Genomic DNA, 144,179 nt, shown 5'->3' with positions numbered 1-144,179 from the left:
TGGTATCATGATAGGAAAATCCTTACAGTGTGTGCAAAACTTGCTATTTAGGCCCAGATTTACTCAGTCCCACCAGTGACAGTCTGGAATCTGAAGCATACTGATGCTCAAGCCATTGGCAACACATATTTTGTTTTGGAAGTATTTTAAGGGACAGAAGTATCGCTTACAATATGACTCGTATTGGCTCCTACAGACTCTGCTCTGGAATGAAGTGAGATGCTATGGGGGAGGGAGGAGAAGCAAGAAGATTGGGGGGGGGAATGGGTAGCCGGCTCTCAATTCCATAGGGTCTCCAAAATAGATCTTTAAAAGCATTGACAGGGATTTGCTGCAACCCTTAGGCATTTTATAAAGTTGTACACTTGTTAAAATATTGGTGACCTCACATTCAAGCACCATTTAAACTGACCGGGACAGAATACAATGCCTGTGCATGTGGGCCTGCACAAACATCTCCAGGTTGTTAGACTGAGCTTCAGAGTCAGGCTGCGCTATGCAAGATCATTGGCCCAATCAAACACAGATCAGAAGTCGGAAGCTGAATGTAATTTCAACTTTGCCATTGCTATCATAACTGATAACATCTTTCCTTCAGGAAGTCTTTGATTGTCCCTGCCAAAGGAGGCCTGTCACTGTTCAGATTTTGCAAAATAACATTTTAAAACAAAACCAAACATATGAATAATTTGTTCAATCCCTCCTTTGCCACTTATGGCCAAGTTGCCATTTATTTTCCACCTCTGCAATACTTATTCTACCCTGTCTCGCTCTCTCTCTCTCTCTCTCTCACACACAATCTCCGTAGTTCAAGGGAGCAACTTGCACAATACAGACCCATGGGTGCAGGTCACCTGAATGTCCTAGGTAGTGACCCTAGGTAGTCACTCTGCATGTGAGCATTAACCCAGTGAAGGGCAGCACACTATTTGACCTCAGAGGCATCACAACTATATCCAATCAGACATAACAGAAGGTCAGCACTTCCCAGCGAGACTCCTTGGGTAGGGTTTGGAATCAAGGTGCACCATCTCTGGATAAGATTAAGCATTCACCCACTGGTCTGGCATTAACCTAGGATATCCACAATACATAATATAGTAACCATCCTTGAGCAGTACAGTGCTTTTGCCAAAACAAGTTCATTTGGCCAGACTCAGTAAGATTTATTTTTAACACAGAAAAGGGAGCCTGCACCACCATGGAACAAACTTTCACTGAAAAATAACCACCACAGGTGAGGGGTACAGGAACACTGTGGTAATGTTACAGGACCAGTGATCCAAGCAGCTGAACTAACGGTCTAAAGACACACAAGTTCAATTCCTACTATTGAGGGAGTTTAAATTCAATTAAGTTCAAATCTGGAATAAAACACTGAGTAAAACTAACAATGATTGTGGAGTGGTGTTAAAAAAAAAAGGTCCACCTGTTTCACTGATGGACAAATCTGCTGACTTTACCTGCTCTGACCTACACGTAATGCCAGACGCACAGAAACGTAACTGATTCCGAAACACCTTCTATAAAAGGCAAGAAAGCCAGCAGTTTTATTTTTTATTAATTTGACCAATTTTTCTAATCAACCTGTTCAGCGATGCTATTTCACACCTCTGGAGCAGTTCGGACTTGAACCCACCTCCCAGTCCATGGGTAGGGACCCTCCACTTAACCCCACAGCCCACTCTTATCAACACGCTACAGGGGAACAGAAAAATCCTCTGTGGGTGCACCTAATCCACACGGACTGCAACAATTCAAGAAAGTAGCTCATGAACATGTTCTCCAGGGTAATTAGGGACTGGAAATAAATGTTCTCATTTCAAGAATGAACAATAAAAGAAATGCTGTTAAAAAGAAAGGCAGGACCATTAGCCACTGCTTCAGCACAGCAGCTAGACAGACAGGGGAAATTAAAGTAAATTAAAAACAATTGTGGGAAAGTGAGTGGGATGAAGCAGCTGCTAGAGTTTGAGAGTGCCTGGCAATTTGCCCATTTCCACTGCTTTTCCAATGGTTCCTCAAATCTAGTTTGCCTCTTGACAGTCAGCACTGAAACCCATGGTCAGTATTTATTGTCATAGTGAGGAAATTCAGATCATTAAATCAGCAACCAGGATCACACTGAACTGCAGATCAGGCTCGAGGGTCCAAACAGCCTAGGCCTGTTCCTAATTAATCTGGACGTAACACCATTGGCTTCCATGCCTTCAGTTGCCTAGGCCACAATCTCTGGAACTCTCTGCCTAGGTCCTTCCACTCAATCTTACAGACATGCCATTGAATGTGAAGGGTATTACCATTTCTGAATTGCCCCACTGGGGTTCACCACTGACCAGGAAGTAAATTGGACTAGTCACAAACACTATTGCCACCACAGCAGGCCAGAAACTGGGTATCCTGCAGTAACCAACTCATCACCTGATTCCAAAAGCCTTCTCACTGTCTACAAAGCATAAGTAAAGGCTGTGCTGGAATACTCTCAAGTCACTTTATGACTGCAGTTCCAGTGTTCAAGTAGTTAACACCAACCAGGAAAAATAAAACTAAGAAAGACTAATTTTATTTTACTCTAATAGTGGCCTAACCAGCGTCCTGTACAAACTCAAAATGACCTCCCAACTCTTAGACTCAATGCACTGACCAATGAAGGCAAGCTTACCAAACACCACCTTCACTATCCTGTCTACCTGCAACTCCACTTTCAAGGAACTATGCACCCACGTCTCAAGTTCTCTTTGTTCAGCAACACTCACCAGGACTCTACCAACAAGTGTATGAGTCCTGCCCTGACTTGCCGTACCAAATTGCAACACCTCACATTTACCTAAATTAAACTCAATCTGCCTGTCCTCAGCCCATTGAATACAATGGGATCTTGATCAGATGGGCCAGAGATAACCTTTTTCACCGTCCACTACACGACCTATTTCGGTGCCATCTGCAAAGGTACCAACAATGCCTCCTATATTCACATACAAATCATTTATATAAATGAAGAAAAGCAGTTGACCCAGTACCCATTCTTGTAACACACTGTTGGTCACAGGACTGTGTCTCCTACATGTAAGCTATTTTTATAGCCAAATGGCTAGCACCCCACGGACTCCATGTGATCTAACCTTGCAAATCAGTCTACCATGCAGAACCTTGTCGAATACCTTGCTGAAGTCTATATAGGCAATGTCTACCGCTCTGCCTTCATCAACCTTCTTTACCACTTCTTCAAAAAAAAACTCAAAGTTAGTCAGACACAATTTCCTGTGTCAGGCAGCATCTAGGGAACAGGAGAATCGACGTTTCGGGCATTAGGAAGAAGAAGTCCTGAAGAAGGGCTAATGCCCGAAACGTCGATTCTCCTGTTCCCTAGATGCTGCCTGACCTGCTGCGTTTTTCCAGCAACACATTTCCATCTCTGATCTCCAGCATCTGCAGACCTCACTTTCTCCTCACAATTTCCTGTGTGCAAAGCTAGGTTGACTATCCCTAAGGAGTCCCTGCCTTTCCAAATACATGCAAATCCTGTCCCCGAGAATCCCCTCCAACAACTTGAAGGGCTTATGCCCAAAACATCAATTCTCCTGCTCCTCAGATGCTGCCTGACCTGCTGTGCTTTTCCAGCACCACAACCTTGACACTGACCACAGATGTTAGGCTTACTGGTCTACAGGCTTTTCCTTACCACCTTTCTTAAATAATGGCGCCACATTTGACACCTCCCATTCTCTGTCACCAGATGAGTTGCTAGAGGTGGTGGAGGTAGCTGGTACAATAGTCATTTAAAAGGCATCTGAATGGGTACATTAATAGGAAGGCTTTAGAGGGATATGGGTCAAATGCTGGCAGTTTAGGATGCCTGGTCAGTGCGGACAAGTTGGACCAAAGGGTCTGCTTCCATGCTGTATAACTCTATGACTGGCATCCAATTACCCCCATAAACATTTATTCTCTCTACCACTGCCTTACAAGATGAAGTGTAGCAGCCCTTCAATGATTCTCCAACCTCAGCTTCCAGACCTGCAACCTCTCACATCTGGCAAGGGAAGGGGGGGGGCACAGATGGCAGGTCACTGGGGATAACAATACCTGCAAGTTCCACTTCAAACTTCCACTCCATCCTGACTTGGCAATCTATTACCGTTTGTTCATGGTCAAAATCCTGGAGCTCGCTAACTCATAGCATGGCATAATACTTCAGCACAAAGGCTGCAAAGGCTGTAACAGTGATTCAAGAAGTGGTTCACCACCACCTTCCCAAGGACAATTAGGGCCTGACAGAGATACACATGAGTAAAACAGGTTGGTCTGCTGGCCTGCCTTACGTTAGCATTCTTGTCCCACTCAGCAACAACACTGTTAATGCTCGATCTTCAGCTTCCACGAATTAGGCTGAAGTTCCTCATCTAGACTCAGAATCATACAGCCCTTCAGCCCATCAAGTCTGCACCAACATCGCTAGTCTGGGACTTACATGGAAATGAAGATACTCAGAAGATTCAACTGTGATGTTGGCAAATCAGAACTGCTGCTGCCTCACAGTGCCACTTGTTGCAGAGGTGTTCAAGCAGGTTAATTTAAAATAATCTTTCTTTTTTAAAGCAGGATTCCTTGCTCACATCTTCTTGGGCTTCAGGCAGCCTCCAAAACACAATCTGTTTCCTATAAAAATGTTGCAGGAGGGATAAATATTGACGAGGCAACTGGGGCTAAACTGCCCTGAGTACTCTCCTTCAAACACTAAGTACCATGGGACTTGAACACAGCTGTCAGATCAGGAGAGTCTGCTCCCAATACACACACACACATGCATGCATGCACAATCACGCATGCATACACACATGCATGTGCATGGACACACACACACACACACACTCACTATCTGAACAGCTTCAGCATCCCATCACATTATGGAAACGGAGGAAGAAGATAGAAAACAGATACTTGCTGCAAACAAGCACTGCCTTTGTAATCTTAAATGTCAATGGGTCCCATCTCAGATAAAGTCACCATAATGCCACTGTGTCATTATAGAAAGAGAGAGATGGCTGCTGGTTGTTTAACCTGAGCGTTGCCGTGCCTTGGGCAGGGGCATGGGTTGAGATGGAGAGTCCTTCATGGTAATCTCAGCCGGTGCAGGAATTGAACCGGTTGTCCAGAACCAAAGGACAGCGATTCAGAGAGAATAGGAAACAGCCCCAAAGGTCACATCAGAACTATTGGGTTTTTAAGAAAAAGTGATGAATGGTTAGAATCTGGAACCTACTGCCTGAGAATAGGCCATAGAGTTGGAGAATTAACTGAAAAGAAATGAAATCCCAATGCTACAGGGAAATGGCATAAGGGTGGTACTAGTGGAGTTGTTCTTACAGAAAACAGCATGGGCCTCATTCTGCGCTGCGCAAAAGTGCGGACTGCAGATGCTGGAAACCAGAGTAGAGGTCAGAGTGGTGCTGGAAAAGCACAGCAGGTCAGGCAGCATCCGAGGAGCAGGAAAATCGACGTTTCAGGCAAAGGCCCTTCATCAGGAATGGCTCATTCTGTGCTGCACCTATTTAATTGTTGTTTTGAGGCATTTTGCAGAACATTCCAAGTAAGCTCTGAATCTTCTTGTACCATTTCACCCAGACAAGTACAAAGAATGAAGAACAGTTTAGCACAGCAGCAGGACCTTCGGCCCTCCAAGCCTGCACCAACACATACTTCACTTACAGGATCCATATCCCTTTATTGCTTTCCTATTCATGTACTTGTCCAGGTGTTTCTTGAATGCTGCTATTGTTTCTGCTTCCACCATCTCCTCTGGCAGCACGTTGCAGGCACTCACCACCCTTTGTGTGAAAAACCTGCCTCGCACATCTCTTTCAAACGATCCCCCGCCTCCCCCTGTACCGTGAACCTGTGTCCCCTAGTAACTGACCTCCCCACCCTGGAAAAAAAAAGCCTCATACTTTCCACTCTACCCATGCCATTCACAATCTTATAATGGAGGTCGAAGGAAACTTAGGAAGTACCACCGCAGGGTCACAGTGTGGTCACTGATAAATCTGATAAGGAACTTAAAAGAAATATCTCTGCACGCGGTGAAACTGAGGAATTCACTGACATGTAGAAACTGAGGTATATAGTGTGGAAACATTTAAAGGCCAATTAGATCAGTACATGAGGGAGACAGGAATAGAGAGATGTGCTATAAATATGAGATGGAGTTGACACTAAATGTAAACAAGAGCAAATGCTGTGCAGAGACTAAGGCACTAGATTGACAATAACAATCACAGACTTGTCAGCATTAAAAAAAAAAGTCCTCCTTTCTAACATCTAGGGGCTACTGCCAGAATTGGGAGAATTACCTCAGACTAGACACGGCATGAGCTTGACATAGTTATAGTCACAAAAATCAAACACCAACACTATCCCTTTGATATGTCCTGACCAGCAGAGGTAGTGGAAAAGCGGTATACAGTCAAGAGAGCGTGGTCCTGGGAGTCCTCAACACTGACTCCAGGCCCCCATGAAGTCTCCTGGTTTCAGAGCAGACATGGGTACAGAAACCTCCTGTAGTAACACATCCTGCAGCTGATGAATCAGTCCTCCTCCACGTTGAACAGCACTCGGAGGAAGAACAGAGGGTGGCCAGGATGCAGAATGTATTCTGGGTGGGGAACTTCAACATCCACCACCCAGAGTGGTTCAGCAGCAGCACTGCAGATCAAGCTGGTCAACTGCTCAGGGAACCAACAAGGAAAAACAGATTTCAGAACCAACAGATCAGACCCAAGCTCTGCACCCCTGCTGCGCTCAGTCATAAATGGGGTGGACAATAAAAAAAAAACACACTGCAGGAGGAGGCTTCACAAACTGTCCCTTTCTCAATAATGACAGCACCCCAGTACATCAGTGCAAAACATTAGTCTGAAGCATTTGCAACAATTTGCCAAAAATACCAAGCTCTAGTGATCAACTTCATCTCCTCCAGTGGTCCCCAGCATCCCAGATTTCAGTCTTCAGCCAATTCAATTCACTCCATGTGATATCAAGAAACAGTGAAAGGCACTGGGTATGGTAAAAGCAAGGGGCCTGGACAATATTCCAGCAATTGTCCTGAAGATGTGTTCCAGAACCTGCTGTACCGCTAGCCAAGCACGTTCCATACAGCTACAACACTGGCATCTACCTGGCAATGTCGTAAATTACCCAGGTATGGCCTGTACACAAAAGAAAAGGCTAGTTACTATCCCATCAGTCTACTCTCAATCATCAGCAAAATGATGCAAGGTGTCACCAACAGTGCTATCAGACAGCACCCGCTCAGTGACGCCCAGTTTGGGTTCCGCCAGGGCCACTCAGCTCCTGACCTCATTACAGCCTGGGTTCAAACATGGACAAAAGAGCTATATTCCAAAGGCGAGGGGAGAATGACTGCCCTTGGCATCAAGGCCACATTCGACCGAGTATGGCATCAAGAAGCCCTAACAAAACTAGAATTAATGGGTATCAGGGCAGAAAAAAAATCTCTGCTGGTTGGAGTTATACCTGGCACATAGGAAGATGGTTGTGGTTGCTGGAGATCAGTCATCTCAGCCCCAGGGCATTTCTGGAGGAGTTCTACAGAGTAGTGTCCTGAGCCGCACCATCTTCAGCTGCTTCCTCAATGACCTATCCTCCATTACAAGGTCAGGAGTGGGGATGTTTGCTGATGATTGCACAATGTTCAGCACCATTCACGACTCCTCAGATACTGAAGCAGTCCATGTTCAAATGCAACAAGATCTGGACAATATCCAGGCTTGGGCTGACAGGTGGCAAATAACATTCACACCACACAAACGCCAGGCAACGACCATCTCCGACAAGAATGAATCTAACCATCACCTTTTCACATTCAATGGATGTACTATCACTGAATCCCTCACTACTGACACCCTGGGGGTTAACACTGACCAAAAGCTCAACTCGACTCACCACATAAACAGTGGCTACAAGGGCAGGTCAGAGGCTAGGATTACTGCGATGATTAACTCATCTCCTGTCCATCACCATCCACAAGGCACAAGTCAGGAGTGTGATGGAATACTCCCCACTTGCCGGGGTAGTTGCAACTCAAACAACACTCACGAAGCTCGACCCCACTTGTGACAAAGCAGCCCGCTTGATTGGCACCACATCCACAAACATCCCCTCCCTCCATCACCGAGACTCAGTAGCAGCAGTGTGAACTATTTAGAAAATGCACTGTGGAAATTGCAGACTGCACCTTACCAGGGTGCTGGAGGAGTTCAATGATATTCACTTGGAGATGAGGTTTGCAAAGTAAGCTCTGGATCTGGCTGAGAAATTGAATGAACTGAGCAAAACGTACAGCCTAGGCTTTCTGAATGATAACACTCTGGCTGGGTTCTGTGATACACAGGCAGGTACAGCCGTCAAGTTAAAAGCAGTCAGCTGGAACTGGTTTCTTTGCATTAAACTAAGCCCATTGGCACATATCCCAAAAAACAAATACATTAAAAAGCTAAAACAAAAGGCTACATTTGACATGCCAACTTCCACTGGTGTGCACATACTTGTTTGACCATGGAATTTCCTAAAAGCAGTGTATCTCTACAAGTGAATCAGCTGCTTTTATTCCAAACCCACTCATTGAGGGAGGGAAGACAATAATGAGAATTTGTTTCTTTCTTTCCACCATTAAGAGGAGTTTCTTTCCCCCCTTATACAACTTGCCTAATCTCTCATACCTTTCCCATGCTTCAGAAACCAGCCCCAGGAGGACAACACTGTAGTTAAAAAGTCAAACTTCAAACTTACGCCAAAATGCACAGCATCGCTGCTACTCCCAGTCACCCCGGGACGCACTCAGGGGTAAAATGTCGAGCAGAGGTACCTCTTCTGGAGGGAGATCAGGGAAGTCCCGTTTAGATCCCAAGAACTTCCATGATGGTACATTTGAATCTAGGTGGATGGGGGAGTTCTCATTTAAAGGGAAAACAGAAACATGGTGGAAACTCCAGCACTTGGATCAGCTGACCCGAGTCACAGAGCTGACCGTCAGTCATAGGGAGGAATGACAGACGTTGGGCAGGAGACAGAAAGGAAAACAGACAAATCTAATTCACATTTCCCGTCGACACCAACAAAAACTGAGGGGCATTTTGATCAGAGTGATGTCCTCCCCACTAAGGCTAAGTAAAATATTGATCTTCGCCTGTTATTAAATATGGTGTTGGCTTTCTCATTTGAACAGGGTGGATGAGAAAGCAGCAATACAGCAGAGGGAAGCAAGAGGTTGGAAGTCAATTTAACATCACCCCCTTCCATCACCTCCAATGATCGCTAACACCACTGCCTGGGGAGGAAATCCCTGGCTGGAACGCTCCACTATCTAAAGGATGGCCACGGACCATCCGCCCACCAAAATGAGACTGGGAATACATGGCTGGGCCACACAGCACAAAGAATAACAGCATTGAAAATCAACAATGTCCGCTTAGGCTGAGGTACCTGCTGAGGCCTGGCTGACAACGCACGTGGAACCAAACCCCAGAGCAAGTCAGTGCCTTGAGAGGAGAGGAGAACATTAAAAAGAAAAGCAGCGTCCATTTTTGTAAGTCACAATGCTGTGAAATTGAACCGGTCGGTCGGAAAAAAAAAAGGCAAGTCTTGCAGAAGGTATTTTGTCAAAGCCGTGCAACCACTGAGCCTCTTTAGCAAACATGCAGCTTTAAATCGTCAAGACAGACCATCTTAAAAAGCCACATCAACCTACAGAGCCCCCAATACAACATGCATTGGGTCAAGGTTTCCCTAAACTGCACTGAAGTGCCCAACTTCAAAAAGGGCTCTCATTGGGGGTGGCATTGTGTACATTATTGAACCCATCCACTTCTAATAAAAACAAAACCACGATGACATTAGCAGTGGACGAGCAACAACACATGAGTACACAGTGCCTTTGACAGCACAAAACCTCATGAGGCACTTCATACTTCATCAAAATGTGACGGCTAGCCGTATTGTTGGGGGAGGGGTACACTGACTGAAAGCTGGGTCGAAGAGGTCGATTTCAAAAGGAGGTGGCCAAACAGGAGGACAGAGGTAAGTATAAAGGCAGTAAAGTTTAGGGAGGGAAATTTGGTGTTTAAGGTCTTGCCCAGCCATCATTGGTGGAATGATTTGAATCGGAGATATTCAAAAAGCCAGCCTTGGAGCAGTGAGAGTGTTGAAGGATTGAAGATCTGGAAGGGCTGGTACTTCAGAGGAATTTGAACACAAAAGATTGCGCAATTTAAAGTTGAGGCATTACTTATCTAGAAGCAGGGGCAAAATTGTTTTCAACATATATACAAGATTTGGCTTTTGAACGGGTTTATTAGAACTGAAGGACTTCAGTTAAGTGGGAAGGAGTTAGAGAGGTGTTCAAAATCATGAGGGGTTTGGATGACGTAGATAGAGAGAAAATGTTTTCATTAGATGAACAGGGAGAATATAAAATACATCAACTTTACCAACAAAGACATGAGGGAAATTTTTCCATGCAGCAAATGTTTAGGATCTGAAATGCACTGAGACTGTAATGGAGGCAGATGTAATTTTGGCTCAAAAGTGAATTGGATGAGTGCCCTGGGAGAGGGAAAAAAAGCAAGGCTTGGGGAGGAAGGATTGCAGAAGTGCTGTTTTAGAGAGACACAACAGACAGAGTGGACTAAATGGTCCCCTTTTGTGCTGTAAACATTCTATAATGAGTAAAGAGATTTCAGGACTTCAACAATGTGTTAGGTTATATAATATAAACTAGAATTCCCATTCTTGGCAGTTAAATGAGGACATCAAAGCATCACCCAAATTCATGACAACAGGAAGGACATGCATAAGGAAGAGTTACATAGAAAGACTGTTGATTTTAAAGAATTCAGTAAGAAAACCAATTGAAAATTCAAAAGTACAACTTATATTTGGTAGTTTGAGTGATAGACTGGTGTTTAATTTTTCCTTGTCCTTACCTGGCCCTTTAGCTCCTCCTGCCAGAATGCGCCCAAGTCTAAATATTATAGCTCGCTCATACTCCTTGACAATCTGTAGCACAGAAGGGGAAAAACATATTCAAGATTTAATATGTCAAAACCCCACTTTGGTTCTGTTTAATAAACCGTGCTCAGAAACTACCAAGAGCTAGGGCTGCAGTCAAATGGTGAAATACAAATAATCTCTTCATTTTAAGAAATAAAGGACAGTACAAAATAAAGGCCACACAGTAGCTCAACAGTTATCACTGCTGCCTCACAGCACCAAGGACCTGGGTTCAATTCCAACCTCGGGTGACAGCCTGTGTGGAGTTTGCATGTTCTCCCCATGTCAGCGTGGATTTCCTCTCAGTCTAAAGATGTGCAGGTTAGGTGGGCTGGCTATGCTAAATTAACCAGAGTGTCTGGTGATGTATAGGTGGATTAGCCATGGGGAATAGCGGGGTGATTCTGGGTGGGATGTCCTTTGGAGGGTCGGTGCAGACTTGATGGACCAAATGGCCTCTTTACACACTGTAGGGGTTCTATGATTTTATCTCTTGCAACACCGTGGGTTGCTGTGACTGCCAATTAAACAGGGTTAATCGTCACATAATATTGCAACGAAAACCTGACCTGGGATTGGGTGACTGACAATCACTTTCTGGCTGCCTTAAAATAAGTCAAGTCACTTTTAAGTGAATGAAGAATCATAATCGGAAGGAAGATCATGTGAATGGAAATTCATGTATGGTACTGATGTTGCAGGTATGGGTTGGGGGGAGGGTGGATTTAAATCATTAGGTAATGTAACAGAAAACATACCATTGCTCATTGTACACCAGGGTGTATGTGGCGCTGGGAGCAAGCAAGTGCCTGGTTACCCAAAATGGGACAGTATTGCAAATGCCCACACTGATGGCCTCAAGCAGCTCTGAAAGATCCCATTATCTTTACCAAAGCACGTCTGATGGTACAGCCACTGCACTGAAGATGCAAACAGTGCACAACGTCCAGTCTGTGTGTGTGACAGTCCCTTCATCTCTATGCAAAGTGCACATTAGGGGGATGAATACAGCTCCTGGCACTGCAACTGAGCTGCTTGAGGCTGTGCAAAACTCTAAAAAGGTAAATGCCAACTCCAAAAATATATTCTTAACAAAATTTCCACTCATAGGGATACAAAATACAAGGCAATTTGTGAAAGACCTGCAACATTATTCCAAGCTCTTGGTTGTAAGGTATTTTGGCTATGGCACAACAATATGCTTCACAAGCTGAAAAGGCGCTTTGATGATTTAAGAGTCAAACATGAGTAGCATTTCTTGCTCAATGGTTGGACCAGGCTGGTTACAGCAGATAACTCTCTTTTCATGCAGTTCTTACATTGCAATCTAAACTAGCCGGAGCGACATTCATCTGAATTATCAAAACATTGGAACAATAGGGCTAACCAAGCAACCACTGGGGCTACTCCCATTTTATTTTGCTCTTTTATAATTTAAAGCCTCTAGTTACAGAATCCTTGTCTCTCAAGGAAAATAAATCAGTATTAAAGCCATTGCTACAGGAAGGCATTGAACAAAAGGCATCAATACATTAAAAACTGGAGTCGGGCAATTGTACCGCAAGTACTGGAGTCCAATTACACATTTCCTTTCTAATCAGTTTGGTCCTGTAATATGTCAGTGGCCTTACCTTTATGCACAACCAGATGGACAGGGGGGAACTGATGATCATGAAGAAATAAGACAAAATTACCAAGACCCAACCACAACATCCAAGACTGCCATTGTTCTGATCTGTGAAGTGAAATATAGAATGGACTTGAGTGCTTTCTTATAAAACAGTTTGAAGCTATTTCACCAATACACAACCAATCAGACACAACATACTAATGATTCAAGACAGAAAGCCCCAAAACTCACTGGCACAACAGGGGTAGGGGCATGAAGCTCAGATTAATCCATCTGCAGTAATGTTTAAAAAGGCCTCTGCCAAACCCAAGTGGGATAGCTATCACAAATGGCCCCAGTGCAGTTAGTAATGGTTTAGGTCCACCAAGGCTTGAAGCACAAAAGACCGCTCAGCCCATCACATCTGTACTGGGTCTTAGAGACTTCAATCTGTAACCACTCTCTGGTGTTACCCAAATGATCATCCTTGCACTGCAGAGAGCAAGGTCATGATGGGTTTTGTTTTAAAATAGTCACAAGTTTGATTGGTTCTTTCGAAAGTCAAACAAGGAACTTGCTCCTAGCAGAATTTTTACAAAACTGGAACTAGTGAAAGGATTAAAATATCTTGGCATTGTCTATCCACATATAGCAGGTCAGCGCCTCAATGCAACAGGTACAGTAAAAGTAGCAATGCTGACACTTTATAAAATACTTCAAATCCAGACCTTTTAGGCAGTGGGGTGGAAGCAGGAAACTAGAGAGGGGTTTGATGGTTTGTCCATTCAATTGAGTTGGGTGTGAATACTTTTGTAAGAGGGCTTGTGTTTCAAAGAGTTTTGAAATTTGGAACTGAGGGAATCATGTGAATGCTACACCACGCAAGTACCTGTACAATCCTCCTGCAGTTATTCAGCTCCGAAAATCAAGAACACAGGGCAAAGATATTTAATGAGAAACCCTTCCCGTCTGGCAATAGATGTACCTTGTTTACTTACCTTTGTTATACAGACATCTGTTTCTGTCCCTCATTAATTATTCACTTTTAACAAACATGAGAACTCAAATGTAAAAGCTGCTTAGATGCATTACTTTACGCACAAATTAAATTTGTAAGAAATTCGATTTTTTTTTAAAAAACAAAACCTTAAAAGCTGACGATCCCAGTAAATAACAGAAAGTATTAGCCTCCTATGTATTAATTAAATTAGCTTGGCAAGTAGCATTTGTACTGCACGTGACCAGTCCCACTGAGAAAAATCTATCCATCTCCTCTTGACGTTCAGTGGTATCGTTATCATTGAATCCCCCCCCCCGCTACCAACACCCTGGGAGTTACAATTTATCAGAAACTGAACTGGGGAAGCCATATAAATATGTGGCTACAAGAGTAGCTCAGAATGGTTAGTGGTTTGAAACCAGATCTTCTGACCCAGAGGTGGGGACATTACCACTGCACCACCAGACCCAAAATGAAGCATGCAGCCAGCACAAAGCTTGCTCCCAAGCACTGATGATGTCGCCTAGCCAGGGGACGAAACGTTTGCAACAAAAACTTCCAGCTCGGCGAACAGAACCACAGCAACGAGCACCCGAGCTACAAATCTTCGCACAAACTTTGAACACTTACTGCCCTCTACCAATTGAGCTAGCTAGCTATGGTCAAAAAAGCAGGGCAGAGACTGGGAATTCTTTGGCAAGTAACTCACCTTCTGTTATCCCAAAACTTGCCCAGCGCCTACGAGGCACAAATTTGGAGTGTGATGGTGTTGTGGAAGAATCAACTTCCATCATGGAAGCTGCCTGGATGAGTGCAGCTCCAACAGTATTCAAGAAGTTCAACACCACCCGGGCCAAAACAGTCTGTTTGATCCTCCCCACATCCAGCCCATAAAATAGTCTCTCCCTCCAGCACTGACACACAGAAACAGTGTGTACCACCAACAAAATGCACAGCAGTAACTTGCCAAGACGCTTTCAACAGAACCCTCCAAACCCAGGGCCTCTCCCGTTTCGAAGGCTAAGGACAACAACTACAAGGTCTCCTCCATGTCACACACTATCCTGACTCAGAACATATCACCCAGTCCTTCACTGTCACTGGGTCAAAACCCATCCTGTGAACACCTACACCCACAACCACAGCCTGCAGCAATTCAAGAGGGCGTCAGCTCACCAATAGCAGTTTGTGATTGGCAGTCAATACTCTCATCCATGAAATTAAATTACTATGTGAAACACAAATATTGACGAATGTAAAATATATATTCTAAACTCTTCAAACGCTAAATGCAGCTAGTATTTAAGCCTATTCCTGACTGGATAGTGAAGGATGTGGGAAATCCAACATTTGTTCCTTCTCTATTGCAATTCAATCATATCTCCCACCTCTGGCTTTGCTCACACGATTAAAAAGAAATATTTTCTGCATTTCTCGGCACAGTCAGTCAGTCATAGTTATAGAGATGTACAGCACAGAAACAGACCCTTCGGTCCAACTTGTCCATGCCAACCAGATATCCCAACTCAATCTAGTCCCACCTGCCAGTACCCGGCCCATATCCCTCCAAACCCTTCCTATTCATATACCCATCCAGAAGCCTCTTAAATGTTGCAATTGTACCAGTCTCCACCACGTCCTCTGGTGGCTCATTCCATACATGTACCACCCTAAACATAAAAAAGTTGCCTCTTAGGTCTCTTTTATATCTTCCCCTCTCACCCTAAACCTATGCCTTCTAGTTCTGGACTCCCCCACCCCAGGGAAATGACTTTGTCTATTTATTCTATCCATACCCCTCATGATTTTATAAACCTCTATAAAGGTCACCCCTCAGCCTCCGACACTCCAGGGAAAACAGCCCCAGCCTGTTCAGTATCTCCCTATAGCTCAAATCTTCCAATCCTTGCAACATTCTTGTAAGTTTTTTCTGAACCCTTTCAAGTTCCACAGCATCTTTCCGACAGGAAGGAGACCAGAATTGCACACAATATTTCAACAGTGGCCTATACAGCCGTGACATGACCTCCCAATTCCTGTACTCAATACTCTGACCAATTAAGGAAAGCATACCAAAAACAAAATCAAACAAACAAGACTCTCATCAACTTCCATAAAATCTAGTTTGTTGCCCATGTGATTCTATTTGTACCATTTTCAATGTTAAAAACAAATTATTTCAGATTCCTAGCATTGCAGTTAATACTCAGCAAGTCAGGCAGCTTCTGTAGAGAGGGACACCAGGTTAAACATTTCAGGCCGATGACCTTTCCATCAGAAATATTCATTCTGTTTCTCTCTCTCCACAAAGGGTACCTTAACTGACCATTTCCTGTTTTTATTTGAATATTTCAGGAAGGTCTTATAACTAAAGGAGGCAGATTCCCCATCTTCCTCAAACTTTCTGCTCACTTAACCGAAACCCTAAACTTCCAGTTTAGGAATCAGACCATGATAAAAGAAATTAATTTTAACACAAAATTGAGTGTATTTGGACCAACACATTAAAGAGGAAAGCAAAAGAGAAGAGAGACACTGTTCTTTGTCAGATTTTTGATTTCTTGTGGCTAAGTCTGCACGGTACTGCCTGTCTCTAATTGTCCTTGAACTTGCTAGGGGCATTTAAGAACCAACCACATTGCTGTGGGTCTGGCGTCATATTTAGAACAAACAGGTAGGGATGGCAAATTTTCTTCTTCAACGGCATTAGTAAGCCAGATAAGGATTTTTATTTACATAGTTTTGCAGTCACCAGGACCGAGACTAGATTTTCAATTTAATTCATTCAATGAATTCTAGCTGCATTGGAACCAAACATCCACAGAGCTTTATCTTCTTGGTTTCTAATCCAGTGGCATTAAATATGGATTTTAAATTTACCACCTCATAATTATCCCTTCAGAATACAAGTTGATTTACAGCTTGCATGGCAGGGTATTTCGCAATTCAGAGTGGACAACACAAAAACATCACATTCCACTGCTACGCTTTACTGAAATTCTAGCAACAACACGACAACTATGAGAAGGATTCCCCGTGCATTTGTAATGAGCCTCACACTGCAACAAACTGCTTAGTTGCAATTATTGAATGATGCAAACTAGTTACATAATTCCCCTGTCTACTCAACTTAGTAATTAACACTGCAGTATTCATCTTCAAGACCCACAGCAGAGACATTAGTTAGACTCAGTACCTCAAACAGGACTGCAGAAAGCTGACATTCCCTTGTTTCAAATAGCTCTCACTTCATTTATGCAAAGGAATCAAAGTGCTGACCAAGACAAACAAAATGTTTTGCATTTGTATTGCACCTTTTATGACCCAAGAGAGTACTGAAGTGCATAACGGTCAGTTAATTATTGCAAAGTGCAGTCCCTCTTGGAACATAGGAAAGATGGTAGGGTGCACGGACAGCAACTTGTTAGTGAACAGATATCAGCTTGACTTATTTTGATTATGGGAGAAATATCAACTACATTTCTTTGGTATATCACCGCATTTTGTACAATTGACATTTAATGAGAGGCAAACAGGTTAGCCACTAAATAGAGGGGAAGTGATCTAAATAGGAAGTGAGGGACTCGGGGACAAAAGCATTAAGGGAAGCGATTTCAATGCATCTCTTGAAGCCAAGGTACTGAGGAAAGAAGTTGCTGCAAGACAGTGACCAAATGACTAAAGGAGCAGTAGTAGCTTGGAGTGGGGGTGATGTCAGGAGACCAGAGACAGAGGCGTCGGAAAAACTTAAGGAATGTCAGCCATTGATGAAGTTAAAATGAGGAGGAGAGCACAAGGGTGGTTTTAGGGGAACAGAGATTTGAGTTGGTGAAGGTTAGATAGAGTCACAAGTCACCAGGTTATGGTCAACAGGTTTATTTGAAATCACAAGCTTTTGGAGCGCTGCTCCTTCGTCAGGTGAAGTGAAGGGAAGCACACAAGGCACAGAATTTATAGGTAGAAAGATCAAAAGGAAAGAGCATCACTACGAAAGCTTGTGATTTCAAATAAACCTGCTGGACTATAACCTAGTGTCATATGACTTCTTACGTCGTCTATCGCCAGCACCTCCACATCAAAGTTAGATAGGGCAGGGGGAGCCAGTGAATTAAACATGAGAGAAATGAGAAGATCTTGCCTTGCTGATGAGTCAGACACAAGGCAAGATGCAGATTTCTGGCACAAACAGTACACACTAGTTGCCTTTATCTTCAAGGCTTAAGCAGAGTCATGTGAGGAAAAGCCAAGAGAAAGGTTATCACTTAGGTGCAATGTCCATTTGGGTCAATGATTTACCTTTTATTGCTGAACTGAAAACTTGAGCCAGCACACAAACAAGAAAGCCTGCTCACTAGTTATTCCCAAACTCAACAAATGGAATCCAAGATATAGAAGCAAGATGGAGAAAACACTTGCAATTTACAAAAATATAAATACAGCTCCAATGACTGGCATGGTAGCTCAGAGATTAAGCACTGCTACCTCACAGTGCCAGGGACCTGGGTTCGATTCCACCCTCGGAGGACTGTTTCTGCGGAGTCTGCACCTTCTCCCTGCGTGGGTTTCCTCTGGGTGCTCTAGTTTCTTCCCACAATCCAGAGATGTTTAGGTTAGGTGATATGGCCATGCTAAATTGCACATTGAATCCAGGCACGTGCAGGTTAGGTGGATTAGCTATGGGAATTACAGGGATAGGGTAGAGGTCTGGGTGGGAGGATGGGTGTGGACTCAATGGGCCAAATGGCTTGCTTCCACACTGTAGGGATTCCATGACTATGTAGAGATTCACCACTAAGAAACAAACAAAACTGCAGAAACGACAAGGAATTTTTAAGCCTTTTTCCCCAGCATGGGAATGTGGAATACTGGGGGCCAGAGGTTTAAAGTGAAGATGGAAAGTTTAAAAGGAGATGTGTGAGGTTCTTTTTTTTTTTACACAGAGGTTAGTAGGTGCCTGGAACACACTGCCAGGGGAGGTGGTAGAAGCAGATAGGACAGAAGCATGTGCAGGCAGGTGGGATTAGTTTAGAATGGCATCATGGTCAGCACAGATATGGTGGGTTGAAGGGCCTGTTCCTGTGTTGCACTGAGATATGTTAACAGCATCAGGACATCCTCAGTTTAAATAGCCCTGAATATTAAATAGGACATACAGGACAGTACCAGGTTCATTCGGTTCAAATGGCGAATACTAGAGTTTATATTCCACATGAACCTGCTATCTCTCCCTACAAGCATATCCTGCTGCTCGTTTGTCCCCCCTACCCTCCCGTAAAACTCATCTGCACAATCTAACTCAACTGCCCAATGCAGCCACTCCACATTCTCATCAATTTCTGGGCAAAGAAATCCAACCTGAATTCATCATTGGGCTCACTGTGTGACAATGTTATATTGGCAGCCCCCCATTCCGGACACAGGCAAATGGGAAACAGACCAGCTAAAAGCCTATTGTTCTATGCACTCTACTCACCAATGTGCTGGGTACCTTGCACTCATCTCCATGCAAAATTCCCCCTTCAGCACATTCTTTATCATTTCCCCTTGAGTAATGGTTAAGAGAAGGTTTGGAACTTCAGTAAGTGATAGATTAGGTTGTTTTGAGTTGTCTCCTCTGAGGCATTGCTCTCTCTCTCCATGTGCATGGAAGAAGTTGGATGGAGGAGGTCTAAACTCAGTAGGTCAGACTATTTTGAAATTCCCAACAATTCCAGTGGCCAGGTTTCAATTTTTGGTGACACTTTGTAGGAACATTCCCACAGCAGTTTCACAGACGACAAACAAACTATTGAACAAAGGCCAATTGTAAATTATTAAGAACAAATTTATGTGAAGAAGGCTGACAAAATGCTAGAAAATAAAGGGGGAGGGGGGGTAAGCAAAATTACAACTTTTGTAAACAATAGTTTACAACTTTCTTAGAGCTAAAATTCAGAGTTGTGTCTAGGCAGAGGAGTCATGTGAGGAAAAGCCAAGAGAATGGTTACCACTGAGGTGAAAGATCCATTTGGGTCAATGATTTACCTTTTATTGCTGAACTGAAAACTTGCCCCAGCACACAAACATGAAAAGCCTGCTCACTAGTTATTCCCAAACTCAACAAGATATAGAAGCAAGATGGGGAAAACACTTGCAATTTACAAAAATATAAATACAGCTCAAATGGCCATGTCGCCCTTCAACACTAAGTAACAAGCAGAAATGCAGGAATGATAGAGTTTTTTCATCTTTTTCCCCCAGCGTGAAAATGTCATAGGCTAAAGGTGAAGGAGGAAAGTTTAAAGGCGAAAGGTGAGGTAAGTTTGCTTTTATACACAGAAGTTGGTGGGTGCTGAAACATGAAGAAATTTTCACATCATTGAAATCTTTATACCCAGCAGTACACCTATGGATTTTAAGCCAAAGCACTCAAGAAAGATAACATTTTTCTGAAGTACTTGTGGTCACCGTTATGGTTGCAGTAGTGCGAGCGATCAGAGGTGAAGAATTAACAAATAGCAGATCACAAATTGAAGCAAACTGGTACAATAATTGTGATCGTACACTCACACCAACATCAATTACACTTGCACCAGTGTCATAAACAAAGTGATAATGTAACGTAACCACAATTTCCTCTTTCTTTTCCCATCAGCCATCACCACCCTGCTTCCATTTCTTACATCCACCCACCCACAATATTTAACACCTCACTGCTGCAGTGGCAGTCCATAGGTAATGGTTACCCTCTACATTCTGCTCATCAGCTGCATGACTCTACGCCTGCTATTTGACTGTGAGAAGCATCATGACCAGACCCCAGTTCCACTCTCTCACAGGACTGATTCTAGCATTCTCTTAGTGTGACTGGGATAAAGCTGGGTTGCGAACATTGGGGAGGGCTGCAGGGAAGAGCTACCTAAGTAAACCACATGGAGAATAGAATCATCTTAATGAAAATGACAGCCTTTGACAACGTTACTGAGGAACTAGATGTGTGCAGATTTGAGTTGAATGAGGTTACTCATCAAGGTTAATTTGTAACAAGACCTTTGTTCAATAATTTTACTTCATCTGTGAAACTACTCTGGAAATGTTCATATAAAGTGATCATATTCTATTGCCTGAGATTGAAAGCTTGCCATTAGAGTTGTAGGGAATCCCAAAATAGTCTGACCTACTGAATTTACTCGACTGAGGGAACTTTGAACACAGCAGGTCTCAGAATAAGGTTCTTCATTTAAAAGGCTGTGAATTTGTGGAACTCTCCACCCAACAGGGTTATGGATATTCCACCACTGAGTAGATTTAAGGCTGAGACAGAAATTTTGGCACTCAGGGAAATTGAGGGATAGAGGAAGCAGGCAGTAAAATGCTGAAGGAAACGATTAGCTCCTGGCGTATTGAAAAGCAGAGCGGGCTCCAGGACACCACCCTGCTTCCATTTCTTACATTGTTTCTGACTGCACAAACTTGGCTGCTCCAATACATTGAATTCCTGAAAGAAGCTATAGAAAACACAACTGTGACCAGGAATCTGGTTTTTAGCCACCTGCCCAGGCTTGATCTCGTAGCCTGAAAACAGATTGTATCATCTCCTTGATATATAAAGTGGCTCAAGTAGCTGGGGTTGAAAATAAACCGTCAACACACAACCTCCCCCCATTGTGTACATCAAACTAAATATTGCAGGATAAACAGGAAAAAAATTAGAAGCAGGAATAAAATTACATACAAAATAAAAGGAAACATTATTGATCTGATTCGCATGGTATAATTTTTCTTGTCAGCTACTGCAACATTTACTGCAAGGGTCAACCAAAAAGCTACCTCCAGTCACGTTCCTCACTTTTAAAGATGTTTTTCGCAAAACAAATGCCTCATACATTAAACAAATACTGCATCTTATTTGGTTTCCATCTCTGTTGGGATCACTGTTTATAGTAATGCAACTGACAAAGAGGAATTATTGTGACGTGAGATTTCTTTCCTGGGGTCTCTCTATGCCCTTACTAAAATTTCATGCGATTAATTGCCTGTCTGTTCCCCACCAACATACATACTTCGAAAACTAATCTTATTTCAAACCACCATCTGCATTCTGTAACATTCCCAAAGGTCTCTCCAGCCATCTCTGTACTGTATGGGGAGGGAGGGGGCAGTTGGAGAAAGACAAGGAGATGGGGGGGGGGGGGTGGTAGTGAGGCATGGAGGGAGGGACCAAGACCCCACCCCTGGTATAAGAGTCTCTCCCTCCCCCCATTTCTCTTTCTCTCTCTCTCTCTCTCTCTCTCCATGTTACAGTCTCTCCCCCCTCCCCTCCCCTCCCCTCCATGTTACAGTCTCTCCCCCCTCCCCTCCCCTCCATGTTACAGTCTCTCCCCCCCTCCCCTCCCCTCCATGTTACAGTCTCTCCCCCCTCCCCTCCCCTCCATGTTACAGTCTCTCCCCCCCTCCCCTCCGTGTTACAGTCTCTCCCCCCCTCCCCTCCGTGTTACAGTCTCTCCCCCCCTCCCCTCCGTGTTACAGTCTCTCCCCCCCTCCCCTCCGTGTTACAGTCTCTCCCCCCCTCCCCTCCGTGTTACAGTCTCTCCCCCCTCCCCTCCGTGTTACAGTCTCTCCCCCCCTCCCCTCCGTGTTACAGTCTCTCCCCCCCTCCCCTCCGTGTTACAGTCTCTCCCCCCTCCCCTCCCCTCCGTGTTACAGTCTCTCCCCCCCTCCCCTCCGTGTTACAGTCTCTCCCCCCTCCCCTCCGTGTTACAGTCTCTCCCCCCCTCCCCTCCGTGTTACAGTCTCTCCCCCCCTCCCCTCCGTGTTACAGTCTCTCCCCCCCTCCCCTCCGTGTTACAGTCTCTCCCCCCCTCCCCTCCGTGTTACAGTCTCTCCCCCCCTCCCCTCCGTGTTACAGTCTCTCCCCCCCTCCCCTCCGTGTTACAGTCTCTCCCCCCCTCCCCTCCGTGTTACAGTCTCTCCCCCCCTCCCCTCCGTGTTACAGTCTCTCCCCCCCTCCCCTCCGTGTTACAGTCTCTCCCCCCCTCCCCTCCGTGTTACAGTCTCTCCCCCCCTCCCCTCCATGTTACAGTCTCCCCCCCCTCCCCTCCATGTTACAGTCTCTCCCCCCTCCCCTCCATGTTACAGTCTCCCCTCCCCTCCCCTCCGTGTTACAGTCTCCCCTCCCCTCCCCTCCGTGTTACAGTCTCTCCCCCCCTCCCCTCCATGTTACAGTCTCTCCCCCCCTCCCCTCCCCTCCATGTTACAGTCTCTCCCTCTCCCCCCTCCCCTCCATGTTACAGTTTCCCCCCTCCCCTCCATGTTACAGTCTCTCCCTCTCCCCCCCTCCCCTCCATGTTACAGTCTCTCCCTCTCCCCCCTCCCCTCCATGTTACAGTCTCCCCCCTCCCCTCCATGTTACAGTCTCTCCCTCTCCCCCCCTCCCCTCCATGTTACAGTCTCCCCCCCCCTCCCCTCCATGTTACAGTCTCTCCCTCTCCCCCCCTCCCCTCCATGTTACAGTCTCCCCCCCCCCCCCTCCATGTTACAGTCTCTCCCCCCCTCCCCTCCCCTCCATGTTACAGTCTCCCCCCTCCCCTCCATGTTACAGTCTCCCCCCTCCCCTCCATGTTACAGTCTCCCCCCTCCCCTCCATGTTACAGTCTCTCCCTCCCCCCTCCCCTCCATGTTACAGTCTCCCCCCTCCCCTCCATGTTACAGTCTCTCCCCCCGGGTGTTAGAGGGCGGACGGTGTAACCTTTTTCATCGACGCGCCGAGCTTTGATCTGATCTGATTCATCCGCTTCCATCGCCGCTGGGATCTGCCCGCTCTCCGGGATCACTCTGTTAGACACAAACGGCCGGGAGGAGGGACTCCACTTGCTTTCCTTCTCCGCCAGGGACATTTACTCTCCAGCCCCGCGTCACTGCTGGTCCCTCCCTCTGGGCTGGACTTAACCTCCATCTCCTCCTTACCCTTACTCTCCACCTCCCTCCTCCTTACTCCCCTCCCTCATCCTTCTCCTTACTCCCCTCCCTCCACCTCCATGTCCCTTCCCTTCATCCTCACACCTCCCAATCTTCCTCCTCCTCAATTTCCTTTCCTCTCAATCTCAAATACCCTCCCTCACCTCACCCTCCCCATCCTCATTCTCTCCCACACCCTCTCCCTTACACTTCCCTCTCCCACCCGAGCATTTCTGACATCCTCTCCCTGACCCTCTCTGACACACTGTCCCTTTCCAACACCCTGTCTCACTCCCTGACCCTCTCCAATACATTGTCCCTCTCTGACAGCCTCTTGAGTCACAGGCCCTTAAACAAAGGAAAATGAATGTGACCCAGCACTGACTGTGTGTGGTAGAGAGAGATGGCAATTGTGGTTTAAGGCCCTGTCATCGCTGTGTCAAATATATTTTCCTTTTTTTTCTGTTGTGATCATTATGGTGTCAGCTGATAATATAAGTCACATCCTAATTGTTCCTAAAATACACATTTGATGACATTTAACTGTTCTCCTCACCACACACCACTGACATCTACTCCCCCAAAAAGTTCAAAGTTTGTTTTGCTTCACTCCAATTCATGAAAAATAAAGACTTGCATTTATATAGCACCTCATCAGACATTGTATAGCACTTTACAGCCACTTGTGTGTTCCTTGAAGTGTAGTGATAATGTAGGTTATAACAGCAGCTAAAATGCATTCAGTGGACTCAAACAGCAACGTGATCACACACTGGGTAATCTATGTGGTATTGACTGAAGGATAAATATTGGTCAGGGCACTGGGGGCAACTTCCCTACTCTTCCTCTGTTTAATATTTCAATCCAAACCTCCAACAGTGCAGCACTCCTTCAGTACCATACTGCCAAGGAAGCCTGGGTTTTCTTTGTGCTGAGGGGAGTGTGAAACCTTGTGATCCAACTGCGGCTGATGGTAGGATGAGATTGCTCTGAAGCCAAATAAGACATAATGGATAAACTCATCAGTATTTACTCACTGGTTAAAAAAAAAACCTCAGTGTTTATTATCAGAAAATGTTGGACATTACACAGCAGACCAGAGAGAAATTTATATTAATATTTCAAATTAAGAGGCACCATGCCAGATCCACACCTTTCGTTCTGATTGATGTTGCCGCTGTGGGAGCTCCTGTTGTTGAGTTACTGTCCTTATCTCTAGGTCTAGAAGTTCTGAATTTGAGTCCCACACCAGGACTTGTTGGTCAGGAAAGATGCACTTATAGCGTAGCTAAGCAGGTTGACTGTCACCCTGTAAATGCTTCCAAGTTGGCGAGAGAGTTTGCTGCTGTAGAAGGGAATGGTAGCCATATCAGATTAACTCTTTCTCTGTCTCCACAGATGCTGCCAGACCTGCTGAGATTCTCCAGCTTTGTCTACTTCAGGCTTCCAGCATCTGTAATATTTTGTATTTATTCAAACGCTTTTCTCTCCAACAGGATCTCCATTTTAATCTTTTGGTTTGGTCACCTTCTTTGCTTTCTATTTCCCTCCTGGCATTCGAAAAAGTGTTTGCTAAAACTTGCTTTCACAGCCTCGGCTCCTTCATCAATGATTTACCCCATCAGGAAATAGAACATAGAAAAGTATAGCACAGAAGAGGCCCCTAGGCCCACGATGTTGTGCCAAGGTTTAATCCTAATGTAAAATATAATAACTTAACCTATGCACCCCTCAACTCACTGCTATCCATGTGCAGGTCCAGCAGTCGCTTAAGTGTCCCTAATGACTCTGCTTCCACCGCCACAGCTGGCAACGCATTCCATGCATTCACAACTCTCTGCGTAAAGAACCTAACTCTGATGTCTCCTCTATACCTTTCTCCTAATATCTTAAAACTATGACCCCTCGTATAGTCAATCCTGCCCTGGAGAAAAGTCTCTGGCTAGTGACTCTATCCATTCCTCTCATTATCTTGTATACCTCGATCAGGTCTCTTCTCTTCCTCCTTCTCTCCAGAGAGAAAGGTCCGAGCTTTTTCAACCTTTCTTCATAAGGCAAGCCCTCCAGTCCAGGCAGCATCCTGGTAAACCTTCTTTGCACCCTGTCCAAAGTCTCTATATCTTTCCTATAGTAGAGCAACCAGAACTGGACGCAATATTCCAAGTGTGTCCTCACCAGGGACTCGTAGAGCTGTAGCAAAACTTCGCAGCTCTTAAACTCGATCCCCCTGTTAATAAAAGCCAATACACCGTTTGCTTTCTTGGGTGGCAACTTTGAGGAATCTAGGTACTTGCACACCCAGATCCCTCTGTTCCTCCACACTGCCAAGAATCCTGTCTTTAATCCTATATTCAGCATTCGAGTTCGACCTTCCAAAATGCATCAGTTCGCATTCATCCAGGTCGAACTCCATCTGCCACTTCTCAGCCCAGCTCTGCATCCTGTCTATGTCGCGCTGCAGCCTGCAATAGCCCTCGATACTATCAATGGCACCTCCAACCTTTGTGTCACCTGCAAATTTACTAACCTCCTCATCTAAGTCAGTTATAAAAACTACAAAGAGCAGAGGCCCAAGAACAGGGCCTTGCGGGACCCCACTCATCACTGACCTCCTAGCAGAATACTTTCCATCTACAACCCCTCTCTGCCTTCTGTCAGCCAACTAATTCTGAATCCAGATAGCCAAATCTTCTTGTATCCCATACTTCCTGACTTTATGAATGAGCCTACCATGGGGAACTTTATCAAATGCCTTGCTGAAGTTCATATACACCAAATCCACTGCTCGACCTTTGTCGACCTGTCTTGTCACCTCTTCAAAGAACTCAATAAGATTTGTGAAGCATGACCTGCCCCTCACAAAGCCATGCTGACTGCCTTTAATCACGCTTTGCTTTGCCAAATAGTCATAAATCCTATCCCTCAGAATTCTTTCCAAAACTTTGCTGACCACGGACGTAAGACAGACTGGTCTGTAATTGCCAGTGATTTCCCTATTGCCCTTCTTGAAAAGAGGAACAATATTCGCCTCCTTCCAATCCTCCGGTACGACTCCTGTGGAGAGTGAGGAGGCAAATAACCTCTCCAGCGGCTTAGCAACCTCCTTTCTCACTTCCCGGAGCAGCCTAGGATAAATCTGGTCTGGCCCTGGGGACTTATCAATTTTAATGTTTTCCAAAATTTCCAGCCCATCAACTTCATCAATCTTAATCTGATCAAGAGTGTATTCCAACTCCTCAAAGATTTCATTCACAACAAGGTCCCTTTCCTTAGTGAAAACCAAAGCAAAATACTCATTTAGGGCTTCCCCTATCTGCTCAGACTCCACACACAAGTTCCCTCCACTATCCCTGATCGGCCCTACCTTCTCCCTGATCATTCTCTTATTCCTCACGTATGAGTAAAATGCCTTTGGGTTCTCCCTAATCCTTCTTGCTAAGCCTTTTTCGTGCCCCCTCCCGGCTTTCCTCAGTCCATTTCTGAGCTCCCTTCTAGCAAGCTTGTAATCCTCTAAAGCTGTGCTAGATCTTTGCTTCCTCCACCTTACGTAAGCTGCCTTCTTTCTTTTGACGAGAAACTCCTCTGTTCTCATCATTCAAGGTTCCTTAATCCTACCCCTTCTTACCTGTCTCAGAGGAACAAATTCGTGCATCACTCACAACAACTGCTCCTTAAATAGTCTCCACATGTCTGCTGTGCCCTTTCTGTGGAACAATTGCTCCCAGTCTGTACTTCCCAATTCCTGTCTGATAGCGTCATAATTTCCTTTTCCCCAATTAAATACCTTCCCTCGGTAACTGCTCCTTTCCCTCTCCAAGGCTATGGTAAATGTGAGGCAGTTGTGATCACTGTCACCAAAGTGTTCTCCCACGGCAAGATCTGCCACCTGTCCTGGCTCATTGCCGAGCATCAAATCCAAAATGGCCTCTCCCATCGTTGGTCTACATAAAGCAGAGGACAGGTTGATGGTATGGGTGTGTATCCTGCTGTACCTGTGCAATCTTTGGGTTCTGTAGGTGCTCATAAAATAGAACCCTCATTAATTAATGCTTTAATGGATTAAAATATCATAAGCTCTCAAGATTTAAATACTGATTTGTGATTTACTGCTCCCAATATTATATAAATCACATTAAATTTTGTATCCATTAACTCTTAAAATAAATCAACCTATTATCATGACAAATTCTTCCACTTATTCCCATATCGCACAAAGGATGGTATTCAAATATCAGCAATATTATTTGTTGTTCATCATATTTGCACCACTATTTTAAATATTGCAGAGTATCAACATAAAATATACTGCAAAAAGGAAGACTATCAATTAAATAAAACATGTACAAACTAATAATATTTCTAAAACTGGCTTTAATCTCATTCCTCACCTGAGGCATGGTGACCTTCAGGTTCAACTCATCATCAGTTGTCTCTGCCTCTCATGAGAAAAACAGCCTACCATCTTCTGGGACTATGGCAACTCTACCTTTCCACAAATGATGTTCATCAGACCTTCAATATTAATAACTAGTTCAGCAAAGGGATAGAAAGTACTGTGCTTTCAGTATGTTGTTGTGTCGTGACCTTCCAATCATGGAGTCAGCATACCATAGCCTGAAAATACTATTGCCAGTATGAGCAGGTAATGTCCACTGAATTAAGGAAAGTGTAGTGACTGTAATGAGGTCAGCCAGGAGAACCTCATAGAATATGAATTCCCTGATTGGGGTTGTTAATATGGTCCAATAAGACAGCCCTGTTTGATAAAGAAGTACAGGAGTGCTAAAGATTCTGCTCATGCTGAGAGCTTGCTCTGAGGGAGCTGGATCACTGTCAAGGACTCTCCACATGTAGATAAAGGGTAATTTAGTGACGGCATACTGGCTTCTCTGGAGTTATTTCAGTGGCGATGAAAGAAAAGCACGCTCCTGAAGAAACTGGCTCACAATGTCATCTTTGAGTTGGGGTAAGCATTTCTGACATCATACTGTTATTTGGGAAGCTTGACTTGCTCAATCCTGTTGTGAAAGACTGGGCCTAGAATGTGGAAAGAATGTGCTATTTTTCCTGGCAGATGACTTTGCGGCAGAGGAAAAAAATGAGTAATTCTCCTGACAGCTTGTGGACCCATAGCCTTTTTGGTTATTAGGAGACTAATTTTCCCTGAAGCAATGAATATTAAAACTAGTCAAGAATTGACAGATATAACTAAGGAATATTATGAACCCAGGCTTCCTCTGATTCTGAGAATCAGAGGCAGTTTGAGAACCAGGGGAATCCATATCGGGATTTGTGACTGACTGGCTTATGATCACCGGCAAAGGCAAGTGATTTTAGTTCAACCCTGAATGAGTTTGGATTTATGATGTAATGATGCAAAAGCCCCTATTAGCTAAAGCCCAGCTGGACTTCAAACAGGCTTTATCATTGGGAAATGCAGCAAGTGGAGTGTATGAGTTGCAGGGTATTCTAATGGAAGTGGACACCTTCGCCAGTCCAACTGAGCTTGGGGAAGACCACTTGATTGAAGAAAATTGCATAGCCTCACTCAGGACTTATCCTGAACATAGGGAATCTAAGTCAGCCCATAGCAAAACCCGAAGCAAAGCCAAGCCTTGGCCAAATGGTTAAAATTTTCTTCAGGATCCAGGCTGGTGAGCCATTGTATTTGCAACAGCAACAGAGCCCCACTAGATGTAAAGTGAGTAAGAGAACTCACCGGCTGGTATCCAGGACAGTGCACACCCTGGAAAGTTTACCTACATCTGGTTTGGAACTTGCTTAGCAACATCCAAATCAGAACCAATCAAAATAAATGTCTGGTTAAATGGTCACCCGGTTCTAATGGAGGGTCATATCAGTGATTGTAGAACAGTCTTTGACAAAATTTGCTCTGGATTCCAATCCTTAAGTTTACACAAGACCCCGGCTAGACCGAGAACCTAATACCGGGGAATCATTACAGATTAACGGTACAACTTCTGTTCCGGTCTCTAATGAGAAGCAACCGGTTCAGTTTCCACTGATTGGAATAAAAAGTTCGGACCCAAGCCTGATGGGACGAAATTGGTTGAGAAACATTCACCTAGATTGGCTTTATGTTTTTCAATTTTAAAAATTGCTGCCTGAGTGACATCCTAATTTTCGAGGAGAAAGTGAGGTCTGCAGATGCTGGAGATCAAAGTTGAAACTTTATTGCTGGAACAGCACAGCAGGTCAGGCAGCATCCAGGGAACAGGAGATTCGACGTTTCGGGCACAGGCCCTTCTTCAGGAATGAGCAGAGAGTGTTCAGCAGGAGAAGATAAAAGGTAGGGAGGAGGGACTTGGAGGAGGGGCGTTGGAATGTGATAGGTGGAAAGAGGTCAAGGTGAGGGTGATAGGTCGGAGTAGGATGGAGGCGGAGAGGTCAAGAAGAAGACTGCAGGTCAGGAAGGCGGTGCCGGGCTGGAGGGATTCGGACCGGCGCATGGCTGCAAGCGTGGAGTGGAGGTTCCGGAGGGAGGTCCGTTGCTGGAGGCTGCGGATTTGTTGCAGGTACTGGTAGTCCTGGTTGGGTCCAAATTGTGTTGGTCGGAAGGTGATCTGGAGTCCATGGGGGATCAGTCGGTTCCGTAGGCAGGTGCTGAGAAAGGAGATATGGCTGTGGTAACGAGTCTGCTTCAGAATGTGGCTGAAGAGCTTCTGTGCAGAGGAGATGACCTGGGGTGTGCAGTGAGAGAGGGACTCACTGAAATCTTTGTAGAGAGAGGCAGAGAGCTTCTTCAAGGAAGGCATCCTTGTAAGACTCGTTACCACAGCCATATCTCCTTTCTCAGCACCTGCCTACGGAACCGACTGATCCCCCATGGACTCCAGATCACCTTCCGACCAACACAATTTGGACCCAACCAGGACTACCAGTACCTGCAACAAATCCGCAGCCTCCAGCAACGGACCTCCCTCCGGATCCTCCACTCCACGCTTGCAGCCATGCGCCGGTCCGAATCCCTCCAGCCCGGCACCGCCTTCCTGACCTGCAGTCTTCTTCTTGACCTCTCCGCCTCCATCCTACTCCGACCTATCACCCTCACCTTGACCTCTTTCCACCTATCACATTTCCAACGCCCCTCCTCCAAGTCCCTCCTCCCTACCTTTTATCTTCTCCTGCTGAACACTCTCTGCTCATTCCTGAAGAAGGGCCTGTGCCCGAAACGTCGAATCTCCTGTTCCCTGGATGCTGCCTGACCTGCTGTGCTGTTCCAGCAATAAAGTTTCAACAACTGACATCCTAATTTTTCAGGAAAATCTAGGGACTATCAAAGCCACCTTGCATGATGGCCAGGAACAATGCCAGGGCTGCCTGATGGATAAAAATCAGAAGGCAGGAAAGCAAAGGAATCATCAAACCAGTCCACGTTTGTGGAGTGGGCAGCACCAGTTCTACCATTGTGAAGCCCAACAGATCATTTTGCTCAAAGTTTGTGCGAAGATTTGTAGCTCGGGTGCTCATTGCTGTGGTTCTGTTCGCCGAGCTGGAAGTTTTTGTTGCAAACGTTTCGTCCCTTGGCTAGGCGACATCATCAGTGCTTGGGAGCCTCCTGTGAAGCACTTCTTTGATGTTTCCTCCGGTGTTTATAGTGGTCTGTCCCTGCCGCTTCCGGTTGTCAGTTTCAGCTGTCCGCTGTAGTGGTTGGTATATTGGGTCCAGGTCGATGTGTTTGTTGATGGAGTTTGTGGATGAATGTCATGCCTCTAGGAATTCCCTGGCTGTTCTCTGTCTGGCTTGCCCTATGATAGTAGTGTTGTCCCAGTCGAATTCATGTTGCTTGTTGTCTGCGTGTGTGGCTACCAAGGATAGCTGGTCGTGTCGTTTCGTGTTGATGTTCATGTATGCGGATTGTTAGCTGTCTTCCTGTTTGTCCTATATAGTGTTTAGTGCAGTCCTTGCATGGTATTTTGTACACTACATTCATCTTGCTCATGTTGGGTATCGGGTCCTTCGTTCTGGTGAGTTGTTGTCTGAGCGTGGCTGTTGGTTTGTGTGCCGTTATGAGTCCTAGGGGTCGCAGTAGTCTGGCTGTCAGTTCCGAGATGCTCCTGATGTATGGGAGTGTGGCTAGTCCTTTTGGTTGTGGTATGTCCTCGTTCTGTGGTCTTTCTCTTAGGCATCTGTTGATGAAGTTGCGCGGGTATCTGTTTTTGGCGAATACCTTGTATAGGTGTTCCTCTTCTTCTTTTTGTAGTTCTGGTGTACTGCAGTGTGTTGTGGCCCTTTTGAATAGTGTCCTGATGCAGCTTCGTTTGTGTGTGTTGGGGTGGTTACTTTCATGGTTTAGGACTTGGTCTGTGTGTGTGGCTTTCCTGTATCCACAAACTCCATCCACAAACTCCATCAACAAACACATCGACCTGGACCCAATATACCAACCACTACAGCGGACAGCTGAAACTGACAACCGGAAGCGGCAGGGACAGACCACTATAAACACCGGAGGAAACATCAAAGAAGTGCTTCGCAGGAGGCTCCCAAGTACTGATGATGTCGCCTAGCCAGGGGACGAAACGTTTGCAACAAAAACTTCCAGCTCGGCGAACAGAACCACAGCAGATCATTTTGCCTTGTGAGGATTTAAAAGATTTGGTCAATTGGCTTTGTTTGCAGCTGGATAAATATCCAATCCCTCGAATAGAGGATTTATAAGCAAAGCTGCCAGGGGCGCTGTCATTCACAAAGCTGGACATGAGCCATGCAATTTCAATTGTGGTTATATGAGAATTCCCAGAAGTATGCTACAATTAATACCCATGAGGGTTTGTACCAATAAACAACACTACCATTTGGGGTATCGTCAGTCTGTGCAATTTTTCAGCAGACAATGGAGAACATTTAACAAGTTCTATGTCAGGTTGCCATTTATGTAGATGATATGCTAATTATAGGGAAGACCAATAAGGAGTACTTAGAGAACTTGGACATGGTCCTTAGACGTTTCTCCCATGTGAGTATATGCCTTAGAAGGGGAAAATGTATGTTCCAGGTACCCCAAGTGACTCACTTGGGATACAGAGTCGACAAAACTGGATTAGACCCATTGGAAGATAAAACAAGGGCAATCAAAAGTGTCCTGACTCCCACATCTATACCAGAGTCTAGGTCTTTCCGTGGACTGGTGAATTATTACAGACAGTTCATACATAACCAGGCCTCCCATCCTGATAACTTTGCATCAACTCTTAAAGAAGTTAAAAATCACACAACACCAGGTTATAGTCCAACAGGTTTATTTGAAAGTACGAGCTTTCAAAGCACTGTCCTTCGTCAGATAGCTATCGAAAGCTTGCAGTTTCAATTTAACCTGTTGGACTATGACCCGGTATCATGTAATTTTTAACTTTGTCCACCCCAGTATAACACCGGCACCTCCACATCATGACCCTTAAAGAAGAGCCAGCCTTGGAAATGGTTGCGTAGCCAAGAAATACCTTTCAGGGAAGTGAAGAAACAGCTGTCATCCTCGAAGGTGTTTGTACATAATGATCCCAAGCGAGACCTGATACTGACATGCAATGCCTTCCCATACAGCATTGGGGTACTATTAGCTCATAGGTGGCCCAATTGAGAGGAAGGAAGATCTGATAGCATATACATCCAGGACTTTGGCTAATACAGAGTGTAAATACACCCAGATAGAGAAGGAAGGTTTGGCAGTTACATTTGTAGTCTGGAAGTTCCACCAGTACCTTTACAGTTATATTTGTAATCATAACAGATCACAAACTCCTGCTAGGTCTACTCAGGACAAGGCAGTGCCACCCATACTTCAGGCTGAAGTCTGCAGTGGGCTCTGATACTAAAATGCATATAGTTACAGATTGGAACATCATCTGGGAGGCCAAGTAACAAATGTGGGTGCATTGAGCTGTTTTCAGTTGGCAGATAGACCACCAGTGGTAGCGCCACTGGAAGAGTCTGTAATGGTTTTACATTTTCTGGACACACTTCCAGTCACAGCTGACAATATCGAGCTTTGGACGCAGAAAGATCCAGCCCTTTCAAAACTGAAACAGCTGGTGGTAACAGGAGAAACCAAAGAGCCATCACAACCAGAATTGAAAACCTTTGTGGACCCGGAGGGACTGCAGATTATTATGGGGAGTAAGAATGATTAATCCTGGGCAAAGGTCGTCACCAGATACTAGCTGAACTCCACCAGGGTCATCATGAGGTTTCTAAAATGAAGATGATGGTGAGAAAGTTCTGGTGGCCAGGATTGGATGCAGACATAGCTGCATTGGTGAGGCAGTGCCCAGAGTGCCCAACAAGGACGAAACTTACCATCAGCAGCTCCCCCACAATCATGGGAATGGTCAGGTAAACCTTCAGTTACATATTGACTATATAGGCCCTTTCATGGGCTCAGTGTTCTTAGCCATTGTGGATGCCCACTCAAAGTGGCTGGACCTGCACAAAATTCATTTGTCAAGTACAGGGATGATGATAGGAAAAACTGCGAGTATCTTTTGCAACACAAGGACTCCTGGAAGTGTTGGTCACAGATAATGGGCCATCGTTTACCAGCAGGGCACTTGAATATTTCCTAAAGTTGAATGATAATCGACATATAAGGACAGCTCTATAGCATCCATCATCCAGAGGTCTGACAGAAAGAGCAATTCAATAATGTTTAAATAAACAGCCTGCAGCTTCCCTAAATACCAAACTGTCCCAATTCTTATTTAATTACAGGACCACCCTCCTGCAACTACAGGGATATCCTCAGCAAAGTTGCTAATGGTGAGTAGACTCTGCACCAGGTTAAATCTGGTGTTTCCAGACCTTGAGGGAGGGTGACATGGTATCAGGAACACCAAGGCCAGACACAACTCTCTGCTAAGTGAGGGAGACAGTTTACTATAGGGGTTGAAGTTTGGTGGAGGAACCACAGGAATGCCCCTGCCTGGGTAAGAGGCATCGTTAATGTGAGATCAGGACCAGGGACATATTAGATTTAGGCAGATGTGACGGGCCTGCACAAGCACATGGACCATCTGAAGGCTGCAACCTCACAAATGGAGTGGGAGCAAAAGCAGGTTCGACTCCTCGATAGCCTTTCTGGCTGTTCCAGAACCTATGTGCTCTCACTCTCCTAGCACTGAAGGTACATCAGAATCGGGGTTGGACACAGTGGATGTCACTGCCTCTGTCTTTGCTGCCTGAAGAAGAGAATGGATTTCTTCTGGGTGCAAGAGGCCAGCCACTGCTGTATCGGAGGCAGAGTTGGAGGAACCTGACTTGATGCCAAAACGCCCAGGAAGAGCTACAAGGAAAGGAACTGGCCCATGTCCTGGGACTCCAAGGGGGAGAAACATAGTGATTATAATGAGGTCAGTCAGGTGGACATGACAGAATGAGTTCCCTGTTTGGGGCTGTTAATCTGGTCCAATCAAAAAGCCCTGACTGACAGGTTCTGTTCAATCTGAGAGCTGGCTTTGAGGGAGCTGGATCAGCTGGACGCTCCATGTGTAAATAAACGGTAACTTGGTGACAGAAAACCAGCCTCTGTGGAGTTATTTCAGGAAGCATTAAAGAAATAAAGACTTGCATTCACACAGCACATTTCAGGACTTTAGGTCATTGCAAAGTGTGTTATCGCCAATTAACAACTTTCAAAGCTGCAGTTGTAATGTAGGAAACACTGCATCCAATTGTGTACAATTCCCACAAACAGCAACATGATAACATTCGGCTTATCTCTTTATCACTGATGTTGTTTGATGGATAAATAATGGCTGGGAAATCTGAGAATTTCCCTCCTTTATTGAAACCATGCCATGGAATCCTTTAAGTGCACTGAGGGGACAGGTGGATTTTATTCTAAGTCTAATTCTAAGGACAGTGCCTCCAGCAGTACAGCATTCCCTCAGTGGAGTGTCAGCCTAGAATTTGTACTCAACTCTAATCTTATTTTGTGTGGATTAATGTTATACCAAAATAGCAGAGGGATTCCATACTTACATCACCAAAAACTAATTCCAGTCTTATTTTCAGCCTACTGCTGGGCGTAGGTTGTTGTTTTAAAACCTGTAGTATAACTCTGGTTTAAAAAAAAACTCATTAGGTTGAGTTCACCTCCAGGCTGGTGTAACTGGACGTTTATAGGCTAAATATATTTTATAATAGATTATCTGCTTTGTTGGCAGGAAAGAAATAAATCTTATGGCATTAATGCGAGTCTCCCAGACTGTGTATACAGAGATGGATATATCATCTCCTTCCAATCCAGGAGATGGATTCATTCAACCGGATTGACCCTCATTTCTGAACATGGCATATTCTTATTGAGGGATATCGAATACCATAAGGAAATCTCTCCAAGTATGAGGCCATGGGCAGCTGAACAAGGACTATGGTGAGGGAGAAAGGTATGGGTTGTTCAGAAAGGGAAATAGCAGATAGATCTGAGAACAGACAGCAGTAATGGGAAACTGACAGCAACGGAAAGATTGGCAAGTTTACAGAACTGCTGCACTTGGAGATGAAAATTTGAGGAAGCAACGTTTAGTTTTCCAACTAAGCTCCAGGATGATAATCCTCTTTCTATACTTCCATTCAACAATGGGACATTGGCCTGTAGCCAATGGAAATTTAAGGAATGCTGCAATTTTAGGTTTCACTGCAAAGTAATTTCTTCTGTTTTAGAGCAGCACTGAGATTGGGCACATCGCACCTGATTTTGCAATACAATGTAACTCAGAAGAAACATACTGTGACACATTGCAAAAGAGAGAATCTCACCTGTTTTGTATTTAGCACTGCAAGGTGTACATTCCTGTTTTACTCTGGAAAGCCAATAGGAGACTTGCATTTATTTTCAAAGTGAACAATCACAAACATATCTCACCAAACTCAACCCCACTACAGTTTCAGCAAGTGTCTCACTGGGGGGAAAACGTATTTTTATAGCAACCTGCTATAAGACTCCCGGGTTGTGGTTGTCATTGAGTAGAAGCGCATTTATTGCTTAACCCTAAATTGCTCAAAATTAATAGTCACATGTAGACCAGACCAGAAGATATCCTTCCCTTAGTGACATTAGAGAACCAGTTAGGATTTACAACAATTGACAATGGTTACACGACCAGCATTAAATCAGCACTCTATTCCAGATTTTTAGTGAATTCAAATTTCACCATCTGCCATAGTGGGACTTGAACCCATTTCCCCGAGAGCCGGAGCTATGGATTATTTGTCGAGAGATATTACCACTACGCCATTGCCAACCACTTGACTCCAGACTTCTGCCTCCAAGGTAGAGACACTTCCACTGCACCACAAAATCCTACTTTTTTGTAGGTTTTTGTTTTCATGTTTTGGTGTGCCTGCGTTATGATGCATTTTCTAGGACCATCTATTAATGCCCCCAAATTAATGTAATTGAACAGATGTCTTCCTGCTTTAAAAACCTATTTGGAGTTGATCTGAACATTTAGACATTAAGGAATCTCTAAGCAAGCGTTCTCCTCTTTCAGCTGGAGTCCCAGTTGAGTATTACAATGTTGTATGGTTGGAGGCAATGTTGTTTACACTAGTGAGAGCAGTGGCTGTAGTATAACTGAACTAGTACAAGCTTAGCAAGTATCTGAGAGTTCCGTGAAATAATACGCCATTTGAATCTAACTAAGTGGTAAGTGTAGGATTGAATGAGCTGTTTCTGTATTCTACATCCTATATAAGTCAATGTAATTGATATGAACATTGTGTCACTAGGAAGCAAGCAGCAACTATTAATTATGTAGACACTTCAATGCTTCACAAACAGTGAATATGAGGAGTACTGACCAGAGTTCCTGGTGAGAGTCAAACAAGATGGCTTTGCTGTTACCAAGGTTGAGCTGCCGAATGTTCTGACACATTCATAGTTCGATTATCAGACAGTCAGTCACCTGGCAGGAAGTTAGACCTGAAATCGAGGAGGAAAGCATTGAGGTAGTCTTTGATATCTGTATATAAGCGTAACTCACACTTACAGAAAATATTGTCACTGAGCAATATACAGATCACCAAGGGTGCAGTCTTGGCACGTACCGAAAATGATCACATAGTCTGCGAAGATGCATTGTCTGCACTGGACTAAGTAGGACTGAGCTACTACAGGCCAGTGCCAGAGGATGGAAGAGACTGAAGTGCTTGACAGGTGACATTAAGCTGAGGATAAAAGTCTGGGATAATGAATCACTGTCACACAGAATTCAATACGATTTTGATCAGGGTGTTCCTAAGTGTTGTGGACGGGACTGGGGCCAAAATTAACTGGTACAAGGAATGCCCAATTGGGGACGTGGAAACTGTGCCACTATCATTCTGCTCTATCTAGAGGCTGAGAGAATTAAGGAAGACTGGAGACTGAGCAGGAGGTGAAGAGAACAATCATTAATATTTTCAGGATGGATAAAATTTCACGTTGAATTAAAGGTGTGTTATTTGTTATTTAATGCAAAGGTGTATATATACTTATATATATATATGGTACAATAACAAAAATATGTTCACGTAGCACACTTAACAGGGAAAATTGACACCAACATTTCACAAAATCAAAAAAACTAATGAAATCGCACAGCAAGAAAATCACCTCCTGACTCTCCAAAGCCTGTGTACCATTGACAAGATGCAAGTCAGGGATGTGATAGAATACTCACACTTGCATGGATGGGTACAACTGTAACAACACTCAGAGGTTGACACCATCCAGGACAAATAACCAGTGTGATTGACATCATACCCACAAACATTCACTCAGTCTTCTAATAGTAGCGATGTATGCTGTCGTGCACTACAGAAATTTACCAAGCTTCCTTTGCCAGCACCTTCCAAATCCAGTACCACTACCATCTCACATGGTGTGCAGGGTGTTCTAGCTAGGTGGATAAAGAACTGGTTGAGCAACAGGAGACAGAGTAGTAGTTGAAGGGAGTTTCTCGAAATGAGAAAGGTGACCAGTGGTGTTCCACAGAGATCAGTGTTGGGTCCACTGTTGTTTGTAGTATACATAAATGATCTAGAAGAGGGCACAGTTGGTATGATCAGCAAGTTTGCAGATGATACAGATTGGTGGAGTAGCAGAAAGCAAAAGGGACTGTCAGAGAATACAGGCTGATATTCATGTATCTGCTGCCCTTGTCAGTTGGGCAGAAAAGTGGCAGATGGATTTCAATCCAGACAAATGTGAGGTGATGGATTTAGGCAAGTCTAATTCTGGAGCGAATTCTACAATGAATGGAAGAGACTTGGAAAAGTTGATGAGCAGAGAGATCTGGGAGTGCAGGTCTATTGTACCCTGAAGGTTGCTGCACAGGTGGATAGAGTGGTCAAGAAGGCATATAGTATGCCTGCCGTCATTGGACAGGGTATTGAGTATAAGAGCTGGCAAGTCATGTTAAAATTGTACAAGACATTGGTTCGGCCGCATTTAGAATATTATGTACAGTTCTGGTTGCCACATTACCAAAAGGATGTGGATGCTTTGGAGAGGGTGCAGAGAAGGTTTACGAGGATGTTGCCTGGTATGGAAGGTGCTAGCTATGAAGAGAGGTTGAGTAAGTTAGGTTTATTTTCACTAGAAAAAAGGAGATTGAGGGGGGACCTGATTGAAGTTTACAAAATCATGAAGGGTATAGACAGGGTGGATAGAGACAAGCTTTTTCCCAGGGTGAAGGATTCCATAACGAGAGGTTATGCTTTCAAGGTGAGAGGTGGAATGTTTAAGGGGGATACACGCAGCAAGTACTTCACACAGAGGGTGGGGAGTGTCTGGAACGCATCGCCAGCAGAGGTGGTAAAGGCAGGCACGGTAGATTCATTTAAGATACGTCTGGACAGATGCATGAGTAGGTGGGGAGCAGAGGGATACAAATGCTTAGGAATTGACCGACAGGTTTAGACAGTACATTTGGATCGGCTCAGGCTTGGAGGGCCTGTTCCTGGGCTGTAAACTTTCTTTGTTCTTTGTTCGTTGTTCATCTAGAAGGACAAGGGCAGCAGATACATGAGAATACCATCATTTGCCAAGTCCATCACCATCCTGACTTAGAAATATATTACTGTTCCTTCACTGTCATTGAGTCAAAATCCTGGAGCTCTGTCCTAACAGCATTGTGGGCCTGCTACACCTGGACTGCAGCAGTTTAAGAAGACAACCCACTTACACCAGCTAGCAACATCCACAATCCCTGAAGGAGTCAAAACAATTTGTGTGTAAATAACTACCGCCAAAGTAGATGAACTGAGTGAAGGTTGTGATTCATTTGGTAGCACACGCTCCTCTGAGTCACATTAATCAAGCTTGTTCCATTCCTTGAGTTCAAAAGTCTAGGTTAACACTTCATTACTGCCAGTGGTGCTGTGCTGTACTCAGCTTGCGACCAGCTGCCTCCTTCGGTGAAGACAACATACTCCAGAGCACTAGCTTGAAGAAGGGGGAGCAGTTATCCCTCGTGGCCGGTCCATTATTTCTCCCTCACTAACATCACTAAAACATTTAGTCAGCATCACATTATTGTTTATGGAGGCTTGCTGTGCACATATTGGTTGTTGAATTTCCTACATTTCAGTGACTACACATCAAAATTACTCATAAGTTGTAAAGCACTTTGAGTCACCTGGTGGTTGCAAGAAGTGTTATATCAATACAAGTCTAATCTTTTGATAGCGAATGTGAGACTTTTTCCTATTGTACTATTTCCATCTAGTGACCATAAATGATTACTACAACAAAAGATGTATTAATACACAATACCTTTTTTCTTTTTAATTTACAAAGCACGATGTTTATGCTTACTCCCTGTGGTATATTTTAGATTAGATTAGATTACATTACATTACAGTATGGAAACAGGCCCTTCGGCCCAACAAGTCCACACCGACCCGCCGAAGTGCAACCCACCCATACCCCTACATTTACCCCTATACCTAACACTACGGGCAATTTAGCATGGCCAATTCACCTGACCGGCACATCTTTGGACTGTGGGAGGAAACCGGAGCACCCGGAGGAAACCCACGCAGACATGGGGAGAACATGCAAACTCCACACAGTCAGTCGCCTGAGGCGGGAATTGAACCCGGGTCTCTGGCGCTGTGGGGCAACAGTGCTAACCACTGTGCCACCGTGCCACCCACCTTTAGATTAGATTACATTACATGCAGCTGAACAACTGAAAAATGTCAGTATTGCCAATTTGTTTTCTCTGTAAACCACCTGCTGTCAAATTGACATTTCATTGTAAATTTTGACTCATTCTTCACATAGTAATCCTGGAATCATTTTTACTGCTCACTAAATCCAGGCTGTGTGAAATCATTGAAAATTGAGTTAAGAAAATAATTCTGCAATGTGTTATTTGAGTTAATTGATGGGTGGGGCAAAATAAGCCCCCATATTTCCCATAACTAATCCAACCCAACATAAATTACCATGAATGCTATTGGTAATTAGAATGGCCAATACACCTAAACAACTGTGGGAAGACACCAGAGCACCCAGAGAAAAGCCAAGCGGACATTGGGAGAATGTGCAAACTCCACACAGTCACCCAAGGGTGGAATCGAAACAGGGTCCTTGGCACTGTGAGGCAGCGGTGCTAACCACTGAGCCACTCCATTGCAATTGGGTCTCAAATCCTAGTCATTTATATAGATTGTGAACCTCTGTGGGATCTAACACTGATCTTTGTGCCATCTTACTAAAAAGATAGGGCAGATGAATCAATGGCTGAAGAGATGGTGCAAACTGCAAGACTTCAGACTTTTGCATCATTGGAATATCTTCTGGGGCAAAAAAGCCACTCAAAAAGAGTGGATTCACCTGAACTGGAAAGGGACCAATATCTTGGCGGGGAGATTTGCTAGTTCTATTTTGGGAGTCTGTAAACCAGTGGGGGGTTTCTAAGTAGCAGAAAGACAAATGAGGATGATTTTGAAGCAGAAAAGAGAATATCAAATAGAAAATAAACAGACAAGAGCAAGTCAGAGAATGGGGTAACTCTGAAGAATTAAACTGCATTTATTTCACTGCAAGGGGTCCTACAAGTAAGGCCGATGAACTCGGGACATGTATCGAAACATGGGACTGGGACATGATTACCAATGCAGAGACTTGTCTGAGGGAGGGACAGGATTGGCAGCTCCATGTACTGGGTCTTAGATGCTGTGGGGAGGACAGAAAGAGAGGTGGAGGAGTGGTGTTTTTGATTAAGTAAACATTACTATAGGAATTAAAGAGGATATTTGTGAGGGATTGTTCAATGTAAAAATATGGGTGTAATTTAGGTGAAAATAAGAAAGGGATGATCACCTTGATGGGATTGCACTATTGGCCTTCCAATTGTCAGAGAGAAATTAAGGAACAAATATGTATACTGACATCTCAGATACATGTCAGAATAATAGGATTGTAATAGGAAGGAACTTTAATTTTCCAAACTTTGACTGGGACTGCCATAGTGTTTAAAGGCTTGGATGATGAGGAATTTGCCAAAGTGCAAACCTTGACTTACTCTTGGAAAATAAGGCAGGGCAGGTGACTGAGGTGTCAGTGGGGGAGCACTTATGGCCAGTGACCATAATTCTATTAATTTTAAAATAGTGATGGAAAAGGATAGACCAGATCTCGAACTTGAAATTCTAAATTGGAGGAAGGCCAATTTTGACAGTATTAGGCTGCAACTTTCAAAAATTGATTGGGGGCAGATGTTCACAGGTCAAGGGATGGCTGGAAAATGGGAAGCCTTCAGAAATGAGATAATGAAAATTCAGTGACAGTATATTCCTGTTAGGGTGAAAGGAAAGGCTGGTAGGCATACTGGATGACTAAAGAAATTGAGGGTTTAATTAAGAAAAAGAAGGAAGCAAATGTCATGTATAGACAGGATAGATTGAGTGAATCCTTAGAGTATAAAGGCAGTAGGAGTATACTTAAGAGGGAAATCAGGAGGGCAAAAAGGGGACATGAGATTGCTTTGGCACATAGAGTTAAGGAGAATCCAAAGGGTTTTTTACAAATACATTAAGGACAAAAGGGTAACTAGGGAGAGAATAGGGCCCCTCAAAGATCAGCAAGGCGGACTTGTGTGGAGCTGCAGGAGATGGGGGAGATAATAAATGAGTATTTTGCATCAGAGTTTACTGTGGAAAGGAACATGGAAGATATAGAATGTAGGGAAGTAGATGGTGACATTTTGATAAATATCCATATTACAGAGGAGGAAGTGCTGGATGTCTGGAAACGCATAAAAGTGGATAAATCCCTATGCCTTGATCAGATGTACCCTAGAACTCTGTGGGAAGCTAGGGAAGTGATTGCTGGGCCTGTTGCTGACATATTTGTATCATCGATAGTCACAGGTGAGGTGCCAGAAGACTGGAGGTTGGCTAATGTGGTGCCACTGTTTACAAAAGGTGCTAAGGACAAGCCAGGGAACTATAGACCGGTGAGCCTGACATTGGGGTTGGGCAAGTTGTTGGAGGGAATTCTGATGGACAGGATGTACGTATATTTGGAAAGGCAAGGAGTGATTAGGGATAGTCAGCATGGCTTCGTCTCACAATCATGTCTCACAAACTTGATTGAGTTTTTTGAAGAAGTAACAAAGAGGGTTGATGAGGGTATTGTGGTAGACGAGATCTATATGGACTTTAGTAAGGCTTTTGACAAGGTTCCCCATGGAAGACTGGTGAGCAAGGTTAGATCTCATGGAATACAGGGAGAACTAGCCATTTGGATACAGAACTGGCTCAAAGACAGAGGGTGGTGGTGGAGGGTTGTTTTTCAGACTGGAGGCCTGTGACCAGTGGAATGCAGCAAGGATTGGTGCTGGCTCCACTACTTTTCGTCATTTATATAAATGATTTGGATGTGAGCATAAGAGGTACAGTTAGTAAGTTTGCAGATGATGCCAAAATTGGAGGTGCAATAGACAGTAAAGAAAGTTACCTCAGAGTATAATGGGATCTTGATCAGATATGCCAATAGGCTGAGGAGTGGCAGATGGAGTTTAACTTAGATAAATGTGAGGGGCCACATTTTGGGAAAGCAAATCTTAGCAGGACTTATACACTTAATAATAAGGTCCTAGGGAGTGTTGCTGAACAAAGAGATCTTGGAGTGCAGGTTCATAGCTCCTTGAAAGTGGAGTCGCAGGTAGATAGGATAGTGAAGATGGTGTTTGGTATGCTTTATTGGTCAGTGTATTGAGTACAGGAATTGGGAGGTCATGTTGTGGCTGTACAGGACATTGGTTAGGCCACTTTTGGAATATTGCGTGCAATTCTGGTCTCCTTCCTATCGGAAGGATATTGTGAAACTTGAAAGGGTTCAGAAGAGATTTACAAGAATGTTGCCAGGGTATGAGAATTTGAGCTATAGGGAGAGGTTGAATAGGCTTGGGCTGTTTTCCCTGGAGCATCAGAGGCTGAGAGATGACCTTATAGAGGTTTACAAAATTATGAGGGGCATGTATAGGATAAATAGACAAAGTCTTTTCTCGGGGTGGGGGAGTCCAGAACTAGAGGGCATAGGCTTAGGGTGAGAGGGGAAAGATAAAAGAGACCTACGGGGAAACATTTTCACGCAGAGGGTGGTGTGGGTGTGGAGTGGGCTGCCAGAGGAAGTGGTGGAGGCTGGTACAATTGCAACATTTAAGAGGCATCTGGATGGGTATATGAATAGGAAGGGTTTGGAGGGATATGGGCCGGGTGCTGGCAGGTGGGACTAGGTTGGGTTGGGATATCTGGTCAGCATGGACCGAAGGGTCTGTTTCCATGCTGTACATCTCTATGACTCTAAATGTGTTCAAGAAAATTTTCTTTATCAATGTGTAAATGTACTCACTACAGAAGGAGTAAAACGTGACCTCTTGAGAAATAAGGCAGAGCAGTGACTGAAGTGACAGAGCAGTTAGTAGAGGAACACTTTGAGACTCGTGATAATAATTCTATTAGTTTCAAAATAGAATGGAAGAGGTTAAGCCTTCCATGAAAGTTAAAGTTCTCAATTGGAGTAAGGCAAATTTTAATGGTATGAAACAAGCACTTTCAAAAGTTAATTGGAGAAGACTGTCCACAGGTAAAAGGATGTCTGACAAATAGGAGGTTTTCAAAATAGTGATAACAAGAGTTCAGAGGCATTATGTTCTTGTTGGAGTGAAGGGTAAGGGAGGAATGGATGAATAAAGATATTGAGGTTCTAGTCAAGAATAAGAAAGAATTATATATTAGATATAGCCAACTGGGATCCAATGAATCTCTTGAAGAGTATAAAGAATGTAGAGGCATTCTGAAGGGTGAAATCAGGTGGGCAAAGAGGGGATGTGAGATAGCCTTGGCAGGTAAGGTTAAGGGTAATCCAAAGAGATTCTACAAGTACATTAAGAGCAACAAGGGAGAGAATAGGGCCTCTTAAAGGTCAACAAGTTCTTATGTGTTGAACCACCGGAGATTGGAGAGATAGTATATGAATATTTTGTGTCAGTTCTTACTATGGAGAAAGAAATGGAGGCAAGAGAACTTGGGGAAATAAATAATGATGTTTTGAAAACAGTTCGCATTACAGAACAGGAAGTTCTGGAGTTCTTAGAAAACTTAAAGGTGGATAAATCTCCAGGACCTGACCAAGTGTCACCCAGGACATTGTGGGAAGTTAGGGAAGAAATTGTGGGGCCCCTAGCAGAAATATTTAGATCATTTATAACCACTGGTGAAGTGCTGGAGGACTGAAGGGTGGCTAATGTTGTGCCTTTATTTAGGAAAGGCTGTAAGGAGAAGCCTGGGAACTGTAGATCTGTGAGCCTGACGTTGGTGTGGGTTAGTTATTTGAGGTGATTCTAAAAGATCGGGTTTACGTGCATTTTGAGAGGCAAGGACTGATAAAAGATAGTCAGAGTGGTTTTGTGCAAAAGAAATTTTGTTTCATAAACTTGATGAAGTTTTTTTGAGGAAGCAACCAAAAAATTGAGATTGTTTATATGGATCTAACCTTGTCAAAGACTTTAGTAATGCAAATTAGACTAATTAGTAAGGTTAGATCATATGGGATTCAGGGTGAGCTGGCTAATTGGATGCAAATTTGGCTTAATGGTAGGAGGCAGAGTGATGGTGGAGGGTTGTTTTTCAGACTGGAGGCCTGTGATCAGTGGTGTTCTACAGGGATCGGTACTGGGTCCACTTTTGTTTGTCATTTCTATAAATTATTTGTATGAGAATATAGAGGGACATGGTTAATATATTTGTGGATGATACCAAATATTGTGGGATAGTGGATGGCGAAGAAGGTTATCTAAGATTACAAAGAGATCTTGATCAATTGGGTCAATGGGGTGAAGAGTGGTAGATGGAGTTTGATTTGGATAAATGCGAGGTTTTGCATTTTGGTAAAGCAAACAAGGGCAGGACTTATACAATTAATGGTAGGTCGTGTTGGAGAACAGAGGTCGAGGGGTTCAGATACATTATTCTTTGAAATTTCCGTCACATGTAGAGTCATAGAGTCACAGCATGGAAACAGACCCTTCGGTCCAACCCGTCCATATACTTGCCTTCATTGCTCAGGTCTTTTGGGACGTTATGTTGAAGTTGTACAGGACATTGGTGAGGCTTCTTCGGGAGTATTGCGTGCAGTTCTGGTCACCCTGCTATAGGAAGGATATTAAATTGGAGAGGGTTCAACAAAAGTTTACCAGGATGTTGCTGGAAATGGAGGGCTTGAGTTATAAAAGAAAATAAGCTGGATAGATTAGATTAGACTCCCTACAGTGTGGAAACAGGCTCTTCGGCCCAGCAAGTCCACACTGACCCTCCGAAGAGCAACCCATCCAGACACATTCCCCTACATTTATCCCTAACACTATGGGCAATTTAGCATGGCTAATTCACCTAACCTGCACATCTTTGGACTGTGGGAGGAAACTGGAGCACCCGGAGGAAACCCACGCAGACACAGGGAGAATGTGCAAACTCCACAGGCAGGAATTGAACCCGGGTGCCTGCCGCTGTGAGGCAGCAGTGCTAACCACTGAGCGAGGTACTTTTTTCATTGGAGCATAGGAGGTTGAGGGGTGACCTTATAGAGGTTTATAAAATCATAAGGGGCATAGATAAGGTGCATAGCAAGGATCTTTCCCGAGGGTGAGGGAGTTCAAAACGAGGGGGTATATTTTTAAGGTGAAAGGAGAAAGTTGTAAAAAGGACATGGGGGCAACTTTTTTACACAGGGAATTGTTCAGCTGTGGAATGAACTGCCAGGTGGAACAAAGAACAAAGAAAATTACAGCAAAGAAACAGGCCCTTCGGCCCTTCAAGCCTACGCCAATCCAGATCCTGTATCTAAACCTGCCGCCTATTTTCTATGGATCTGTGTCCCTTTGCTCCCTGCCCATTCATGTATCTGTCTCCATCCATCTTAAATGACACTATCATTCCCGCCTCTACCATCTCTGCTGGCAATGCGTTCCAGGCACCCACCACCCTCTGCGTAAAGAACATTCCACGCAGATCTCCCCTAAACCTTTCCCCACTCACCTCGAACTCATGACCCCTAGTAATTGAGTTCCACACTCTGGGGGACAAAGCTTCTTGCTATCCACCCTGGTCTATACCTGTCATGATTTTGTAGATCTCAATCAGGTCCCCCCTTAACCTTCGTCTTTTTAATGAAAATAATCCTAATCTATTCAACCTTTCTTCTAGCTAGCACCCTCCATACCAGGCACCATCCTGGTGAACCTCCTCTGTACCCTCTCCAAAGCATCCACATCTTTTTGGTAATGTGGCAACCAGAACTGTATGCAGTATTCCAAATGTGGCCGAACCAAAGTCCAAAGTCCCGCCTCACAGCGCCAGGGACCCGGGATCAATTCCTGCCTCGGGCAAGTATCTGTGTGGAGTTTGCACATTCTCCCTGTGTCTCCGTGGGTTTCCTCTGGGTAGCATGACCTACCAACTCTTGTACTCAATACCCCGTCCAATGAAGGAAAGCATGCTGTATGCTTTCTTGACCACTTTACTGACCTGCGTTGCCAATTTACTGTATAGTCCACTCTTGAATTGGATCTTCCAAAATGGGCGGCACGGTGGCACAGTGGTTAGCACTGCTGCCTCACAGCGCCAGAGACCCGGGTTCAATTCCCGCCTGAGGCGACTGACTGTGTGGAGTTTGCACATTCTCCCCGTGTCTGTGTGAGTTTCCTCCGGGTGCTCCAGTTTCCTCCCACAGTCCAAAGATATGCAGGTCAGGTAAATTGGCCATGCTAAATTGCCCGTAGTGTTAGGTAAGGGGTAGATGTAGGGGTATGGGTGGGTTGCGCTTCGGTGGGGCGGTGTGGACTTGTTGGGCCGAAGGGCCTGTTTCCACACTGTAAGTAATCTAATCTAATCTAATCTAATCTAATCTAATCTAATCTAATCTAATCACCTCACATTTGCCCAAATTGAACTCCATCTGCTATTTCTCTGGGCATCTCTCCAATCTATCTATATTCTGCTGTATTCTCTGACAGTCCCCTTCACTATCTGCTCTCCACCAATCTTGGTGTCATCTGCAAACATGTTAATCAGGCAACCAATGCCTTCCTCCAGATCATTTATATATATATCACAAACAACAGTGGTCCCAGCATATTTTCCTGTGAAACACCACTGGTCACAGGTCTCCATTGTGAGGAACTCCTTCCACTACTACTCTCTGATTCCTGATCACTATCCATCTAGTTAGAACATCCTAGACCTGTGCAACTTCACCTTCTCGATCAGCCTACCATAGCGAACCTTATCAAACACCTTACTGTAGTTCATGTATATGACATCTACAGCCCTTCCCCCATCAATCAACTTTGTCATCTCCTCAAAGAATTCTGTTAGGTTTGTAAGACATGACCTTCCCCGCACAAAACCATGCCGCCCATTACTGATAAGCCCATTTTCTTACAAATGGGAATAGATCCTATCCCTCAGTATTTTCTTCTCCAGCAGCTTCCCTACCACTGACGTCAGGCTCACCTGGAGAATCCTTGCTACCCTTCTTAAACAAGGGGACAACATTAGCAATTCTCCAGTCCTCCAGGACCTCACCCATGTTCAAGGGTGGTGCAAAGATATCTGTTAAAGCCCCAGCTATTTCCTTTCTTGCTTCCCACAGTAACCTGTGGCAGATCCATCTGGACCTGTGGACCTGTCTACCTTAACGCCTTTTAGAATACCTAAAATGTCCTCCCTCCTACAAGACTCAAAGATCTATCCCTAACCTCAACATCTGTCATGTCCCTCTCCTTGGTGAATACCGATTCCAAGTACTCGTTAAGAATCTCACTCATTTTCTCTGATTCCACTCATACTTTCCTCCTTTGTCCTTGAGTGAGCCAACCCTTTCTCTAGTTACTCTTTTGCGTCTTTATATATGAAAAAAAGCGTTTGGGATTTTCCTTAACCCTACTTGCTAAAGATATCTTCTGACCCATTTTAGCCCTTTTAATTCCTTGTTTCAGATTGGTCCTACATTCCCGATATTCTTCCAAAGCTTTGTCTGTCTTCAGAAGCCTAGACCTTATGTATGCAGGTGGATGCAGTTACAACATTTAAAAGACATTTGGTTAAGTACTTGAATAGGAGATGTTTGGAGGGATATGGGCCAAATGGGCAGATGGAACTAGTTTAGTTTGGGAACATGGTTGGCATGGATTAGTTGGACCAAAACGTCTGTTTCCGTGCTGTATGACTCATAGTCATAACAACCTGCCATCCTGAGAATAATTTGTATATTCTTAATCTCTCTTTACCGTCTGTTGACCAATTCTCAATCAGTAATAGTATACTTTCCCCAATCCCAAAGGTCTTCATTTCACACTGGAAGAAATTAATTCTAAATCTGTGCTCAGTTCCTGATAGAGGTGATGTTTATTTTGACAGATATAATCCACAGGGATATTAGTTGTTTATCAAGCCAGGAAAACCTATCTGAAGTCAAAATAATTGGTGTCTTTGGCTCTGCTTGTTATTGATGTATTTTTCCATTTTCCTTTTCTCCATCTGTTGGTGTATCCTGACGTGCAGCCCTCACTTCAAATCAGGTTCATACTTAGTGCTGGCAATTTCCCCACCATCCCGAACCAGAACACTGTACAAACAGAACAAACAGTTTGATGAATCTAAGGCAGCATGATGACATCCACTGATCTTGACTTTGCCTAAACACAAATGTATGATGGGAAAAGTCCAGTATTAGTGCTGGATTATGCCATAACATGTGACTTGGCTCATGACTACTATTAATCAGCAATGGGAAATAGAGCCTGTTATACCATTCACCATTTCAGTATTAATGTTTAATGTAATCGCTCTAAACAAATACAGGAGCTATTGCTATTGGCACAGCTACAATAATCAAGTAGATGGAACAGTTCTAATAAACGTAAAGATAACCTAGGCATTCCTCTGGAGAGCTGGCAAAGAGAAATAAATCTCAACCACATTCCTTCCATGTAAGACATTCAGTCCTGAAACAAAATTAATTAAAAATTGAACAATGAAAATGATCAAACTTCAATTTTTCTGCACTTTTTGTGAAAGAATAATATTATTAGTTGGCTTAATTAAACTCTGAGGTTACCACTTTCAATAATGTGCTTTGATTCGATGAAATTCACCAAATTAGCTAAGGTTTGCAGTTTTGGAAATTAGTATCACCAACAAAGGACAAGAAATACTGAACTGGCTCATCCAGCCAGGCCCATCTAGAAACATTGCAGGTAACAGAAATTTGAACCCCTCTCCCCCGCCCCCTCACCCACCATGAAAATAGTGACATTATGAATAATTTCTGACTCCAGCTTTGCTATCTGCTGGGAAAAAAAGAGAAAAAAATTCACAATAAAGAAAAACTGGGAAATTCGCTTCTGCCTTTACTCAAAGAGCTGCATGCAAAGATCAATACAGCATTACAGGTAACCAACTGGTGCAGCAAACTACATTTTGTACACTACATTAGTTTTGCTCATGCTGGGTATCGGGTCCTTCGTTCTGGTGAGTTGTTGTCTGAGGGTGGCTGTTGGTTTTTGTGCTGATATATGTCCTAGTGGTCGCAGTAGTCTGGCTGTCAGACAAATGTAGTGTACAAAGTCCCAAGCAAGGACTGCACAAAACACTATATAGGACAAACAGGAAGACAGCTAACGATCCGCATACATGAACATCAACTAGCCACGAAACGCCACGACCAGCTATCCTTAGTAGCCACACAAGCAGACGACAAGCAACATGAATTCGACTGGGACAACACTACTATTATAGGGCAAGCCAAACAAAGAACAGCCAGGGAATTCCTAGAAGCATGGCACTCATCCACAAACTCCATCAACAAACACATCAACCTGGACCCAATATATCGGCCACTACAGCGGACAGCTGAAACTGACAACCGGAAGCGGCAGGGACAGGCCACTATAAATGCCGGAGGAAATACCACAGAAGCGCTTCACAGGAGGCTCCCAAGCACTGAGGATGTCACCTAGACAGGGGACGAAACGTTTGCAACAAAAATTTCCAGCTCGGCGAACAGAACCACAACAGAAATTAATAAGTCAGAATTCAGAGATCACCCATTTGGAATATGTAATTTTAGGGAATGATTAAATCGAGCTGGAGAGTTGGCTCGACAGCATTTAAAAATATCACAGCATACAATGAAACAGGAAGCAGATAAGAGATCAACAAATTGACAATTTTGCAAGTGGGGATAAGGTATTGGTGTTACTTCCAGTAACAGGTGAGCATTTAAAAGCAAGGTTTAGTGGACTGTATCAAATTGAAAGGATATTGAGTGAACTAATTGATAAGTACTTCAGCATTTATTGGACTTGCTTGATCGACTTTGGAAGGCAGGCTTGGTGGTAAACCTAACTAAAAGTGAATTTGCCAAAACTCAAGTCACCTTCCTGGGCCATGTTATTGGACATGGACAAATGGCCCCACAGGATGCAAAAACTAAAGTAACTGGGGAATTCCGACACAGTCAACAAAAAAAGCAGTACTATGGTTCCTGGGATTGAGTGGATTTTACCGAAAGTTTGTGCCAAACTTTAGCAGTGTGGCTGCTCCACTCACCGAAATATTAAAAAAGGGCAAGAAGTTTCAGTGGACAGCAGACTGTCAAAAGGCATTTGACAGCCTAAAAATTGTGTTAACCACTGCTCCAGTATTAGCCATACTGGATTACGCAAAGCCTTTCAAGGTGGCTATCGATGCCAGTGATGTGGGTGTCAGTGCGGTGCTCCAGCAGGAGGATTATGAGAAAGAGTCATAATTAGAGTGGTACTGGAAAAACACAGCAGGTCAGACAGCATCCGAGGAGCAGGAAAATCAACGTTTCAGGGAAAAGCCCTTCATCAGAAATGAGTCTGGGAGTCTTAGGGGTGGAGAGATAAATGGGAGGGGATGGGGTTGGGGAGAAGGTAACTGAGAGTGCAATAGGTGGATGGAGGTGGGGGTAAAGGTGATAGGTCGGAGAGGAGGGTGGAATAGAAAGACTCATCGGGTATTTTTCTAGGAAGTTGAATGTTCACCAACAGAAATATTCAATGGTGGAGAAAGAGACTTTAAGCTTGGTGTTGGCCTTACAACATTTCAGTGTTGATATTACCAGCAACACATCTGAGACAATCATATACACAGATCACAACCCATTGACATTTGTGGAAAATTTTAAGGACAAAATGTCTGTTTGTTTAGATGGAGCTTGTTGTTGCAGCCATTCAATTTGACAATTGAGCTTATGGCAGGTCACAAAAACATGATTGCCGATACATTATCGAGGCTCGAATGAGACACAGGAGCATTCAGTGGTGAGTGTGCCGTGGTCTGAATTTGCATGTCGTTGTGCATGTTTGCATTTTTATAGTTAGTATAGTGTATATGTGTGTTTAGACTGTGAACCGGGTTTTGAAGGGCTAAAAATGAAGCCATCTTTTGGTATTGATGGTTCTTTTTTTTTAAGGGGGGAGGTGTAACAAAGCTCATCCCTTTTTTTTTAAAAGCTGTTGCTTGACTCAAGGAGACTCTGTCCTTGGGTTTTTTTCAGAGGAGTAATAAACCAGGCCGGGCTCTGATCAGTCTGGTTTGGTAGAGTTGAAAAGGATTTTGAGAGGCCTTTTGTTTATATGTAAACAGATGAGACTTCAGGCCAAAATGGTCATGTTTTAGAAGTGACCTGTATAAAGAAAGGGGAGTGATCAGCTCTCAAGCTGAGTTGAGCAGTTTTAGTTGAGTCTTGAACTGGTTGGCAGTTCAACAGGGAGCTGTGTGGAAAAATAAATTTTTCTGTTTTAAAATCTAATAGTCAACCTAGTTAACTTAATCTGGGTAATTATCACTGTACACTTACCGAAACAAATTGCAAAGTTATGATCTGAGCTGACTGCTTAAGAATGTTTTGAGTGGTCTGGCTTAGTCCATAACACTTGTGAAACTGTGTATGTGAAAAATGGGATGGCCGGACAGCCCCAGCAAGATGCAAGTCTCAGAACCAGCAGAAATGGCTGAATTATTGCACAGCAAAATAATCAATCCTGTGAGTTGGAACGATAACAGCTACAGGACAGTGAAATGTTTCCCTGGAGGTAGCATCACGTAGAAACCACATGATCTAAGGTGAAAACAGGTACTTGATTGTCTCAGTTCATGCTGAGAAAATGTGACTTTAAAATGGGAACTAAACGTTGGTCCAATCATCCCGATTCCCCAATTCCAATTTCACTTTACCCAAACATTACGCTTGAGTTTGAGACTCTGGTGGCGGTGGGGGGTGAGGGTTGGGTGGTAACATTAACTCTACTGACTGATGGGAATGAAGTGTGCAATAGTCCAGTTCTGCTGGTTTTGAGTCTGCTGGTGGAAGACCCAGAAGGATAAACCCAGTGATGACTGGCACTAGCCTGAACTGGAGTTCCAGTTTTACAAGATCCATATGCCTCATGATGCCCATTGAACTCAGCCCTCATGGAGAAAACGAGGACTACAGATGCTGGAGATCAGAGTTGAGGGTGTGGTGCTGGAAAAGCACAGCAGATCAGGCAGCATCCAAGGAGCAGGAGAATTCAGGCATAAGCCCTTCAACAAGAAGAACCGCAAGAGGAAGGAAATTAAAAAATTGGTGACCAGTATCATGCTGAATGTGATGTAAGGTGAGTGATTTATACATATTTTAACATTGTATATTTGGTAGTTGAACTAGTGACATGTGAGTTTTGTGTGAGTGAAGCAGTTTAGTGATTAACTTGCCAAGTATTTCTGTAAGTTGAAACTTTATTGCTGGAACAGCACAGCAGGTCAGGCAGCATCCAGGGAACAGGAGATTCGACGTTTCGGGCACAGGCCCTTCTTCAGGAATCTCTGAAGAAGGGCCTGTGCCCGAAACGTCGAATCTCCTGTTCCCTGGATGCTGCCTGACCTGCTGTGCTGTTCCAGCAATAAAGTTTCAACTTTGATCTCCAGCATCTGCAGACCTCACTTTCTCCTCGAAGTATTTCTGTAAGCATGTGAACTATTTTAAAACATGGTATGAGAGAGAAGTCTCCTGGAGAGTAATGTGGTTTTGATTATGTTCTGAGAGTTTTATGAATGAACAGACTAAACAGTAATGTGCATTAGGCTTCAGTCAGAAGATCCTGGAATTTCTTTGGCTGAGGGAAACATCCATATCATGTACAATGCATTTTTGGGTTAGGCAGTTTTCCAGAACTCTAGGCTGATGTTAGATATGCATAACAGTTGCTCCTAAATAAGTGAGATACTTTAGAACATAGAACATAGAAGAATACAGCGCAGTACAGGCCCTTCGGCCCTCGATGTTGCGCTGATCCAAGCCCACCTAACCTACACTAGCCCACTATCCTCCATATGCCTATCCAATGCCCACTTAAATGCCCATAATGAGGGAGAGTCCACCACTGCTACTGGCAGGGCATTCCATGAACTCACGACTCGCTGAATAAAGAACCTACCCCTAACACCTGTCCTATACCTACCCCCCTTAATTTAAAGCTATGCCCCCTTGTAATAGCTGACTCCATACATGGAAAAAGATTCTCACTGTCAACCCTATCTAAACCCCTAACCATCTTGTACACCTCTATCAAGTCACCCCTAAACCTTCTTTTCTCCAATGAAAACAACCCCAAGTGCCTCAGCCTTTCCTCATACGATCTTCCTACCATACCAGGCAACATCCTGGTAAACCTCCTCTGCACCCTCTGCCTCCACATCCTTCCTATAGTATGGCGACCAAAACTGCACACAATACTCCAGATGTGGCCGCACCAGAGTCTTATACAACTGCAACATGACCTCAGAACTCCAGAACTCAATTCCTCTACCAATAAAAGCCAGTACGCCATATGTCTTCTTCACCGCACTATTTACCTGGGTGGCAACTTTCAAAGATCTGTGTACAGAACTTTAGAACTGTTAAGAAATAGGTTCACTCAGAGTAAGGAGTTTAATTTTAAAATTCTAAGCCAGAAGTGTTTGATTAAGACCCTGAAGGCATTATTAGAAGCTGAGAAAGTCTAAGCTCAGTTGCATGAAGATTAAAAAAAAGAGGCTATCAGATTCTTAAAATGAGGATTTGAAATCACAGTTAAATGAAACCATAAAGTAGTAGAGAAGGGAACCTACTTTCTATGGTGAGGAGTGCTGCTGGCATTAACGGGGTTGTATGTTACCATGGTTTGAAATGTTTATGCTTGTATTATATATGGTTTGTTTCATTCCATTTTATTTGCATTCACCTCTGTGCAAGCTCAGGCTTTGAGTTTCTTCAAGGTAAAGATTGATAGATTGTGAATGATGTACAGGGTTATAAGGATGGGTTGGGTAAAAGTTACTGAAGTGTTCAATCAGCCATACGAAGTGCTGAATGACCTACTCCTGTTCGTTTGTAATAAACTTCTAATTTACTGTTAAGGCCTGCCCAAACAGCTATGCCCTTCTATTTATATTTTTTTTATATAACTGATAAACAATTGAGGGAAAAATAGTTTTAAAAAAGTAATAGTCAGAAATGAACATGCTGGTTTTACTGGAATATTGCTCTGAGGGCGACCAGGATGCATTATTCTTAAGTTTTACTGGATTTTCCTTCTGGGCAATTGTCCAAGAAACATTTTAAAAGCATACAACCTTACGATATTTTTATTGCTTCGGGTTTTGTCGGGGAGAAAATCGTTATCTTTCAGAAAGGTTGGAAACCTATACTTGATTTATGTCCTTCGGAAATTAATGCTATTTCAAAACTCATAGAAAACGACCACGACACTGATAGATCGCAAACAAATTTTAAAGGCGGCGGTGAATAGTCTGTACTGACGATTCTTGTTTTCTTTTAAAACAACCTTTACACTCCTCGGGAAAGACATATGCCAACTTTCGACCGAAGGTCACAATTCAGAGAGCCTGTTGCGAATGGAAACGCTGTCATTTGTTTCGATGAGTCGAGTCACTCAGTGAGGGATATTCGGCCCATTGGAGGGGCTACCAGCTGCTGGTCATTCTGTATCATTTCCACTTTGTTACACTGCCATTGTGATGTCACTGAGAGCGACCTGCCGCCGCAGTGCGCACGCGCCGTAGCTGGTGCGGAAGTGAGATGATGACAAAGCTATGGAGCTGTTGAGGGGGGAATTTCGGCTCTGGCTTTTTTGTCTTTCTTTTCTTCCCAGCTTTTTGTGCTGGGAAGTTACTTTCCCCTTTCGGTCTGTGTATTGTCAGCTATCCGATTCCTGCGATTGCGCCTTCCAGCCCAGAATTGACCGTGAGTAATGTTTAAGAAAAAGGTTTTTAAGCACCTAGCAATAATCTCGCCCATTGACAGCTGTGACATTTACTTTGTAAAATGAAATGTGGGCTGTGTAAGTATTTTTGTTCTTTGAACTGCAGTATGATCATGATTTTCTCTTCATTTCGTGCAGTCTCTTTCATTTTGCTTTTGCTAGCACTTCTTATGATGTGTTTTGAAAATCAGCTGGAAGGAGGTCAGAATGAGAACTCACAGTGCTTTGGTTGATAGATTCAAGAATTAATACTCAAGAACACTGATCCTATGAAGTACCAACATTTGAGAGTTCCAAAGTTCCAAGGAGAGGGAATCTTTCAACATGGTATGAGCTACACAGCCCTGAAGTGAACTTCAGACCCTACATCCTACTTATCGCAGTTGTATATTTTCACTTCTGTAATATTCACCATTTCCACCTATACTTCAGCTGTGCTACTCTGAAAGCCTACCTTGGTTTGATTTTTGCTTCTCAGCATCATTTCTATAATGTTCTCCAAATTGGTTTCCTAACTGCCACATCACTTGTCCACAGCTGATCCAAATGCAAGTCCAGCACAGAAAAAGGCCACTGAACCCACCATATCTGTTCTGGCCTATCATAGAATTCAATCAAGTTAGTCAGAGGTGATATGCTACCTTGATTTTTAACCCATGCCTTTCCAAATAATGGTTTGTTTTATCCTTAGTGGAGAAAGTGAGATCTGCAGATGCTGGAGATCAAAGTTGAAACTTTATTGCTGGAACAGCACAGCAGGTCAGGCAGCATCCAGGGAACAGGAGATTCGACGTTTCGGGCACAGGCCGAAGAAGGGCCTTCCTGAAGAAGGGCCTGTGCCCGAAACGTCGAATCTCCTGTTCCCTGGATGCTGCCTGACCTGCTGTGCTGTTCCAGCAATAAAGTTTCAACTTATCCTTAGTAATGACTTTCACTAACTTGCCCATCATCAATATTGGCCTTTTGTTTTCTGGCTTATCTGTCTGCAGATTGTCTACAGCTAGTGGTACAGCATTAGCAACTCACCTGTCCTCTGTATCAAATCAAATACTGTTTGATTGACTATGTATATTCCATGTGAAGGGGAGCGTAGAGCCATAAGACATAGGAGCAGAAATTAGTCTATTCACCCCATCGAGTCTGCTCTGCCATTCAATCATGTGTTGCTGGAAAAGCGCAGCAGGTCAGGCAGCATCCTGTTCCCTGGATGCTGCCTGACCTGCTGCGCTTTTCCAGCAACACATTTCCAGCTCTGATCTCCAGCATCTGCAGACCTCACTTTCTCCTGCCATTCAATCATGGCTAATAAGTTTCTCATCCCCATTCTCCCGCATTCTCCCCATAACCCTTCATCCCCTTGATACTCAAGAACTTATCTATCTCGGTCTTAAATATACTCAATGGCCTGGCCTCCACAGCCTTCTGTGGCAGTGAGTTCCATAGATTCACCACTCTCTGGCTGAAGAAGTTTCTCCTTCTCTCCATTCTAAAAGGTCTTCTGTTTACTCTAATCTGTGCCCTTGGGTCCTAGTCTCTCCTAACAATGGAAACATCTACTCTGTCCAGGCCATTCAACATTCTGTACGTTTTAATTAGACCCCCCCCCTCATCCTTCTAAACTCCATAGAGTAAAAACCCAGATCCTCAAACATTCCTCATAGAGGTGGTGGTCTTTATCAAGGTGTTGCATTTTTCTTCAATGTTAGTCATCATGGGGGTAGGAAGGTGATCTTAAAGTAGTCATGATGAGTTAGTGTGGTGTTTCCATGGGTCATGCATACTGCAGCCACAGTGTGTGACAGTGTTGGAGGGGCATAAATATTAACTCAGATGGTGGATACCAATCTAGTACAAGGGGTGGTACCAAACATTTTGAGTGCTGTTGTTGCATTCTTGATGGCAACTGGTGAATACGACACCATGGTCTTGATTTGAGCTACATGTCTCCTTTGGACAGGCAACTGGTAAACGACTTTGAGTTCTCCTTGGGCTTTTTTTGAAGTAAGACAAAAGAATCATGAGTGGATGGGTCAGGCTCACACAGACCAAAAGGTCTTTAGTTTTGATTTCAGATAGCTGAGTTTTGTTTTGCTGGAGCTGAAAGCTTGAGTTCTCTGTGGCTGGAGTGAAGTCTTAAACAGAGAGGCTTCCTCTTAAAACTCAAATGGGCAGATTGTTTCTTTCTACAGGACTGGAGAGAGACAGCACGTGAGAGGAATAACTGTCTTGCTGAATGCCTTTGCCAAGGGTGCGGTGGTGAGACGCTGCCTATATTGGAGCAGTTAGTGGTTAAATAATACATTACCTTATTAAGTATTTCAGTAGAGTTGTTATGCAAATATTTCTTTTTGTTGTATTTAACTCTATTGTAAGAATAAGGTGTGTTTTGATTACAGCTTGTAGGTGGACCAATAGAATCATATCTGGGACATAGCACCTTACACTTGCCTTTTAAAAAGATATAAAAGTTAGGGTCAAGGCACCCTGCTAATCAGAGAGGGTATCACAGCTACAGATGTTACCATTGTCAAGGAGGGTCTGCCTACTGAGTCAGTATGGGTGGAAATTAGGAACAGTAAGGGAGCAGTCACCTCCTTAGAGGTTTACTACAGGCCCCCAACAGCAGCAGGAAGGAAGCATGGGTCGGCAGATTTTGGAAAAGTGTGAATGTAGTAGGGTTGTTGTAATGGGTGACTTTAACTTTCCCAATGTTGATTGGAACCTCCTTTGAGCAGATGGTTTGGAAGGAGCTGTTTTTGTAAGGTGTTCAGGAGGGTTTCCTAACTCAGTACGTTGACAGGCCGACGAAGGGAGAGGCCATTTTGGATTTGGTGCTCAGCAATGAGCCTGGGCAGGTGTCAGATCTTGCGGTGAGAGAGCATTTTGGTGATAGTGACCACAACTGCCTCACATTTTACATAGCTATGGAGAAGGAGAGAAGCAGGCACAATGGGAGGATATTTAATTGGGGAAAAGGAAAATATGATGCTCTCAGACGTGAGTTGGGAAGCATGGACTGGGAGAAATTGTTCCATGGAAAGGGCACTATAGACATGTGGAGACTGTGTTTAAGGAACAGTTGATGCGAGTGATGCATAACTGTCTTCCTTTGGGACAGGCAAGAAGGGGTAAGATAAAGGAACCTTGGATGATGAGAGCGGAGGAGCTTCTCGTCAATAGAAAGAAGACAGCTTTACGTAAGGTGGAGGAAGCAAGGGTCTTGCTCAGCTCTAGAGGATTACAGGCAGGCGAGGAAGGAGCTCAAGAATGGTCTGAGGACAGCCAGGAGGGGGCACAAAAAAGGCTTGGCAGGAAGGATTAGGGAGAATCCAAAGGCATTTTACACTATGTGAGGAATAAGAGAATGATCAAAGAAAGAGTAGGGCTGATCAGGGATAGCATAGGGAACTTGTGTATAGAGTCTGAGGAGGTAGGGGAAGCCCTAAATGAGTTTTTTGCTTCTGTCTTTACTTAAGAAAAGGACCTTGTAGTGAATGAAACCATTGAGGAGCAGGTAATCATGCAGCAACAGATAGATTGAGAACGCGGATGTGTTGAAAATTTTGACAAACATTAAGATTGACCAGATTTGTCTTTGGCTGCTTTGGGAAGAGAGAAAAGTGATTGCTTCGCCATTTGCGAAGATCTTTGCATCCTCACTCTCCATTGGAGTCGTACTGAAGGACTGGAGGGAGGTAAATGTAATTCCTCTCTTCAAGAAAGGAAATAGGGAAATCCCCGGCAATTACAGACCAGTCAGTCTCACGTCTGTCGTCTGCAAGGTGTTAGAAAGGATTCTGAGGGATAGGATTTATGACCATCTGGAAGAGGATGGCTTGATTAAAGGCAGTCAGCACGGCTTTGTGAGGGACAGGTCATGCCTCACAAATGTTGTTGAGTTCTTTAAGGATGTTACTAGACACGTTGATGAGCGTCGAGCGGTGGATGTGGTGTATATGGATTTCAGCAAGGCTTTTGATAAGGTTCCCCGTGGTAGGCTTGTTCAGAAGGTCAGGAGAAATGGGATACAGGGAAATTTAGCTGTCTGGATACAGAATTGGCTGGTTGATAGAAGACAGCGAGTGGTAGTGGAAGGAAAGTATTCTGCCTGGAAGTCAGTAGTGAGTGGTGTTCCACAGGGCTCTATTCTTGGGCCTCTACTCTTTGTAATTTTTATTAATGACTTGGATGAGGAGATTGAAGGATGGGTCAGCAAGTTTGCAGACGACAAAGGTTGGAGGTGTCGTTGACAGTATAGAGGACTGTTGTAGGCTGCAGCGGGACATTGACAGGATGCAGAGATGGGCTGAGAGGTGGCAGATGGAGTTCAACCTGGATAAATGTGAAGTGATGCATTTTGGAAGGTCAAACTTGAAAGCTGAGTACTGGATTAAAGACAGGATTCTTGGCAGTGTGGAGGAACAGCGGGATCTTGGTGTGCAGGTACATAGATCCTTTAAAATTGCCACCCAAATGGACAGGGTTGTTAAGAAAACATATGGTGTTTTGGTTTTCATTAACAGGGGGATTGAGTTTAAGAGCCATGAGATCTTGTTGCAGTTCTATAAAACTTTGGTTAGACTGCACTTGGAATACTGTGTCCAGTTCTGGTCGCCTATTATAGGAAAGATGTGGATGCTTTGGAGAGGGTTCAGAGGAGGTTTACCAGGATGCTGCCTGGACTGGAGGGCTTATCTTATAAAGAGAGGTCGACTGAGCTCGGACATTTTTCATTGGAAAAAAGAAGGAAGAGAGGAGACCTAATTGAGGTGTACAAGATAATGAGAGGCATAGATAGAGTTGATAGCCAGAGACTTTTTCAGAGAAATTGTTAACACGAGGGGTCATAGTTTTAAGCTGTTTGGCGGGAAGTATAGAGGGGATGTCAGAGGCGGGTTCTTTACGCAGAGAGTTGTGAGAGCATGGAATGCGTTGCCAGCAGCAGTTGTGGCAGTGAGGTCATTGGGGATATTTAAGAGACTGCTGGACATGCATATGGTCACAGAAATTTGAGGGTTCATACATTAGGTTTACCTTACATGAGGATCAATGGTCGGCGCAACATCGTGGGCTGAAGGGCCTGTTCTGTGCTATACTGTTCTATGTTCTAATATACTTTGGGGCATGGGGTAGCTGGTCTGGCCCATAACAATGGGAATATTGTTATGGACTAGGCCAGGCCACTCAAAACATTCTTAAGCAAACAACCCAGACCATAGCTTTGCAATTTGTTTCGGTAAGTGTACAGTGCAAATTACCCAGAGTAAGTTAGCTAAGTTGACTACTAGATTTTAAAACAGGCAAAACTTTATTCACAAAATTACACAATGAAACACAAAGAACAGAATAAAGAACCTCTACAGAACCCAATCTATCCAACTAGACTTAATTATGCTGTTCTGAATATACACAACAGTCCCAATAAGCAAACTCCCTTTAAAAATCAGTATAAGTGGAACACATGCTTACAGGATGAGGTTGAAGGGCAGAAAAAGAGAGAAAGTTTCCACACAGCTCCCCATTGAACTTCCAACCAGTTCAAAACTCAACTAAAACTGCTCAGCTCAGCTCGAGAGCTGATCACTCCCCTTTTCTTTCCCGGCTCCACATTCCCACCAACCCAACCTCCACTCCTGGCACCTATCCCTGCAACCGCAAGAAATGCAAAACTTGCGCCCACACCTCCCCCCTTACTTCCCTCCAAGGCCTCAAGGGATCCTTCCGTATCCGCCACAAATTCACCTGCACCTCCACACACATCGTTTATTGCATCTGCTGCACCCGATGTGGCCGCCGACTTGCGGAACGTTTCAGGGAACACCTCTGGGACACCCGGACCAACCAACCAACCCAACCACCCCGTGGCTCAACACTTCAACTCCCCCTCCCACTCCACCAAGGACATGCAGGTCCTTGGACTCCTCCATCGCCAGACCATAGCAACACGACAGTTGGAGGAAGAGCGCCTCATCTTCCGCCTAGGAACCCTCCAACCACAAGGGATGAACTCAGATTTCTCCAGTTTCCTCATTTCCCCTCCCCCACCTTGTCTCAGTCAAATCCCTCGAACTCAGCACCGTCTTCCTAACCTGCAATCTACTTCCTGACCTCTCCGGGCCCACCCCCACTCCGGCCTATCACCCTCACCTTGACCTTCTTCCACCTATCGCATTTCCAACGCCCCTCCCCCAAGTCCCTCCACCCTACCTTTTATCTTAGCCTGCTGGACACACTTTCCTCACTCCTGAAGAAGGGCTCATGCCCGAAACGTCGATTCTCCTGCTCTTTGGATGCTGCCTGACCTGCGCTTTTCCAGCAACACATTTTCAGCTCTGATCTCCAGCATCTGCAGTCCTCACTTTCTCCCCTTTCTTTATACAGGCCACTTCTAAAACATGACCACTTTGGCCTCATCTGTTTACATATAAACAAAAGGCCCCTCAAAATCCTTTTGAACTCTGTACCAAATCAGTCTGAGTGAACCCCGGCCTGGTTTATTACCCCTCTGAAAAATATCAAGGAGAGAGTCTCCTTGAGCCAAGGAACAGCTTTTTGAAAGAAAAAGGACAACACCACCTCCTCCAAGCCACTCACCATCCTGACTTGGAAATACATCGCCATTCCTTTATTGTCATTGGGTCAAAATCCTGCAATTTCCTCCCCAATGGCATTGTCAGTCAACCCAGAGCAGGCAGACTGCAGAAGTTCAGGAAGGCAGCTCACCACCAGCTTCTGAAAGGCACTTAGGGGTGGGCATGAAACGTTGACCCAGCCAGTGATACCAATTTCCCATGAATGTATTGAAAAAAAGGATGGTGTCCTAGGATGGCACTGATTGTCATCTGGCAAGCACAGCTTTATGTCTGGCATTACCTCACTAACCAGGAGCTGTTTCCTTTGATTAACCTCAGCTTTTCTAAAGTTCCTCCATGGTTAAAAAATGCCTTGCTATCGAGCGCAGTTGCTCTTAGCTGTCTCCTTGCTTTTTCACCTGCTGAATCATGACTGATTGATTGAATTCTGGGGAAGTTGCATAGTTTCACATCTCGGTGAGAATGTCTTATTTGGCACTATTGATAAGTTTTTCCACCACTTTAATGATCAAGAGAAAGCTGGTGGAACAGTAATGTCTGGGTTAAATCTGCCACCAAAACAAAACCATAAACTGTGAAAGAAGGGTCACTGAACCTGAGACGTTAACTCTGTTTCTCTCCCCACAGATGCTGCCAAACCTGCCAAATTTCTCCAGTGCTATATGTTTTTAATTTAAATTGGTGTAATGTCATCTTTGATTGGAGGGCTAGTGACAGAAAACCAAAGAGAATTGTTGAGTGGACAGTTCTGGCTAAAGACATTTGAAAACAGCTGATCTTTGGGTTATATTTCGAGAAAGTGGGGAATATTCAGACAACGTTGTTCACCTGCTAGTTGCCTGGTTGTCATATGATCCTTGCTGGCATTTAGAGTGCTACAGAACTTTGGTCCATTGATGGTAGCACTTATTAGATTTGACCTTAGCCTGTTGCTTTCCATATTTGGCATCCAGGTACCCCTATGTAGAGCAAAAACAGAACTTGCTGCTGAAACTCAGGTCTATGGGGAGAGAGCAGAATTAACTTGAGCCCAGTTCACCTGACTTCATCAGGTCTGACGTCCCTAATCCCTGATGTTCCTGATACCTCTATGCAACAATTTCTCTGTCTTGCTACCTCCTGCCCAGGAATGGCAGATGCTGTTCCTGCGCCCATGTTATATTTCAGCTACAATAGCATTAACCTCTTGACTTGCTGTTTTCTTCTGTTTCTCACATAATGGGAATATGGCCAACAAGGCCAGTATTTGTTAACCTGGTTTAATGGAGGGTTCAGGAAGGCATGCCTGGAGCAGCACCAGGCACACCTAAACATGAGCTGTTAACCTGGTGAAGCTATCAAACAGGATCACTTTCATACCATAGAGTATAAGCAGCAAGTGATGGACAGAGTTATCTGATCCCACAAACCAATGGATCAGACTTAAGCTCTGTAGTTCTGCCACATCCAGTCGTGAATGGTGGTGGATGATGAATATCCCCATCCTTAATGATAGAACTTCAGTGCAAAAGATTAGGATGAAGCATTCACAGCAATCTTCAGCCAGACCTGCCAAGTGGATGATCTATCTCTGCCTCCTTCAGTGGTCCCCAACATCACCAATGCCGGTCTACAGCCAATTTAATTCACTCCATGTCACATCAAGAAATGGTTGGAGACACTGGAAATAGTAAAGGCTATGGGTCCTGACAACAGTTTGGCAATGATAATAAAGCCTTGTGCTTTAGAAATTGCTCCTCCCCTAGCTAAGCTCTTCCAGTATAATTACATCACTGGCATCTATCTGACAATGTGTAAAATTGCCCAGGTATGTCCTGTATCTATAAAGCAGGACAAATCCACCTGCCTCGTTACTAAAACAGTCGACTCTCGATGATCAGTAACATGATGGAAGGTGTCATTAACAGTGCCATCAAGTGGCACTTCTCAGCACTAACCTGCCAGTGATGTCCAGTTTGGGTTCTGCCAGAGCCACTTAGCTCCTAACCTCATTACAGCCTGGGTCCAAACATGGACAAAAGAGCCCAGTTGTAGAGAGTGACAATCCTTGACATCAAGCCCACATTTTACCGAGTGTGTCGTGAAGGTGCCCTGGAAAACATGCAGTCAACGGGTATCGGGGGCAAACTCTCCATGATTTTGAGTCATACTTGGCTCATGGGAAGATGGTTGCGGTTGTTAGAGGTCAGTCACCTCAGCTCCAGGACATATCTGCAGGAGTTCCTCAGGGTAGTGTCCTTGGCCCAACCATCTCAGCTGCTTTATCAATGATCTTTCCATCATAAGGTCAGAAGTGGGTATGTTCACCGATGATTTCATAACGATCAGCACCATTTGTAACTGAAGCAGTTTGTTTCCAAATGCAACAAGATCTGGACAATATCTAGGCTTGGGCTGACAGTAGCAAGTAATATTTGCACCACACAAATGCCACCCTATTGGCATCACTAACAAGAGACAATCTAACCCCTACTCCTTTTCATTCCATGATGTTAGCATCACTGAATCCCATCCCAGCAACATCCTGGGGGTTACATTGGCCACATAAACACATTAGCTGCAAGAGCAGGTCAGAGGCTAGGAATACTGCGGTGATAAGTCACCTTCTGACTCCCCAAAGCCTGTCCACCATCTACAAGGCACAAGTCAAGACTGTAATGGAATACTGCCCACTTGTCTGGATGGAGGCAGTTCCAACGACACTTAAGAAGCTTGACACCATTCAGGATAAAGCCCACTTTATTGGCAACATCCACAAGCAACCACTCCCTCCACCACCAATGCTCAGTAGCATCAGGGTGTACTATCTAAATGTAGCATTGCAGAAATTAATCAAATATCCTTGAGACAACACTTTCCAAACCCATGATCACTATCATCCTAAAGGACGCAGTCAGCAGATACATGGATCACAGTCGTTGATGTATTTTTAACAGTTTGGAGGCTGAGGTCAAGTTGGTTTTCTCACCACCTGGCACAGCCCCAATTTGGCAGGACTTTGCCTCGATTGATGGTGATAATATTGATCCAGTCTTGGTGATGTTTGCTGATTGTCCTTGTTTCTCTGAGCCTTTCTGTGAAGGATGTCCAATATAAAGTTGCATAGGGAGAGTGGTAATCGTTGACCAATGAAAATGATCCGAAATGGTTCTTGCCATGTCCACCAGACCAATTGCTCCCTCACTAAAGCTGACCTGTTCTGACTGTCAATAATTTGTCAATGCTGTTTGACTGTAGATGACCTCCACAAAGGCTAATCCATCCTCAGCTGACAGTTACACAGCGTGCATTCAACTTGGAGATGGGTTCCATGGCCCAACTCAGAGTGTGAAGATTGGAGATTCGAGCATCGCTCTAGTGGACCTGACTTCTTCAGATGTAGGCCACTATTCTGATGCTGTGCTGGAGGAGTGCTGCATGGTCAGAGGCGCTGCTTTTCAGATGAGGCATTAAATCAATGCTCCGTCTACTCTCTCTGAAGTGAAAGATCCCACTTCTTTCTAATGTGAAATGAGTTCGGGGGAGTTACTCCTGATGTCCTGGCCAATACTTATCCCTCAGTAGGCATCACCGGAAACTGTTTATTATCAAATGACTGTGTTTCTGGGATCTTGCTTTTCCCCAGTTGGCTGTGCTGTTTCCTGCAGTACAACAGTAACTGCATTGTGCAAGCATTTAATCAGCTGTATTTAGGAAGATCCTGGGATCAGGAAGGGTACTATGAATAATTTACAATCACTGCACAGTGATTAGGAATAAGTGTCCTTAACCTTCCCACTGCTGGCTATACACCAACTCACTACTTTTGCACCCTTACATTCTCGCACACTCACTTTCTCACACTTCCATTCACCGTCACTCTCATGCTCCCACACTTACACACACTCAGCCCCTCTCTCACACCCTCCTTCTCTCACTTACACACTCACTCACTTGTTCCCTTGCTTGCTCACACTTGCACATGCTCACACATTCTCGCTCTTACAGACTCACACACGCTGGCATGCTGCCACCGTTAGCAAAGCCACTTTCTGGGCAATTCTTCAGCACAGATCTGAATTAAGCTGGAGACATTTGTGTTCTGTGTGACCTTGCTCCTGACTAGATAAACTTTCTGAACCACGTTTGGGACTAATTCCCTTATTTATAATCATACTGCACCTGTAAATTGCAAACCACCTCAGTTTTAAACCAAGGGGCAAATATGATTTCCTACATGCATTCCTCCCTGTGCCTTTGTTCGAATTAAACTTTTATTTCATGCAGTGTGTATGTAAGTGTGCACATGCTGACCTTTGCTTGACAGAACTAACGCTGGGATGAAATCTGCAGTGTAACACCGGTATCTGCTCTAAAGCAGATATCATCTCCGAGAACTCTCAACAAATGCATCAATCCTCGTGGTGTACAGAGCTCGAAAACTCAGTGTTATGCAGATCATCTTTATGAATGTAAAAATAGTGGGGGGTTGGGGTTAAACTCCTTTCAATATGTTGAATGTTTACCAACAGCTACTTGTAAGATGAATGAAGTGTGTATTTCAGAGGCCGGGGGGGGGATTTCAGTTTGGAATTTAGCTCACTCGTAACTCTGACAGTCAGATTGCAACTGACCTAAAATCATTTGAGGACCCCTTACTTTGATCACAAATTCCTAACCCTTTGATAGTCTTGTCAGGTTTTTAAAGAATATTTAAATATTAATGATGACATTGAGTGGAAAATAAAAGAAGAAAAGGTAATTGAAGCGGTGATTGAGTGTTGCATTTGGACTCTTTCTCCCTTCTAGATCTGGAGTTGGATCTGTGTCGCCATGTGTATGGACAGCATGTGGCCAAAGAAGTGATCGTCAAAGCCATCAAACAGTTCCTGGCGAAGCACTCCCCAGTGAAACCCCTGGTCTTATCGTTCCATGGCTGGTCAGGGACTGGGAAAAGCTATGTTACTGCATTGTTAATGAGAAACTTGTACCGGGATGGGATGAAAAGCTCTTATGTGCACCAGTTTGTACCCACCTTGCACTTTCCCCATGCCTGCCAGGTTGACACGTACAAGGTAAGGGTTTTGGCAAGGACAGAAGAATGCACCTGTGTTCAGCCAGTTATCTTTGCAGTGAGAAAGCGGTCAACTATTTAAATGTGTAGATTGTCAGATTTTGAGTCCTTTTTCCCAATGGGGCGGCACAGATTTCAACATGAATGCACAGCGTGGAAGGTTTAGCATTTTAAAAAAACTAGATGGTCTGAGAGGCAAAAATCCAAGTGAATGTACACATGCACAAACATTCAGAGTTTTTTAATTGTACAGAGGCTGTAACAATGAGCCTTGCTGTTCAGGGGGAGTTGTGGTGTTGCACTTTCACTGTTTGAAAGTCATAAATACTTTTGAGCAGTTCGGAGACACTGACACTGTCCTGTTGTCTGGGCAGACAACACAGAGCTTCACACCTGTGCAGTTACACAAGAACACACCGAGATGAAGTGAGTTATACCAGAGAGCAGCTAAGAGAGTCTGTGATCTTACAGGATCTATTTAGAACTTTGCTTTGGGCCCGGATTAATAACCTTGCTGTAAATTGTAAGACGAGTAGTTCCGGACTCAAGTTTCTCCTATACTTGTTTTAATTTCAGATTTCCAGTATCCATGGTATATGTAAGAGAACCTTTGCCTACCTTGGCTCCTCTGCTGTAACCCATGTCCATGATGTAGTTATCTTCGGTGAGGAGAGAGTTGAGAAGGAGATTCCTTCATTGTAACCTCAGCCATGTGTGGGAATTGAAACCACACTGTTCAAATCACTCTGCATCATAAACCAGCCATCTAGCCAACTGAGCTAACTTTTTTTTAACTCATTCATGGGATGAGGACGTCGCTGGATAACTAGCATTTATTGCCCAACCCAAAGGGCAGTTAAGAGTCAATCACATTGCTGTGGGTCTGGAGTCACACGTAGGCCAGACCAGGTAGGGACAGCAGTTTCCTTCTCTAAAGGACATAACTGAAACCCAATTGACAGTGAACTGATCCCCAGTGGGAGGGGTATAAGATCATAAGGGTATAAATAGTGGATAGGAAGGCACTTATTCCACTAGTAGAGGGGTCAGTACCAGGGATCATAGATTTAAGGTAAGAGATAGAAACCAAAGAGGAGAGTTGAGGAGAAACTATTTCACCCAGAGAGTGATGGGAGCCTGGAACTCAGGGGTAGAAAGGGTGGTTTGAGTCATAAAGTCTTGAAATATTTGAGCAATATCTAGATGTTCACTTGCATTACTATAGTCTGCAGGGCTATGGGCCAAAAGCTGGAAAAAAGGGTCTGTGGAGTCAGATATTTACTGACTGGCAAGGACACGGTGCACCGAATGGTAAATATTGGCTGAATGCTGTACTCTATATCAGTGCTGTTTCAGTTCTGGCCTTGTGAACATCCCTGATTTTAATCACTGCACTGCTAGCTAGTGTGATTTCAACTACTTAGGTGCTAAACGCTGGAACTTCCTCCCTACTTTGCACTTTTAGGACACTCATTAAAACTATTGACTAAGTTTCTGAAGAGTTTAGGCAGAGAATTCCAGGGCGCGGGATCTAAATAACTGGAAGCCCATTGGCCAATAGTGGAGTGATTCAAATGGATGATGAACAGGGAGACTTGGTGAGAATTAGCATTAAGAATGTTAATGTGTGTAACCTTGCCTTTGTGAAGTTCAGTAATTAAATCGCTGAGTTGACAGTCAATCCTTTCTTGACATTAGAGTTCCCTGTTGCCATTGCAATCTAATGGGAAACACTGGTCTGATACCACTTGTGCACTCTCTGAAGGTGTTCTTGTCTTTTCAGGAGCAGTTGGAAAGTTGGATCAGTGGTAACTTGAGTGACTGCAGCAGATCTGTCTTTATATTTGATGAAATGGACAAAATGCACCCAGGTTTGATTGATGCAATCAAGCCCTTCCTCGGTAGTTCACATGTTATGTACGGAACAAATTATCGAAAGGCGATATTTATTTTTGTAAGGTAAGTGACAAGAAATGACAGCCAACACTTGTAAAACTTTAAGACGCACAGACAAGATATTAGTCAAAGTTAAATTTGCAACCGGGAAGCAAAGTTTAGGCTTCCACACTTGTACTGGTGCTCATTGCAAGGTGTTTCTGTGCTGACAGTGAATGCTGATTGGAGGAGAGACTCAGTACCTTGGCACATAGATCAAGGAATTGTTCATCTTCCTCAGTCAGTCGAACAAATGATTGGAGGCTGTGTATGTAAAATCTGTGGTGAAGAAATCTTTTCCCTGACAAGTGATGAGTTAGATTTAATTTTAAAATGCCCATTTAATGCACAGTTATCATTTGAAAGAGACTTGATGGAGCTCCGTATCAAAGCATCTGAACACTGGTCTTCAAATACATTGTCTTGTGTTAATTAAAATTGGTGCCACACTTCATGCTTTAGTCACCAGAGTTCACGGCTGGTGGTTTCAGCTGTGAACACAATGTGCTTTGGAACCAAAAGACAACTTGTTCACATCTAGGTGCAGGAGATTTCCTCCAGAGTGTCTTGACTGAGTTTAGACACAGAAACAGAGAGGGTGGTGAGGGTGTGGGAATGTCAGTGGACTACTCAGGCTAATAGTCAGGGACACTGGTTCAAGTCCCAACATCGATTTTACTTTTAATATACAGCTCATGAACATAAAACCCGTTTCAGTAATGGTGACTGTTAAACTACCCCTGATTATCATAACTCATTTTACTTGTTCATGCCATTTCGAGGCATCCCCACTTGGTCTGAGCTGCAAGTAATGTCAGAGCCACAGCAATGTGATGGACTCGGAAATGATGTGCTGAACCTGTCAGTTCAAGGAGAGTTTAGGATGGGTGACGAAAGTTGCCCAGCCAACTACCTTGTAGGTGTACACGCACATGCGCTCGCTCGCTCTCTCTTTCTCGCTCTCTCTTTCTCGCTCTCTCTTTCTCGCTCTCTCTTTCTCGCTCTCTCTTTCTCGTTCTCTCTTTCTCGCTCTCTCTTTCTCGTTCTCTCTTTCTCGTTCTCTCTTTCTCGCTCTCTCTTTCTCGCTCTCTCTTTCTCGCTCTCTCTTTCTCGCTCTCTCTTTCTCGCTCTCTCTTTCTCGTTCTCTCTTTCTCGCTCTCTCTTTCTCGCTCTCTCTTTCTCGCTCTTTCTCGCTCTTTCTCGCTCTCTCTCGCTCTCTCTCGCTCTCTCTCGCTCTCTCTCGCTCTCTCTCGCTCTCTCTCGCTCTCTCTTGCGCGCTCTCTCGCTCTCGCTCTCTCTCGCTCTCTCTCGCTCTCTCTCGCTCTCTCTCGCTCTCTCTCGCTCTCTCTCTCTCGCTCTCGCTCTCTCTCGCTCTCTCTCGCTCTCTCTCGCTCTCTCTCGCTCTCTCTCGCTCTCTCGCGCTCTCTCGCGCTCTCTCGCGCTCTCTCGCGCTCTCTCGCGCTCTCTCGCGCTCTCTCGCGCTCTCTCGCGCTCTCTCGCGCTCTCTCGCGCTCTCTCTCGCTCTCTCGCTCTCTCTCACATTATCTCCTGTGCTCTCATTCCCTCTCTCTTTCTTGATCTCATTTCTCTCCCGCCCCTCCCCCCCTTCTCTCTCATTCTCTCCTTGGCGCGTGCAGGCGCTCTCTCTTCTCCTCCTCCTCCTCCTCCTCCCCCCCCACCTCACCAGTCTTCTCCACTCTACTCATTAGTTTTCTCACTGTCATTCTCTACCTAGCTCTTATTTTCTCTCTCTCTCTCTCTCTCTCTCTCTGCCCCTCCACTCTCATTTCTATTCTCTCACTCTCTCCCTTTCCCTGATTCTCATTCTCTCTTGCGCTCTACTTTGCTCTCGCTCTCTCCTCCTCTCTTTCTTTTCCCCTCTCTCATTCTTGTTTTCTCATTCTCTCTATTCCTCACTCTCATTCTCTTGCTTGCTCTGTCATGCACTTTTTGAGGGACTTCAAAGACTTAAAGCAAGTATGAATTACACTGAAAAGCATTTGGAACTCCAGTATAAAATGTATGTTTTAAAAAGTCCTTTCAAAATTAAAGATGTGGGATGATCCTGATTGCTTAGGGCTGCAGGTTTTGAGGGCGGGGTTTTTTTTTTCTGTAATTGCCTTTAGCATTATGTTTAATTGTTCAGAATATCTGGTTCTGTCCTTGGGTTCCAGTCTCTTTATTACATTAGACCACACAACAGTAACAACAACTTGTATGTACAGAACAACTTTGATTATCCAAACATCAATTATCTGAATTTCGGATTATCCAATCAAGGTCTCGAGGTACCATAAAAACGCTATCCATTAATGTGAAGAATCAGTTATCCAAACTCTCAGTTATCCAAACAAAATACTCCCCACCCATCTTGTTTGGATAATCGAGGTTGTTCTGTAAATACTGCAGTGCCTTCAACTGAATAAACCAAAGTGCTACATAGAGAAGTATTATAAAACAAAATTTAGTATCAATCTCTGTCAAATTGCTTTACACCTTTAAAAGCAGCAATTGGGTTCATTGTGATATGTCCATGTAATAAGAGAATTGTTTTTATTCAAATATTATCTGTATTTCCACCTGTACATTTGTTTTCAATTAACAAATCTGTAGTAGATGTGGATTTTAAACTCTTATTAATTACATAATGTCACCAGAATCTGATCTTGTATTAATATTATTAATCTGTGTATTATCTTATAAAGATTGTTGTCCATTTGTGTAAGTTGACTAGAGTAACAATTGTCTAGATTAATAGCAAATTGATTTTAAAATCTTGAGAAACACAGTAATGTTGCATAGAACAGAGAACATTACAGCACAGTACAGGCCTTTGGCTCTCTGTTGCACCGACCCGAATTAACCCGAATTAACCCGATGCCCATCTAACCTACACGGTTCCATTATTATCCATATATTTATCCAATGCCCATTTAAATGCCCTTAATGTCAGCGAGTCTACTACAGTTGCAGGCAGGCCATTCCACACCCCTACTACTCTGAGTAAAGAAAGTACCCCAATATCTGTCCTAAATCTATCACCCCTCAATTTAAAGCTATGTCCTCTCATGTTAGCCTTCACCATCTGAGGAAAAAGGCTCTCACTGTCCACCCTATCTAACCCTCTGATTATCTTATGCATCTCAATTAAGTCACCTCTCACCCTTCTTCTCGCCAATGAAAACAATCTCAATTCCCTCAGCCTTTCCTCGTAAGACCTTCCTTCCATACAGGCAACATCCTTGTAAACCTCCTCTGAACCCTTTCCAAAGCTTCCACATCCTTCCTGTAATGTGGTGACCAGAACTGTACACAATACTCCAGGTGTGGCCTTACCAGTGTCTTTTACAGCTGAAGCATGACCTTGTGGCTCTGAAACTGAATCCCCCTACCAATAAACGCAAATACACCGTATGCCTTCTTAACAACCCTATCAGCCTCGGTGGCAGGTTTCTGGGATTTATGCTCCTGGACACCGAGGTCTCTCTGATCATCTACACTGCCAAGAATTTTACCATTAGCCCAGTACTCTGTATTCCTGTTACTTCTTCCGAAGTGAACTACCTCACACTTTTCCGCATTAAACTCTATTTGCCACTTCTCAGCCCAGCTCTGCATCTTATCCATGTCCCTCTGTAACCCACAACATGCTTCGGCACTATCCACAACTCTGCCTACCTTAGTGTCATCTGCAAATTTACCAACCCATCCTTCTACATCCACATCCAGATCATTTATAAAAATGACAAACAGCAGTGGCCCCAAAACAGATCCTTGTGGCATACCACTGGTAACTGAGCTCCAGGATGAACATTTCCCATCAACCATCACCCTCTGTCTTCTTTCAGCTAGCCAATTTCTGATCCAAACCATGAAAACATCTTCAATCCCAAAACTCCGTATTTTGTGCAATAGCCTCCCATTTGGAACCTTATCACATGTCTTACTGAAGTTCATATACACCACATTAGCTGCTTTGCCTTCATCCACCTGTTTTTTCACCTTTGTGAAGAACTCTAAGGTTGGTTAGGCATGACCTACCCTTCACAAAACTGTGTTGACTATCTCTAATCAAATTATTCCTTTTCCAAATGATTATAAATCTTATTTCTTATAACCTTTCCAACACCTTACCCACGACCGAAGTAAGGCTCACTGGCCTATAATTGCCAGGGTTGTCTTGACTCCCCGTCTTAAACAAGGGAACATTTGCTATCCTCCAGTCTTCTGGCACTACTCCTATCAACAATGATGACATAAAGATCAACGCCAACGGCTCTGCAATCTCCTCCCTGGCTTCCCAGAGAATCCAAGGATAAATCACATCCAACCCAGGGATTTTATCTATTTTCAGATCTTCCAAAATTGCTAAAACTTCCTTTTTGTCAACCGCAATCCCACCTAATGTAGTACCCCGTATCTCCGTATTCTCATTAACATTGCCCTTTTCCAATGTGATAACTGACAAAAAGTATTCATTGAGCACTTCCCCTATGTCCTCAGATTCCACACACAGCTTCCCACTACTGTCTTTGATTGGCCCTAATCATCCTCTGATCATTTTTATATTCCTGATATACCTATAGAAGACCTTAGGGTTTTCTTGATCCTATCCGCCAACAACTTCTCCTCCTGGCTCATCTTAGCCCTCTCTATAGATCTTTTCTGGCTAACTTATAACTCTCAAGCCCCCTAACTGAGCCTTCACGCCTCATCCTCAAAAAAAAGCAGCCTCCTTCCTCTTGACAAGAGCTTCATCTTCTTTAGTAAACCATGGCTCCCCCTCTCACCAACTACCTCCCTGCCTGATAGTTATATACTTATCAAGCACCCGCAATAGCTGTTCCTTGAATAAGCTCTATATTTCAAGAGTGTGCATCTCCTGCAGTTTCTTCCCCATCCTATGCATCCTAAACTGTGCCTAATCGCATCATAATTGTCTTACCCCTATTTCCCCCATATTCCCCTTTCCCTGCGGTATATACCTATCCCTGCCCATTGCTATTGTAAACATAACCGAATCGTGGTCACTATTGCCAAAGTGTTCACATTTCTCCAAACCTAACATCATTCCCCAGTACCAAATCCAATATGGCATCGCCCCATGTTGGACTGTCTACATACTGTGTCAGAAAACTCTCCTGCACACAGAACAAAAACTGACCCATCTAAATTACTTGAACTATAGTATTCCAAAAGTCAATATTGGGGAAGTCCCCATAACAACTACCGTTACTGTTGCTCCTATCGAAAATCATCTATCCTATCCTTTCCACTATATCCATGGAACAATTTGGAGGCCTATAGAAAACTCCCAACAGGGTGACGTGTCCTTTCCTGTGTCTAACCTCAGCCAAACTACCTCAGTGGATGAATCCTCAAACGTTATCTCAGCTGCTGCAAAATTACCGTTGATTAACAATACCAACCCCCCCCCCCTTTTTTATTTTACCATCTTCTCTGGTCTTGTTGAAACATCTAAATCCTGGAATCTGCAACAACCATTCCTGTCCCCCTTCTGGCCATGTCTCTGAAATGGTCACAACATCGAAATCCCAGGTACCAACCCATACTGCAAGTTCACCCATCTTATTCCGGATGCTCTTGGCATTGAAGAACACCCATTTCAAACCAACATCCTGATTGCCGGTGGCTTATCGTGGCCTTGTAAACCTATCCCTGACTTCACTACCCTCAACCTTCTGTACACTGGAACTACAATTCAGGTTCCCATCCCCCTGCAACATTAGTTTAACCCCCTCTCCACTGCAGAGCATTAGCAAATTCCCCCCCCCCCCCCCAGGGTATTGGTACCCCACTGGTTCACGTGAAGGCCATCCTGTTTGTAGAGGTTCCATCTTCCCCAGAAAGAGTTCTAATCATCTAAGCATCCAAAACCCTCCCTTCTGCACCATCTCTGTACTCGATTCACTAGCATGTGGCACGGGCAACAAACCAGAGATAGCAAATCTGTTTGTTCTAGCTCTAAGCTTTCATCCTAACTCCATGAATTTTTGCCTTATGACATTGGGTAAACCCTCCTGCTTAATTTAAACCAGCAACACAAACAATTTATCCTGTGCAGTAATCTGTGAAAATTCGAGAGGCCAAGAACTATTTAAAGTAAAAATTAACAACTTTTATTTCTTAAAATATAACAGAGAATAATTAACTAATAACTATTTACAACTCCTTCCTCTAACCTATCTTTTACTTTCCCTCTACAATACTGGTCCAATAAAAATCCCAATTAAGATTTACAGAACAAAACTTCTTATCTCAAAACCAGGCAGCTTTTGGTTCTTCTCGGTATTCCTGTCTTCTTTTCTTCTTGGGAATTCTCCTTCACAGGTTACTGATTAATAAAGGTACCTTTTAAAAGAGCTATTTTTCAGGCAGTCTTTACATGCTGGTAGCTTGGCAGTTCTCCTCCCAACTGTTCAATTTTCCCTGGTCTTATATCCCTAAAGTATTGGATTGTGGCATTGGCTTTTAAGGTTGTCAATATACTGAACTTAAACTTGATTGGAGGTTGGTATTTTGGGGTATAATTTAAACTGATTGTTTGAAATCAAATTTGTTTTTGACTCCAGGCAACCAGCTAATTGAGTTGTTCTACCAAATGTTACTTTTTTTCCAGAACACTTGGTTCTGTCAGGTAGTTCTACAAGCTAATAACTTAAAGGTACAGTACACCCACATCTTCAAAACACCTCCCCCCTTAAGAAAAAATGAACCATTATAATGAAAAGATGGTTTCATTTTTTTCTTCTATTTGTTTTTAACACATTACCCTAACATATAGATAACTTGAATATAAGTTCACCTTAACTTCTTCCCATATACCTCTATAAATAACATTAAATAAGTACAAATCTCATCAAAACTTGCAGTTAAATCTACGACACATCTGCAAATGCATTCTTATGACCTGCAAAATGTCCAATTTTTAAATTAAAAGATTGTAACATAAGACTCCAACAAAATAGTCTCATATTCTCGTCTTTAAAGCTTTCTAAGAATGTAAGTGGATTGTGATCCATATACGCCACCATCTCCAACATATTGTTTGTGACATACACATTAAAATGTTGTCAGGCCAGTACCAGACTAATAGTTTCTTTTCGATTATGGAGAATTTCCTCTGGTGGATATTGATCTTCTTCGAAAAGTAACTAAAGGGCAGTTCAATCTGTAGGAGTACAGCTCCAACTCCAATGTCACTAGCATCGATGGCGACTTTAAAAGGTTTTGAAAAGTTTGGTGTAGCTAGAACTGGTTTGGTGGTTAATATGACTTTCAAATGGTTGAATGCCTCCTGGTATGGTTTTGTCCACTGAAACTTTGTTGTTCTTCAACAAAATGGTTAGCTGTACCACCACACTGCTGAAGTTTGGAACAAACTTCTAATAGAATCCGCTGAGTCATAAGAATCGAAGTAGCTCTTTCTTCGAAGTTGGTCGTGGAAGTTCCTCGATGATCCCACGGAACGCAAAGACGAAGGCCAACCTTCCATGACCGACGTTATATCCCAAGAATATCATCTCTGCTTTTGCGAATTTAGTTTATTTAAGTTTATCACCAGTATCTGCCAACTGTACTATGTCATCATTCCAGGAATTACTAAAGATGGCTACATCGTCCAAATAGACTGCACAGTTTGTTAACGCAGCCACAACTCTGCTGATGAGTCTTTGGAATGGGGTGGGCGCGTTCTTCACTCCAAAGGGCATCACTTTAAACTGATATAGTCCATTTGGGGTTACAAATGCAGAATTTTCTTTTGCTGACTCTGATAAAGGTACCTGCCAGTAGCCACGCATTAAGTCCAACTTGGTGATGTATTTGGCATGTCCAACTTTCTTGATACAGTCCTCCAATCTAGGAATTGGATAGGAGTCCGATTTTGTAACAGCGTTAACCTTCCAGTAATCCACGCAGATTAGTTGAGTCTCGTCCAGTTTGGGAACTAAGACGATCGGCGAGTTCCGCTCGCTGTGGCTTGGTTTGATGATGTCCTTGTTGAGCATGAGCTCCACCTCCATCTGGACCTGTCTCGCTTTGAAAGGATTGAGCCGACAGGGGTGTTGTTTTATCAGAGCAGTATTCCCTACGTCTGCTTCATGTACAATAGCATTAGTCCTCCCCATCTGATTTTTACAATCATACTTATAATGCAGTAACAAATCTTTCAACTGCGTTCTATGCTCCTGAGACGGATAGCTTACTAATCTATCCCACTCCTCAATGACTTCTTCATTTTTAAATCTATTTTGAAGCATGTCAAAATCAACATCATCTGGATTCCATTCCTCACTCGGCGGGCAGTAACTAACTCCTGTTTTTCCTGTTCTTTCTCCCTAGTATTATACCCGATACCTTTTTTTTCCTATCTGGCATCTTTACAAAATAGTTCGCCTGACAATTTTTTCTTAATTTGATAGGGACCACTAAACCTGGCTTTGAAGGGATCTCCTATCACTGGTCACAATACTAGCACGTCATCCCCTCAGGAAAACATCCGAGTCTCGGAGCTTTTATCTGTCGCCTGCTTCATTCTATACTGTGCCCTCTTTTGATGCTGTTTAGCTAACTCACCTACACAATTTAGTCTCTCTTTCACCTCCAGTACATAATCTAAGGGTGAGACCTCCAACTTTGATCCTGTCAATTTTTCTTTAATTTCAAAGGGCCTCTCACTTCATGCCTGAATATTAATGCAAAGGGAGTGAACTGAGTAGATTCATTTGGGGCATCTCTAATGGCAAACAATAAAAATGTTTTGTTTATCCCAGCCGTTTGGCTAATCCTGTCAGTGTGCTCTCAACATGGTCTTCAAGGTCTGATGTCACCTTTCTGAAGCTCCCTGGAATAGAGGATGATACACACTGGATTTGAAGCTATCCATAACCACCTTAAACAGCCTAGCAGTAAAACTTTACCCTTGATCCAACTGAATTCTCTGGGTAGCCCATACCATGTGAAGAAAGCTACTAACTCCTCTACCACCTTTTTTACCTTGATACTCCGCAATGGAATTGCCTCCGGAAACCTGGTAGACACATCCATATGGTTAACAAGTACTGATTCCCATTTTAGTTCTCGGGAAGGAACCTACACACTCAATTGTAACCCGCATGAAAGGTTCTTCAAATGCAGGAATTGGCAACAAAATGCTAGTTTTATTACAGCCTGTGGCTTACCTACCATTTGGCATGTATGGTATGTTCGGCAAAAGTTAACCACATCCTTGTGCATTGCAGGCCAATAAAAATGGCTTTGTACCTTAACCTGAGTCTTTCGTACGCCTAGGTGACCTCCTACAGGTAGTTCATGTGCAACCCATAACACCACCTGTCTGTATGCTACTGGCAACACAATCTGATGCACTTTGGCCCATTTCTCCGCTGCACTAACCTGCCATGGTCTCTATTTCCATCTTAGGATTCTATCTTTCAGAAAATAACCCACCAAAATATTCTCTGCCTTCTTTTCGGAGTATGCATCCACATACATATCTTTTATTGTCTTGTCTTTCTGTTTGAAAGTGTCTTAGTCTTTCTGGACTAAACAATTCTGTCTGACCCTCTACTTGTTCAGGTTTTTCCTACACCATTACGTCAAACAGAGTATCTGCTAACTGAACCTCAACTCCTTCATAGAACATAGAACAATACAGTGCAGAACAGGCCCTTCGGCCCTCGGTTTTGCGCCGACCTGTGAACTATTCTCAGACCATCCCCCTACACTATCCCAAAGTCATCCATGTGCTTATCTAAGGATTGTTTAAATCTCCCTAATGTGGCTGAGGTGACTACCTTAGCAGGTAGGGCATTCCACGCTCTTCGAGGAGAAAGTGAGGTCTGCAGATGCTGGAGATCAAAGTTGAAACTTTATTGCTGGAACAGCACAGCAGGTCAGGCAGCATCCAGGGAACAGGAGATTCGACGTTTCGGGCACAGGCCCTTCTTCAGGAATGATTCCACGCTCTTACCACTCTCTACGTAAAGAACCTGCCTCTGACATCTGTCTTAAATCTATCACCCTTCAATTTGTAGTTATGCCCCCTTGTACACGCTGATGTCATCATCCTAGAAAAAAAGACTTTCACTGTCTAATCCTCTGATCATCTTGTGTATCTCTATCAAATCCCCCCTTAGCCGCCACCTTTCCAATGAGAACAGACCCAAGTGTCTCAGCCTTTCCTCATAAGACCTTCCCTCTAGACCAGGAAACATCCTGGTAAATCTCCTCTGCACCTTTACCAATGCTTCCACATCCTTCCTGTAATGGGGCGACCAGAACTGTACACAATATTTCAAGTGTGGCTGCACTAGCATTTTGTATAGTTGCAGCATGACATTACGGCTCTGGACCTCAATCCCTCTACCAATGAAACCTAACACACCACATGCCGCCTTAACAGCACTATCAACCTGGGTGGCAACTTTCAGAGATCTATGCACATGGACTCCAAGATCCCTCTGCACATCCACACTATCAAGAATTTTTCCATTGACCCAGTACTCTGCCTTCCTGTTATTCTTCCCAAAGTGCATCACCTCACATTTAGCTGCATTGAACTCCATTTGCCACCTCTCAGCCCAATTCTGCAGTTTATCCAAGTCCCCCTGCAACCTGTAACACTCTTCCAAACTGTCCACTACTCCACCGACTTTAGTTTTGTCTGCAAATTTACTAATCCATCCACCTGTGACTGCGTCTAAGTCATTTATAAAAATGACAAACAGCAGTGGTCCCAAAACAGATCCTTGTGGCACACCACTAGTAACTGGACTCCAGACTGTATATTTTCCATCAACCACCACTTGCTGCCTTCTTTCAGAAAGCCAGTTTCTTATCCAAACTGCTAAATCACCTTCAATTCCATGCCTCTGCATTTTCTCCAACAGCCTACCATGTGGAACCTTATCAAAGGATTTACTGAAGTCAATGTATACCACGCCAACTGCCCTACCCTCATCTACATGCTTGGTCACCTTCTCAAAAAACTCAATGAGGTTTGTGAGACACGACCTGCCTTTGACGAAACCATGCTGGCTATCTGAAATCAAATTGTTGCTTGCTAAATGATTATAAATCTTATCTCATAATCCTTTCCAAAACCTTTCCTACAACAGAAGTAAGGCTCACTGGTCTATAATTACCTGGGCCATCTCTGCTGCCCTTCTTGAACAAGGGCACAACATTTGCAATTCTCCAGTCCTCAGGTACTAAACTAGTAGACAATGACGACTCAATTATCAAAGTCAAAGGCTCTGTTATCTCCTCCTAGCTTCCCAGAGAATCCTCGGATAAATCCCATCTAACCCAAGGGACTTACTCTCCTTCTAGAATTGATAACACCTGTGTGTAACTAACCTCAATCCTTTCTAGTCTAATATCTTTCTCCTTATTTTTTGCTTTGTGCTGTGACTTCTGATAGTGGATCTAGTTCCCACACAGTCTGGGAAAATACCAGGATATTTCTGTTTTAACTCCTCAGTTTCTTGGTCTTCCTTGAGCTTCTCCACAACAAGGGGTGTCACTCTCACCTTGGATCCTGCCAAATCATTCCCAAGAACAAACTGAATTCCTAGAACTGACTCCTTGTCAATTGTTCCAACTGTAACTTCCCCAGTCTTGAGTTGACACTCCAGCCTGATCTTACAGAGGGGAATGCTAAATTTCTGTCCATCTATCCCACAAATTACCACACTCTCAGGTAACAGATCAGAAAGAGTGCATATTCGCTCATCCCTTACTATTAGTGACTGGTTAGATCCTGTATCTCTCAAAATTATAACTTTGTATCCTTCTCCCCCATTCTTTCTGAGTAAACTTTACCCTCAGAGGTGAATTCTTTGTCGACGTCAAGTACTAACTCCATCCCCAGCCCTTGCTGAGGTTGTGCACTCTCCTGCAGTTCCTCGGCTCTGCTTGAGGTCTCCTTTACTACCTTCACTAATGCCACTGGCTTAGTTTCTTTAACCACATCTTTTCCCACAGCGCCTATCTTTAATGAGCAGCACTGTGACATTACATGTCCCACTTTACCACAGTGGAAACACTTGAGGCCTTTCACCACCTCTCCACCCTCTTGGGCTTCTTTTTTTATCCTGTGGTAAATTCTGAGCAGTGCTCTCTACTGTTGGTTTCGTAGTCCCCTTCTCCCAAGTTCTATCCCTCACAGGACAGAATTCTGGCTGGAGGCTTGTCTTATGCACCAACATGTACTCATCTGCTAATTCTGCTGCCCTTCTCACTTCCTGAACTTTCTGTTCCTCCACATGAATTCTTCCCGTCTCTGGAAGTGTGTTTTTTTTTAATAGATATTTTTATTAGAAATTTAACATTTTTACAAGTTTACAAAAATAAACAAAACTCTCAGATATAAACATTGATATACAATGAGCTCAAATATACAATAGCCAAAATTTGACAAAAAAAACAAAACAACAAAAAAAACCGAAAAGAAAAAAAAACAAACAAACAAACAAAACTCAACTATCTACTAATCTAACCTACAACTAACCAGGGTGTATATTTAAGTCTCTTACATGCTCGGGATGTGTTAGCATCAGATATAATAAAACCCGTATTCGTGCGGGATTCCTCCCCCGAGGGGCCGCGGACCAGCCAGGTTTGTAATCTCAATTAAATAAAAGCCCTTGTTAGGATAGCTGAAATATCTGTATTTATGTAATTCAAAAAGGGCTGCCATATTTTATAAAATAATTCAGTCTTTCGGTGCACCATATTTGTAAGGAAGTCAAGGGGAATACATTCCATAATTAGTCGGTGCCAATTTGAAAGTCCAGGGGGGCCCTCCGCCGCCCAGTTCACCAAAATATTTTTCCTTGCACAGAAAGAAAGAATAGAAAATAGTCTCTTCCCGTACGTGTCCAGGGAGGGAAAGTTCGAAAAGCCAAAGAGGAGAGATACGGGGTCCACTTTTATTTCCGTTTCTAAAATTTCTGTCAGGGTACTTGCTACTTTAGTCCAATATCTACGGATCTTATGACAGGTCCATAAGCAATGTACAAGAGTGCCCACCTCTATTTTGCATTTAGGACACATTGGAGATGCTCCTGCCTTAAATTTTGCCAATCGAACCGGTGCTATATGGGCCCTATGAAGTATCTTCAGCTGGATAGCCTGGGTTCTGTTACAAATAGTAATTCTTCTAGCATTTTCCCAGATATCATTCCACGTTTCTGTGGAGATTTCTAGTCCCAGATCCTGATCCCATGTTTTAAGCAGATTATCCATATCTCCCGATACTTCATCATGTAGTAAATGATAAATATTACTGACGGAAGATACCCCCACTGGTCGTAGGACACTACATTCTCTATCGGATTTATAAAGACTATCTAATAACGTAGTCTTCTTCTGTATATAATCTCGAATTTGAAAGTATCGAAAGAGGTCTCCATTGGGTAATCCGAATTTCTGACGCAGCTGTCCGAAAGACATCAGGACCCCATCTTTAAATAAATCCCCAAGACATGAGATACCCCTGGATCTCCAGAGTTTAAAAGTGGCATCTATTAACCCCGGTTGGAATCCCCATGCTCCCACTATCGGTGCATAGGGGGATGTTTTATGTGAATTACCCTCATTTTGCCGCATTATATTCCAAGCCTTGATTGTATTTAGTATTATAGGGTTTTTACAGTGATCTGTAATGATTTTCCTCTTGTCTGAGAATAAAAGGTTAATAAGTGGGTATTTTACTTGAGAAGCCTCGATGTCCAACCAGATTGATTGTGGATCAGACAAGACCCAATCAGCTATGTAACTTAATAGGGAACTTAATTGATATTTCCTAAAATCTGGGAAGTCCAATCCACCCCTTGCCTGTGGAAGCTGTAGCTTCTTCAGCTTAATGAGGGGCCGCCTATGATTCCAGATAAAGAAACTCAGCCAGCCGTATAATTTACATAAAGCCGTCCTCGGCAGCATTCTCATAGGATATAGGAGACGGGCAGGATATTCATTTTGATTAATGCTATTCTACCCAACCAGGAAATTGGCAGGTCTCCCCATCGCTGGAGGTCCTGCCTTATCCTTTCCAATAAATACACAAAATTAGCCTTATACAACTGACCAAATACTGGAGTAATAAAAATGCCTAAATATAAGAAACCCTCCAGGGACCAGCGAAAGGGAAAAAGGGAACCGTCCGCTAAGCGGGGTATCACAGCAAGGCCACCCATTGGCATAGCCTCCGATTTTGAAAAATTAATTTTATAGCCTGAGAATGCACTAAATGTATTAATAACTTGGATTAAGCGAGGTATGGACATCAAAGGGTTACTGAGGAATAGAAGAACATCATCTGCATAAAGGGTAATTTTATGTTTACCTGTACCAATCTTTGGGGCCACTATATTAGGATCAGCTCGTATAGCTTCTGCTAGTGGTTCAATTATTAGCGTGAATAACAATGGCGAGAGGGGACATCCCTGACGGCAGCCCCTACCCACACTGAAGCTATCCGAGCCTAATCCATTGGTAACCACAACTGCTTTGGGATCACTATACAATGTTGAGACCCATTTGGTAAACACCTGTCCAACACCAAACCTCTCCAATGTGTAAAACAAATATGACCATTCGACCCTATCAAATACCTTTTCCGCGTCTAATGAAACCACTACTCCTGGTATCTTTCCCTGATGACAAGCTTGAATCATATTCAGAGCCCTTCTAACATTATTGGATGATCTACGGCCCTTAATAAACCCCGTCTGATCCTCCTTTATAATATGTGGCAGTATCCTTTCTAGTCTCAGTGCTAATGTTTTAGAGAGGATTTTAAAATCTACATTTAGCAAGGATATTGGTCTGTATGATGTACAATCTTCTGGGTCCTTTCCTTTTTTAAGGATAAGAGAGATATTTGCCTCTTTCAGCGAAGGCGGGAGACAGCCCTGACTATATGCATAGTTATACATGTCCATAAGTGGACCAGCCAGTATTTCTGTAAATTCTTTATAGAATTCAGCTTGAAAGCCATCTGGGCCCGGCGCCTTACCATTTTGAAGATGCCTAATTGCATCAACTATTTCTTGGGATGTAAGAGGAGCATTTAGGACTGATACTTGTTCCGGAGTTAGGTCTGGAAAAGTCAAATTTTTAAAAAATGACTGCATCCTCTTCGTCCTATCTTCACAATCCTGTGATTTATATAACTCAGAATAGAATTCTTTAAAGGTCGCATTAATCTTTTTATGATCATGAGTCAAAATACCCGTACTTTCCTTGATAGACATAATAGTCTGAGGGGCCTTTTTTTTCTTTGCAAGAAATGCTAAGTATCTACCCGGTTTGTCGCCATATTCATATAACCTTTGCTTTGCAAATAATATTTCCCTCTTAGCCGTTTGAGTAAGTGTAGTGTTTAGAGCTGTCCTAAGAGCTGTAATCCTTTGCAATTTAATAATAGAAGGTCTATCAGTGTATGCTGTTTCAGCCGCTTTTAAGCGGGCTTCAAGCAGACGCTGTTGTTCTCCCTTTAGTTTCTTCTGGGTCGCTGAGTAGGAGATGATCAAGCCTCGCGTGTAAGCTTTGATGGTCTCCCACATCATTGATGGGTTGCTAGCTGTACCTGAATTAATTTCTAAAAAAGTTTTAAATTCTTGAGAGAAGTACTTTACAAATTTACTATCTTTCATTAAGAAGGGGTCCATACGCCAATGCCGAGGGGATGTCCCACTGTTCCTCGCCTTAGTTTCCATATATACAGCAGCGTGGTCAGAAATTGCTATATTACCTATTTTACAGGATGATATGGAATTTTAAAAAATCGAGGGGGCAAAAAACATATCAATTCTGGTATGACATTTATGTGGATTAGAGTAGAAAGAAAAATCTCTACCCTGTGGATGAAGACATCTCCATTCATCTACTAATCCTAATTCTTTGTTCAGATCCATCAATTGTCTAGATCTGGGAGATACTCCTGCAGTACTCTTGGGAATCCTGTCTATTTCCGGATCCATAATACAATTAAAGTCTCCCCCTATAATTATATGACGGGCATCAAAAGCCATCAATTTTGAAAAAGCTTCCGTTATAAATTTAAAGGGGTGTGCCGGGGGGCACTACAAATTTAAAATCCCATATTCCTCTCCATTTATGAGGGCTTTAATCAAGATATATCGTCCAGATTCGTCTTTTATCTGCTTTAGGATTTTGAAAGGGAAATTCTTCCGAACAAGAATAACAACTCCCCTGCTTTTTGAGCTAAAAGAAGAAAAAAGGCCTGATCAAATCCGCCCTGTCGTAATTTCAAGTGTTCTTTATCTGACAGGTGTGTCTCCTGTAGGAGAGCTATATCAACTCTTTCCTTCTTAAGATTTGATAATATTTTCTTCCTTTTGAGTGGCGAATTACTCCCCTTGACATTCCAGGTGCACCACTTAACCGACTGATCAACCATAATCCTCTGGGCCAATCCGAGACCCCTCGGGAGGGGGAACCCTATCCAGAACATCCCGAGCGTGGAACATGTAAAATTTACAAAAATAAAGCCTCTTTAATACACCCACAACAATACAGTAAAAAACTTTCTAAATAAAAAAAATATAAAACGTATCTAAGTGGAGACTTTCCCCCTTGTTCCCAGGGGGCGTCACTTCCTCTCCAAAAGTCCCTCATATCCTCTCCCAACCAATGCCCCACCCTTGACCCAGGCACTCCTCAATAAAATGAGGAGAATTCAAATATAATACAAAGCTAGAGTTAACAGTGAGCACCCTACCCCCACCCATACCAACACCTGGGTATATTTGGTAATGTTAATACCATATATAAACATATAACTATAAAATTACCACTTCAACAAATAATAATTAAATATGATAATACAAAATAACGAAGGGAAAACAACCCCGCTCCTAAAGACAGAGGTAAAATCGAATAAGGTAACCACCTCCCCCCACCAACATTAACCAAATCCCCCAGCTTATATATATATACATATATATACATACACATACACACACATATACATACATCCCTCATATATACATAAAATAATAACAGAAAACAACTCCAAGGGGGGGGGGGGGAGAAAATCAAATCCCTCTCCCCACCCCCCATGATAATATTAAGCAGTAAGGTAAGAGAAAAAAAAAGGGAGGGGATATAAACCAAAGCGGGGGGGGGGGAAAGGCAGACCAACATCCATTATGTCCTACAGTTTATCTAAGAGAGTCCAAGAATTCCTTAGCCTTTTCTGGTGATCCAAAGTTATATACGGATCCTTCATGGTTAAAGCGTAACATCGCTGGGTAGCGTAAGGAGTACTGAATATTTAAGTCCCTTAAACGCTTCTTCACCTCGTCGAATGCCTTCCTCTTTCGAACCAGAGCTGGGGAAAAGTCCTGAAATAGCATGATCTTGGATCCTTTGTAGATCATAGCTTGGGGGTCTTTTCCGAGATTTCTAGAGGCTTCTAGGAGTATCTGCCTCTCCCTGTAGCTCTGCAGCCGGAACAGGACCGGGCGTGGGCGCTGGTTCGAGCCGGGCCCGCGTATTGCGACCCAGTAGGCCCATTCCACCCTTACCTGGCCTGATCCAGCTTGCAGATTTAAAAGTTGTGGCAGCCACTGCTCCAGGAATGCTGTAAGCTGGCCTTCCTCTTCCCGTTCGGGAAGGTCCAGCAAACGAATATTTTTTCGGCAACCTCGATTATCGAGGTCGTCAATATGATTTTCCAAGGTCCGGACTCGCTGCTCGAGAGTCTGGACCTGATCCACGGCCGATTGAGCGGTTGTCTCGGAGGTCGCGGCCTTTAGCTCCGCCCCTCCGACTCAGCGTTGAATTTCTTCAATCTCACGGTCGTGCTTCTGCAGCGCGGCTGAGAGCGACTCCCAACGATTTCTGGATTCGACAATAAAAGCATCGATCTTCGAGTCAAGCTTGGAAAGCATTTCTGCAAGGCTTGTTACTGTTGGTAAGTCCCCCGGGGCGGCTGTGGACGCCTCTGCTGCAGCTGGAGAGTGTGTGCTTGCTGAGATCTGCGGGCTCCCTTCCCTTTAGTCATTTTAACTTAGGATTAAGTTGTTTAAATGTAATATTACACAACTAATTGAATTACAAAACTACTATAAATGATTTGGTGAGCTTGGTACGGGGTAGGTGACCCACTGTGCCCAAGTCTTGGGAGGAGCACTATAGACTCAGTCTTACTGGGTCGCTGCCATCTTGGATCCCCCGGAAGTGTGTTTTTAAGCTCCTCCAGCAAAATAATCTCTCTTAGAGCCTTTGGGCCCCCTACTGTACTCATGTATACCCATGGTTGTGTCGCCAAATACCAGACGACTGCCATTTACAAGTTCGCTGACGACACTACCATAGACTGTCAAATCTCAGATGGCGACAAAACAGACTACAGACAGGAGGTGGAAGACCTGGAAAAAAGGTGTACTCAGAACAACCTAGCTCTCAATGCCGGCAAAACCAAGGAACTCATTACTGACTTTTGACGGGATGTTACTCAAGCCCCCCCTACACATTAACAGCACATAGACGGAATGGGTGGACATTGTCAAGCTCCTGGGAGTGGTCATCCACAACAAACTTTCTTAGACTCTTCATGTAGACACACTGGTTACAAAGGCCCAACAACATCTTTTCTTCAGGCAGCTGAGGAAATTTGGCATGACGGCGAATACCCTTGCCAACCTTTATAGGTATGCCATCGAGAGCATTCTGTCTGGATGTATCACTACCTGGTATGGCAACTGTACTATTCAACATCGGAGATAGTTACAGGGATTGATGAACTCGGCCCGGACAATCACAAAGGCCAACCTCCCATCTATAGAATCCATCTAACAGGCCTAGTGTCAAGGAAAGGCCGCCAGCATTCTCAAAGATCCATCCCACCCTGGCAATGTTTTTCTACAACCTCTACCATCAGGGAGAAGTTACAGAAGCCTGAACACACGCACTAGCCAGTTTGTAACAGTTTCTACCGTACTGTTGTTAGAATACTGAATGGACTTACAAACTCTTAACATTCACTTGTACCTGTGTTTTTGTTTTTGCTGCTGTTTACCTATTATTTACTTGTCTATGCTACTTAACTATATGATCTACCTGTATTGCTCACAAGACAAAGCTTTTCACTGTGCCTTGGCACACGTGACAATAAATTCAATTCAAGGTCTTATCTATTTTCAAAGCACATACCCATCGATCAAAATGACAATGTTTAATTCTTTTGAACTTGAAATAAGTCTGACCTGGTTCCTCCTTTGTGTTTCTGAGTCACTGTCTATATGCTTCTGGTACTAATTCATAAATATTTAAAATAGCCTGTTTAACCTCTTCATAATCTCTTGATACCTCATCTTACAGTGCGTCAAATACCTCACAAGTTCTGCCTACCAGTTTAGTCTGAACTAGCATTACCCATAAATTCTCTGACCACTCCATCTGCCGAGCCAATTTTTCAAATTAAATAAAGAAGGCCTGAACATTTTTCTCATCAAAATTTGGCAGAGTTTTGACATATTTATATATCATTACCTTCTCTTAATCTCCATCCTGTTAACTTGACTTTGCTGACTAAGTTGCAACTTCTCAAGTTCAAATTCTGTCTCTGTTTCTCTCTCTTCTCTTCCTTTCTTCTCTCTCTCTTTGCTCAGCTAAGAACCTTCTGTCTCTCTTTTTCCTCTCTCTCCCTTTGTTTGTCTTCTAACTCTATTTTCCTGAAATGTAATTTAAGTTTTTTCTATCTCGACTGCACTTATCTATTTCTCTGACACACCTAAGTGTTTGAGTAATTCCCTTACAATTTCAGCTTTACTTTTGTCTTTTGTTAAACCCAAATCTAATTTCTTTGTTAATACTAAAACTATGGCCTTTTTCTTTTCTTCTAAGCTTTCTTGGCAAACCTGAGAATCATCTTCAAATCCCAGAACCTCTTTAGCAATTTTAAGAGCCATTTCTCTCACTTTTAATTTAATCAACCACAAGTCACCAAAATTAAACACACTGTCTCACATATTTTATTTAAAGATCTAGGACACTACCCTGCAAGTGTTTAAATTAGATTAGATTAAATTAGTTACAGTGTGGAAACAGGCCCTTCGGCCCAACAAGTCCACACCGCCCCGCCGAAGCGCAACCCACCCATACCCCTACATTTGCCTCTTACCTAACACTACAGGCAATTTAGCATGGACAATTCACCTGACTCTGCACATCTTTGGACTGTGGGAGGAAACCGGAGCACCCGGAGGAAACCCACGCAGACACTGGGAGAACGTGCAAACTCCACACAGTCAGTCGCCTGAGGCGGGAATTGAACCCAGGTCTCTGGCGCTGCGAGGCAGCAGTGCTAACCACTGTGCCACCGTGCTGCCCACAAATCTGCTGGGATTTTTTGTACCCCCAAATCTATTCAAATCTGTCTAAACCAGTTCAAGTCCCTGACGAGCCCCCAAACTGTTATGACATGGGGTAAACCCTCCTGCTTAATTTAAACCAGCAACACAGAAAAAATGTATCCCGTGCAGTAATCTGTGAAAATTCGAGAGGCCAAGAACTGTTTTTTAAAGTAAAAATTAACAACTTTATTTCTTAAAATATAATAGAATAATTAACTAACAACTATTTACAACTCCTTCCTCTAACCTATCTTTTACTTTCTCCTCTACAATACTGGTCCAATAAAAATCCCGATTAAGATTTACAAAGCAAAACTTTTTATCTCAAAATCAGGCAGCTTTTGGTTCTTCTTTGTATTCCTGTCTTCTTTTCTTCTTAGGGATTCTGCTTCACAGGTTATTGATCGATAAAGGTACCTTTAAGAGAGCTACCTTTTTGGGCAGTCTTTACTGGTGGTTTGGCAGTTCTCCTCCCAATTGTTCAACTTTCCCTGGTCTTATACCCCAAAGTATCAGATTGTGTCATTGGCTTTTAAGATTGTCAATATACTCAATTTAAACTTGATTGGAGGTTGGTATTTTGGGGTATAATTTAAACTGATTGGTCAAATTTGAATTCAAATTTGTTTTTGTCTCAAGGCAACCAGCTAATCGAGTTATTCGACCAAATGTTACTTTTTTTTTCAGAACGCTTAATTCTGTTAGGTAGTTCTACTAGCTATTAACTTTCTTAAAGGTATAGTGCACCCACATCTTCACAACAGGAAAGATCGTCAAACATTTGCCTGTTGAATCATAAAGAACCTCTCATGACGGACATATAAATGTAGCATCTGAAGAAATTATAACTTGACAATTAACTAGCACCAATGAATAACAAACTGCTGACTGGCTTGACAGTAAATAGCTGATCATTGTGTGGTGTGTAGCTGTTGATGGCAAAGTTTACTCATTTCACTATCGTTATTTTCATGATTATGTCTCATAACCAGCAATGCTGGAGGTGAGCAGATAAACAACGTGGTGCTACACTTCTGGAAGATTCAAAAGGACAGGGAGGAAATTCAATTGGAAGACTTGGAGTCCAAAATATCCAAGGCAGTTTTCAATAATAGACTCAGTAAGTCATCACTATTTTTTTAAAGAAGGATTATTTTAATAAACGTCCGTATTGTCGATGTGTTGTCTTCATTCAGTAGTGTATGTCCTCATTGAACACAGTCATTATAGTTCTAGCTTTACCAATGTGTTCAGATACTGTACTTATAATATTCATATTGCACAACAAATGAAAAGTAAGGTTATTGGTGCAGTCATTATGCTTTGATAATATTCGTCTTATTTCTAGTTACAGAACATCATCTTTGTTTGTTTTCCCAGTCGGACCATTCCATTTCTGAGACCCCTCTCTAAATTTCAGTGATGTCTAGTTGCACCATCATTCAAAACCATCTAATCTATCCAAAGAAAAGAAAAGATTTTGCGACCTTTGTGTTTTACAGAGCACTTGACTGTTTTCAGTGGAGAAATTTAAATGTCATGGTTTTCATTGTGCAGGGGCCCTTCATATTAGCTGTACAAAGAAGATCTAGGTCATTTTTAGGGAGAAACAAAGTTACATGTTATGTCTGAGAGCGTTTCTTTAATAAAATTGAGATGTGTTCATATTTATACAAACAATATGTTATAACAATGTGATAATTAGCATTTTGTGAAAGAAAATCTTTTATTTCCTAATAGTTTTCAAACTTGTGTTTAGGATCTGTAGGTTCAATATAGGTTCAAGTGAGAAATTCACACTGACAGCTCAATAGCTCTGTAGTACCTTGCGACACTGGCGTTGTGCCAGGATGTATAAATTACAGAACTGGTGCAAGAATGATGGGCTGCATGGCATCCTTCCTGCCCAGTAACAATTCTGTGATTATGTATATAGTCAAGAGGACACGGAGGATTTCATGTTATTAATGTTGAATGTGACCATGGAATCCAGAGGCTGTTGTACTTTGGCTTTTAATAAAACAATGAACCTCCTTCTGATTAGGGTGAAAAATTTGTACTTATTCCTTAACATCATTAAGAGATGAAGGCATACTCATTACCTTCATAAGCTTTTGGAATTGACGACTGGATGAACATTGCTCATATGATAAAATGTGATTAAGACAGTTACTTAAAAACAAACACAAATAGAAATTGTTGGAGAAACTCGGTAAGTCTGGCAACATCTGTGGACAGAAAGCAGAATTAATGTCTCAAGTTCAGTGTCCCTTCTTCAGGGAAAAAAAAGTAGGAACCCTGGTTCCTGAGGATTATTCAGAGCAGAGCAAAACACAAAAGTAAAGCAATAGTAAAACACTGGTCTGAATCCATTTGAAGTATTGTGTTCAATTCTGGGCTCTACACTTTACAAAGGATGTCAAAGACTGGGCAAGGTGTAGAAGAGATTCACTGGTAGATGAAGGAAAGCTGAGGTACTGCACGTTAGAGCAGGGAAGCTTAAGAGAAGTTTAGATGGAGGGGTGCTCAAAATCATGAGCAGTTTTGAGAGTGTAAAAAGGAGAAAATGCTTCCAGTGGTGGGAAGGTCAGTAACTCAAGAACTGATTTAAGTCATCTGCAAAAGGAGCAGCGATGACTTGACAATTTTTCTGTAGCCGTTTGTGGGAATTGGGAATACTTTACAAGCCAGCACAAAAAAAAACGCATTCCAAAATTCAATTAGAAGGGAAAGAAAGTTTCAGGCTCTGAGGGTAGGCAGTAATATGGTCTAGGAGTAATCCCTAGAGCCAGGCTAACACCCTGGGCAATGCATTCCTACTCTACTCTGGTCAATGGTGAAACCTGAATTTGATTAATAAATCTGGAATTAAAAGCTGGTCTCATGGTGACCAGGAAATCACTGTTAGTTGTAAAGAAAGCAAAAATCCCGGTTTACTAAGTCCTATAGGGAAGGAAACTGCTGTACTTAGCTGATTATGTGATCACTGTTTCACATGACTCCAGATTGAGCAGCAATGTGGCAGACTGTAATGACAAAGCAAATCTCTCAGGACTTTGCCTGTGATGCCCACATCCCATGAAAGAATAAAACAAAAGGAGTAGAGTAGTGAGACTACTGAGCGAGCTTTATCAGGGAGCTGACAGTGGCCTCTTCCTGTACTGTGCTATTCCAGGCACTGCCAACACCTCATTGCCTTACTTGACATGCTCCTCATGGGAGTTACTGTTATCGCTGACCAACACGCTGTGACATTCATTTCAAGCCCCAAAAGTCTTACTCCTGGAAGCTTCTGGTTTGTTAGGTACAAACACATGGATTAGGAGCAGAGGAGACCATTCTGCCCTTCAGGCTGCTGTGTTATTCAATAAGATTATGGCAGATCTGATTATTTCAAATTCTACATTGCCCTTTAACCTTTCGCTCCTTCAGCATCACTGCCTTAAAGATATTCCATGATCTCACCTCCACCACCTTCTGAGGTAAAGTTCCGGGGTCTCATGACCCTCTGAGAGAAAAGAAATTCTCCCCATGTCTGTCTTGAAAGGGTATGCCCAATTTTAAAACAAACGTCCCTAGTTCTGGACTCATCATGTGTCAAGTCTGTTCAGCATCTTTTATACTTCACTGAAGTCACCCTTCACTCTTCTATACCTCAGTGACCCACTCTATCCAACCTTTCCTCATATGACAACACACTCATTCCAAGTATTAGTCCAGTGCAGAAAAACTCAGCAGGTCTGGCAGCATCTCTGAAGAGAAAAACTGAACTAACTTTTCAAGTCCATTATGAGTTCTGCAGAATATTTTGGATTCAGCATTAACTGAGCTTCTCTCTCTAGAGATGCTGCCATAGAGTCAGAGTCATACAGCACGGAAGCAGACCCTTCGGCCCAACACGTCCATGTCGACCGAATTTCCCAAACTAAAGTTTGCCTGCATTTGGTCCATATTCCCTCCAAACCTTTCCTATTCCTGGACCTATCCAAATGTCTTTTAAATGTTGTAATTGTACCTGCATCTACCATTTCTTCTGGCAGTTCATTTCTCACATAAACCACTCTTTGCATGAAAAGACCTGCTGAGTTTCTCCAGCATGTTCTCTATTTCAGATCACTGGCATCTGCAGTATTTTGCCTTTATTTCAGTGATCAATCTATAACCCTCCTCTGAACCGCCTCCAACGAATTTACGTCTTTCCTTAAATAAGGAGATCAAAGAAGCACACTGATTTCAAGATGTGGTCTCACCAATGCTCCGGAAACTGTAGCATAACACTCTATATGTTCAGCTTTTCTTGTATTAAAGGACAGCATTCTATTAGTTCTCTGAATTGCTTGCTGTATCTGCAAAACAAGGTTTTGTGACTCATGCACGAGTACACGCTATGAACCTGGGAATGCAACAGTTATTACCCATTTTGCTAATATTCAGCTTTTTTATTCTATCTGCCAAAGTAAGCAACTTTAGATTTTACTACGCCATACTCCATCTGCCAGATTTTTGCCCACTCACCATCTATATTTGTCAGCATCCTCCTTATGTCCTTTTCACACATACTTGCTTACCTATCTCTGTGCTGCCTGCGAGGTTAGCCACTAATGCCTTCACTGCCCTCATCTCAGCTGTTGATATGAATTGTAAAATGTTGAGGTCTCAGCACAGACCACTGTGGGAACCTGCTCATCACATCTTGCCAATCAGAATCATTTGTGTGTACCCGATTTACTGCCAACCGACCAGTCTTCTATTGTATGTTACCCGCCATACCATGCACTTCTACTTTGCACAATAACCTTTTATATGGCAACTTAACAAATTCCTTCTAGAAATCCATGTGCATCAGTCAGGTCCACTTATCCACAGTGCATGGTATTCCGTCAAATAGTTAACTGGTTAAACATAATTTTCTTTCCACTAAACCATGTTGACACTTTCCGGACCTGAATGGCACGGTGGCTCAGTGGTTAGCACTGCTGCCTCACAGTACCAGGGTCCCAGGTTCAATTTCAGCCTCTGCCGACTGTCTGTATGGAGTTTGCACATTCTCCCCGTGTCTGCGTGGGTTTCCTCTGGGTGCTCTGGTTTCCTCCCATAGATGTGCAGGTTAGGTGAATTGGCCATGCTAAATTGCCCATAGTGTTCAGGGGTATATAGGTTACATGCATGAGTCACTGGTACATGTAAGGGAATGGGTCTGGGTGGGTTAATCTTCAGGGGGTTGGTGCAGACTTGTTGGGCCGAAGGGCCTGTTTCCACACTGTAGGGATTCAAATTCTAAATCTTCCTCAGTGATCGTTTCCAACAGCTTCCAATGATAGTTGTCAAGCTAATTGGCTGTAGCTTCCTCTTTTCTGCATCCCTTCTTTCTTGAATAGAGGTGCTATATCTGCTACTTTCTAGAATCTCGTGAACTGTGGAAAATTAACACCAAGGCATCTACTACCTCATTAGCTTCATCTTTTAACACCCTAGGATAAAGTCCACCCGGACTTGGACTTGTAAACTCTCAGCTCGAATATTTACTGAGTACCACTTCCCTGGTGATTATATTTTCATCAAGTTGCTCTTCTTTCACCACCGACTTACAACTATTACTGGGATGATTTCTTTTGTATCCTCTACAATGAAGACAGAAGTAAAATGTTTGTTAATTTCATCTGGCATTTCTTTACCTGCTAATAACTCCCTATGCTCACTCTCTAGAGGATCAACACTCCTTTTATTTACTTTTTTTTTCCTTTTTGGACACCTCTACTTGTGTACGAAGGCTGCTCTGTGTTCGTTTCGGGGAGAGATCTTAAATTGGCCTAATGAGTTTTTGTTAAGTGGTTATGTTTGCCCCCATTGTAATGTGTGTTCCTGTGCTTTATTTGTAGGTGGGTTCTGGAATTCCACGATCATAAATGAACAACTTGTCGATTATTTTGTACCATTTCTACCTCTGAAACTCAAGCATGTCAAGGAATGTGTGAGAAGTGAGATGGTCTCCAGAGACATAAAACCTTCAGATGAAATAGTTGCAGAAGTCGCCAAGTCCATGAACTTTATCCCAGAGAGTGAGAAATTGTTTTCTCAAACAGGCTGCAAGACTGTCTCTGCCAAATTGGACTTTTTCTTGTAACTCCAAGGGGATCTTGTTCAAATGTGTGTGAGAAAGTAGAATTGTATATCAGGGATTACCAATGTCTCCTGGGAGAGAATTGTGAAGATCTTACTATTGTTGCTAACTTATTTAATGTGATGATATACAATTAGCCTTCAGACTGATGTCCTGTTTTAGGGATAAACTATTAGGCCAGAAGAAGATGAAAAATCTTTTACTGGACTTTTTTTCTTTTTTAAGACAAAGTGTTTAACCTATCCAAAAGTTTAATTGTTTCGGTAAAGAATTGAGAATCAGAATATTCCTCATCCAAGAGTGAATGCAGGATGCAAATCGACCAGTTGTCAAGTTCTGCAGAGGGGCAGATTTCCAATGCCAATGCACAGGAGTGGTGAGAAGACAGTTGTTTGAGTTGGCATGCTAAACACCTGAACCTTGCTGCCAGTCAGTGCTGACTGTGTAAAGACTTATAGGCTGTAAAGATACCTTTTTTAAAAATACAGCGAACTCTTATATTGCACAGGTCTGAGCACTCTGCACTATTTGTAAATTTAATAATCAGGCTAATTTCTTTATTATAACCCTTGATTTTTGCACATGAATTCTGAAAATGGATCCTGAATGGGGGAGACTTCTATGTTCTAAAACTATTAAATAGAGAAAAGTGAATTCTTGGCTGTGGTTACAGACTATGTTTGCTCAGAGCTGGCTAATAGTTTGGAAAATATCACATGGGTTACGCAAAGATGGGCTCCTTTAAGGTGGTATATGTGCATGACCAGTTTTTTTTTTCGTTTTAACAAACCAAGGGCCCCTGCATTTAAGCAAATGTGCACTGCAAAAAAAAGGACATTATTATAGGAGAGAAAGGTTTGTAATCACCAGGTGAATCCTAACCATTGTCTGAATAATTGTGATAGGGTTATTATTTGAAAATCATCCCAACTGTAACATTTTTTCTTCAAATAATACTGCCCTCATATAGTCAATTATTGCCTGTGACCAGTATTGGGTGTGGGGACTAGAATTGATCAAGATACAATGCATTGTACTCTCCACTTCAAACAGGATGGAATCACGAAATAAATAGCTGCAATTTCCACCTTCCATTGAGCAAAACCTCTCTAGGATTTGTATGCAGGGCAGGAGTTAGGAAAGTGGTTGAAGAGCTAGGTTTTGAGGCTATTTGAAGGTAGAAGAGATGGAGCACAATGCACCCATTTTGGGTAATTCAGGATTAAGTTTGTTAGTGGTTTATTTTCCCTGTCATTTGACCTGCTAACATGGAGATTGTGACAACACAAAAACAAAATACTGTAGGCACTGGAAATTGGAAATGTAAACAGAAAATCCTGGCTTTGTTCAGCAGGTTTGGCAGCATCAGCGGAGAGAAACTGAGTTAACATTTCAAGTTGATGATTTTAACTCCTTTTCTCTTCAGAGATGCTACCTGACCTGCTGAGAACTTACAGCATTTTCCTTTGGGAAATTACAGTTGCCAATTTGTACCTGCCCACTCAGTGGCTGGAAATTCCTGAAGTACTTGGATGTTAATCAATCGTAACACAAATATCTTGAGGATTTTTCCACCAAAAAAACCCCCTAGATATTTCTTCTTGGTCAAGTTTCTGATTTTACACTCCCAGACATTTACAAAGCTAAGCTTGTCACACAGTATTGGACCTCTGCAGACTAGATTAAATGATGCAACCTATTTCAAAATCAGCAGAGACCCGCAAAATGTCTTTTAATGTGAAATGAGTTCCTTAAAATTTTAACTGTATTTCTTTAATCCCTGTCCTAAATTTCATTCTATCCTAACCCATTCCATTCCTTATACTGTAATATTTTGCTTTGGAAGCCCTTCAGAATTTCATGGCTTGTGCTGCAGTGATAATCTTCATCTATTGCTCTTTTGGTTTCTTATTCAAATGAATCTGTTGTTGTCTCACTCGACAGAGCAGTCAGTAAAGAACTACCTTTTCTTTTAATAATCAAGTCAGGTTGAATGTTCGTTAAATTGTGAAGGGAACTGATGGTCTTTTGTGTTTTGACTTGAGGAAGCAGGTTATTTATTAAACACACAGTAAACGTTTCAAAGCTGGAGCTCACAATTGGCATTTCAAAACCTTCCAACTCTCAAATTTAAATTTGTCTTTACAGTAAATTGTTCTGTTTTAAATAGCACTGAAATATATTGTATTGTCTGCTTACTGATTTCCAAAAAACTCTTCCAGATAGTTTAATGTTTAAAACTGTATTTCAAAGGAGAAACCAGCAAACTTCATTACTTAACAGTATTTCCTGCAATTTTTAAATATTAAATAAACTATTTGCAAATTGTGAACATGCTGAATGTCTAAGTGATAATATCTGTTTTTTATTACAAAAGATTATGGAATACATTTGTATAGTTCCTCACCTCTTCTTGTTCTTGCAACAAGAATCTGGATTGGCACCTTTGGAATCACCAGTTCATAGATATGAGGGGGATGAAATATGATAATAGCATAAATTGACTTGCTTCTAAGTGTTGGTGTAGTTAGAAATGCTCTACAGCTTTGACAATATTCTGGATTGGAGAGAGAAGAAGGACTGAGAATAAGTATAAACTAAAAGAAAGAAAAATGAGCTGGTGGTTTATGGGAGTTGGAATTTTATTTTACCTAGAGGAATATGGTGAAATCTATTGAGCCTAGAACCAAACAAGATTATTTCTCTAAACTTACTTGCCCAATGTCAAGTAGCTCAAGCAATAATACCGAGGTCATAACCTTTGAGGTTCGGCTTGGTTTTGATGACTAGCTCCTTGTGATAATGGTGGAGCCTCTTTCCTTGGCTGGCTCATGTTGGTAAATCATTAACCTATATTGACTGATGACTGGATCCTCCCCCTCCCACAATGAATGCAATAAACAGTCTTTTGAGTGATTGCACAGTGCAGTGTCAGTCCCTTTCACTATACAGTCCACTACTTACCACAACCTTTCTCTTTTGCACATTCCCCCACTCAAATGGTTTCCTCTACCATAATGCCATGGTTAGTTAGCTGATCCACCCTGTAGCCATCACTCTCATCCAACCATCTTGAAAGAAGCTCAAAGCTGTTGGGCAATTGCAAAGACTGAGGTTCTTGCACTTCTGTCCCTCAGGTCCTTCTACTAGCCTAAGCTGCTGCCACACTTCCTTGTTTCTTACCAATAATCGAATCAGAGGAATATATTATCCTAAAGTGTCTCTGTATCCTGGAACAAAATGTCCTCACAACTTTACCCTTTCCTGATGTATTGCAGTGTTTGTAGCGCTGCCACCTGTTCGATCACATTAAGTCAAAGCTTCTCAAGCCACAAACACTTAGACAGCCATGACACATTTATCCTACATCATTATTCAATTATTTATTTTCCTTTTTGACTTATTTTATCAACTTTATCACCGTTCCTATACTCTGGAGTCAGTCTCTTGCTGTGTAGTTCCTTTATTCACCCAATTCCCAGCCCTCGGTTCAAAGTTGCATTCAGTGCTAAGTTGCATTGAGATGTCTCGGTTTATAGGTTTTGAGTTAACTCGGTCCGTGGTGCAGAAATAAATCAGTTTCAGCTGGTTTCCTTTGAAAACCAATTTCAGTTCCTCTCAAGTAAATCCTGCTTAAAACCTTAATTTGAATTTGAATTTAAATGATAGATTACAGTTAAATGTTGACTGTGAAATTCAAACAAGACCTTTTCAGAAACAACTAAGATTTCCCTTATTCCCCCAACTTCTAGCTTTCTGCTCAAAGTCACACTCCCTTAGCAAATCCCCACATCAATGGCGACTTTTGGGGGAAAAATGATTTCATCTCTCAAAGTATGAAGATGGTTTTGTTTGGATATATGCCAACAGTACATTCACAGCACAGATCATACAATGTATGTTAGAAGCCTAACAGAGCTTTCATCCCTCTTCAATTAGCAGAGAAAGATTTGTCATGAACAACATCCTACATTATGTTTGTGCATTTTGTTACTTTGGGTTTTGTATTTTGTTTCGATAAAATGGGCAGTGGGTTGGAAAGATTTCTTTAGACCTTTAAATTATAAATAAGACAGTTTTGAAAGTCAAATAATTTGTGCTTTTAATAATAGCAAAAAAAAAAGTGGGGATACACATCTCACATTCCACATCAGTCTGGCAGTGGAGAAGCATTTAAACTGCTCTCGTTTCCATGCAGTTATATGTGCGGATAAGTTGCTTTTTGACTGCGTTTACAAATGCTGGTAGATACAAATCATTCAATTCTACTGGTGCTTTTTTTTTGTTATAAAAATCAAATATAAAGCATTTCATGCCAATTCTAATTCTGTGCACAATGTATAGTGCTGTACAATCATGTCTGATATTTAAATATCTATTTAACTGTAGTGTATTTGCAAACATTAGTGTTGTAATTTTATTAAATGAATTAATTGAATTGACTGAAGAAGCATTGAAGGGTTACTTGAATTGCTCAGTTGGTGTCTGTAGAGCTCTTCCACTTGCACAGCTTGTTGGGTGATGCAGCTTCTGAACTTTGGTTGGGGTTAGCTAGCGGTTTTAAAATCATACTAATGTTTGGTCTGTCAATCAGCAGGGGTTTCCTATAATGAAGAGAGTCTCTGATCTCTTGAGTGAGCTGCATCAACAGAGAAAAAATGTATCATCTGTTAGGCATAGTTATAGACCACAGGTTATGCATGTTAAACAAGCTGTACTACTTGGCACCATTCTCAACCCACTTCCCATTCACTGAAAAGGAGAGGTAAAGTAGCCCCTTTTTCCAGGGATCAGCTAACACCGAATGGCCTATTATGCCAGTGGGATGTCATTGTATCCAATATTGGTTTCAGTGGACGTGCTCTTGGAAACTCACTTGGGTGGGAAGGGAAGAGTGGGGAGCAAGCCCAGTGTGAAGCAGGCCCTATCCAAATTTTGTGTCAGTTAGCACTGATGGAGGGGTCGATGTAGCCAAAAGCTCATTCTGTTCTGACATCCCTACACATTGCAGAGGGCATTCACATTCTCCCTTCTATCCACACTGTAATCCTACATCTCTTGAACCATTCTGAGAGTCCGTTAGCTCAGTTGGCTGGCTAGCTAGTTGATTTGTAATGCAGTGACACCAATAGTGTCGGTTCATTTCCCACACCAGCTAAGGTTATTATCAAACTCTCCCCTCGCCTGAGGTGTGGTGATCATCAGATTAAACTCGCCACCAGTTGTCTCTCTGTCTCTGATGACAGAGCAGCCCTATGGTTTTCTGCGACAATGGCAACTTTACCTTTATTGCAGGATACCTCTTAACTATCCTCTCCAAAGACTTCACGCTGCTTCTAAAGAGCAGTGCTCAGACTTGGCCACAATATGACAGCTGTTGTACACTTAAATTGTTTCTTCTCCAAAGGCCAAGGAAGGGAGTCCAAACTATCAAATGGGTGGGGTTTATGACAATTTTTAGCTATCACTTAATGAAGCCTTCTCAGAGACTGACCGTTCAAATTGCACTCACCATTTTCTTTCTCTCAACAATTTCTTTATACAGATCTGCTTCTTTTATACAAGGCACAAAATTACTTTCTGCCTTCTGTACATCTTTCTCTCTGTCTACATTCTCACAGGCTTGATTTGTTGTGAGGGTCCTTCTGCAATATTAACAAAGCAGCAAAACTCAAATTAATTTACTTGCACATCCCTGAGTTAAGAAAAGAGTTCAACATGATTTTAACAATACCCTGTCCGAACTTGCTTCATTCCAATCTTTTGCTGGTTAGACCGTAAGACTAAAAGGAAAGGAATAGGCCATTTGACCCCTTGAGTCTTCTCCACCATTCAGTAGGATCTTGGCTGACCCAACATTCCTCACAGCCACTTTCCTGCCCTTTCCTCATAACCCTTGATTCCTCTATTATCAAGAATCTATCAATCTCAGCTTTAAATATACACAGTACTTTGCCCCCACAGGCAGAGTTCCAAAGAGATTCAATCTGTGAGAAAATAAATTCCTCCTTATCTCCGTTGTTACTGTGTATGGGCATCAGGAATTCATGAATTATGGGAAAAGCAGGTTTTTAAAAAAAAAGTTTTTAATTTCTTTTGAATCTGAATGAGAAAGGCAACAAGGAAACAGTGCTTAAGGTATACTTTTTAATGATTGTGTGAAGACTAATGTGTATTAAAACTTAAAAACGATTTCAAATTGCATTTTAGGACACAATTAAGGAGATAAGAATGAGGTAATTAATTTGTTTATGCTGGTGATATTGAGAGATAAACACTGACTGGGATACCTCAAGGTGCCATATATTTATCTCTGGTTCGAGCAAAGGTAAACCTGCTTTAGTTTGTGCTTTGTTTTGTTGTAAACCTAGTTGACTAGTGTAGTGGGAGACTGTTTGACAGACCTTCCTACTCTAGAGAGGATACTGAGAGAGTTGAAGAATGCCAGATCAACTCAGCCCTGTTTCCCAATGGGGAGGGGAGTGTTAGAGATGGACCAATCACATGACCCACGCAAGGCCGATATGGCAAATTCAAAATTGTGTCTAAATCCAAACACCAACGAGTCACAACAGAGCATCACCGTTAAAGTTTAGGAAGATTGCAATGTTTCATATTGATCAGGCACTGAACATTTTGATGTTATGTGTTTGGGAGTCTTTGGGGCTCCTTACAATTGTCAGGTTCTCTTTGTCTGAGGTGAGTGGAGGCAGATAGTAAAGCTGATGTTCCGGGCAAAGGACCCTGTTAGTAAAGTTGGGAGCAGGCAATGTTTCTGGGCCAGCCAGGCAGTACTGGGTCGAGTCTCCATGGATCTGATGTTTAGCTATAAAAGCATCTGGGGTTGGACAGAGACACTGAGCAGCTGAAAACCAGATTGCCTAGTATCAAACTGGACAAAATGTCACCTTACACTACACTGAAGGCAGAACATGTCAGCCTGTTTCATCTTTGTTTCAAACTGGTAAGGAGCCAGTATGATATCATGATCTGGTCAGAGCAAATACCTTAATTCCAAATGCCCACAGTGAAATAGAGGAAGATTTCTATGCCAAACATGATCAGAATCTCTGTGGGGTTCTGAAGGGAAACAGCCTTAATTCTTAAAGTCATAGAGATGTACAGTACTGAAACAGACTCTTCAGTCCAACTCATCCATGCTGACCAGATATCCTTAATTTATCTAGACCCATTTGCCAGCACTTGGCTCATATGCCTTCCTATTCATATACCCATCCTAATGCTGTGTGGATTAGATTACTTACAGTGTGGAAACAGGCCCTTCGGCCCAACAAGTCCACACTGACCCGGCGAAGTGCAACCCATCCACATCCATTCCCCTACATTTACCCCTTCGCCTAACACTACGGGCAATTTAGCTTGGCCAATTCACCTAACCTGCACGTTTTTGGACTGTGGGAGGAAACTGGTGCACCTGGAGGAAACCCACACAGACACGGGGAAAATGTGCAAACTCCACACAGTCAGTGGCCTGAGGCAGGAATTGAACCCGGGTCTCTGGCGCTGTGAGGCAGCAGTGCTAACCACTGTGCCACCGTCCCGTCTTTTAACTGTTGTTATTGTACCAGCCTCCACCACTTCCTCTGGCAGTTCATTCCATACACGTACCACCCACTGCATGAAAAAGGTGTCCCTTAGGTCCCTTTTAAATCTTTCTCCTCTCACCCTAAACCTATGCCCTCTAGTTCTGGACTTCCCCACCCCAGGGAAAAGACTTTGTCTATTTACCCTATCCATGCTGCTCATGATTTTATAAACCTCTACAATGACACCCCTCAGCCTCTGACTCTCCAGGGAAAACAGCCCCAGTCTATTCAGCCTCTGCCTATGGCTCAAATCCTCCAACCCTGGCAACATCCTTGTAAATCTTTTCTGAACCCATTCAAGTTTCATAACATCTTTCTAATAGGAAGTAGACCAGAAGTGCACGCAATATTTCAACAGTGGCCTAACCAATGTCCTGTACAGCTGCAACACAATGTCCCAACTCCTGTACTCAATACTCTGACCAATAAAGGAAAGCATACCAAATGCCTTCTTCACTATCCTATGTACCTGCGACTCTACTTTCAAGGAGCTATGAGCCTCTCAACTTCACAGGTGGAAGGCATTCCAATCTCTGGAATAGGACGTGTCAATTCAAACAGCATTCCCCTCCTTTCCAAATATGCCGGACATGGACTCATCATTATCACTATCCTGTTCTGCCAGAAGAACAAAAACTAATCAGCATGGTCCACCTGATTAATCACATCATCCTGGAAGTAGGAAGATGTCCACATCACCAGAGTAATGATGCTTGCTGGATCCACCAGCAACTTATTCATGTAGTCACGTCCATCAAACTGGCTCAGAAACATGGATACAACAGAAGAATGACCACAAGCAGCAATGTCAAAGCTCTGAGGGATCCAGTCAAAATAGACAGATTCCAAATTTCAAACTTTCAAAAGGGAGTGTCTACAGCACTTGGGATGTCCTTAAGTTCAATGTCTTTAATGTCTAAAAGGAGGCACTTAGACTTTCTGTCAGGAAACACCAGAGCTTGATTGATGAAAATGCAGGATATCAATGAACTGATTGTTGGCAAGTGCAAGGCTTTCTGTCCCTGGTGAAATCCAATTGATTCAACTGGAACTGATTACATTGGATGTTGTTCCCATCACATGGCCTAACTGAAGAAAATACACAATGATAGTCAGGTGTTATCTGGAATAACTTTAATTGAGAGACCCACACCTGGCGTTGAAAAATATAAGGGAGAAGTCAAGGTAAACCAGGAAGTGACAAAGTGACACCGCACCTGTATTTCAAAAGCCTAAAGATTGTCAGCTTATTGACTGATTGAGACAGGTGAGGAGTTTCAGAGCTTTGGGAAAGTTTGCTTCTACTTTGATTTAGTCAGCATTTAGACTAATATCTGGATTCCATTATGAGACCTGATAATGGAAACTTTAAAACAGAAAGGAGCTAGGTCTTGAATATTGTTCCATTATTGGACTGTCCTTTGGAAGAAAGATTGTTGATATGCCTTGGAAGCAAATGGTCTTTGTAGTTTGTTTGGATGTCTGCCTCATGTTATGCTAATCCAAAACCGACCCAGGTAGATGTTTCCATTAACTCCCACCAATCTATTCCAGATCACATTGTCAGTCTACTTTTTGTTCCCCTTTTTTTGACTGTGCTCATTCTCATTCCAAATCATGGATCAAGGCTTAAGTAGGAAGTAGAGATTCTATCACAATGATGGTACAGGGAAGAGTCTCACAAAACAATGTATCTTGAATTTTGGAATAACTTCAAGCTACCTGTAACAACGATGAAACCTGGTATTTTACCTTTCCTGAATCTTTTTCCTGACAGGAGATGCACAGGAATAGAGGCTAGCATTTAACGTTGCTCTTGCAGATGCTACAATCTTACTGGCCAAAATCTCATCTCTGGATTTTCCAGGGAAGAGATGAGTTAAAAGTGGAATAACCTAAACAGAAGAGTAAAAAGGAATTAATCCAATTGCCACCATGCATTAGTAATGATAGATCCAAACAAATGGAAAGCTTTAACCAAGACTTAAACTTTACATTATCTGTCTTACTGCAGTCAAAGTAATTTCCGAATGTGAATGTAGGAGCCATACAAACACGAAGCTCAAGAAAGAATTTACTAAAATTATTTTAAATACCTTGAATTTGAATTGCAATCTATCTATTCTAGTACATTAACAAATATCTTACTGTTTTAAGATGATTAGCTGGGCAACTAGCTGAAATCTATGTTATTTCTGTGAGAGAGTGGAGTGAATCCACGATCCAGTCTGGTATACAGGTGCTGCATCAAAGGGATAGGATCGCAAGGGTTGGGGAGGAGCCTGCTGTACTTGCTTCACCATTTATGTTGGACATGGCAACTCCATCAGTTTTTAATGATATTTTCTCTCCTTCCAGAGCACATTTCCCATGTACAAAAGTCAATTCTTTCAGTCCTTTGCATGAATTATTAATTTTTAACCTCTGACCTCTGTTTGTGAAGATTGCTTAACATGTGCTGGAAGATACAAAAGGTGAGAGAAATAATGACTATTGGCCTGTAGGCCATCAATCATTCATCAGCATCTGAGTACACCAGACAGTCTGGCACTCTTTCAGATTTAGCATGCCGAAAAATGTATGAATCACTTCACCACTTTCTAGGAGACAACCTTGATACCTGCAAAATCCAAACTGATTAATTAATGTAACAGGGCAAGTGTTTAACTTTGGTTCAACTCCAATTATTTGTAGACAATAATTACCTTCTCCTGTATCATTCGGAAAAATAAAAATATAACACAGTAAACCAACAAAAGACTCCTTCTCATCAGTATGAGGAAAGACACTGACCTAGTGGGGTTATTGCTGGACTATTAATCCAGAGACCCAGGTCACATTCTGAGGACTTAGGTTCAAATCCTGCCATGGCAGATGGTGCAATTTTAAATCAACAAAAACCTGAAATTAAAAGTCTATCGATGATCACGAATCCATTGTTGATTGATAGAAAAGCCTATCTGGTTCACTAATGTCCTTCAGAGAAGGAAACTGCCATCCTTACCTCATCTGGCCTACATGTGACTCCAGGCCCACAGCAATGTGCTTGACTCTTAATTACACTCTGGGCAATAAATATTGACCGAGCCAGCAACATCCCATGAATGAATTTAAAAAAAAGAGGTACAACAAAGACGTGCGATAAGGGAATCCATGAATTTTGTTTTATTTGTGAGTCTGTTAATCTTCTTCATAATTAGCATGATTCATAATTTTCCATTTACGCTTTGTGGTATTTACTGTTGGTTGGTCATAGTTTTTTTTTATTCTTGGCATGTGAGCATTCCATCACCAATTGTCCATGAACTCAGTGGCTAGCAGAACAGTTAGAGAGTCAGTCACGTGTATCTGGATTCACATGGAGACCACACTTGATAAGCATGGCAGATTTCCTCCTAAAAAGTAATTAAAATGAGGTTTGGAATATAGGCCAGAATTATCAATGAATTGGATTTAAATTCTTTCAGCTGCAGAAATGGGGTTTGAACTTATGTCTCCAAGAAACTAGCTTTGAGTGCTGGGTTACTAGTTCAGCAAGATTACCACTACGCTGCCATCAGAAGGTCAAATGGCTCACTATATTTTTATTTTGCATTTACATTATTGTTAAAAAATGATCAATTATGTACCCTGCAGCCTGATAGCCATACAGCTGAGAGTGTGGGCGTCTCCCCAATAGGGAGGTGCTTGCTTGTGGAACTTGACTTTTTTTTTATTGGTTATTAAGATGAAGGCTTCTGCAGCAAACTAAATGATTAGTTAAATAAATCATCACAGTGGTATACTTCACATTTTTGAAGTAAAACAAAAGAAAGTTTGCAACATGAACAAAGTATTTACCAATCAAATTTGCTCCTTTTGATCAGGACACATTTTTATTTTATAAGTAGTAAAAAGACTGTAATTCACAAAATTGTAGGAATTCTTATTACAACATAAATAAATCTTGAAAACTGCTGCAAGCCCCAGAAAAAAAATCTTTCATTCATTCAGTGTTTTATCATATTTCCAAGGAGTCCCAGAATTCTTCTCAAGAAGCCCAGACAATTTGTAATGCAGGCATAACTAGCAGCCAATTTCCACACAGAGATCTTTATTCTAAAAGCAGTGTTGTTATCTTAAATATCTACTGTAAAGAATATAGACAGGATCTACTGTGGGTGCAGGAAATCTGCTACACAGTAGGTTGCTTTGGTTTAGTGCTTAATTCTGTTAATGTTACTGCTAATGATTCTGTTAAAGGGAGGTTGGAGGTGTGGTGAGTAGCGTCTCTATCTCTGGTCCACAAGCTCCAAATTCAAACCCATCCATAGGACTTGATGGGCAGACAAACTAGAGTCTTAGCTGTCTCTGCACATTCCTTCAAAATGGCTAAGGTGGGAAAAGATTGTTGTCAACCTTCTTGCAGGATGTAATCAGCTCTTTCCAAAGACTTCTGGAGAGAAGTTCAGTGGTTTAATTGAGGTTCATCCCGAGCAGCTCTATGATGCAAGACTCTGTGCTCTGCAGGAGGTTCATGGGGACACACTCAGAGACAAATTTCAAACATGCCTTGGTGACAATCTACTCAGAAAGATCTGCTCAAAACCTGCTAGTGTTCCATTGCAAAGAGTTGTCATCCACTGAATGTTGTAGTCAAATACATTCCAAGGTCCAGGACTACAAGCTGAGGGAGTCACTAAAGATTGTGGACAGCCACCACAGAGTTGCAATGGGGAATAGTCACTGCCTGAGGCCCTTCAGTTTAAATCTACGGAGGGGCTGGATTATGAAAGCTGCAGACTGTGTGCCTTATAAAGAATTTGCCTGGTAAAGCAAGAGTATTGAAATGTATTGAGGCACCTCCGGCTGTATAGAGGACTTCACAGCAATTGTACTTTCTGTAATTCCCAACTTGAAACGTTTCTACAATGAAGCTTTATACCTGACACAAAGTATATGATGTAATTAAATCCATTACTATCATATTGAGTGGAACATGCTATATGGGGATAAGTTGAACTTAATTGCAAATATCGTAATGTTCAAGTTATAAAAGTTAATTCCAAAACATTTTCAAATATTATGAATAAAGTGTATTTTTGAGGAAACAAAATGGAAGGTGTGTTAATATGCAACCAAACAGGTCAATTATCAATCTGGTTAAGGGGAGCTGACAGGTTAGTGGTATTATCACTAGATTATTAATCCAAAGACCCAGATAATGTTCCGAGGACCTGGGTTTGTTTGAATCTTGCCGTGGCAGATGGTGGAATTTAAATTCAATGAGAAGTCAAGAATTAAGAGTCTAATGGTGACCATGAAACTGTTGTTGATTGTCAGGAAAAACCCATCTGACTCACTGATGTCCTTTAGGGCAGGAAACTGCTGTGTGTACCTGGTCTGGCCTACGTGTGACTCCAGACCACAGAAATGTGGTTGACTCTTTACTGCCCTCTGAGCAATTAGGGATGGGAAATAAATGCTGATCTGGTCAATTATGCCCATATCCTTTGAATGAATAGAAAGAAACAAAAATGACTTTCCCATATGTCTATAACAGGAAGTAGTTTCCTGATCACCCAATGCTGTGTAGAAACTGTAAAGCACACACTGAAATATTCCTTACAGTGATTGACTATTCTGATTAACTCCCACAAAGTCACATAACAACATATTAGATCTGACCTGAAATTTTACCTCTTTATTTCTTACATCCAACAGCAATGAGATGATTGCATCTTCCTGGGAACCAGATATTTGCTGCAGAATAGCTCGTGTTTTCGCCCTGTGGAGGTAGTATTGCGACACCTGTGGATTGCTCTCAATGGCATGGGTAAATTGCTGTTCAGCCTGCTGATAGTTCCTGGTTCCAAATGAAACAAAGGAAAATTTAATCTGTTTTCAAATTATTTCTAGTGTGCAAAGAAATGTTCTGCAACATAAGCAAAATGGGGAAATGAAACTTCATTTTTGCCGTCACACAGTAGCACAGCTCTGGGAACATTGCATCAACAGCGGTAACCCCACAATGGCAAGGGACAGGTGTGACACAAAACATGCATTTAATTGAGTTCATTTGATAAAATTTAGAATATGAGGGCAGTATTAGTGATGGTGACCATAATAACAATCACAGGTTGGTATGAAAACCCATCTAATTTCCCAATGCTCTGTTGTGAAGGAAATCTGCCATTTTTACCTGGTCTGGCTTCCATGGAACTCCAGATTCAGAGGAACATGATTGACTTTTAAGTGGCTAGATCAAGGACAATAAAGGATGGGCAATAAATGCTGACATAGCCAACAACACCCAAATCCTGTGAACAAATAAAGTAAACATTCACACCATAGTACCAGAGTGCAGTGAGTGCCAGAGTTAAACAGAGTTAAGTGGTGGAAGGGAAAGAGCTGGTTTGTTCCTTTTCAGTCAGCAATTGATTCTTTATTCTGCTATAAAGCGATTGTGGTTTATTCTATTTCTCAGGCTCAAAATAGTAAAGCCATGATGGTGAGGTTAAATAAACTTACAAATAAATAAATATAAAATTTAATGGAAAAATTAAGTAGTTCCTGAGAGCACATTAAGGATGGCAGAACAGGTGAAGTGTCACAATTGCAATATCTGAGTGTTGATGTGCACCCTAGCTTGGTCCACAGAAGAAACACATCTGCAGCAAGTGTGTGAAGTTTCAGCAGCGACAGCTCAGACTTTAACAGCTTGAAATAACTATAGACACAGCAATGCACTGGGGAGGGGGAGGTTATCTGGATCATTTATATCAGCCAGCAGTCATGCCACTTGGAGTGGAATCACCTGATTTGGTCAGTGTACAAACAAAAGCATTTAAGACTGTGATGAGGCCACTAGGCGGACCCAGAGGGCAGGGGTCATGCAAATGTCCAACAGGTTAGAGATTCTTCAAATTGTCCTGATTTGGAGATGCCGGTGTTGGACTGGGATGGACAAAGTTAAAAATCACACAACACCAGGTTATAGGCCAACAGGTTTAATTGGAAGCACACTAGCTTTTGGAGCGCCGCTCCTTCATCAGGTGATTGTAGAGGACACAATTGTAAGGCACAGAATTTATAGCAAAAATTTAGTGTGATGTAACTGGAATTATACATTGAAAAATACCTTGATTGTCTGTTGAGTCTTTCATCTGTTCGAACACCATGATAGTTTAATTTCTTTCATGTGTAAATCACAAAACCTTTTTTAAAAGTTGCATTCTCAGGTTAACTGTAACAATTGGTGTTAGCTAGATAATACGTTGAAGGTGTTAGCCCCCTGTGCTCTCTGTCTATGCCATAATGTTTAGATTGATTCTAATCTAAAAAGTAAGATTACAGAGTTTTACATGCAGTTTTTGAGTAAAGTACAATGTAACTTTGCAAGTACAAATTCACCCCACAAAATATATGTGTGCATGTGGGTCTTTGTGTCAGCGTGTGTGTGTGTCTGTCTGGGGTGGGGGGTTGTGAGTGTCTGTGAGAGAGAGCGTATATGTGTGTGCATGAGTATAGAGTGGTCTAAGTCTCTGAGAGGATGCATGTGTGAGTGTAGAGTGTGTATATCTGTAAGGGTGTGTGTGAGTGTCTGTGTGCATATCTGTGTATATGTGTGTCCGTGTGTATGTGTGTGTACAGAAGTGCCTGTGTGTGTGTGATTAGATTACTTACAGTGTGGAAACAGGCCCTTCAGCCCAATAAGTCCACACTGACCCTCCGAAGAGCAACCCACCCAGACCCTTTCCCCTACATTACCCCTTCACCTAACACTACAGGCAATTTAACATGGCCAATTTACCTAACCTGCATATTTTTGGACTGTGGGAGGAAACCGGAGTACCCGGACGAAACCCATGCAGACACGGGAGTGTGTGTGTGTGTGTGTGAGATCTCACTTTTTAGATTAGAATCAATCTAAACATTATGGCATAGACAGAGAACACAGGGGGCTAACACCTTCAACGTATTGTCTAGCTAACACCAATTGTTACAGTTAACCTGAGAATGCAACTTTAAAAAAAGGTTTTGTGATTTACACATGAAAGAAGTGAAACTATCATGGTATTCGAACAGATAAAAGACGCAATAGACAATCAAGGTATTTTTCAATGTATAATTTCAGTTACATAACACTGTAAATTTTTGCTATACATTCTGTGCCTTACAGTTGTGTCCTCCACAACCGCCTGGTGAAGGAGCAGCGTTCCAAAAGCTAGTGTGCTTCCAATTAAACCTGGTGTTGTGTGATTTTTAATTTCAAATTGTCCGGATGAGACTTAGGGCTGGAAGGGGATGAGCTAACTGACCGTGGCACTGTGATACAGGAAGCCACTCAAGACTGGGGAGTCGGAAGGAATAAAAGTAATGTACTGACATGGATAGAGAATAGAGACAGGAACAGAGACTAGGAATAAATCAGTCTTTTTTCCAGAGTAGCAACAAGTGACTCAAGGGATCAATGCTTAGACCCCAACTATTCACAATATAAATTAATGATTTAAATAAGGAAACTAAATGTTATATTTCCAAGTTTGCAGATGGCAGAAAGCTGGGTGTGAGGGTGAGCTGTGAAGGCAACAATATTTTGGTGTGATCTGGGACAAGTCAGGAGAGTGGAAAGATGCAATGACAGCTGAAGTAAAATGTGAACAAACATGAGGTTAGCCACTTTGGTAGCAAGGACAGGAAGGGTGACTACTATGTGGTATCTTGGCCTTTCACACCGAGATCTGGTCAGGGACAGCCAGTCCAGGTTGCTGCTGCTGAAAACCTGAGTAGGAGCAGGCAAGAACTGCAACCTGTCGCCATAAGAAGCCTGGAAGAATGGGCCCAGGCTCTGGCAGTGCAGGCAAAGTGCTCATGTGCCTATGTCCAGGCCTGTTGAGCCACTGTCAGGTTTGGCTGCTTTTGGGTACACCCTCCACCGTGGGTAGCTGGCCTAGTGGTACATTTTGAAGCTCTTATAATAGAGTGACAGCATTGCCCTTGGCACAGAGCTGCAGCTGCAGTGTATTTTCAACAGATTTCTGAAGCGGATCTCCTGCTCAGCATCATTCACTTCCTGAGCAAGATTTGTTTCTTTAAAAAAAAAGGTTCTCTTTAAGATCGGAGAACTTTTGGAGTAAAATGGCACAGTTTTTTTTTCTTGAAGTTAACAGAGAGGAGTAAGTGAGAGGGGATAAGAGAGAGAGAGAAGGGAGGTGTATAGTGATGGAGGAAGTAGTGAGAAAGGGGTGAGGGAAAGAGAGAAAAGGAAAGGTATGGGAGTGGGAATGGGGAGAGGCATGGGGGAAAGCAGGCTGTGAGAGGAGGAAACTCCAGGCTGAAAGTTAACATATTCCTAGCCTGGACTGTCTAGGAAGAATGTTGTGAAACTTGAAAGGGTTCAGAAAAGATTTACAAGGATGTTGCCAGGGTTGGAGGATTTGAGCTCTAGGGAGAGGGTGGAGGTGTTATACTTTGAGCATCGGAGGCTAAGGGGTGACCTCATAGAGGTTTATAAAATCATGAGGGTCATGGATAGGAGAAATAAACAAGGTCTTTTCCCTGGGAAGGGGGAGTCCAGAACTAGAGGACATAGGTTTAGAGTGAGAGGGGAAAGATTTAAAAGGGACCTAAGGGGCAACTTTTTCATGCAGAGGGTGGTACGTGTATGGAATGAACTGCCAGAGGAAGTGGTGGAGGCTGGTACAATTACAACACTTAAAATGCATTTGGATGGGTATATGAATAGGAAGGGATTTGGGCCAAGTGCTGGCAAATGGGTCTAGATAAATTAAGGATAGCTGGTCGCATGGACGAGTTGGACCAAATCGTCTGTTTCCACACCATACACCTCTATGGCTATCACTCTATGTGGAGACTGCTTCTTTGGAGGTGTGCAAGATCAGTATAAGATAAACCTCGCTCTTTAGCTTGGCCCTTATTATCACCCCCATTCCTGGTGATCATGAATCAGGGATCATTCTATTTCTCTCACTAGCTCTACGTCTTAACCAAAAGACAAAAACTGGCTTTATAATTAAGTATTGCTGCTTGGCACTTTTTAATAGTAATCTTTTCTAGTTGCTCATTTAAATTTATCACTTTATTGCTTATTGATTTATTTAATGAAGTTCATGTTTATTGTTGTTACTTGTCTATGCCACAAGGTTGACCTTCACTGGTGTTAGGAAATAACATGTTGGCATGGATAAAAGATTAGCTGTGTAACAGGAAGCGCAAAGTAGGTATAAATTGTTTTATTTTTCAGATTGGCAAGATGTGGTGTGGCACAGAGATGGGTGCAGAGATGGAGGGATGTAAGGTATGGTCACCAAATTTGCTGTCAACACAAGGATATGTTGTAAAGTAAGTTTGGAAACAATACAAAGAGGTTGCAAAAAGATAGTGATACGTTGAGTGAGTGAGCAATGATGTGACAAATGGAGTATAATGTGGGAAAATTTGAAAGTGTCCATTTTGGAAGGAAGAATTAAAATAAAACTATCCTATTATTGAAATAGTGAGAGATTCTGAGTGTCCTCATGCATGAATCACAAAAGCTGTCATATGCAGATATAGCAAGTAATTAGGAAAGCTAACAGAATTTTTCATTTATCATGAGGGGTATTAAGTACAAAATTAGGAGGTTATGCTTAAGTTATACTAGTGAGACTGCTTCTGGAGTACTACGTACAGTATAAGTCACCTTATTTAAGGAAGGATATAAATGGGTTGATTGCAGTTGAGAGAAGTTTTATTGGACTAATAGCTGGAATGGGCAGGAATAGCTGGAATTGTTTTATGAGGAAAGGTTGGACAGGCTGGGCTTATATCTGCTCGAGTTTAGAAAAGTAAGAGGCAACTCGATAGAAATATGCAAATACCTGAGTAAGGCAGGGCAGATGTGGAGAACACATTTCTTCTTCTAGAAGAATTTAGAATTAAGGATCATTGTTTAAAAATTGGGAATTGCCCATTTAAAACAAAGATTAGACAGATGTTTTTTTCTCTGAAGGTTGTAAGTCTTTGCAACTCTCTAAAAAGATGTGGACACAGAAGATTTGAATATTTTTAAGGCAGAGGGAGGCAGATTTTGTTAAACAAGGGATTGAAACATTATCAAAGAAAGGTGGATTTGAGGTTATAATCAGATCCATCATGATGTTATTGAATAGCAGAGCAGGCTCGAAAGCTACTCGGCCTCCTCCTGTTCCTGATGTTCCTATTGAGATGGGACTGTAGGACTGCAGCTTCTGAGAGGCCAGGTTACTGTCACTCCCCATGGCAAAGCCTGCCCATAGTTCAAAAAAAGAAAAGTTTTGAACGGCTCCTGAAACCCATTTCATTTGCTACTGCTACTAGATGTGATTACTACTGCTGAAATGTGGTTTGTAATATAGCACTGTTTTCCACTCCAGATCACTGCACAATCTGACACTTTACCTTGGAATCTGAATTTGGTAAATTCAGAGAAAGGCAAAACAAAAACGAAAAAGACTACAATAAAGAAAAAGGTGTTTTCCTGAGGTAACTTCCAACACAGAAGTAGATACACACAGCGTGTAGATTGAGATTGTGCCTTGTTGTGACTACAATCTAATCACTATATGCACAGAAGGGAGATTCATCATTTGTTGAAGGGAAAAAGGAAATACCCATTCTGGTGTTCCATAAGGCCTTTCTCATTGTTTATCGCAGCAATACGGATTTGAATACGCCAGTCCTTAGGGTCCAGCTCATGAGCTTGCTCATAGTCTAACAGTGCAAAGTCCAGATTACACTGCTTGAGGAAACAATCTGAATGAACAGCAAACCAGGCATTTCATTAAGAAAAATCATTCAACATCATTAAATAACATTCACACTGATATCACTATGTTTATAAAGACAGTGAGAGTCTTTTTCCTAGCATGATGACATCTGCTTGTACGAGGGGGCATAGCTGCAAATTGAGGGGTGATAGATTTAAGTTGAAACTTTATTGCTGGAACAGCACAGCAGGTCAGGCAGCATCCAGGGAACAGGAGATTCGACGTTTCGGGCACAGGCCCTTCTTCAGGAAACTATGATACTAACCATAGAATGCTCCTGAGCAAGGAAGGTATCAGAGGAATGACAATTAGAAAGAGAAGTCATCTGAGGTAGTTTCAAAACATTTTCCGTATGCCTCCCCCCCCCTCCCCCCCCCCCCACCCCACCAACTCCCTTCCCCTCCAAGATCACCTTTAAATCCTCTCACCAAACTTACTCGTCTCTTTACCTTCCTTCTGAGGTGGACTAAAAGCAGCTTCAGGAGGAAGGTGACAAGATCAGATTAAATATAATGTTGACAAAAGTGAGACATTACATTTTGGGAGAAGGAAGAAGAACAGAAAATAAATATAGACTAAATGGTAAAAGTTATAAAATGGCAAGAGTTGATATAAGGTTTCAAATACAGTTTTCTGGAAGTTGAATATGTTATGATATCATGCGTTTAAAAAAGTGTATAGAGGACAAATGCAGAACGGTAATAATTCTAAACAAATTATTGGCTATAATGCCTTTCTCTAAGCAAACCCCAGCTTCCATATTTTTGTTAACTCCTCCAGCCTGACAACCATCTGAGATTTCTGAAAATCTCTAATTCTGTCCTCTCGTGCAATCATAATTGCCCCATTGTTAGTGACTGCACCCCCATTTGCTTTGGTCCTAAGATCTTGGAGGGGAAGGGAGTTGGTGGGGGTGGGGGGGGGAGGCATACGGAAAATGTTTTGAAACTACCTCAGATGACTTCTCTTTCTAATTGTCATTCCTCTGATACCTTCCTTGCTCAGGAGCATTCTATGGTTAGTATCATAGTTTCCTGAAGAAGGGCCTGTGCCTGAAACGTCGAATCTCCTGTTCCCTGGATGCTGCCTGACCTGCTGTGCTGTTCCAGCAATAAAGTTTCAACTTTGTGATCCAGCATCTGCAGACCTCACTTTCTCCTCGGGTGATAGATTTAAGATAGATGTCAGAGACAGGTTCTTTACTCAGAGAGTGGTAAGGGTGTGGAATGCCCTGCCTGCCAATTTAGTTAACTCAGCCACACTAGGGGCATTTAAACAGTTCTTGTATAAGCACATGGATGACAATGCTATAGTGTAGGGTGATGGGCTGAGATTAGTTCACAGGTCGTCGCAACATCTAGGGCTGAAGAGCCTGTTCTGCGTTGTATTGTTCTATGTTCTATTCTGTTCAAGGACATCACAACAACAAATTTATGGAGCTGATAATTTAACCTAATGATATTTCCCAAGGTACTTCTGAGGAGAATTGTGTAAAACCAAGAAAGACAACAAGCCACATAAGGAGATATCAAGGTCAACAATATAGGGATTTAGGAAGAGTCTTAAAGGAGAAAAGCCAGGTGGAGAGGCAGAGAGATGTGAGGAGAGAATTTCAGATCTTAGGACCAAAGCAAATGGGGGTGCAGTCACTAACAATGGGGCAATTATGATTGCACGAGAGGACAGAATTAGAGATTTTCAGAAATCTCAGATGGTTATCAGGCTGGAGGAGTTAACAAAAATATGGAAGCTGGGGTTTGCTTAGAGAAAGGCATTATAGCCAATAATTTGTTTAGAATTATTACCGTTCTGCATTTGTCCTCTATACACTTTTTTAAACGCATGATATCATAACATATTCAACTTCCAGAAAACTGTATTTGAAACCTTATATCAACTCTTGCCATTTTATAACTTTTACCATTTAGTCTATATTTATTTTCTGTTCTTCTTCCTTCTCCCAAAATGTAATGTCTCACTTTTGTCAACATTATATTTAATCTGATCTTGTCACCTTCCTCCTGAAGCTGCTTTTAGTCCACCTCAGAAGGAAGGTAAAGAGACGAGTAAGTTTGGTGAGAGGATTTAAAGGTGATCTTGGAGGGGAAGGGAGTTGGTGGTGGGGGGGGGGGGGGGGGGGAGGCATACGGAAAATGTTTTGAAACTACCTCAGATGACTTCTCTTTCTAATTGTCATGCCTCTGATACCTTCCTTGCTCAGGAGCATTCTATGGTTAGTATCATGGGGAGTTGGGATCACTGCCAATTTCATCCAGTGTGGGACAGTATTCTAGCAGTATTCGAACCTAGAGTGTGGGTGGGTGAGGTGGGATTAAGGGGCTTGGCACACAATTGCAGCAACAGGCACAAACCAGGACCCAATGCTATACCAAGATGGTTAATGGTAACATGAACTGATGGGGCAAGAATAAGGCCACACTTTTATGGAAAAGACTGCCTTCAAGTTTTATTTGCAGATAGCAAGTTAATAAACTTCTTTACTGTGTGAAAGAACGCACTCTGTAAATAAAACAAATCTGACACACCCATTCTTATGGAAAACTGATAAAAGTACATCTGTGGGACCAATTTAAATCCATAATCTAATCTTGAGATTCAGATGATTAGAGTTTATTGGCAGTTCATATTAGCATTTGTGTCTCTTTATTGAATTTGCTGTTATCATCAAATTTCAATTATTTAATGTTTAATTATTACCTTCATAGAAAGGCGACTTTATAGAAGTTTATAACATAATGAAGGGTATGGATAGTTAATGGTAGTTGGCTTTTCACTAGGATGGGGGATTTCAAGACCAGTGGGACACACATTTAATGTGAGAGGAGAGAGAATTAAAAAAGACGTGATGGGCAAACTTTTTACACAAGAGGGTGGTTCACGTGTGGAATGAACTTCCTAAAAACAGGCTGGATGTGGGTACAACTACAACTTTCTAAAGACATTTGGATAAGTACATGACTAGGAAAGGTTTGGAGAAATATGGGCCAGGAGCAGACAGGTGGGATTAGTTTAAATTGGGATTATGATTGGACCAATCATAATCTAGTTTCGTGCTGTATGACTCTATGACACAATGTGCAAATACTCACAGAACACTTTAAAATTAAGTATAGAACACATTCTAAATATTGCAATGCTACAAAAATTCAATATACTATTATCTATATGAGCCAAATGCAAAGGACTGTTAGGAGTAACAGGAACATGTTTGGATGGATTTTTAATTGCTTAAATGAGGTTCATTAAATGTTTTGCATTCCATTCATTTTAGATCTCCTAATATTTAGTAATAAAAGTAATTAGGTGGTAGTGCAATATATTTCATTTTGATTTTTGTGTATGGTAGTTATTGCTATTTTTTTACAGCCTTACAACTAAATTAATTTCATCTGCGTAGAAACAGACTTTGAGATAAACAAACTGGCATTGTCTTCAGAAAACGTTAAAATGATTGAAAGTAACAAACTAACATTTTGACAAAATGGAATTTGGTCTCTGCTATTTGTGAGACTCACCAGTGGAAACAGTACTCTCCTTACAATAGGCTGACAAATCAAGAGTTTGATCTTTAACGTAACTCTGCTTCTTATTTAGTGTATGCTGAAACAGTTAATGAAATCTGTGCAGTTGCAGATCCCTGCAAACAATACTCTTCCTTAGAGCAAGTGTCATCATCCTTACCCCCTCGGTTGATGTACAGCCCCTTTTGCTGCTTTTCTCCCCTAATACACAGGTTTAAGAGAGTAATCGCCTCTTCAAAAAACCCTTTGTGGTAGCAGTGCACTGCAAAGTCATTGTATGTTAGAAGGAGTTGTTTCTGAGTCTCCAGGTAGATATCACTCTCCTTTGTCTTACTTAATTTGTCCAAGATGAAGAGGTAGTCATCAATAGCAGCATTAAAATTCTTGAATTTCCTATACAGGGTTCCCCTGAGGTTTGAAAGCAGAATAGAATTAAGAATGAGAAAATGCAAAAGACAGATTTTAAGAAAAATAACAATATGGAATGAGACTGTTGATTATAACGTACAAAATGTAAAAAGTTTTGAATTAGATTCCAGATCCCAACCAACATTAGTGTAATGTTTATTGAAAATGGAAAGGAGAGAGAAATTCAAGAAAATTACAATCATTGCAGAAGTGGTACTGAGCAAATTGTTGGAGCTGCAAACCAAAAGTTCTCACTCTTGATGGACTTCAGCCTAGGGCCTTAAAAGACGTGGCTAGTGAAACATTGATGCATTAGTTTTAATTCTCCAATATTCTTTAGAATCTGTGAATGTTGCATTCAACTGGAAAATAATGAAAGCAACTTCTTTAGCTCAAAGGAAAAAAATAAAAATTAAGATTGTTAGCATTATGCCTGTCTTAGATAAGATTTTAGGAACTGTTACTAAAGACTTTATAGTCTGGCACTTCGAAAAGTTCAAGGTGATCAGGCAGAGTCAACGTGATTCTGTGAAAGAGAAACCATGTTTGGCCAATTTATTGGAGGTTCTTGAATATGTACCGTGTGCTGGTGATAAAGGGAAGCAACAAATGTACTGTGCTTAGTTTTCCAGATGGGATTTAATAAGGTACCGTGTCAAAGATTAGCAAGAAAAGCTCATTGTGTATGGGGTAGCATATTGGTTTGGATAGAAAATTGGCTAGCTAAAGGTAGAGCAGTGGTCATGTCTCTAGCTTAGTAATCCAGGGTCCCAGCTTAATGTTCTGGATAATATGGGTTTGAGCAATTCTCACTGGTGAGGCAGGTTCAAGGGGCTGAGTGGCCTGCTTCTTCTTGTAATTTGTGTGTTCATATAAATTTATACATTGATAATTTCCAGTAATTAAGGGAATCCATAAGCACAGATATTGGATGCAATTGATGTTGGCTTAGTGGAGTAGGAACTGTTGTACCAAAGGTTGGATTTCAACTGAGAATTTATGGAAATCATAACTTTGTTCCGAAGACATTAATATTAGACATCCCAAGTTAAAACACTGTTGGATCCAAAATTCAGAGCTAAGGATATTAATTTTCTAACATTGAATTTTATGTTCAATTCTTGAAATAAATGTATTATTGGAATTATTTTGATGGCCCAGGAGAATTTCCTAGGAGTAATTTTCACCAACAATCTGTCTTAGTCTATCCACGTTGATGTTATCGTCGAGAAAACACACCAACACCTCTACTTCCTCTGAAGGCAAAGGAAATTTGACATGTCCACAATGACTCTTACCAATTTCTACAGATGCACCATAGAAAACATCCTATCCGGATGCTTCACAGCTTGGTATTGCAACTGCTCTTCGCAAGACCACGAGAAATTACAGAGAGCTGTGAAAGCAGCCTAGTCCATCACAGAAACTAGCCTTCCTACGCTGTCTACATTTCCTGCTGCCTCAGGAAAGCAACTCCTCCCACCCCTGTTATACTCTCTTCCAACCTCTTCCATTGAGCAGAAGATATAAAGGTTTGAGAAGTATCAACAGATTCAAGAATGGTTTCTTCCCCACTGTTACAAGTCTTATGAACAGACCTCTTTTATATTAGAGTTGATCTTTCTCTACAGCTGTAACACAGCATTTTATTCTATCACCCCGAGGACTTACGTAAGATGTGAGTTGGCTCTGTAGCACACAAATCAATATTGTTCAATGTACATGTGACAATAATAAATCAAATCAAAAATCAAAATATATACTGATCAATGATTCACTGTGTCAGTTAGGTTAGCTGGTTCAATTCCTGATGTGTGTTATGAGCTGGGCTGTGTATGGGTGCTGCAGGGAGCACTCACCATTTACTTCAAATTCCCTCTGAACTAGGAATGGTTCTCATTCTTGATCACTATTCCCTGACACAATTTGAAACTATCTTTGTCAAAGTTTGGGAAGGACTGAAGAGTCATTGTTAGCAACCTCTCAGTGTCAAGTAGACTGCTCACGTAGACTGAGACGGCTCCCACAGTGACTTCGCTAAGGATTGTAGACATATTCCTAAGTGAGAGAAACTAGAAACTATGGGGGAACAAAGATAGTTGACAGTCCAATTACGCAGACCATTTAGCACTAGGAGATGGGTACAAGGAGTTCATCTCCTGATTCTCCAAATTCTGTTCATTATTTTGGACCATCAGAAGTGTGATTTAATGCTTGCCATTTGCCTGGATAAGTACAGCTTCACAAAACTTAAGAGGCGTGCTTGGTCAAATCCACCTACGACCTTTAACAGTCACTCCCTCACCACAGACACTCAACGGTAATGATGTGTATCACCTACAAGGTCACATGCAGCAACTCAATTTGGCTCCCTTGATAGCAGCTTTCAGACTCAGGACTGTTACTATCTGAACAGAAAAAGGGCAGCAGGATGGTGAGAAAACACACCTGCAAGATTCCCTCCAAGCCATGCACTATCCTGATTAGGAACTATGTGCCCATTCTATTATAGTTATTGCATCAAAATCCTCAAACTCCCTTTTTAACAGTTCTGAGGCTGTACTGGCATTGCAGCAGTTCAGGAAGGCAGTTCATCACTACCTTCTCCAGAGCATATCCGTAGGGATTGACAATCAGAGGGCTAGCCAGGGATACTCACATCCCATGAATGAATAAGGAAAGATAAAATATAAATGTAGAAGAGGAAATATGATTTACTGGCCTGAATAGGAATGTTTAATATCTATGTTGTTTATTTTCCCATGACAAGTATAAAGTATATTCTGATGTATTTCTTCCTAATTTCATTGATCAATGGTCTGGGTTATATATATTTTTAGCGTTAAAACATCAAACCTCATTAACCTTTTATGACACATTTATGAATTTATACTCTGAACACATGATTGAATAAACAAACTTATTGCTTTAACTGACTCCTTGCATGCTATTGATGGTTGTACCTGAAGACAAAATAGTCTACTTTATTGGGGTTATTGTCGATAGCTTCATTGATGTTGTCCAGTGCACTCTTTAAGTTGCCAATCAGGGATTTGTTAATCGCTCGCATCTTTGCTTCTTCAGCTCTACTCACCAGAGTAGCCATTAGTGATAACGCCTCCTGATGGGTCGGATCCAAAGCCAGGGCACTACTAACATCTTGATAACAATTAGCTATCTGTTGTCAGGCAGATTAGGAAAAAAAATCACATTTCATATGAATGAAACAATAAACGTAATCCAGAGGTAACAAGTGTTAAAAAAAACTCTGGCCATGATGAACACATGGAGTTTCAAAAAAACAGGAGTAGACTATTCAGCCCATCGAGCCTGTTCCACTTTTCAACGTGATCACGGCTGAACAGCATCTTAACTCTTTCTACCTGCCTTGGCTCCATATTCCTTAATAGAATTTAAATTCCGTCAATTAAAGCAAAATAAAATGTTAGCTTCATTAACAATGATCATGAAATTTCTGGATTGTTGTAAAAAAAATTCTTGGAGAGCAGAGAAACACAGTTCTCCTTACCCAGTCTGGCCAACACACGACATGAGTCCAGACCTACAGTAAGTTATCGGCTCCTCACTGCCCTCTGAAATGGTCCAGCCAAGCCACCTAGTCATAGCAAGCTAGCATAGAAAAATCATCCACTGTGGGTGTACCATTGAAGTACATGGACTGTGGTGGCTGAGAATTAGCTCATGGTTATATTCTCATGGGCAATCAGGAGCAGGCGATAAATGCTGCTGTCACCGGTGATGGCTGTGCCCCAAAACAAATATATAAAAAATAGCTTTGGTTAGCAAGTTTTTATCAATCTCAGATTTGAAGTGATTAGTCAAACTAGCATCTATCTTTTTTCTCTCCAGAGATGCATTGTGTGAAGAAATAGTTTCTAACTCATGGGAAACAGATGAAAATGATAGGAAACATGAATATATTGAGGAGTAGCAAAGATTATACACTCTACATAGTATGACACTATAATACAATGAATTCCATATTTGCACCTGCTCATCAATTTGCTAAAGCTACAGAATTTTGAAAATTAGAAAAGAAATCATTCCAAAATCAAATAAGAAATGTGATTCAAGGAGTTTACTAGTGTCACATTTGTGATATACCACTTTTCCTACTTGATTTTCCATATGTATAAAGTTCAAAATAATTTTATCCCTTTATTGTTAATGTGAAGTTGTTGCATCTTAAATATTAAAAAGGAAGCTATCCAATAATTCATTGCTCTCTTTCTTCATTTATGGCAACATTAAAGAGGATCTTTTACTTTCTCAACTGTGATTTTTCTCTGCCTGTTTGTGTTGGTAACTGAGAAGCTAAGTAAGTGACCTACTTGCAGGATAGGAACTGCACAACACTGCCGAGGAACTGCACAACACTGACAAGACACAACATTTCTTTGATTACCTCCACTTTAACTTGAAGGAGCTGTGAGGCCTTTGTTAGTCTATCACCTCAGGATTGCAGCTGTGACTAATTTAAGAGTGTGGTAGTGGACATTCCCCTCTCCTCCCGATGATTAATGTCAGATTAAAGCACACATCTGACACCATTTGTGTCATGATTAAGGTCATCTGGTCAGAGACCTCCAGGTGCCCCTTCTTGCATAACAACACACTTTCCTCTAAGAAAAACCACCACAGTCTGTCCAATCTCTCTTCATAACTGAAACTCTGCAGCCCAGGCAACATCCTGGTAAATTTCCTCTGCACCCTCTCTAGTGCAATTACATCCCTCACATCCCTCCTATAATGTGGATTCCATGGGGCGGGGTGGGGTTGCAGTGTTGCTGAGGGCATCCATTCCCACTGTTGTACCGCTCGCTTGACCACAGAGTGCCTCATAGGATGGGGGAGTCCACTGGGAGGATGCTAGGATTGATCTGCTTCACTGCCCATGCAGCAGCAGGGGCAATGACCCCTTCACTCTCCCCATGAATATGCTGATGGGGCGGGAAGGGGTCCTTAATTGGCCAATTGAAATTCTGGCCCCCATTTTGACATCATCTCAAATCATGACTAAAACAATGACCAGCCTGCAGAGACTATAGGCAATTGACAAAAGGACCAGAAGCAACATAAGGACAGAGTGTAATGAGTGAGTAGGATTTGGAATGCACCGTCTGATTCGGTGGTGGTTACAGAGTTAATACTGGCCTTCAAAATGAAATTGGATAAATAATTAAAGGGGAAAACATTGCAGAGATATAAAGAAGAGTGGGGAATAGAACTAACTGAACTATTTGAAAGAGCCAGAAAATGACCTCCTTCTGTCCTGTAGCATTTTATGGTTCTGTATGATTTGATTTTAACTCTTTTTTTTCTAAAACCTACAGTCATTTTTTGCTTTCCTCCTGTTTAATGTGTTCATTATGCACTGGGCTTTTTGGAGGAACAAAATAGATCACACAAAACCTAAAAACAGTTTGTCTACACAAATGATTGTTTTGGTTGTAATTTTTAATGCAAAGCTGCACCGAATGTACTAAACCCTAAAACAACCTCTGTAACTACTTTTTGCAGAGAGGTGAAGGTAAGAAACATAAAAGGACACCAAGACTAACGACATTAAACTTTAAGATGTAGCGCACTATATTTACTTGGTTAAAATGATCGTGCAGTCTGGCACGAAGAATATAGAGCTCAGGATTGGTCTTTACATTCTCAAGTTGTTCGTTGACCAGTTGAAGAGAATCTTCAAGTCTTCCCAATGCAATCAAGGCCTCAACACTGGGAAACAAAGGATATAATGTTTTACTCTGTTCATTGACATTATACATGTTTGTATTTCCAATGGATGAGCACACAAACCCTACGTGTGATAGCCCCACAAATAAACAGCTTGCCACTATGGTTCAGGCCTACCATCAAGCAGCAGTCGCTTCAACGAGATATTGAAACTGTATCTCAGCATGATCTGAAAATCTGCACCTGGAAATCGAGGGGCAGCCCTGCCCCAAATGGAAAACTTCTGCCTTTGCACTTGAATTCCTGGTGCATCTATCCTTTATGTTAATTGGGTAGTCACACACACACACACATTTCCTAATATCCTGGCCCTGCTTTATGAATTCTAGACTAAACTCTATGGTCTCACAGAGTCATTATTCAGTTTTCTGAAGCAATTGGGAGCAAGTCTTTGAAAGATGGATCATGTGTCCTGAATTTAAGGTTAGGCATTGATTTGAAGCTCTCTTCTTTCGTGGCAAGTATAGGAGAAATCAGGTGATGGGTTCTGAAATTTGTTTACTGCGAAAGCCCAGTATTGTGTTTCTAAAGCTCAGTGTCAAGTCACATGCCAAGTCTATGGTCTCTGCTTTCAAGGTAGTTATGCTGGAACACATATTTGGCTGCAACGTTTCTTTAAAGTACCTTATTACTATAATCCTCATCTGCACAGAAGGTAAAATGTTATCCATTCATTTACAGAACCCCAACTAACATCACACTTCTCTACATGATTAACTATTCTTACTGAAACGTGAAACAATAGATTTCTTGATATGACAAAAGGTCATGACATGCTTAATACTGAATAACATAGTAGTATCTAAACCTGGGAAACATAAAACAATTCATTGCACGAGCTTTATGCTGGTTGAAGGCATTATGGTGGTCAGTCTTTATACTATGTCCAGACAACAATGGTAGTATCTTAGTTTTGGTCACATTGTCTGCTTGTGATGAAGCAGGGACACCCTGAGTATGATTTCTGGAGGAAAATACACATGATGAATCACCTTCGCATGTGGTAATGATGATTTTCAAGTTGCATCTCCGAAGCTTGCACAAAAACCTCTAAGGCATCCATATATAATTTCATTTCAAAAAGACTTTGACCCTGCAGTAAAAAAGACAATCAGAACTAGGCAAGATTATTAGAACAAATTTCCAATGGTGAAAACCTCATACAGTAACATGGAAAGAAAGTCCTAAATCTTGTTTTACAATTTACATCTTTATTCTTTCATTTGTTTCCCATCCTGAATTACCCTTGACCTGAGAGGCTTGCATGTCCAGCTAAGAGTCAACCATTTCCGTCACATGTAGGTCAGATGGAGTAAAGATGGCAGGTTTTACCTTTAAAGGACAATACTGAACTGCATTGATTTTTACCAGTGCTTACTGTCATGGTCACCATCAGTGATACAAGCTTAACATTGCAGATTTTATTAACTAAATTCAAATTTCACCAGCTGCCATGATGGAATTTGAAACCATGTCCCCAAGACAAGACACCTGGCTCATTGGGTTACTAGCCCAGCAACATTACCACTCCACCATCATCTCCCATGTCCTAGTAGGTGCCACAGCCCCAGAGGGCAAATGTGCTGCTCTCTGATTAGACAAGGACAGCTAGTGGTAAGGGATGAGGTCGAGAAGGCAGGGCTTCGTGGTGACCATAAGACCACTAGACATAGGAGTGGAAGTAAGGCCATTCGGCCCATCGAGTCCACTCCACCATTCAATCATGGCTGATGGGATTTTCAACTCCACTTACCCGCATTCTCCCCGAAGCCCTTAATTCCTTGTGACATCAAGAATTTATCAATCTCTGCCTTGAAGACATTTAGCGTCCCGGACTCCACTGCACTCCACGGCAATAAATTCTACAGACCCACCACTCTCTGGCTGAAGAAATGTCTCCGCATTTCTGTTCTGAATTTACCCCCTCTAATTCTAAGGCTGTGTCCATGGGTCCTATTCTCCTCGCCTAACAGAAACAATTTCCTTCCGTCCACCCTTTCCAAGCCATGTATTATCTTGTAAGTTTCTATTAGATCTCCCCTTAATCTTCTAAACTCCAATGAATACAATCCCAGGATCCTCAGCCGTTCCTCATATGTTAGACCTACCATTCCAGGGATCACCCATGTGAATCTCCGCTGGACATGCTCCAGTGCCAGTATGTCCTTCCTGAGGTGTGGGGACCAAAACCGGACACAGTACTCCAAATGGGGCCTAACCAGAACTTTATGAGGTCTCAGTAGCACAACAGTGCTTTTATATTCCAACCCTCTTGAGATAAATGACAACATTGCATTCGCTTTCTTAATCATGGATTCAACCTGCATGTTTACCTTTAGAGAATCCTCGACTAGCACTCCCAGATCCCTTTGTACTTTGGCTTTATGAATTTTCTCACCGTTTAGAAAGTAGTCCATGCTTGTATTCTTTTTTCGAAAGACCTTGCATTTGCTCACATTGAATTCCATCAGCCATTTCCTGGACCACTCTCCCAAACTGTCTAGATCCTTCCGCAGCCTCCCCACTTCCTCAGTACTACCTGCCTGTACACCTAACTTCATACCATTGGCAAACTTCGCTAGAATGCCCCCAGTCCCTTCATCCAGATCATTAATATATAACGTGAACAGCTGCGGCCCCAACACTGAACCCTGCGGGACACCGCTTGTCACCGGCTGCCATTCCAAAAAAGAACCTTTTATCCCAACTCTCTGCCATCTGTCAGACAGCCAATCCTCAATCCATGCCAGTAGCTCACCTCGAACACCATGGGCCCTCACCTTACTCAGCAGCCTCCCGTGTGGCACCTTATCAAAGGCCTTTTGGAAGTCTAGATAGACCACATCCACTGGGTTTCCCTGGTCTAACCTACTTGTCACCTCTTCAAAGAATTCCAACAGGTTTGTCAGGCACAACCTCCCCTTACTAAATCCATGTTGACTTGTTCTAATCCGACCCTGCTCTTCCAAGAATTTAGAAAACTCATTCTTAATGATGGATTCTAGAATTTTACCAACAACCGAGGTTAGGCTAATTGGCCTATAATTTTCCATCTTTTGTCTTATCTTTTCTTGAACAAGGGGGTTACAACAGCGATCTTCCAATCATCCGGGACTTTCCCTGACTCCAGTGACTTTTGAAAGATCTCAACCAACGCCTCCGCTATTTCCTCAACCATCTCCCTCAGAACTCTAGGATGTAGCCCATCAGGGCCAGGAGATTTATCAATTTTAATATCTTTTAGCTTTTCTAGCAATTTCTCTTTTGTAACGGCAACCATACTCAACTCAGCCCCCTGACTCCCTTTAATTGTTGGGATATTACTCACGTCTTCCACTGTGAAGACTGACGCAAAGTACTTATTAAGTTCTCCAGCTATTTCCTTATCTCCCGTCACTAGCCTTCCAGCATCAGTTTGAAGTGGCCCAATGTCTACTTTTGCCTGTCATTTGTTTCTTATGTATTGAAAGAAACTTTTACTATCATTTCTAATATTGCCGGCTAGCCTACTATTTGATCCTCTCCTTCCTTATTTCTCTCTTTGTTATCCTCTGTTTGTTTTTTGTAACCTTCCCAATCTTCTGATTTTCCAGTGCTCTTGGCCACTTTATAGGATCTCTCTTTTTCTTTAATACATTTCCTGACTTCCTTTGTCAGCCATGGCTGTCTAATTCCTCCCCGGATAATCTATCTTTTCTTGGGGATGAACCTCTGTACAGTGTCCTCAATTATACCCACAAACTCCTGTCATTTTTGATCTACTGTCTTCCCCGCTAGGCTCTGCTTCCAGTCTATTTTCATCAATTCCTCTCTCATGCCCTCATAATTACCTTTATTTAACTGTAACACCATTACATCCGATTTTGCCTTCTCTCTTTCAAACTGCAGACTGAACTCTACCATATTATGATCGCTGCTTCCTAAGTGTTCCCTTACTTTAACATTTGTTATAAAGTCTGGCTCATTACATAGCACTAGGTCCAGAATAGCCTGCTCCCTTGTGGGCTCCATGACAAGTTGTTCCAAAAAGCCATCCTGTAAGCATTCCATGAATTCCCTTTCTTTGGATCCACTGGCAACATTATTTACCCAGTCCACCTGCATATTGAAGTCTCCCATGATCACCGTGACCTTGCCCTTCTGACATGCCTTCTCTATTTCCCGGTACATGTTGCGCCCCTGGTTCTGACCACTGTTAGGAGGTTTGTACATAACTCCTACTATGGTTATTTTTTCCTTTGTGGTTCCTCAATTCCACCCACACAGACTCCACATCATCCGACGTTATGTCATTCAGTGCCATAGATTTAATTTTGTTCTTAACTAACAATGCAACCCCGCCTTTTTTGTTCGTTTTCCTGTCTTTTAGATAAGTTGAAAATCCTTGGATGTTTAACTGCCAGTCCTGACCCCCCTGCAACCACGTCTCTGTGATGCCTACCACATCATAATCATTCACGATGATCTGTGCAGTTAGTTCATCTGCTTTGTTACGAATGCTACGAGCATTCAGGTAAAGTGCCTTAATGCTAACTTTCTTATCAACAGAGATATTGGAAGTCATAAGATGTCCTAAGTTATCCTTCCTTTTTGCTGCATTCCCAGTCTGCCTTAAGTTTAAATCGACCTGCACACATGCTATCCTCCTGCTTATCTTTCCATTTAACTCCATATTCCCTGTCGCGTTCACTTTCCCTTCCCCCCAACTCAGAAGTTTAAAGTCCTACCGACCACCCTATTTATCCTCTTCGCTAGAACATTGGTACCTGATCGGTTTAGGTGGAGACCGTCCCAACGGTACAGATCCCCCCCGGTTCCAAAACTGATGCCAATGCCCCATGAAGTGGAATCCCTCTTTCCCACACCAATCCCTTAGCCACATGTTTACTTCCCTAATTTTCTTATCCCTATGCCAATTGGCACATGGCTCGGGCAGTAATCCGGAGATTATGACCCTTGAGGACCTGTACTTCAATTTCCTTCCTAGTGCTCGATAATCCCCAAACAGGTCCTCCACCCTAGCTTTGCCTATGTTGTTAGTCCCAACGTAGACCACAACACCTGGATCCTCCCCCTCCCGCTCCAATATCTTTTCAAGCTGGTCGGAGATGTCCCGCACCCTGGCACCGGGTAGGCAACACACCATGCGAGACTCCCGATCCAGCTTGCAAAGGATACTATCTGTCCCCCTAATTATAGAATCCCCTATAACAGCTACTTGTCTTTTTGCTCCCCCCTCTTGAATGGCCTTCTGCACCATGGTGCCGTGGTCAGCTGGCTCATCCTGTCCAGTGTGGGAATCACTGAAGAAGAAAATTGTTGAAGAAGCTCAGCAGGTCTGGCCGGATCTTTGGGGAGATAGAGAGAGAGAGCAGAATTGTGAATCCAGTGGCACTTCTTCAGAATTTGAAACTGTGCTGTTGGTGTTATTCCGCATAGCAAACCAGCCATCCAGCTAACTGAGCTAACCAACTCACCGACTGCACTGTAACCCCATCCACTAAAGAAATGTTCATTTTATTTTGTCTTAAAGACGAGGATTTTCATTTCAATACACAATCTGCAGCTTGAATAGAGACATTTGACACAGCTTCTAAGAATAAACTAATTTGAAAGCTGAAAAAAAAGTAAAAATTGGTTTTCAATATATTAACATTACAGAAACAGGACAACCTGAGCATGTGCTCTGTGCTTCATATGTGTAGCCTCCTAACTGATTTCATTTAATCCCATCATTTTATCTTTCTAGTTGTTTCTCACTTATGTACTGTATTCTCATGTATTTGCCTCAAGTATTCTATGTTGTAGTGAGTTCCACGGTCTAAGTAAAGATGAGTAATCTCTGAGTAAAGATGTTTCTACTGAGTAGTTTATTGAAATTGGATGGGTAGGATTAAATAAAACCTGAATGAGAATACTAAGTGAAACAAACTAAAATAAGGATGGATGGTCATACCTGGATGTACAGGGTGAGTGCTATCTGTGATCGCAGGTCTTCATCTGAGGGATCCAAAGAACTGGCCATTCTGTAGTTGACAATAGAAGACTGGAAATCGCCAATTTGGAGATATGCCTCAGCCCTTCTCAAATAAAACTCTTTCTGCATTGAGCAAGACATTTCAAAAATCAGATTCCAAGATACAAATAATAAGTAGCATTGCATACAGCTCATGACAGACGTTTTTTCAGTTAAGCTTTTAAGTAATCATTATTTTTAATAGTACTAACACGTGCTGGTAAATCTAACTGAATTGGTAAAAGGAAAATCAGTCAAATTCTGGTACTCTCTAAGGAACCACGTTATCCAGTTTCAACTGCTTTCTTTCCAGGAGTTTGTTACTCTATGGCAAATGAAAAGGTTTCTTCTCACCATTGAACTGCATCATCTGTCACTGTCTTCATAAACTGGATCAAAGAGCCACTTAGATCAACATCCCCATTGCCTCAGGCAGGATTTATAATCTCACCACTCCCTCCCCCGCCCCTGAAATATTCTTACCATCTGAGGGTTTAGTGCAATCGCTTTACTAAACGAAATCACAGCTTCCTCCAGATCCCCAAGCTGAAGAAAATGGTTTCCTTTTAGACAACTGTAAACACAAAATATATTCGTTACATGCATATCCAATCTATAGGATCTTATGTATTCAGCTCAACTGTCCACCGTTCGCCATTTGCCAAAAAAAAAACACTTTTTATTCATCTAGTGTCTTTCAGGTGTCAAAATAGAGAATGTTTGACAAACTCATGAGATCTGGCAGCATTTCTAGTCTATTACATCTGTTTTTCAGAAATGGAAAAATATTCCTTACAGACCTCATTAAAGCTTTTATTAGAGATGGCCACAGCTATTATGGTACTCACTGTTCTTTAGCCCGATCATTTATTATGATTGAAACTGTATCATTTTTCTCAACAATATCATCCAGGTGAAAAATCCCACTGGATCCGAAGAAATTTTGTCGGGCTTTCTCTGTAGCTGCTTCCAGTTGTTCCTCAGATAAAGCTGTGGGAAACACATCAATTTCTGGCATTAAATCATCAACCTGTGGAACAAAAACATTTTACTGTCAAGAGAGTTGGGCAAGTCCAGTTGGTAGAATGTTGACCGGGTATGATTGTACCAATCTTTGGGAACTGAAACAATTGATGAGGTATTGAATTTAAAGACTGTATTATTTATTTTAATTTTGAATTTGTGATTGTGGACTGAAAGGTGAAATGGATTGTTTAAAAAAAACAAGGAATGTGAACAGTATTGCAGCACATTTTAGAAGGAAGTTACCTGAAGTTTACTTTAAGTGCTGTGGGGAATTCTAGTTGCAGATGAACTGAAGCCAACTCATATACAGAGGGAGATCTGGTTGGCAACAAGTAGCTTTTTGGCCTGGGGAATGCCGATGGTTCCTAGGTATCAGAACAGCTTGTCAGTATGAATGTTAGGGTTCGATGCCATCGGACCTTTGGAAAGGAAGGAGCTGTCCTTCTCTTTGCTGTAAACACACTTAAAGCCTGAAGAAAGACAGCTTATTTCCCTTCATCAATTGCTGCAAGCTGTAGCCCTTAAGCAATAAGTCAAAGATTTCAAGTGTGAACCAGTCACTCAAGCTATATGTAGCATCTCAGTATTCATGGTGGACAGGGACAACTGAACAGCTTTCCCAGTTTTTTCTCCACACCATGGCACATATGCTTTTCTTTTAATCTCTCCCCCTATATGTCTATAAATATATGTATGTAGAGAAAGTTTTATAAGGAGTTCAGAATTAAACTGGTAGAGATATCTGTTGATATCATTGTTGATTGTGTCTAGAATCTATATATTTGTAATAAATAGTAATCATTGTTAACTACAGGAGTCCCTTCTCTGCATTTTGTAAACCATGGTCCAAAAGACAGGTAATTTGGGGAGTTTCACATACTGTTATAAAATATTTACTTTTTGTGATGACTTGGAGAATAATGGGGCTTGATTTCCAGTCTCTACCCAGTGAGGTGTGTTGTGGGTGCACTCGCTCAAAAACAAGTCAAGGGCTTACCAGCAACTACTCATTGTGTTGAATACTGTTAAAACATACAAGCTCAGAGAAATCTCAGCAACGGAACAGAAAGCTGTTGGCACATACAGAACATTACCTTGTTGCTAGTTATGGTGTTGTTTGCTTCATTAGAGAAGAAACAAAATGGAAGTAACTGCTGTCCTGAAGTTCCTCTTCAGGTTTCCTTGCAGTTAGTTCTGAGGGCATTGGTGAAAGCAAGCTATACACTGCCTCAGAACAACAGGTGATGCATAACAAAGTTACAGAATATTTTCAGCAATTCAAACTTTGAGGTGACCATGTTGTGGAGCTAAGCATGATTGTATAAATTGACGTATGTCTGATTGCATAGATTGTTGAGTGCAATGTAATTTGCTAAACATTTAAAAGCTTTATTTTTCTTACCTTAATCAAACTCTGGGACTGATGTTCTTCCCTTTGTTTTGGCTCCTCCGATTCTTCCATGATTACATTATTCTCCATTAGGTATTCTGTGACTTGTCCTTTGTTGGATAGGAGATTTATGAAAATTAGCTACTATCTAACTTATAGTAATAAAAAAAAGTCTGTTGTTTGAAAAAAAATCCAAAAGTTCCTGATTTCATTTCTCAATGGCCTAAGTTTGTTGTTATGATTGTACTTTCTTGTTCTGGATTTCTTCACCAGAGGAAATACCTCAGTAATTTCGCTGTTAAGACTTGTGTTCAAGTCCACAGTGAGCTTTGACCAGATTTCTAATTTTGCAAGACGCTGTAGTTGGTACAAGATTTGATTCATTTGTCTGTGCTAATCACCTATTAGAATGCAGCACTAATGGAAATTTCTAAATTCTATCAATATAATTTAATTTTCCACATTAAAACTTCTCTATTTCTATTCTATAAGTAGTAAGAAAGTTAGTGCAAATATAAGAGGTTGAAGATGTTTGAAAGGTTGTTATGCAAATATCTTTTAAATGAAATGTGTTTAATCATAACACATAAACTCACAGTCCTAATATATGTCACAGGAATTAAACAAAATGCCTTTCTGTTTCTGTTTCTATCTATTGAATTTTGCCATAGTGGTTGGAATTTGGGTCAGCTAGGAGCTGGAACTCACAGCTAGTGAAATGGGCCAGTCGTAATGGGTGATTTTAAGAAGGATATTGCCAGTGGTCCCCAAGTCAACTTTGTGCTAAGTTTTTGTAGAAGTATGAAAGCTGAGAAAAATCTAACTTGTCTTTAAGGTGCATTAAAAATCTTATCTACTTAGATAAAACACGTTTGTGGATCATGCTGGCATAGTTTAATCAATATGTTCTTAATTTAGGAAAAAAGCATTTTTTTTATTCATGCCTAGATTTGGACTTTGCAACATAAGCATTTATTGCCAATTCTAAATGTTCTGTGGAAATCTGTGAATGGGGTAGCTTCTTGAGTTCAGTTCTGAAGAAGAGTTATTGGATTCGAAATGTTGACACTTTTTCTCTTCACAAATGCTGTAAAACCTGCTGAGTTTCTCAAGCAATTTCTGTTTTTATTTCAGATCACCAGCCTCTGCAGATTCTTCCTTTTATTTAAGTACTTTTGAAGTGTAGTCACTGTTATAATTTAAGAAATGCACACCCAGAAACCTTGTAACTTTGTGTCTTAAGAACTACTAGCTAAGCTAAGAATGCTTGATGGAGGGTGGGGTTTCCCTTGTAGAGATCCTGGCTGACAGCCAAGCCATAATCTATCATCACTGAAACAAGTAACCTGTTTAGTATAATATTGCTACTTGCACAATTTTGTTTTGCATAAGTTAGTTGCTGCAGTTCCAAAATTTATTAAACCATCACTGGCTCCAAGGTACTCTTGGACATTCTGAGGCTGTGGGTTGCCGTAACATTGTGGTTATGTTACACGACTAACTTGTCAGAGGCCTGAACTGATATTACGTGAGTGTAATTTTAAGACTCCAGCATTGTAACTGAGGAATCTAAATTCACTTTAATTACATGAAGCTAGTGTAGGTAATGGTGAACATGAAACTACCAAACTTGTTACATTTGTTATTTGCTCATGTTCTTTAGGGAAGTAAATCATTGTCTTTACCAATCTGGTCTATACATGACTCCAGATCAATAACAATATAGTTGACTCTTAACTGCCTGAGCAAGCACTTCGGTCTTCTCAAGAGGCTAAAATAAAACAAAGAACAGTGGATGCTGAAATAAAAACAGAAAATACTGGAGAAACTCAGCTGGTCTGGCAGCATCTTTGGAGAGAGAATCAGAGTTTATGTTAAGTTCAGTGTGACTTTTCTGTGGAACAAAACAGAAAATAGAATGATACTGGATTGGACCTGAAGCATTTCTCTCTTTACAGATGCTGCCAGACCTACAGAATTTCTCCAGCACTTTCTTTTTACTTCATTGGCTATGAAGCAATTTAAAACATCTAGTGATTTTGAAAAATTCACCAAATAAGTATTTTTACTTTCTGAGAGGACAAACAGTCCTTACTTTAAAGTCTCATCTGAAAGAATGTAGCACAGTCAGCAACTCAGATCAGAATTGTATGGAAATGTCAGCATACAGGTAATGGAAGCTTCAGACTGTGGTGCAGACACTTCAAGTTACACCCTTTTAGCTTCAGGGGCCAGAGCTACTCACTGAGCTGTTGGAGGACAGGATAATTCAATGGAAGTTTGGTGGACGTTTGAGGTCTAAAATTAAAATAGAATGTGCGAAAGAAACTCAGCAATCCTCGTAGCAGCTCTGGAGAGGGAAACAGTCACTTTTGAGTCCAATAAGACTATTTTGGAAGTGAAGGACCATGGAAAAGTGATGGATTTTATGCTTTACGAAAGAGGGGGAACAGCAATTGAACAGACAGTGAGGGTGTCCTAGAGCAAAAAAGTGTGATTGGCAGTAAAGAGGATTTAGGAGTAAGTGTTAACAGCAGAAAATTGGTCAACTTTACTGAGAGCATAACCAAATTAAATTGAGATAATTAAATTGTAGGACAGAAGACATGGTTTGAAATTGTTGAACTCAATGCTGAATTGTGAAGACTGTAGAAAGTACAGGGAAGGAGGTGCAGTTCTGTCTGCAGCTTGCATCCAGCTTGGTACATTGCAGCAGGACTAGGTCAGAAAAGCTGTCCCACTCACTCCACCCTCCCACTTTTTAACAGCATAAAACCCAACACCTTTATATTCCAGCCCCCTTCAGCTCCAGAAAAAAATCATGGATGGAGTCATTAGCAGTGCAAACAAAACCTGCACGGACCAATTGGTGGGAGAATTCGCTGACATAGAGTCATAGAGATGTCATAGAGATTCCTGAAGAAGGGCCTGTGCCCGAAACGTCGAATCTCCTGTTCCCTGGATGCTGCCTGACCTGCTGTGCTGTTCCAGCAATAAAGTTTCAACTTTGATCTGCAGCATCTGCAGACCTCACTTTCTCCTCATAGAGATGTACAGCATGGAAACAGACCCTTCGGTCCAAACCGTCCATGCTGACCAGATATCCCAACCCAATCTAGTCCCACCTGCCAGCACCCGGCCTATATCCCTCCAAACCCTTCCTATTCATATACCCATCCAAATGCCTTTTAAATGTTGCAATTGTACCAGCCTCCACCACTTCCTCTGGCAGCTCATTCCATACCCGTACCACCCTCTGCGCGAAAAAGTTGCCCCTTACATCTTGAAACTCTCCTCACTATGATCTGAAGTCCCCACCTGCTTCACAAAGACCACTATCATCCCAGTGCCAAAGAAAAATGATGCAGCATGCCTCAATGACTACCATCTGGTGGCTGTGACCTCTACAATTATGAAATGCTTTGGGACGTTAGTCATGGCTCACATCAGATCCAGCCTACCAGATGGTCTTGATCCTTTGCAATTCACCTACTGCCATCACAAGTCCATGACTCTGGCCCTGCACTTATCCCTGGACATCTTGATAACAAAGGTATTTACATCAGACTCCTACTTCTTGACTACAGCTCTGTCTTCAACACCATAATCCCAAATAAACTCATCTCCAAAATCTGAGATATAGGTTTCAGCTGCCCCTCCCTGCCCCGGAACTGGATCCTTGACTTCCTGACTCTTGGACTGCAATCAGTAAGGAAGGTGGCAACACCTCCTCCACGATAATCCTCAACACCACTGTGTACTCAGCCCCTCACTATACTCCTTATACACTTACAACTGTGTTGCCAAACTCTGCCACACCTCCATTTACAAGTTTGTTCATGACACCACTGTCGTAGACCAGATCTCAAACAACAACGAGGTAGAGTACAGGAAAGAGATAACAGTCCTTAGCAGCATAGTGTAAAAACAACAATCTCTCCACCAATGGTAGCAAAATGAAGGAGCTGGTCATTGACTTCAGGAAGTGGAGTAGAGGGCACACCTCTGTCTGCATCAATGGTACTGAGGTGGAGATAGTCGAGGGCGTTAAATTCCTGTAAATGATGATCACCAACAATCTGTCCTGGTCTACCCACGTCGAAGCTACGCTCAAGAAAACACAATGCCTCTACTTCCCCGGCAGTCTAAGGAAATTCAGCATGTCCATAAAGACTCATCAATTTTTATAGATAGACCATAGAAAGCATCTGTCTGGAGTTATGCACACAACCCAGTCCATCATGCAAACCAGTTTTCCGTCCATTGACTCCATTTATACTTCCTGCTGCCTTGGGAAAAAAGCAACCAACATAATCAAAGACCCCACCTACCCCACTGTACCCTCTTGCGTTGGGCAGAAGATATAAAAATCTGTACAGATTCAAGAGCAACTTCTTCCCCGCTATTATCAGACTTCTGAATAGACCTCCCAGATGTTAATGTTGATCTCTCTCTCTGTGTACCTTCTCTGCGGCTGTAACACTGTACTCTGCACTCTGTATTCCGCTACTGATGCACTTTGTATGGTACCATCTGTTTGTATTTCACGCAAAGCAGCACTTTCCACCGTCGCTCGTTACGTGATAATAATCAATCAACTCAAATGTCAGGCTGGAAGCGTTAACTCTGGATTCTCTTTTCGCGGGGTGATGCCAGGCGCTCTTACGGGATAAGCCAAGGTTACAGTGTATCAGCCACTTCCCCTCCCCGGCTCCTGAAGTTGCGACTTTTGCGGTTCAATCGTTGCTATGGTTACTTTGTGTCGATTCGCTCGGCGTCCCGTTGCTATAGGTAACCAACTCGAGGAGCCCTCCAATAGAAATGCTGTGCGGGAGGCGAAAAGTTAATCCATTTCAAAACATGACAATGCTGCAAACTCAAAGCAGAGTCAAGGCCTGAGGTTCTCTCCACACATTCTGCCTTCATCTCCTGAGTCTTCCCAGCGCTTTTTGTGTTTTTGTTTCAAATTTCCACATCCTGACTTTACATGTTTCCCAGCGCTATCGTGGTCTGAGGAATTTTAAATATATTGCAAATATATCCGTAGCAAATTAAATCGTAGAACAGTAAAATCAATATATTTTTTCCTGTTATTTTGGATGATGGTGAGTGTTAAAACTGTTTAAAGGGGCCACTGGGTCTACTTTTTTTACCCAGAGACGAACGTCCCTCTGCCATTTATTGCCGTCTCCAATCGGTTTATCGGCACACGATTCTACCTCTGAATGGTCAGAACTGCCATCGATCACAAACAGACCCCCCCCCCCCAACCAATGGAACTGTGATTGGTTAGACTGACCACGCAATTGACCAATCTTTGTGCAGGGCTGCCTATCACGGCGCCCTTCTCTGGACAAAGTTAAAAATCACGCAACAGTATAGTCCCGCAGGTTTTTGGCAGCGCTAGCTTTCGGAGTGCTGCCCCTTTACCAGGTGGTTGTTGCCTTCCCTGGAGAAAGTGTAAATATTGAAACCAACTAGCTGTTGTATGCGACTGGCTGGGGTATAAACTGGGAATCGCGCTGCTTTTTGTTAGGGTTGGCTCATTTGCACTCGAGCCACAGGTTCCTGATTTAAATCCAGCGCTGTAGCGCCCGATCATAAAATCAAGGTTGACCCTAGTGTGTAGTTTTGAAGGTCTAGATTAGAGTGGTACTGGAAAAGCACAGCAGGTCAGGCAGCACCCGAGAAGCAGGAAAATCGACGTTTCGGACGAAAGCCCTTTATCTGATGTCGAGCTCTATTCCTGGTTTCCAGCATCTGTAGTCCTTGTTTTAACCCTGTAATATTGAAGGTGCTGTGTCTTGGATGAGATGTTAAATACATATTAGACTTAAAAAAATCTCACAGCACCAGGTTATAGTCCAACAGGTTTATTTGGAAGCACTAGCTTTCAGAGTGCTGCTCCTTCATCAGGCAGCTGTGGAGCAGGACCATAAGACAGAATTTATAGCAAAAGATTACAGTATCATGCAACTAAAATTATGTAGAGTCATAGAGATGTATAGCACGGAAACAGACCCTTTGGTCCAACTTGTCCATGCAGCCCAGATATCCCAACCCAATCTAGTCCCACTTGCCAGTACCCGGCCAAGTCCCTCCAAACCCCTCCTATTCATACACCCATCCAGATGCCTTTTAAATGTTGCAATTGTACTAGCCTCCACCATTTCCTCTGGCAGCTTATTCCATACACGCACCACCCTCTGCATGAAAACGTTGCCCCTTAGGTCTCTTTTAGATCTTTTCCTTCTCACCCTAAACCTATGCCCTCTAGTTCTGGACTCCCCATCCATGCCCTTCATGATTTTACAAACCTCTATAAGATGACCTCTCAGCCTCCAATGCTCCAGGGAAAACTGTCCCAGCTTATTCAAACTCTCCCTATAGCTCAAATCCTCTGACACTGGCAACATCCTCATAAATCTTTACTGAACTCTTTCAAGTTTCACGACATCCTTCCTACCGGAATTGCATGCAATATTCCAAAAGTGGCCTAATCAACGTCATGTGCAGCCGCAACATGACGTCGCAACTCCTGTACTAAAGGCCTTCATCACTATCCTATCCACCTGCGACTCTACTTTCAAGGAGCTATGAGCCTGCACTCCAAAATCTCTTTGTTCAACAACAGTCCCTAGGACATTACCATTAAGTGTATAAGCCCCACTAAGATTTGCTTTCCCAAAATGCAGCACCTGGCATTTACGTAAATTAAAATCCATCTGCCACTCCTCAGCCCATCAGCCCATCTGATCAAGATCCCATAGTAATTGGAGGTAACCTTCTTCGCCCTCCACTACACCTCCAATTTTGGTGTCATCTGCAAACTCACTAACTATACCTCCTCTGTTCATATCCAAATCATTTATATAAATGATGAAAAGTAGTGGACCCAACACCAATCCCTATGGTACTCCACCAGTAACAGGCCTCCAGTTTGAAAAACAACCTCCACCGCCACCCTCTGACTTCTACCTTTGAGCCAGTTCTGTATCCAAATGGTTAGTTCTCCCTGTGTTCCATTAAATCTAGCCTTGCTAACCAGTCTCCCATGGGGAACCTTGTTGAACTCCTTATTGAAGTCCATATAAATCAAGTTCTTGAGACATGATTTGCCACGCACAAAGCCATGTTGGCTAGTCCTTGCCTTTCCAAATACATGTAATTTCTGTCCCTCAGGATTCCCACCAACAATTTGCCCACCACCGACCTCTAACTCACTTGTCTGTAGTTCCCTGGCTTGTCCTTACCACCTTTCTTAAATAGTTGAACAAACCTAGATTGCTGTTAAGTCTTTCATCTTTTAGAATGGGTTGCAGGTTTTGGTTCATTAATATGTAAATCTCAGAACTTCTTTTTAGTCACATTCTCGAGATAAATTAAGGTTTTATAAAAAAAAGGGGACATCGCAGCTCGGACAATGCATTAAAGCATTTGTCTGTATCCCAATCTTGAGTCAGACTGGTTCTATTTCCCAAATAGGAATGTATAAAATATTACATGGATTGACTGCATGCATTGACTGCCTGCAGATTGTGCAGTTTCTGAGCAAAATAGAATGTATCTGCAAATATAATTACGTAAATGCAAAATCATTCACTAGACTTATATGTGTGTGTGCATGCCTGACAGAGAGTGTGAATGTGTGCATGTGAATGTGAGTGCGCGTGAGAGAGTGTGTTTGCATTTGTCCATGCTTAGTAAAGTGTGTATGTGAGTATGATGGAGTATAAGCCTGTGATAGTGTGTGTGTTTGGGGCGCGGGGTGTGTGTGTGTGTGTGTGTGTATGAGAGAGGGTCTGTGTGAGTGTGTGAGTATGTAAGAGTGTGTGTGAAAGAGAGAGAGAGAGAGAGAGTGCATAGTGTAATGGGGTCACCTATAGTGTGACATGAACCCACGATCCTGGTTGAGGCTATCCTCATAGGTTCCGACCTTGGCTGTCAGCCTCTGCTCTGCCACTCTGCATTGTTGTGTATCCCGAAGTCCGCCTTGGAGGATTGTCACCTGAAGATCTGAAGCCGAATGTCCTTAACTGCTGAAGTGTTCCCTGACTGGGAGGGAACACCCCTGTCTGGTGATTGTTGCATGGTATTCATTCATCCGTCATCGTAGTGTCTGCTTAGTCTCGCCAATGTACCATGCCTTGGGGCATCCTTGCCTGCAACGATTGAGATAGACAATGATTGGCTGAGTCACATGAGTACCTCCCGCGTACATAGTCAGTGGTGTCCCCCTGTGTAATAGTGGCATCCGTGTGGACAGTCTGACATGTCTTGCAGTGGTTGCCGTGACAGGGTTGTACAGTGTTATGGTCCCTGTTGTCCTGAAGGCTGGGCAGTTTGCTGCGAACATCCATATCAAAGCTTACTGTTCCTGTCCATGTATAAGTAATGCAATAGTTTTTCTGGGTTGGAAGTGGGGGGGAACCCAACAAACAGTGAATGCTGAAAATTTGAAACAGAAATTACTGGGGAAAAGTTCAGCAGGTCCAGTAGCAGCTGTGAAGTGAGAGTGGAATCAATGTTTCAGGTCCAGTGAGCCTCCTTCCTGAAGGCCTTCTGTTTTTTTTGCAATGTTCTAGGGTTTTGGGTTCAAATCCCACCACAGCAGATGATGAAAGTCTGGAATTAGAATGCCACCCTAATGGCAACTCTTTAGTCAGTGTTAGATGGTGTTCTAGTTAGTATTTATCCCCCAAAAAACATCAAACTGATTATTTGATCATTACTGTTTGCAGGAGTTTCCTGTGTGCTAATGGTTGCTGCACTTCCTACATTTTTTTAATATAAGGCTTGCATTTTTGGCAAGGCCAGCATTGTTTCTCATCCTATGTGGCTTGTTTGGCCATTTCAGAGGGCAGTTAAGAGTCAATCACATTGCTCAAGTTTGGCAGTCATAGATGGTTCAGAGAAGATAAAAATGGCAGATGAGTTTTACAATCAATGATGTGTGCCATGGTCATCATACTGAGACTAACCTTTATTTAGATATTCCACATTATTTAACTGAATTGCAATTTTATCAACTGCTTTGGTGTGAATGAACTTGTGTCTCTCGAACTGATTCCTGATGGACATGCCCAAAATGTCAATTCTCCTGCTCTTTGGATGCTGCCAGACATTCCTGATGAAGGACTTCTGCCCGAAATGTCGATTCTCCTGCTCGTTGGATGCTGTCTGACCTGCTGTGCTTCTCCAGCACCACACTCTCAACTCTCTGGAAGGTTAGTTTAGGTCTACTGAATTTCCTAATCTAATGCCATTACCACTTTTCCAAGGGCGATAGTGGCAAAGAACATTTCATGAAGTATAACATGTTTGGGTTATTCAGCGATCATAAAAAAAAACACTGTGAAATTGTTGCAATTGCATCTTACTTAAAAATGGGTATAACTTATCCCTGCAATATTTCTCTGAGATGATAGGTCTGGAGTCACATATGGGCTAAAACCAGGTGAAGATAGCAGATTTCCCTGCCTAAAGAAGAGAATGACAATCTATAGTCCTTACAATTAGGTCTTTTTTAAAAAATTTCACCCTGTGCTGTGATAGGATTTGAGCCCACATCACCAGAGCAATACCACCTGAGCATGTGGATTATTAGCCCAGTGACAATATCACTAGGTCAATACACTTCACCTGGTTCTCCCAGATCTTTACCTGTCTCCATATTTCCTGATTACAATTTTCAAATGCCAGGACCAACACTTACATCTCTACATAAACTACAGAGAGTTGTAAACACAGCTCACTGCATCAGGCAAGCCAACTTTCCATCCATTGACTCCATCTACACTTCTCGCTGCCCCCGAAGGTTGTCAGCACAATTAAATATCCCTCCCATCCCAGTTATAATCTCTTCCATTCTCTTCCATTGGGCAGAAGATACAAATGCTTAAACACATACCAACACGTTCAAGAACAGCTTCTTCCCCGCTGTTATTAGTCTTCCGAATGGATCTCTCCAATTTTAATGCTAATCTCGCCATTTGGGCACCTCCTCTGCAGCTGTAACCTTGTATTCTATTTTATTATACTAATGCACTTTGTATGGTATG

At 42.4% G+C, this 144,179-nt stretch overlaps 3 protein-coding genes and 1 long non-coding RNA gene across 8 annotated transcripts in view; 1 reads left to right on the top strand and 3 right to left on the bottom strand.

The window, feature by feature from the left end:
• Positions 1–23,553, bottom strand: part of LOC122564893 (stomatin) — a 50,463-nt gene extending 26,910 nt beyond the window's left edge. Inside the window, exons 1-3 of the mRNA XM_087998684.1 lie at positions 23,404–23,553; positions 12,699–12,802; positions 11,001–11,073 (exon numbers count right to left, since the gene is read on the bottom strand). Of these exons, the coding sequence (XP_087854810.1) occupies positions 11,001–11,073; positions 12,699–12,802; positions 23,404–23,551 (325 nt within the window). The 5' untranslated portion in view covers positions 23,552–23,553. The remainder of the gene's footprint in view (positions 1–11,000; positions 11,074–12,698; positions 12,803–23,403) is intronic.
• Positions 23,554–49,512: 25,959 nt separating this feature from the next.
• On the bottom strand, positions 49,513–56,256 carry LOC148146108 (uncharacterized). Its single transcript, XR_015760703.1, has 2 exons — positions 55,999–56,256; positions 49,513–49,755 (listed from the first exon to the last, which is right to left on the bottom strand). It is a non-coding gene; the product is annotated as an uncharacterized LOC148146108 (long non-coding RNA).
• Positions 56,257–56,270: 14 nt separating this feature from the next.
• LOC122564894 (torsin-1A-like) lies at positions 56,271–96,832 on the top strand. The gene is made up of 5 exons (XM_043720308.2): positions 56,271–56,442; positions 67,843–68,108; positions 69,891–70,066; positions 91,446–91,573; positions 96,333–96,832. Exons 1-5 carry the CDS (start codon positions 56,292–56,294, stop codon positions 96,575–96,577), a joined length of 966 nt encoding a protein of 321 aa, XP_043576243.1. The 5' UTR covers positions 56,271–56,291; the 3' UTR covers positions 96,578–96,832.
• A 3,880-nt stretch (positions 96,833–100,712) lies between these two features.
• On the bottom strand, positions 100,713–138,872 carry ttc16 (tetratricopeptide repeat domain 16). 5 transcript variants are annotated; one of them, XM_087998378.1, is made up of 14 exons: positions 138,582–138,870; positions 134,131–134,228; positions 132,553–132,732; positions 132,186–132,260; positions 131,643–131,786; positions 126,679–126,779; positions 125,539–125,668; positions 122,884–123,098; positions 119,673–119,920; positions 115,815–115,956; positions 109,861–110,026; positions 105,934–106,076; positions 102,087–102,219; positions 100,713–101,213 (listed from the first exon to the last, which is right to left on the bottom strand). In XM_087998378.1, the coding sequence occupies exons 2-14, from the start codon at positions 134,206–134,208 to the stop codon at positions 101,049–101,051; spliced, it is 1,920 nt and encodes a 639-aa protein (XP_087854504.1). In that variant the 5' UTR covers positions 134,209–134,228; positions 138,582–138,870; the 3' UTR covers positions 100,713–101,048. The 5 variants fall into 5 exon arrangements, with proteins under 5 accessions (XP_087854504.1, XP_087854501.1, XP_087854506.1 ...); XM_087998375.1 differs by having other exon boundaries at positions 132,186–132,276; positions 132,551–132,732; positions 138,582–138,867; XM_087998380.1 differs by having other exon boundaries at positions 132,186–132,276; positions 132,551–132,692; positions 138,582–138,862.
• Positions 138,873–144,179: the final 5,307 nt, after the last annotated feature.

Source organism: Chiloscyllium plagiosum, unplaced genomic scaffold (genome assembly GCF_037043375.1).
Source record: "Chiloscyllium plagiosum isolate Xiang-an unplaced genomic scaffold, Cpla_swu_hap1 HiC_scaffold_21, whole genome shotgun sequence".
Lineage (NCBI taxonomy): Eukaryota > Metazoa > Chordata > Chondrichthyes > Orectolobiformes > Hemiscylliidae > Chiloscyllium > Chiloscyllium plagiosum.
The sequence above is the reverse complement of the archived record's forward strand: the minus strand, read 5'-3'. Positions and strand labels throughout refer to the sequence as shown.

Coding starts and splice junctions, on each gene's coding strand:
- LOC122564894 (XM_043720308.2), top strand. CDS start 56,292: ATGGAGCTGTTGAGGGGGGAATTTCGGCTCTGGCTTTTTTGTCTTTCT. Junction 56,443..67,842: donor CTTCCAGCCCAGAATTGACC/GTGAGTAATGTT, acceptor TCTCCCTTCTAG/ATCTGGAGTTGGATCTGTGT. Junction 68,109..69,890: donor GCCAGGTTGACACGTACAAG/GTAAGGGTTTTG, acceptor TTGTCTTTTCAG/GAGCAGTTGGAAAGTTGGAT.
- ttc16 (XM_087998375.1), bottom strand. CDS start 134,208: ATGGAGAATAATGTAATCATGGAAGAATCGGAGGAGCCAAAACAAAGG. Junction 125,669..126,678: donor CATCATTACCACATGCGAAG/GTGATTCATCAT, acceptor TTTGTTTCCCAG/TGTTGAGGCCTTGATTGCAT. Junction 123,099..125,538: donor TGCACGATCATTTTAACCAA/GTAAATATAGTG, acceptor GCCTGACAACAG/ATAGCTAATTGTTATCAAGA.